General features: G+C 38.2%; 1 protein-coding gene, 1 long non-coding RNA gene and 2 pseudogenes across 7 annotated transcripts; 2 read left to right on the top strand and 2 right to left on the bottom strand.

Moving 5' to 3' along the window:
- The first annotated feature begins 3,230 nt into the window (after nucleotides 1–3,230).
- LOC122231161 lies at nucleotides 3,231–18,448 on the top strand. The gene is made up of 3 exons (XR_006208331.1): nucleotides 3,231–3,458; nucleotides 16,611–16,660; nucleotides 18,350–18,448. It is a non-coding gene; the product is annotated as an uncharacterized LOC122231161 (long non-coding RNA).
- A 10,193-nt stretch (nucleotides 18,449–28,641) lies between these two features.
- Nucleotides 28,642–29,570, top strand: LOC102963423 (annotated as a pseudogene).
- Nucleotides 29,571–45,815: 16,245 nt separating this feature from the next.
- On the bottom strand, nucleotides 45,816–47,241 carry LOC102963143 (annotated as a pseudogene).
- A 34,484-nt stretch (nucleotides 47,242–81,725) lies between these two features.
- PGBD2 (piggyBac transposable element derived 2) lies at nucleotides 81,726–117,945 on the bottom strand. 6 transcript variants are annotated; one of them, XM_042981032.1, is made up of 5 exons: nucleotides 117,863–117,945; nucleotides 115,264–115,331; nucleotides 114,672–114,796; nucleotides 102,659–102,722; nucleotides 81,726–84,137 (listed from the first exon to the last, which is right to left on the bottom strand). In XM_042981032.1, exons 4-5 carry the CDS (start codon nucleotides 102,673–102,675, stop codon nucleotides 82,376–82,378), a joined length of 1,779 nt encoding a protein of 592 aa, XP_042836966.1. In that variant the 5' UTR covers nucleotides 102,676–102,722; nucleotides 114,672–114,796; nucleotides 115,264–115,331; nucleotides 117,863–117,945; the 3' UTR covers nucleotides 81,726–82,375. The 6 variants fall into 6 exon arrangements, with proteins under 6 accessions (XP_042836966.1, XP_042836959.1, XP_042836974.1 ...); XM_042981025.1 differs by having other exon boundaries at nucleotides 115,289–115,331; XM_042981040.1 differs by lacking the exon at nucleotides 117,863–117,945 and adding an exon at nucleotides 117,526–117,768 and having other exon boundaries at nucleotides 115,289–115,331.
- Between the last annotated feature and the right edge of the window lie 26,234 nt (nucleotides 117,946–144,179).

Below are 144,179 nucleotides of genomic sequence, written 5' to 3'. Positions count from 1 at the left end.
TTGTGGTGCTGGGGATCTGACGTATTAGCTGGGGTGGGTAGGCAAGGTGCATGGGGGCAGGAGGGGCAGGCTTAGCTCACTTCTCCTTAGGTGATCCACTTCAGGAGGGGCCCTGTGGCAGCAGGAGGGAGTCATATCCGCTGCCAGAGGTTTGGCTTCTCAGAAGCACAGAGTTGGGTGTTTGAGCGGAGCGAGCAAGTTCCCTGGCAAGAACTGGTTCTCTTTGGGATTTTGGCTGTGGGATGGGCGGGGGAGATGGCGCTGGCGAGCGCCTTTTTTCCCCACCAAGCTGAGCTCTGTCCTCCGGGGGCTCAGCAGCTCTCCCTCCCTTTGTCCTCCAGCCTTCCCGCTTTCTGAGCAGAGCTGTTAACTTATGACCTCCCAGAGGCTAAGTTGCGCTTGATGTCGGAACACAGTCCGTCAGGCCCCTCCACTTTTGCCAGCCAGACTCGGGTTCTGCTTGGCCGGTGAGCCGCCCCTCCACCCTGGCTCCCTCCCGCCAGTCCGTATAGCGCGCACCGCCTAGCCGCCCTTCCTACCCTCTTCCATGCGCCTCTCGTCTGCGCTTGGCTCCGGAGACTCCGTTCTGCTAATCCTCTGGCGGTTTTCTGTGTTATTTAGGCAGGTGTAGGTGGAATCTAAGTGATCAGCAGGATGCGCGGTGAGCCCAGCATCCTCCTATGCCGCCATCTTCCCTCCCCTCCTCCTGTTGTGTTTCTTAAATCCTACATATGGATAGCATATGATATCTGTCTTTCTCTGACTGACTTATTTCACCTAGCATAATATACTCTACTCCCATCCATGTTGTTGCAAATAGAAAGATTTAATTCCTTTTTATGGATGAGTAATCGTCCATTGTGTGTATATATGTGTGTGTGTGTATGTGTATATATATATCTTTTTTTATCCACTCGTCATTTTATGGCCATTTGGACTCTTTCCATAGTTTTTCTATTATTGATAGTGCAGCTATAAACATTGGGTTGTATGTGGTTGAGTATTAAAACTTGAGTCTCTAATCTGTCACCATCTGCCATCTAATAATATTTCTTCACATATATGTGTTTTTCACTATATGTACAACACACAACACAACACAATAATAAACTTCCATTCCCCCTTTTTGAGCATTGTGCCATTATTATCCTGTTTTACTTGACATTTGCTATAACCACAACAGTATATTGCTTTTATATTTCCTTAAACGTTCAGTATCTTGTAGAAGAAAATTTTAAATGAGATCATCAAAGTCTGATATATTTCCACTTACTTTTTTTATTTAATTTTTTTTTACATTTTACTTATTTTTGAGAGAGAGAGAGAGACAGAGCAGAAGTGCGGGAGGGGCTGAGAGAGGGAGACACAGAATCCGAAGCAGGCTCCAGGCTCCGAGCTGTCAGCACAGAGCCTGATGCGGGACTCAAACCCAAGAACTGTGAGATCATGACCTGAGCTGAAGTCAGTTGCTTAACCAACTGAGCCACTCAGGCGCCCCTCCAGTTACTATTTTTACCTTCTTCATTCTTTCCTTGATACCAGTGTCTCTATGGTACCATTGTCTATTTCCCTGAAGAACTCTGATTTGTATTTCTTGTAGTGTGAGTTTTTTTCACAGGCAGTCTTAGTGTTGATATGCCTCAAATGGATTTATTTTCCTTCATTTATTTAAGCATATTTTGCTAGACGTAGAATTTGAGGTTGGCATTGTCATTTTTCTTCTTTCAGAATTTAAAGATGCCATTCAATATTATTGGTTTGCATTTTCTTCTAATAAAGTGTTGGCAGCCAATTTACCTTTTTTCCCCATGTGTACCATGTGTGTTTTCTGACTGTTTTCAGATTTTCCCTTTCTCATTCATTTCCACAATTTCATTGTTATAGACCACTGTTTGATTTGGTGTTTGTGTTTTTCTGCTTGGGGCTCACAGAACTTCTTGCATGGGTGGGTTTATGGTTTTTATCCTGTTTGGAAATTTAAGACAATTATTGTTGTGTCCCACCATTTCAGGTGTTGTCCCATGAGTCACTGATGCCCTTTACATTTATTGCCCATCTCCTTTTCTCTCTAGGCTTTGGTTTGCATAGTTCCTATTGCAAATAGTTCAAATTGTTTTTGTCTGCATTATACCATCATAGATTTTTAATGTTTATTTATTTTTGAGAAAGAGACAGAGCACAAGTAGGGGAGGGTCATAGAGAGAGGGTAATACAGAATCTGAAGCATGCTCCATGCTCTGAGCTGTCATTACAGAGCATGACCTTGGGTTCAAACCCACAAACCATGAGATCATGACCTGAGCAAAAGTCAGACGCTTAACCTTCTGAGCCACCCTGGTGCCCCTCATCCATTGTTCTTAAAGAACATTTGGTATAGTTTTTCATTTCACATATCCTAGTTTCAGTTTACAAATTTGATTTGATTCTTCTTTATGATTTCCTTTTCTCCTCCCATCACATAAGTTTTCCTTTAATTCCTGATCATATTTATAATGTCTCTTTTCACATTGTCACCTGTAATTTGGAACTTTGGATCCTGCTTCTTTGGATATTGACTAATTTTTTATTGGAGGCTGGACATGAGACTGTGAACATGTTGAACATCTGGATTTTGTTATCCCCTTCTTATGAGTGTTCAATGACATTCTGGCAATTAGTTAATAACTTCTGATTCAGCTTTATCTTCTCTAGGTTTAATATTTTTATTGTGGTAAGATGTACAACACATAATATTTACCATTTTCTAGACTTATTTTTAAGCTCTGATGGATGAGTTGAGATTAGCATTTGCTCTAGAGCTATGTTGTCAGATTTTATACTGATGTGAATTTTCATGGGGTCTCATGACACATGTATTGATTGATATTGGTGTGTTATAGTGACTCTGAGTGACACATTTGGCTTTGTATTGGTTTACTCTTTCAGCCTCACCATGACTGTACTTTAAATAAATACATCCCAAATATTATTATTTCATAATAAAGGAAAGTTAACGTTCATTTAAAACATGGTTTCCAGGTGATGATGTCAGGAGGGTCAATGAGAAAGCCATTGGTGTTTGTCCAGCTGAGCTGCCTCATGATTGGCCACCTAAACAAGGCCAACCTGAGAGAGCCCTGGTGATTTTCTGGGCATGGTGGTTACATCACAAGGAGGCACTGTGATGACCAGGGCTCTTATAAAAGCCAATCAAGGACCAGGTGGCACTGAGGAGAGAAATAGCACTTCAGCCACAGCTCCTCCTGCTTTTCCTCCTGTTCTCTGCCCTGTTCCTTTACCCTGCTAATGACAAACCTGCTGCCCACTACTCTTGCCCTGGGGCCTCTGGCTGACACTCTACACTCCAGATTTCTGCTTGGGCCTACCTCTCTGCCCCTCTGTGGTCCTGAGAGTCCATGTACCCACACCCAGTGACTTCTGGACTTGCTTCCCACTGTGAGGCTGGGCAGACCACTCAGGTATGTTTTTTCCATTAGGAGGTGGGAGTGGGGTATAGGGAATCAGAGTACAGTGGATTCTCAGTCATCTGGAGAAAGCCCCTCCCAAAACTCTGTGGTTATAACCAGGCTCAACACAGGAACCCAAGACCATGACCTGAGGGATCCCTTCACACCCTGATACCCTGGAGTCCTCCAACCCAGCTCAGGAGGGCAAATGAATGTCCTGAACATCAAGCTGACCCAGATGTACACTATGTGGACAATTCCCACAGACACCTGGGAGAGAGGAAATTTTTTGACTGTACTGGAAGAAGTACTCATCACAACACTGCACACAGTAGGATTCCTTGGAACACAGCCCACAGGCCATGAGCTGTCTGATCCAGCTCAGTAGTAGACAAATCCCCCAGAACCATGATTGCTCCAACCCACCTCTGAACTAGACCAAGGAGTCACCTGGACAGGAGGCTATCCTTATGCAAGAACTTATTATTTCCATTTTGTAAATAATTTTCTTTATAGTATGTAGTTCTCTTATTCCCATATTTTTTCATCCTGTCTTTCCTACTGGTTTGATCATCTTTTGCTGATACAATTTGATTCTTTTCTATTTAACTTTTGTGTATCTACTATACTTTTATTGAGACTTGATATAAAGCTATTATAGATATAAATGTCTCTTTAATCTGCTAACATGTTAACATAAATATTTAAAATTCTATGCACAACTATTGCTTTACATTATTAAGTTTTGATACCAGAATTTATTTATGTTCTGTATATATTAAAGAGTGTATATTATTACTATTACTGATACATTTGCACATTTTCTTCTGTACTAGTGTTATAATTCATTTACCCACCACCATCACACTATTCCAACATTCTGTTTATCTATATATTTACTGTAACCGGTGACATTTGTACTTTAGTAAGATATTTTGTTGTTTTCCTGTCCAGTTATTTCAGTTAAAACTGCTTTTATTGCATCTTCAAACAAGGTCTAGTAGTGATAAATTGAATCAGATTTTGTTTAATGAAAACAATTATTATATCTCCTTCTTTAAATGACAATTTTATCCTATGTTTGATGGAAAATTATTCTGGTGATACTATTCTTGTTTGGTAGTGTCGTTTGTTTTTTCTAGCATTTTCCATTTATCATTTCATTCTCCTCTTTCCTTAAAGTTTCTAATAAAAAATCTTCTGTCTTCCTTATGAGGGATTGTTACATGTAAATTTTATTATATTACTGAAGTATAATTGACATACAATATTATATCAATTTCAAGTTGACAACATATTGATTTAACAATTCTATTCATTGTTCAGTGCTCACTAATGTAAATGTAGTCACCATCTATCACCATAAAGTTTTCTTATAGCATTGTTAATTATATTCCCTATGCTGTATTTTTTTAACCTCTGTGACATTTGTATTATAATTTGAAGTTTGTATTTCTTAATCCCTTTTGTCTCATTCACCCATCCCACCACTTCCACCTATGTGACAGCCACCAGTTTGTTCTGTGTATTTATAAGACTATTTGGTTTAATTTTTTGTTTGTTTTTTTCTTTGTGTTAAACTTGATATAGTGAACTAATACGGTATTTGTCTTTCTCTGATGTATTCACATAATTACCCTGAAGGTCCATCCATGGTTTTGCAAATGTCAGGATCTCATTAATTTTATGACTCACTAATATTCCACTGTACATATATACTACATCTTTGTTCATTCATATTTGGATGGGCACTTGGATTTCTTTCATATTTTGCCTATGTAAATCATTCTTCAATAACAGTAAAGTATGCACATATATATTTGAATTAGGTTTTCATTTTCTTTGTGTAAATACTCATAGTAGAGTAACAGGGTCATTTTGTATTTCATTTATTAACTTTCTGAGGGACCTCCATACTGTTTTCTACAGTGGTGGAATCCATTTACATTGCCACTAACAGTGTATAATAATTTACCTTTTTTCCACATCCTTGCCCACATTTCTTACTTCTTGTCTTCTTTATTTTAGAACAGGCATGAGGTGGTGTCCCAAACTAATTTTAATTTTAATTTCTTGCATTATTAATCCTGTTGAGCATCTTTTCATTTGCCTGTTGGTTGTGCATATTTTTTTGGAGAAATGTCTACTCAGGTCCTCTGCCCATTTTTTAATCAGTGTGTGTGTGTGTGTGTGCTATTAAGTTGTGTCAGTTCTTTATGTATTTTGAATATTAATACCTTTATGGAAATATCTTTTGAAAATAGCTTCTCCCATTCATGAAGTTGTCTTCTTGTTAAATTGCTTTTTTGTTGCTGCTGTTGTCATTTTTGTAGTTGTGCAAAATATTTTTTATTTTTTATATAGTCACAATAGTTCATTTTTTTTCATTGCCTCACGAGAGGTACTTATAAATATGCTGTCGATGTCAGTGTCCAGGAAGTTACTTCCTGTCCTTTATTTTTTTAGGAGATTTGTAATTTTATATTTCACATTTATGTATTGAATCTGTTTTGGGCAATTCCCTGGCTGTGGCATCTTCTTGATCTTTCTTTGATGGAGAACTCTTCCATCATGTCTTTTTGTCTATGTTTCTGTCTTTTGCATGTTATGAAAACATGTTATGATTCCTGCTACTGAGGGTAATGCTATATTAAGAAGGGTTCATACTCTATTTAGGGCCTGGTGCTTCAGGATGTGTTTCTGGCATATGCTGTGTGTACTCTCCTGTTGCGATTTGGCTGCTCTTTCTCATTGGTCATTCCTTGCAGAGTTCTTCCTTGCTTGCAGTGGGCAGTATTTGGAACTTTAAGTAGGTGTGCTTTGACTTTTTGTTAAAATAAGTCACATTTAAAAAAATCCTGATCCAAAAAAGAGAGAGAGAGAGAAGTAAGTTGAATAAAAGAAACCCCTCCCAAAAAATACACAAAACAAAACAAAAGCTATAAGCTTCACTGAAAGGCAAAAAAAGAAAAGAAGAAGCAGCTTGATTCAAAAAATGAGAAATGGAAACAAATAAACAAAAAATTAACAAAGTATTATAATTCTGATTCCTAAATATTAAATTAATAAGTGCATAAAGGAAAATAAAGAAGAAAAAAAAGGAGAAAAGAAAGGGAAAAAAGAAAGGGAAAGTGAAAAAGAAAGGGAATAAAAAGGAAAGGAAAATGCAAAGGAAAAAGGCAAGGAAAAGAAAAGAAAAAAGAAAAGGAAAGGAAAGGAAAGGAAAGAAAAGGAAAGGAAAGAAGAAAAGAAAAGAAAAGAAAAGAAAAGAAAAGAAAAGAAAAGAAAAGAAAGCTTGTTACCATTTTCACCAGAATTGGAGCAGATGCTTTGGAGCAATGTGTGATCAGTATACTTGGTGCATGCATGGAGCTTCTGTGTTGGTGCTCTGGGGGAGCCCTGGTAAATATGTCCCGCAGGGAGTGGTGGTGGTGGAGGGGGATTGATGTAAGCAGCCCAGCCTCCACTAGGGAGAGCTTTGTTGCTCTCTGAAGTACCACCTTGCTGATATATGGAGGTTGGGTAGATAAGATGGCATCACCCTCCTCTCTTGTCCCAGGTAAGAGATATCACACCCACCACTGTTCAGGGAGCCTGAAAAAAAAAATGCAAATAATCTCTCCTGTGACCCAGGCTTCCAACAGATCCTTCCCCCCAAGCCATCTGTGCCTGGGCCATTGACCTGCCTGGCATCACAGCTCTCCTGTGTTTCATCTCTGCTGCATGTATGGTATTCAAAACTCCAAATCTTAAAGGATTTGGCAAGGTGTAGACCAGCTCCCCTCCTCTGTAGGAGAGCCACTCAGTGCTGCACCTGACATCCTTCTCTCCCATAAAAGCAGCTGCATGCCTGTGCATGTGCCTGGAGTTTATAGTGAAGCACAGGGAAAAGCTGTGACCACGTTATCCACCCTTTATATGACTCTGTCCCTGATGTTGAACAATCACTCTAAGGTGCCAGCCAGTCTTTTGTTCTTGGAGAGGCAATATACCCTCCTTCAAATGCACTCCTGGAAGGTGAACATATTCTTCCAGTGTGACCCAGCATATCCCCACACTATTTTTTCCACACCAGATCTCCACCCAGTCCCCAGAAGCATCACAGCCCATCCAGATTGACTCTGGAAAATGGCACAGACTTCCAAAGACTTAAAATATGAGCTCTACCTTTTGCAAAAACTTGATATAGTTCATCCCAATTCCCCAGTCAATGGTTTGGGGAAGTGCTTTCCCCTTTGGTTGTGTGAAGAAAATTCACTTATCTTTCTCCCCCTCTCTTGCTCCGCTTTGCATAAAGTGCTCCCTCACCTCTGTGGCACTGAGGCTTTTCTCCCCGTCAGTTCATGTCTTCATACTGTGTACCTTCTGCTTCTCTCCCTCAAATTATGAAGATTGTTCTAATTCTCAGATATATTTCCTAAATATTCAAAATGATTTGATTTTGGGGCAACTGGGTGGCTCAGTTGGTTAAGCATCCAACTTCATCTCAGGTCATGACCTTAGGGTTCATTAGTTTGAGCCCCATTTTGGGCTCTGTGCTACCAGTTCAGAGCCTGGAGCCTGCTTCAGATTCTGTGTCTCCCTTTCTCTTCTGTACCCCACCCATGCTCTGTCTCTCTTTCTCTTTCAAAAGTAAATAAACATTGAAAAATTTAAAACCAAACATAAAACAAAATGATTTGATACTGATGTATCTGTGTACTGTGTGAGAGGGAGAAGACACGCCCAGGGTTCCCCTAATACTCCACCATTGTAACTCCTCTTAATATTTAATCTCTTAGGAGTTTATATTTCTATAAGTGGCAAAGAAAAATTTTCCATTTTCATTATTTTGCATCTACCTGTTCAGGTTTCTTAAATTGTATTAGTTTTAATTTACATCCAAATTAGGTAGCATATAGTGCAACAATGATTTCAGGAGTAGATTCCTTAGTGTCCCTTACCCATTTAGACCATCCGCCCTCCCACAACCCCTCCAGTAACCCTCAGTTTGTTCTACATATTTATGAGTCTCTTATGTTTTATGCCCTCCCTGTTTTTATATTATTTTTGTTTCCCTTCTCTTATGCTCATCGGTTTTGTCTCTTAAGGTCCTCATATGAGTGAAGTCATATGATATTTGTCTTTCTCTGACTAATACCCTCCAGTTCCATCCACGTAGTTGCAAATGGCAAGATTTCATTTTTATTTCCTAGTAATACTCCATTGTGTGTGTATATATATATATATATATATATACCACATCTTCTTTATCCATTCATCCATCAATGGACATTTGGGCTCTTTCCATACTTTAGCTATTGTTGATAAAGTGCTATAAACATTGGGGTGCATGTGTCCCTTCAAAACAGCACACCTGTATCCCGTGGATAAATACCTAGTAGTGCAATTGTTGGGCCCTAGGGTAGTTCTATTTTTAGTTTTTTGAGGAACCTCCATACTGTTTTCCAGAGTGGCTGTACCAGCTTGAATTCCCACCAACAGTGCAAAAGGGATCCTTTTTCTCCACATCCTCACCAACATCTGTTGTTGCCTGAGTTGTTAATGTTAGCCATTCTGACAGGTGTGAGGTGGTATCTCATTGTGGTTTTGATTTGTATTTCCCTGATGATGAGTGATGTTGACCATTTTTTCATTTGTCGGTTGGCCATCTGAATGTCTTCTTTAGAGAAGTGTCTATTCATGTCTTTTGCCCATTTCTTCAATGGTTTATTTGTTTTCAGGGTGTTGAGGTTGATAACTTCTTTATAAATTTTGTATACAACCCCTTTATCTGATTTTTCATATGCAAAAATCTTCTCTCGTTCTGTCTGTTGCCTTTTAGTTTTGCTGATTATTTCCTTTGCTGGGCAGAAGCTTTTTACTTTGATGAAGTCCAAGTAGTTCATTGTTGCTTTTGTTTCCCTTGCCTCCAGAGACGTGTTGAGTAAGAAGTTGCTTGGGCCAAGATCAAAGAGGTTTTTACCTGCTTTCTCCTCAAGGATTTTGATGGCTTCCTGTCTTACATTGAGGTCTTTCATCCATTTTGAGTTTATTTTTGTGTATGGTGCAAGAAAGTGGTCCAGGTTCATTCTTGTACATGTTGCTGTCCAGTTTTCCAAGAACCACTTGCTGAAGAGGCTGTCTTTATTCCACTGGATATTCTTTCCTGCTTTGTCAAAGATTAGTTGGCCATACATTTGTGGGTTCATTTCTGGGTTCTCTATTCTGTTCCATTGATCTGAGTGTCTGTTCTCGAGCCAGTACCATACTGTCTTGATGATTACAGCTTTGTAGTATACCTTGAAGTCTGGGATTGTGATGCGTCTTGCTTTGGTTTTCTTTTTCAAGATTGCTTTGGCTATTCAGGGTCTTTTCTAGTTCCATACAAATTTTAGGATTATTTGTTCTAGCTCTGTGAAGAATGGTGGTGTTATTTTGAAAGGGATTGCATTGAATATGTAGATTGCTTTGGGTAGTATCGGCATTTTAACAACATTTGTTCTTCCTATCCAGGAACATGGAAACTTTTTCCATTTTTTGTGTGTATGTCTTCAATTTATTTCATAAGTTTTATATAGTTTTCAGTGTATAGATTTTTCCCCTCTTTGGTTAGATTTCTTCCTAGGTATTTTATAGTTTTTTGTGCAACTGTAAATGGGATCAATTCCTTCGTTCCCTTTCTGTAGCTTCATTGTTGGTGTATAGAAATGCAACCGATTTCTGTGCATTTATTTTACACCCTGCAACTTTGCTGAATTCATGAATTAGTTCTAGCAGGTTTTTGGTGGAATCTTTTGTGTTTTCCACGTAGAGTATCATATCATCTGCGAAGAGTGAAAGTTTGACCACCCCCTGACTGATTTGGATGGCTTTTATTTCATTGTGTTGTCTGATTGCAGAGGCTATGACTTCAAATACTATGTTGAATAACAGTGGCGAGAGTGGCCATCCCTGTCTTGTTCCTGACCTTACAGGGAAAGCTCTCAGTTTTACCCCATTGAGGATGATATTAGCATTGGGTCGTTCATATATGGCTTTTAGGATCTTGAGGTATGTTCCTTCTATCCCTAGTTTCTTAAGGGTTTTTATCAAGAAAGGATGCTGTTTTTTGTCAAATGCTTTCTCTGCATCTATTGAGAGGATCATATGGTTCTTTTCCTTTGTTTTATTGATGTGATGAATCATGTTAATTGTTTTGCATATATTGAATCAGCCCTGCGTCCCATGTATAAATCCTACTTGGTCGTGGTGAATAATTTTTTAATGTATTGTTGGATCTGGTTGGCTAATATCTTGCTGAGGATTTTTGCATCCATGTTCATCAGGGAAATTGGTCTATACTTCTCATTTTTGGTGGGGTCTTTGTCTGGTTTTGGAATCAAGGTCATGCTGGCTTCATAGAAAGAGTTTGGAAGTTTTCCTTCCATTTCTATTTTTTGGAACAGCTACAAGAGAATAGGTGTTAATGCTTCCTTAAATGTTTGGTAGAATTCCCCTGGAAGTCATCTGGCCCTGGACTCTTCTTTTTTTGGCAGATTTTTGATTACTCATTCGATTTCCTTATTGGTTATGGGTCTGTTCAAATTTTTTATTTCTTCCTGTTTCAGTCGTGTTTTGGTCGTGTATATGTTTCTAGGAATTTGTCCATTTCTTCCAGAATGCCCATTTTATTGGCATATAATTGCTCACAATATTCTCTTAGTATGTTTTTATTTTTGCTGTGTTGGTTGTGATCGCTCCTCTTTCATTTTTTATTTTATTTATTTGGGTCCTTTCCTTTTTCTTTTTGATCAAATCAGCTGGTGGTTTATCAATTTTGTTAATTCTTTCAAAGAACCAGATTCTGGCTTCATTAATCTGTTCTACTGTTATTTTCATTTCGATAGCATTAAATTCTGCTCTAAAATTTATCATTTTCTGTTTTCTGCTGGTTTTTGTTTTTATTTGCTGTTCTTTTTCCAGGTCTTTAAGGCATAAGGTTAGGTTGTGTATCTGAGATATTTCCTCTTTCTTTAGGAAGGCCTGGATTGCTATATACTTTCCTCTTATGACCACCTTTGCCACATATCAGAGGTTTTGGGTTGTGGTCTTATTTTCATTGACTTCCATATACTTTTTAATTTCCTCTTTAACTGCTTAGTTACCCCATTCATTCTTGAGTAGGATGTTCTTCAGTCTCCAAATATTTGTTACCTTTCCAAATGTTTTCTTGTGGTTGATTTCGAGTTTCATAGCGTTGTGGTCTGAAAAATGCACGGTATGATCTCGATCTTTTTGTACTTACTTATGGCTAATTTGTGTCCGAGTATATGCTCTATTCTGGAGAACGTTCCATGTGCACTGGAGATGAATGTATATTCTGTTGCTTTAAGATGAAATGTTCTGAATGTATCTGTTAAGTCCATCTGGTCCATTGTGTCATTCAAAGCCATTGTTTCCTTGTTGATTTTTTAATTAGATGAACTGTCCATTGCTGTGAGTGGGGTGTTGAAGTCTCCTTCTATTATGGTATTACTATCAATGAGTTTCTTTATGTTTGTGATTAATTGATTTATATATTTGGGCGCTTTCACGTTTGTAGCATAAATGTTTACAATGGTTAGGTCTTCTTGGTGGATAGACTCCTTAATTATGATATAATGCCCTTCTTCATCTCTTGATACAGTCTTTATTTTAAAGTCTAGATTGTCTAATGTAAGTATGGCTACTCCGGCTTTCTTTTGTGGACCATTAACATGATAGATGGTTCTCCATCCTCTTACTTTCAATCTGAAGGTGTCTTTAAGTCTAAAGTGGGTCTCTTGTAAACAGCATATAGATGGATCTTGTTTTCTTATCCATTCTGTTACCCTATGTCTTTTGATTGGAGCATTGAGTCATTGACGTTTAGAGTGAGTACTGAAAGATATGAATTCATTGCCATTATGATGCTTGTAGAGTTGGAGTTTCTGGTGGCGTTCTCTGGTCCTTTCTAGTCTTTGTTGCCTTTTTTGTTTGTTGGTTGGTTTATTGATTAATTGATTATTTCATCGTTTCTCCCCTCAAAGAGTCCCCCTTAAAATTTATTGCAGGGCTGGTTCTGTGGTCACAAACTCCTTTAATTTTTGTTTGTCTGGGAAACTTTTTATCTCTCCTTCTATTTTGAATGACAGCCTTGCTGGATAAAGAATTCTTGGCTGCATATTTTTCTGAATCAGCACATTGGATATATCCTGCCACTCATTTCTTGCCTGCCAAATTTCTGTGTATAGGTCTCCTGCAAACCTGATATGTCTTCCCTTATAGGTTAGGGACTTTTTTTCCCTTGCTGCTTTCATGATTCTCTCCTTGCCCGAGTATTTTGTGAATTTGACTATGATATGCCTTGTTGATGGTCGTTTTTTGTTGAATCTAATGGGAGTCCTCTGTGCTTCCTGGATTTTGAAGTCTGTGTCTTTCCCCAGGTTAGGAAAGCTTTTTTTCCACTATGATTTTCTCACATAACCCTTCTACCCCTATTTCTCTCTCTTCCTCTTCTGGGACCCCTATGATTCTGATGTTGTTCCTTTTTAATGAGTCACTGATTTCTCTAATTCTTAAATCATGCTCTTTTGCCTTAATCTCCCTCTTTGTTTCTGCTTCATTATTCTCCATAAGTCTGTCCTCTATATTGCTGACTCTGTTCTCCCTCATCCATCCTTGCTGCCATGGTATCCATTTGAAATTGCAGCTCAGTTATTGCATTTTTTATTTCATCCTGACTAGCTTTTACTTCTTTTATCCCTGCAGAAAGAGATTCTATTCTATTTTCAACTCCAGCTTGTATTCTTATTATTGTGATTCTAAATTCTGGTTCAGACATCTTGGTTATATCTGTGTTGGTTAAGTCCCCGACTGTCGTTTCTTCCTGCTCTTCCTTTTGGGGTTAATTCTTCAGTTTCATCATTTTGAAGGGAGAAAAGGAATTAATAAGGTAGAAAAAACTAAAATAAAAATATTAACATTAAAAAAAACTAAACACACACCTACAAAAAAAAATCAAATAAAATGATGCTTGATCCTAGGTGTGTTTAGGTCTGGGTGTTGAAAGTGGCTTGATAGATTAGAGAGAAAAAGGGGGGGATTAAAAAAAAGGAAATTTTGGGGCGCCTGGGTGGCTCAGTCGGTTAAGCGTCCGACTTCAGCTCAGGTCACGATCTCGCGGTCCGTGAGTTCGAGCCCTGCATCAGGCTCTGGGCTGATGGCTCAGAGCCTGGAGCCTGCTTCTGATTCTGTGTCTTCCTCTCTCTCTGCCCCTCCCCCATTCATGCTCTGTCTCTCTCTGTCCCAAAAATAAATAAACATTAAAAAAATTTTTTTTAAATAAAAAAATAAAAAAAATTAAAAAAAGGAAATTTTTTGAAAATTTGAAATAATGAATACACTGAGGTAGACTAAAATGAAATGATAGAAGTAAAATAGAATTTTAAAAAATTACACAAAACTAAAGCATATAGTAGAAATAAAACAAAGAAAATATTTTTAATAAAAGTTAAAAATAAAAATGAATTTGTTCTCTTTCTGTATTAAAGAAAAGAACAGAAAAAGAGAAAAATAAAAATAATAAATAAAGGAAATGATTTGAAAATTGAAAAAGTGAATACACTGTAATAGACTAAAATAAAATGGTGGAAGTAAAATAGAATTTGAAAAAATTTACACAGAAGTAAAAAATATTGTAAAAAATTTAAGTAATAATATTTTTAATAAAAATTGAAAATAAAAATTATTTTTCTCTTTCTGTATTCAAGAAAATGAAAAGAAACAAAAAAGAGAGAAAGAAGAAAAAAAATAGGAAACGTTTGAAAATTTGAAAAAGTGAATACACTGAAGTACTAAAATAGAGTGATTGAAGTAAAATACAATTGAAAAAATTTACACAAAAGTAAAAAAATTAAAGAAAGATATTTTTAGTAATAATTGAAAATAAAAGTGAATTGTTTCTCTTTCTGTATTCAAGAAAAAGAAAAATAAAAAAGAGGACAAAAGAAAGAAAGAAAGAAAACTGAATAGATGGACCTGCTAACAGACTGCAATATGACTGAAATTATTTTGTTTTCCCCTAGAAGTCAGACTATGAAGCTCTTTATAGTCCAGAGACTAAGCAGGTGGTGAGACTTCTGTTCTTGAAGAGGGAGGTTGGCCCAGTTGGACGGGGCTCAGTGTAACGGCTCCGTTCTCCACTAGATGGCACTTCTAGCTTACTGGGGTGGATTGTTGTGGTGCTCCTAGGTGCATATGTGCATGTATGGATCAGTGAAAATGGTGTCACCCAGCCACCCACTCTCGAATATTGGAACTCTGCTCTCCCCAATCAACAATCATGCACCGTCCTTCATCCTCAGCTTTTGTCCACTCCCCCCTTTACACTGTCCATGACCAAGATCCAGGTAGTACCTCTCTCCCGAGTTTTGTCTCATATGTGGCTGTTTTCCCTGGCCCCTTATTTATGAGGGAATGCAGTTTTGACCCATGCTTCCCCTCTGTGGAATGGCCAAATGCTGGCCTCTCCCAGGAAAGTTCGCAGGACCATGCTGCTGCTGATGCCCAGAGACTGCAGCCAGGTGCCAGCCCACCCCAGGAAAAGTTCAAGAGATAGTGTAGCAGGAGAGTTTCAGGTATTATGGAAAATCACAACACACATCTGGCACCAGGCTTCACCCTTAACAACATTGTTCCAGTACCAGTGAATGTGGCTGTTCTCTGGGGTCTGCTGGTCCCAGGTTGCCTCACAGCCTCTACCAAATGTCCTTCCAACAGTGGAACCGCTTCTCCCCATGTGGCCTGAGAACCTACTGGACCCCAGTCTGTTCCTGGGGATTTGCCCTTCCCACCAGAGCACTGCCAAGTATCAAACTGCAGAGTTGCAGGCTCTGCACTCTGCCTGTTTACAGTCTTAATGAAATTTAAACCCTCTCTTTTGTCCTTTCTCCCTTTTTAGTTTAGTCCCTGCGGCTCTTTCCAATTTTCCACTTCTTCTCCAGCTGCTTTTGGGGAGGGATGCTTTTCCCATATTCTCCCCACCCTCTCTCCCCCACCCCCCCGCCTCCACATGCAAAAGCGGTTCAACCGCTCTCCACATGCAAAAGCGGTTCCCTACACTCTTTGGCTTCTCTGTTCCCAAGTTCACCTCTCCACGCTGCATACCTGCTGAATTCTGTGGTTCAGGTTGTGCAGATTGTTGTGTTAATTTTCAGATCAGTTTTGTAGGTGTGCAGAATGGTTTAGTGTTGGTCTGGCTGTATTTCATGGACGTGAGACACACATAAAACGTCCATGCTGTTCTGCCATCTTGGCTCTCTCCTCCTACCTGTTCAGGTTTCTTAACACAATGTATTGAAAATATTGTCTTGTCTCCATTGTATAGTGTTGCCTTCTTCATTATACTTTAATTGACAATACAGGTGTGGGTTTATTTCTGGGATCTCTCTCCTGTCCCATTGATCTATGTGTCTATTTTCTTTTCCACAACCATAGACTTTGGTATTCTATAGCTCTGTAGCATATCTTAAAATCTGGGATAATGATAATCATTTTTCTTCATCTTCAGTATTGTTTTGGCTATTCATGGTCTTTTTTTTCATATATATATTATGTAAATATTTGTTCTTGTTCTGTGAAAAGTGCTTTTGGCATGTTGAAAACCTATAGATTTCTTTATGTAGTATGGAGATTCTAACAATATTGATTCTTCCAGTGCATGACCATGGAGTATCTTTCTATTTGTTTGTATTTTCCTTGACTTCCCTCATCATTGTCCTTAGTCTAGAGAGTATGTCTTTCATTGTCTTTGCTAAATTCCTTCCTAGGCATTTTAGTCCTCTGGTGCAGCTGTGAGTGGATTATTTGTTGGTTTCTCTTTCTGCAACATTATGAGTGTATGGAAATGCAAAAGATTTCTTATATTAATTTTGTGTCCTACAAATTCCTGAATTAATTCGCAGTTGTAATACTATTTTTTTGGTGACTTCATTAGGGTTTTGTATATATAGTGCCATTTCATCTTCAAATAATAATTTTTAGTTCTTTCTTACCAATTTGGATTTTTAATTTTTTTTCCTTATCTTATTGCTGTGACTACCACTTTCAATACTGTGAAATAAAGTGAAAATGGATATTCTTGTCTCCTTCCTGATCTTAAAGAAAAATTTTTCTCTTTTTCAGCATTATTATGTCAGCATTTTTTCCCCACATATGGCCTTTTCCAGGTTGCAGTGAGTACTTTTTAATTCTAATTAACAGTTATTATATTATTATATAATTATATATTATATTATTATGTAACAATAACTAATTAAGAGTTATTATAAGACATTATATTTTGTCAAATGCTTTTGATCATCTGTAAAGATGATCATATGGTTTTTATCCTTCATCTTGATAATATGATTTATCAAATTGATTGATTTGTAAAGCAAATTAAAATCACCCATGCCTCACCAGAATAAATCATAGTTGATAGTTGTTAATGATTTTTGAAATATAAATTTGAATATGGTTTTGGAAAACTCGTTAAGGAATGTTTGCATCTATATACATAAAAGATATTGATTTGCAGTTTGTTATTGTTTTGTTTTTAGTGTCTTCATCTGGTTTAGTTATGTGTGTAATATTGGACTTGTGAACTACATTTGAAAGTTTTCCTTTCTCTTCTATTTTTTTTTTGAATACCTTGAGAATATTATTAATTCTGCTTTAATATTGATGGAATTCACCTGTCAAGCTATATGATCCTGGAATTTGCTCTGTTTTTCTTTTATTATTACTTATTCAATTTCATTACTAATAACCACTCTGTTAAAATATTGCACTTCTTTCTGATTCTGTTTGGAACAATTATACATTTCTTCTTCAAGTTTTTCCATTTGTTGGCACATAATTTTTCTCTACATTATTTTATAATTCTTTGCATTTCTATGTTTCTGTTATTATTTCATCTCCTTTATTTCTGATTTTATTTATTTGAGTTCTCTTTTTTTATAAGTCTGGCTGATTTTTTTCAGTTGTGTTTACCCCCTTAAAGAAATACATCTTGATTTCATTGCTATTTTCTATTTCTTTTAGTTTATATTTTAAAACTGTGGATTATTGTTTAAATTTCATAACAAGAAAATGCTGGGGGTGTTGTTGATGGCCTGATGCATGCTCAGATAGCATGTGTTGCTGATGGAGAGACCCTTCCTCATATGATTATGTAATGCAGCTTACATGTTTAAGATCTTATATTCCAAAAGTAATTTTATTCACACATAAACTGAGAGCAAATTATAGAGAATTTCAGCATACTCTCTGCTTCCACACATACAAAGCATCCTCCAGAAACAACATACCCTACCAGAGTGATACATTATTTACAATTGATAAGCCTATATTGATGCATTTTAATCAACCAAAGTCCAGAGTTTACATTATTGTTCATTCTTAGTGCTGCACATTTTTGGAGTGTTTGGAGAAAATTATATTGAGTTGTATGCATAATTATAGAATTAAACCGAATATTCTGATTGTTCTAAAAGTTCTCTATGTTCCAAATATTCCTCCCTCTCTTTTTTTTGAAACCACTGGACTTTTTACTTTCTTTGTAGTTTTTCTTTATCCAAAATGTCTTATAGTAGAAATCATATAGACACAGCCTTATTACTAGTTTACAAAATTTGCTACTCGAATACTAGATGTTGTTTGATAAAGGAGTGCATTTGTGATGAGAACTGGGTGAGGTATGGAAGTGTTGGATGACAAAATTGTATACTTAAAATTAATATTACACTGTATATTTAAAAAATTGGGATTTAAATAATTTTTAAAAATGGACCATGACTACAGCAATCATGATAATGATTAAGGTAAAGCTTAGCTATAAAATGCTGCTGTTGACAGGTGTCACAAAAGTGAATAATTTGTAGGTTTCTAGAGTTGTTTCCGTTTTGCTGTATGTGTGAAATAAAAAAGCCCTGAGAAGAAACAACTGAGGAGATGGAGGGTCAGGGGAGATGGAATACACCACTACAGGAGCTTGTAAGTCTAGTCAAATAAAATACCTTGGCAAGGGGATGTATATATTAATCCTAAACCTGCTTGAATGGGGATTCACTTTTAACATTTACTAAGTGCACCTGGCCAAACAGGTGTGGGATTCAATGCTAGAAGGCAAGCTACAATTTTCTAACCATGCATGTGACCAGGCACATTGCTGAGTCCCCTATGAAGATTACTTCACCTAAGTGAAGTGGAGGAGAAATTTTACTCATTCCCACAAATGTTCTGTGTCATCTAGCTATGCACCTGAAACCAATTTAGAACACAAGTGAAGACTGTCAAAGCTCTTGCACCATCTGAGATACCTTGGGAAATCTGACATGGTGTTTTACTCATTCAAAATTAGTGTTACTGAAAGACTTTTGGTTGGATGACAGGTTCCATACAACTCACCAGAAGGGTTATCTATGAAAAATAATTTACATAAACAAAATGTTGGAAACCAGGTGTTTCTCATCTACTATTATCCAGGAATTAGGTAATTTCAGTTTTCTCTGTGGTGTCTCTCCTTCATATAATATCCCAAAGATAGGGCTGTCCTGCTTCTATTGGCAATATGACACTTATGGGTATAGAGATGAGCTGAGGACATCCCTTCCCAATAACCACTTCTTGTAGTCCCATCTCATACAATCAGACTCACTCTAAAGTCTCAGTTGAGTTTTTCTCAGCTTCATTACCAGTGAGTGGTCAAGAGTCATATGGGAGGTGAATTAAGGGAGAATTTATTTGTTAAAGTCATAGAATTCAATACTCATATTTTGGTTGTATATGTTATTGAATTATAACTATCACCAGTTGATATAACCAGATTAAAGGTAAATTTAATTAAAGTTATTAAATTATATAAATTTATAAAGTTAAATTTATGTTTGTTTATTTAAATTTACATTTATTTATTACATAAATTTAGAAATTTATAGATTCTGGAATGATATTTTTATTTTTGTGATGTTCAATTTGAATTTGAATGCTTTTTAGTTTTTCTCACTTTCATTGCTTAGGCTTTTCTTCCAATATTGCTGAAAAGTAAATGCTTTAAAAGAATGATGTCTTCATCAGTCAGCATTGTTTTCATCTCCAGTGTACAATTGCCAAAAAACAGTAGATGCTTTTCAGTTATTCAGTGGTATCTGATGATTAACATACTTGTTATTTTGGCATTTTTACATTTTACAAAAACATTTGCATAGAACTCATCTATTCAAAAAGTTTTTTTTTTCTTTTTGAAATTGCTAGCTCCGTTTCTCATGGTGTCACTATCACCACTGAACAAATCAACTTACCTGCACCTTGTCACTTCCAATTCTCATAATGACTTTATGCTATCAATAACTAGTTATGGGATTTGAAATTTTTTTATAGAATATGGTAAAATTAATGGGGATAATGATGTTATTTACTAATGCAATAATAAAACAAAGATAAGATGTGATTTTGTCATATAGATTATATAGATGGTGTGTATGTGAATGTGTGTATGTCTGTGTTTCAGACTGGGAAGTACTGTATGAATATTTTATAATGTATTAAAATATAATTTTAAATGCAAAATATTTTATAAATATGAGGAAATATATTGTATTAAACTTTACTTTCTTCTAAATAACATATAATCTACTGAGTTATATCACTTGGATTCTTATAAATTATTTCTTCCTTTCATTACACCTTAGTATTTCAGACATTTGATGTCATTCCAAATAATTTAAGATGAATGTTTGTCTCAGGTTTATTTAGTGGTGATATTTTCCCACTATCATCTATGACTAAGTGCATAATTGGGGTTTAAATATTAAAAATAATATTGAGAATAGCCTGAAATGAGAATATAAAAATGAGGAGGAACTTCAGCTGTAGTAACTGCCTACTGAGACTGCTCAGGGATTTCATCCTCAACCCAGGAAAATCCAGCTCCCTTTTCTCAGAGTGACTGGCTGAGATGTACTTTTAGACTTATAAGTTGTCAAGATTTAAGCTGGGACCAAGTTTCCGTTTGCACTATCACCAGCCTATCAATTCTTTAGATTTTAATATTTCATTTCTACTGATACAATCAATGTTTTAAAAAATACCATAATTTTTCCATGGTAATGTTGCCAGATTTACCAAATATAAACATAAAATATAGAGTAGTTTGAAATTCAGAAATCCAACAACAACTTGTTGTACCACTCTACTATGTTTACTTACTTACATGTAATATGTGTATGTGATAGTTGGGACATACATATACTAAAAAAGTACATATCATATGCTTGATAATCGAATTTAACTTACACTTTATTGCTCACCTTGAATCTACGGGAAGCATGGCATTTTCCTGTCCAGGCTCAGCACTCAAGCCCTCAAGATTGTCAGTGGAAAAAAATTCAGGAATACACTTTTTCAATTTATAACCATTTATACAAAGCAGGCATGAACTAGACATGGCCAACCACATATGCCATGATCTGGTAAAATTTAACATTATAATTTTTATCTATGTCATTTTATTGAATGTATTCTATTATCTATTTTGGTATATGATTTTGAATACATACTTTGTATCTTTAAAATGATTTCCATATACAGTTATTGAATAATTACACATATATTAGTGACCAACACCAAATGATGTTTTATCATACTGGATTGCTGACCCTAAGCTTTGGATATCATTGTGCCTCTAAGCCAATATTATCCTACTCTCTGGGGTCCAACATGACAGCAGAACCCAAGTGTTCTGTGAATAGAGATATATATTTGTGGCTGCTAATAGTGATTAAGAGAATTGAAGATAAATTTGTCATATCATAGATTAAACATTTGGAAAAATAGTTATAGCCATTTAATCAAAGATTTGTTTTATAAATTATTATTTTATAAAATCACATATATCAGGCAATTATAAAGCAATGCTTTACCTCAGCAATGACATTCTAAGTCTCAGCCAAGAACACTGACTCTCAAAATTTCTTCACTGCAAACAAAAGTAAGCACTCTTTCAGGAGAAAAATAAACAAAATGAGTAATACAGTTAAAAAATTTAAGCCCTGGATCACATTAATTAGATAAATAATTATGCATGTATACATGGCAAATACCATGATAAAATTATTGCAAAATTATTCATGTATATTTTACAGAGTGGTCTAATATCCTGATCAGATATGATAATGAGTAGGTTTTTGTAGGAGCATTTTTTCCCCTTGCTAATAGTGTTTCTTTTTTTATTATTTTTTCAATACATGAAATTTATTGTCAAATTGGTTTCCATACAACACCCAGGGCTAATCCCAAAAGAAGCCCTACTCAACACACATCAGCCACCCTCCCCTCCCTCCCACCCCCCATCAACCCTCAGTTTGTTCTCAGTTTTTAAGAGTTTCTTATGCTTTGGCTCTCTCCCACTCTAACCTCTTTTTTTTTCCTTCCTCTCCTCCATGGGTTTCTGTTAAGTTTCTCAGGATCCACATAAGAGTGAAAACATATGGTATCTTTCTCTGTATGGCTTATTTCACTTAGCATCACACTCTTCAGTTCCATCCACGTTGCTACAAAGGGCCATATTTCGTTCTTTCTCATTGCCATGTAGTACTCCATTATGTATATAAACCACAATTTCTTTATACATTCATCAGTTGATGGACATTTAGGCTCTTTCCATAATTTGGCTATTGTTGAGAATGCCGCTATAAACATTGGGGTACAGGTGCCCCTATGCATCAGTACTCCTGTATCCCTTGGGTAAATTTCTAGCAGTGCTACTGCTAGGTCATAGGGTAGGTCTATTTTTAATTTTTTGAGGAACCTCCACACTGTTTTCCAGAGTGGCTGCACCAACTTGCATTCCCACTAACAGTTCAAGACGGTTCCCATTTCTCCACATCCTCTCCAGCATCTATAGTCTCCTGATTTGTTAATTTTGGCCACTCGGACTGGCATGAGGTGATATCTGAGTGTGGTTTTGATTTGTATTTCCCTGATGAGAAGTGACGTTGAGCATCATTTCACGGCCTGTGGGCAATCCAGATGTCTTCTTTAGAGAAGTGTCTGTTCATGTTTTCTGCCCATTTCTTCACTGGGTTATTTGTTTTTTTGGTGTGGAGTTTGATGAGCTCTTTATACATTTTGGATACTAGCCCTTTGTCCGATATGTCATTTGCAAATATCTTTCCATTCCGTTGGTTGACTTTTAGTTTTGTTGATTGTTTCCTTTGCTGTGCAGAAGCTTTTTATCTTCATAAGGTCCCAGTAGTTCATTTTTGCTTTTAATTCTCTTGCCTTTGGGGTTGTGTCAAGTAAGAAATTGCTACAGCTGAGGAAAGAGAGGTCTTTTCCTACTTTCTTCTCTAGAGTTTTGATGGTTTCCTGTCTCACATTCAGGTCCTTTATCCATTTTGAGTTTATTTTTGTGAATGGTGTAAGAAAGTGGTCTAGTTTCAATCTTCTGCATGTTGCTGTCCAGTTCTCCAAGCGCCATTTTTTAAAGAGACTCTCTTTTTTCCGTTGGATGTTCTTTCCTGCTTTGTCAAAGATGAGTTGGTCATACTTTTGTGGGTTTAGTTCTGGGTTTCTATTCTATTCCACTGGTCTATGTGTCTATTTTTGTGCCAATACCATGCTTTCTTGATGATTACAGCTTTGTAGTAGAGGCTAAAATCTGCGATTGTGATGCCTCCTTCTTTGGCCTTCTTCTTCAAAATTACTTTGGCTATTCGGGGCCTTTTGTGGTTCCATATGAATTTTAGGATTGCTTGTTCTAGCTTCGAGAAGAATGCTGGTGCAATTTTGATGGGATTGCATTGAATGTGTAGATAGCTTTGGGTAGTATTGACATTTTGACAATATTTATTCTTCCAATCCATGAGCATGGAATGTTTTTCCATTTCTTCATATCTTCTTCAATTTCCTTCATAAGCTTTCAATAGTTTTCAGCATACAGATCTTTTACATCTTTGGTTAGGTTTATTCCTAGGTATTTTATGCTTCTTGGTGCAATTGTGAATGGGATCAGTTTCTTTATTTGTCTTTCTGTTGCTTCATTATTAGTGTATAAGAATGCAACTGATTTCTGTACATTGATTTTGTATCCTGCAACCTTGCTGAATTCATGTATCAGTTCTAGCAGACTTTTGGTGGAGTCTATCGGATTTTCCATGTATAATATCATGTCATCTGCAAAAAGTGAAAGCTTGACTTCATCTTTGCCAATTTTGATCCCTTTGATTTCCTTTTGTTGTCTGATTGGTGATGCTAGGACTTCCAACACTATGTTAAACAACAGCGGTGAGAGTGCACATCCCTATCATGTTCCTGATCTCAGGGGGAAACTCTCAGTTTTTCCCCGTTGAGGATGATGTTAGCTGTGGGCTTTTCATAAATGGCTTTTATGATCTTTAAGTATGTTCCTTCTATCCCGAGTTTCTTGAGGGTTTTTATTAAGAAAGGTTGCTGAATTTTGTCAAAGGCCTTTTCTGCATCGATTGACAGGTTCATATGGTTCTTACCTTTTCTTGTATTAATGTGATGTATCACGTTGATTGATTTGCGAATGTTGAACCAGCCCTGCATCACAAAATGAATCCCACTTGATCATGGTGAATAATTCTTTTTATATGCTGTTGAATTCGAATTGCTAGTATCTTATTGAGGATTTTTGCATCCATATTCATCAGGGATATTGGCCTGTAGTTCTCTTTTATTACTCGGTCTCTGTCTGGTTTAGGAATCCAAGTAATACTGGCTTCATGGAATGAGTCTGGAAGTTTTCTTTCCTTTTCTATTTTTTGGAATAGCTTGAGAAGAATAGGTGTTATCTCTGCTTTAAATGTCTGGTAGAACTCCCCTGGGAAGCCATCTGGTCCTGGACTCTGATTTGTTGGGAGATTTTTGATGACTGATTCAATTTCTTCACTGGTTATGGGTCTGTTCAAGCTTTCAATTTCCTCGTGATTGAGTTTTGGAAGTGTGTGGGTGTTTAGGAATTTGTCCATTTCTTCCAGGTTGTCCAATTTGTTGGCATATAATTTTTCATAGTATTCCCTGATAATTGCTTGTATCTCTGAGGGATTGGTTGTAATAATTTCATTTTCATTCATGATTTTATCTATTTGGGTCATCTCACTTTTCTTTTTGAGAAGCCTGGCTAGAGGTTTATCAATTTTGTTTATTTTTTTTCAAAAAAACCAACTCTTGGTTTCATTGATCTGCTCTATAGTTTTTTTTAGATTTTATATTGTTCTTTTTTGCTCTGATCTTTATTATTTCTCTTCTTCTGCTGGGTTTAGGGTGTCTTTGCTGTTCTGCTTCTATTTCCTTTAGGTGTGCTGTTAGATTTTGTATTTGGGATTTTTCTTGTTTCTTGACATAGGTCTGGATTGCAATGTATTTTCCTCTCAGGACTGCCTTCGCTGCGTCCCAAAGCGTTTGGATTGTTGTATTTTCATTTTTGTTTGTTTCCATATATTTTTTAATTTCTTCTCTAATTATCTGGTTGACCCACTCATTCTTTAGTAGGGTGTTCTTTAACCTCCATGCTTTTGGAGGTTTTCCAGACTTTTCCCTGTGGTTGATTTCAAGCTTCATAGCATTGTGGTCTGAAAGTATGCATGGTATGATTTCAATTCTTGTATACTTATGAAGGGCTGTTTTGTGACCCAGAATGTGATCTGTCTTGGAGAATGTTCCATGTGCACTCGAGAAGAAAGTATATTCTGTTGCTTTGGGATGCAGAGTTCTAAATATATCTGTCAAGTCCATCTGATCCAATGTATCATTCAGGGCCCTTGCTTCTTTATTGACCATGTGTCTAGATGATCTATCCATTTTTGTAAGTGGGGTATTAAAGACCCCTGCAATTACCACATTCTTATCAATAAGTTGTTTATTTTTGTGAGTAATTGTTTTATATATTTGGGGGCTCCCATATTCGGCGCATAGACATTTATAATTGTTAGCTCTTCCTGATGGATAGACCCTGTGATTATTATATAATGCCCTTCTTCTCTCTTGTTACAGCCTTTAATTTAAGGTCTAGTTTGTCTGATATAAGTAGGGCTACTCCAGCTTTCTTTTGACTTCCAGTGGCATGATAAATAGTTCTCCATCCCCTCATTCTCAATTTGACTGTGTCCTCAGGTCTAAAATGAATCTCTTGTAGACAGCAAATAGAATGGGTCTTATTTTTTTATCCATTCTGATACCCTATTTCTTTTGGTTGGCACATTTAGTCCATTTACATTCAGTGTTATTATAGAAAGATATGGGTTTAGAGTCATTGTGATGTCCATAGGTTTCATGCTTGTAGCGATGTCTCTAATACTTTGTCTCACAGGATCCCCCGTAGGGCTGGTTTAGTGGTGACGAATTCCTTCAGTTTTTGTTTGTTTGGGAAGACCTTTATCTCTCCTTCTATTCTAAATGACAGACTTGCTGGATAAAGGGTTCTCAGCTGCATATTTTTTCTGTTCATCACATTGAAAATCTCCTGCCATTCCTTTCTGACCTGCCAAGTTTCAGTAGAGAGATTGGTCATGAGTCTTATAGGTCTCCCTTTATATGTTAGAGCATGTTTATCCCTAGCTGCTCTCAGAATTTTCTCTTTATCCTTGTATTTTGCCAGTTTCACTATGATATGTCATGCAGAAGATTGATTCAAATTACATCTGAAAGGAGTTCTCTGTGCCTCTTGGATTTCAATGCCTTTTTCCTTCCCCAGATCAGGGAAGTTCTCAGCTATTAGTTCTTCAAGTACACCTTCAGCACCTTTCCCTCTCTCTTCCTCCTCCGGAATACCAATTATGCATATATTATTTCTCCTTAGTGCATCACTTTTTTCTCTAATTTTCCCCTCTTACTCCAGGATTTTTTTATCTCTCTTTTTCTCAGTTTCTTCTTTTTCCATAATTTTATCTTCTAATTCACCTATTTTCTCCTCTGCCTCTTCAGTCCGAGCTGTGGTCATCTCCATTTTATTCTGCAGCTCATTAATAGCATTTTTTACCTCCTCCTGGCTGTTCCTTAGTCCCTTGATCTCTGTAACAATGGATTCTCTGCTCTCCTCTGTAATGTTTTCAAGCCCAGTGATTAATTTTATGACTATTCTTCTAAATTCACTTTCTGTTATATTGTTCAAATCGTCTTTTATCAGTTCATTAGCTGTCATTATTTCCTGGACTTTTTTTTGATGGGAATTCTTCCGTTTCATCATTTTGGATAGTCCCTAGAGTGGTGTGGAACTGCAGGGCACTTCCCCTGTGCTGTCTTGAATAACTTGCATTGGTGGGCAGGGCCACAGTCAGACCTGATGTCTGCCCCCAGCCCACCACTGGGGCCACAGTCAAACTGGTGTGTGCCTTCTCTTTCCCTCTCCTCGGGGCAGGATTCACTGTGGGGTGGCGTGGCCTGTCTGGGCTACTTGCACACTGCCAGGCTTGTGGTGCTGGGGATCTGGCGTATTAGTTGGTGTAGACTGGCAAGGTGCACAGGGGTGGGAAGGGCAGGCTCAGCTCGCTTTTCTTTTGGAGATCCACTTTGGGAGGGGCCCTGAGGCACCGGGAGGGAGTCTGACCCCCTGGAGGGATGGATCCGCAGAAGCACTGCGTTGGGTGTTTACACAATTTAAGCAAGTTCCCTTGCAGGAACTGGTTCCCTTTGGGATTTTGGTTGGGGGATGGGCAAGGGAGATGGCGCTGGCAAGCGCCTTTCTTCCCCACCAAGCTCCTCTCTGTTGTTCAGGACTCAACTCTCTCTCCTGTTGTCTTCCAGCCCTCCCGTTCTCCGAGCAGAGCTGGTAGCTTATAAGCTTCCAGATGTTAAGTCCCGCTTGTTGTCAGAACACACTCTGTCCAGCCCCTCCGCTTTTGCAAGCCAGACTCGGGGGCTCTGCTTTGCCAGTGGGCTGCCCCTCTGGCCCAGCTCCCTCCCGCCAGTCTGTGTATCGGGCACCGCGTCTCCGCCCTTCCTACCCTCTTCCATGGGCCTTTTGTCTGCGCTTGGCTCTGGAGACTCCATTCTGCTAGTCTTCTGGCGGTTTTCTGGAGTTAGGCAGGTGTAGGTGGAATTTAAGTCATCAGCAGGACACGGTAAGCCCAGCATCCTCCTACGCTGCCATCTTCCCCCAAATGTAGCAGCATTAAAAGCATGGGAATATATCCTTTTATTAATGGAGTCCCATGAAATGATCTTCATATAAACATTTAATACAAATTTGTGAATGTCACAAAGTGGAGAATCGTGTGTTTGTCCTCTTCTTTTCTAGAAAATTGATATCTAGTCTTTGGCAATTCCTTATCGATATAAAAAGAGATTACAAAATGAATCTCTTTAATTGACAATAAAGGGGAGTGAGCCATGTTCAAGTTGAATCAGTTTTGTAATTCTCACCCCAATTGTGTGTCTACAACCAAATATTCACATCCATGCTATGAATACATTAGCTTGTATGACAATGAGAATTACAGTTGTAGATAGAAGGACGTTTAATAATTATCTGATTTTAAAATGAGATTATGATGAATTGTCAGGTTATGACAAATGTTTCACAACGGTCTCTAAATATTTAAGGATGAAGAATAGAAAGTGATAGTATGTGATGGAAAACACACTTGGATATTTTTTTTTCTCAATTGTTTGGTAATTCTTTCCCCATTAGCATAAAATTTACAACAGTTCAATTATAAAGAAAAAATACCTATGCATTCTTTATATGGCTATTAGTATTCTTCATGCTGAATATGAGTCAGGGTAATGCAGAACAGAAAGCAAAAGAAATGCATGTACATTGGAGCAAGAGAAATGGGTACATTGTCCTGCCATGATTTTGGTTATGTTGTGTGTATTATCTCTCTTCCCCACCCTCTCTTTTTCATCTTTCTCCCTCTCTCCCTTGTTAGATAATACATATGATGATAGATTTTAGATAGATATATAGATAATTGATAGATAGATATCAGATAGATATGTATGACTATAAAATACATTCACACTCAAATTGGTGTGCAAATTATGTTGAGACTATTTTAAGACTTCATACAACATAGGTTTTACATTGATTTTGTAAAATAGATTTGGTTAAAATGAAAACTGTGATGTGGTGATGAGTATGGCAACAAAGTTAATTACAATGATCATGTGAGGTCTATTTTTTCCAGATAAATATGTTTTTGCACCTATCATGATCCCATCTTCCATTCATTTGACTATTAAAATATGCCAATTTTTACCAGTAGGCACTGAGATTTCCACCAACACCTTCCTCTTTCTCTTCCACGTTTTCATGATCCTCTGGATCACAGGTCTAAGCCCACTGACCTAATCACTTGTCATTTGGCCTTTGGCCGCATAATGAAACTCTCCATTGCATTGTTTTTATTGTGTACAACCGTGTTGGAATCACTGAACTTTCTGAATGATTTAAAATATAAGACTTTATTCTGCATGATCAGAGTAATGGGGGGCCCCTGCATGAGGACCATCTGCCTTCTGAGCATCCTCCAGGCCATTATCATCAGCCTCAGTACCTCCCGGTTGGCCAGTTTTAAACCTAAATGCACAAAGTACATCTTCCATTCATTTATCATCTTATGGTTTCTCGGTTTGTCTCTCAATAGTAACTGCATCTTGTATATTGCTGCTTCTTCTTCTAATGTGACCCAGAATAATCTACTGAATGTTAGTAAATACTGCTCATTTTCCCCATAAGGTCCATCATCAGGGTTCTACTTCTCACAATGACATTATCCAGGGATGTTTCTTCATAGGAGTCATGCTACTCTCTAGTGCATACATGATGATTCCCTTGTCCAGGCATCAGAGGTGGTGCCACCACCATCACAGCACCAGCCTCTCCTCAAGAGTCTCCCCAGTGAGAAAGACCACCCAGAATGTACTGTTTTGGCTGAGTTTCTTTGTGGCCATGTACTGGGTGGATGCCATCATCTCTTTCTCTGCAACTCTGTTATGGACATATGATCCAGTCATCCTAGATTTCCAGAAGCTTGTGTCTAATGTCTATGCCACTGTCAGTGTGTTGGTGGTAATTTGTTCTGATAAAAGGATAGAAATGTGTTTCAAAAGTGTGAATACATTACAATCAATTTATAACTACTTATTCATGAAATATTTATACCAAAACTGGATATTTTTGCTTTAATTCATATGACAGAATATTTATTTATGTCACAAACAAGTATAATTTAACTTACATGTAACTTCAAATTATATCTTACTTTATCTAAATATATTTGAAATCTATGATGCCAAGGACACTCCAGGTTCAATAGTTTAGTATTCAGGAAGATTTGATATTTACGATTGTAAACGTTTATGTTCCAAATGTGACAGCACCCAAATATATAAATCAATTAATCACAAATATAAAGACATTCATTGATAATAATACTATAATAATAGGGGACTTCAACAACCCCACTTCCAGCAATGGACAGATCATCAACAAGGAAACAATGGCAGTGAATGACACACTGGAACAAATGGATTTAACAGATATATTCTGAACATTTCATCCTAAAGCAGTGAAATACACATTCTTCTTCAGTGTACATGGAACATTCTCCAGGATATATCACATACTGGGACACAAATCAGCCCTCAACAAGTACAAAACCATGGAGATAATACTGTACACATTTTCAGACCACAACACTATGAAACTCGAAATCAACCACAAGAAAAAAATTTGGAAAGATAAATAATTAGAGAATAAAGAACATCCTACTAAAGAATGAATGGGTAAACAAGAAGTTAAAGAGGAAATTAAAAAGTACACGTAAGCCAATGAAAAAGATAACAACACAGCCCAAAACTTCTGGGACCAGCAAAGGCAGTCAGTTCCAAGAGGAAAGTATATAGCAATGTGGGCCTTCCCAAAGAAGGAAGAAATGTCTCAGATGCACACCTAAACTTACATGTTAACTAGCTGGAACAAAAAAAAACAGAAATTAAAACTCAAAACCAGCAGAAGACAGGAAATATTAAAGATTAGAACATAAATAAATGCTATTGAAATTTAAAAAATACAGTAGAAAAGATGAATGAAACCAGGAGCTGGTTCTTTGAAAGAATTAACAAAATTGATAAACCACTAGCCAGTTTGATCAAAAAGAAAAAGGAATGGACCCAAATAAATACAATCAAGAATGAAAGAGGAGAAATGCACACAACCAACACAGCAGAAATAAAAACAATAATAAGAGAATATTATGAGCAGGTATATGCCAATAAAATGGGCAACCTGGAAGAAATGGGCAAATTCCTAGAAACATATGCACTACCAAAACTGAAACAGGAAGAAATAGAAAATTTGAACAGACCCATAACCAGTAAAGAAATCGAATTAGTAATCAAAAATCTGCCAAAAAACAAGAGTCCAGGGCCAGATGGCTTTCCAGGGGAATTCTACCAAACATTTAAAGAAGAGTTAACACCTATTCTTTTGAAGCTGTTTCAAAAAATTGAAATGGAAGGAAAACATCCAAAGTCATTCTGTGAAGCCAGCATTACATTGATTCCAAAACCAGACAAAGACCTCACTAAAAAAGAGAATAGACCAATTTCCCTGATGAGCATGGATGCAAAAATCCTCAGCAAGATACTAGCCACCTGGATCCAACAATACATTAAAAGAATTATTCACCACGACGAAGTGGTATTTATACCTGGGATGCAGGGCTGGCTCAATATCCACAAAACAATGTGATACATCACAACAATAAAAGAAAGGACAAGAACCACATGATCCTCTCAATGGATGAAGAGAACATATTTGACAAAATACAGCATCCTTTCTTTATAAAAACCTTCAAGAAAGTAGGATAATACCTCAGGATCATAAAAGCCATATATGAAAGACCCACTCTAATATCATTCTCAATGGGGAAAAATTGAAAGCTTTTCCTCTAAGGCTATGAACATGACAGTGATGTCAACTCTTGCCACTGGTATTCAAAATAGTATTGGAAGTCTTAGCCTCTGCAACCAGAAAACTCAAAGGAATAAAAGACATCCAATCACTCAGGAGGAAGTCAAATTTTTACTCTACACAGATGACATGATACTTTACATGGAAAACCCAAAGGATTCCACCAAAAAACTGCTAGAACTGATCCATGAATTCAGCAAAGTTGCAGGACATAAAATCAATACACAGAAATTGGTTGCATTCCCATACACCAATAATGAAGCAACAAAAATATAAATCAAGGAATGGGTCCCATTTACAATTGCACCAAAACCCATAAAATACCTGGGAATAAACCTAACTAAAAGAGTGAAAAATCTATACACTGAAAACTACAGAAAACTTATGAAAGAAATGGAACAAGACACATAACAATGGAAACATATTTCATGCTCCTGGATTGGGAAAACAAATATTGTGAAAATATTGGTACTACTCAAAGCAATCTACATATTCAATGCAATACCTATCAAAATAACACCAGCATTCTTCACAGAGCTATAACAAACAATTTTAAAATTTGTATGGAACCATAAAAGACCCCAAATAGCCAAAGCAATCTTGAAAAAGAAAAACATAGCTAGAGGCATCACAATCCTGAATTTCAAGATGTATTACAAACCTGTAATCATCAAGGCAGTATGGTACTGGAACAAAAACAGACACATAGGTCAATGTAACAGAATTCAGAACCCAGAAATGGACCCACAAATGTATGGCCCACTAATCGCTGACAAAGCAGGAAAGAATATCCAGTAGAATAAAGATAGTCTCTCCAGCAAATGGTGCTGGGAAAACTGGAGAGCAGCATGAAAAAAAAAAAAAAAAAAAAAAACCTGGACCACTTTCTCACACCATACACAAAAATAAACTCAAAATGGATTAAAGACCTAAATAGAAGGCAGAAAGCCACCAAAATATTAGAGGACAAAGCAGGCAAAAAACACTTTGATCTTAGCCGCAGCAACTTCTTACTCAACACGTCTCCAAAGGCAAGGGAATCAAAAGCTAAATGAATTATGGGGACATCATCAAAATAAAAAGCTTCTGCAAAGCAAAAGTAATGATCAGAAAAACTAAAAGGCAACCGATGGAATGGGAGAAGATATTTGCAAATGACATATCAGAGAAAGTGTTAGTATCCAATATCTATAAGGAACTTCTCAAACTCAACACCCAAACAGCAAATAATCTAGTGAAGAAATGGGAAGAAGACATGAATAAAGACTTCTCCAAAGAAGACATACAGGTGGCCAACCGACACATGAAAAAATGCTCAACAACAGTCATCAGAGAAATACAAATCAAAACCACAATGAGATACCACCTTACACCTGTCAGAATGGCTAACATTAGCAACCCAGGCTACAGATGTTTGTGAGGATGCAGAGAAAGAGGATCTCTTTTCCACTGCTGGTGGGACTGTGAAACTGTTGTAGTCACTCTGGAAAACAGTATGGGGATTCCTCAAAAACCTAAAAATGAAACTACCCTATGACCCAGCAATTGCACCACTAGGTGTTTATCCAAGGGATACAGGTATGCTGTTTTGAAGGGACACATGCACCCCAATGTTATAGAAGCACTATCAACAATACCCAAAGTATGGAAATAGTCCAAATGTCCATAGATGGATGAATGGATAAAGAAGATGTGGTATATATACAATGGAGTATTACTTAGCAATCAAAACAAATTAAATTTTGCCATTTGCAACTATATGGATAGAACTAGAGGGTATTATGCTAAGTGAAAATACAGAAAGACAAATATCATGACTTCACTCATATGGAGAATTTAAGATACAAAACAGATGAACATAGGGAAGGGAAAAATAATATAAAAACAATATAAAATCAGGGAGGGAGACAAAAACATAAGAGACTCTTAAATATAGAGAAGGAACAGAGGGTTGCTGGAGGAGTGGTGGGATGGGGAATGGGCTAAATGGGTAAGGGACGTTAAGGAATCTACTCCTGAAATCATTGTTGCACTATATACTAACTAACTTGGATTTAAATTTTAAAATTATTAATTAGAATGAAAAATAAATAAATAAATAAATAAATAAAATTAGTTTAACAAAAAAGAAAAAAAGGCATCATCTTATTTGACTAAAGAGAAATGAAGTATTCAAAAACAAAACAAAACAAAAAGAATTGTTTCCTCTAGCTCTGCAAAGATGCTGGTGTATTTTGAGGAGTATTGTATTTAATGGGTAGATTGCTTTGGGCACTATCGACATTTTAACAATATTTGTTCTTCCAATCCATGAGAATAGAATGTTTTTCCATTTCTTTGCTTCTATTTCAATTTATTTCATAAACTTTCTATAGTTTTAAGCATAAAGAATTTTTTTTTCCTTTTTTGTTAAGATTATTCCTAGGTTCCTTATTGGTTTTGGTGCATTTGTAAATGGAATTCTTTGACTTATCTTTCTGCTGCCTCATTATTGGTGTAATGAAATGCAACCAAATTCCATGCTTTGACTTTATATCTTGCAGCTTTGTTGAACTCATGTATCAGGTCTAGGTTTTTTGTTGGAGGCTTTCGGATTTTCCATGTGATGTATCATGTCATCTTTGGAGAATAGAAGTTTGAGTTCTTCTTTGTCAATTCGTACAAATTTTAGTTCTTTGTGTTGTCTAATTGCTAATGCTACAGTTTCCAGTATTATATTGAACAACAGTGATAAGAGTGGACATCCTGTCATGTTCCTGACCTTAGTGGGGGAAGATCCCAGTTTTGTGTTTTTTTTTTCCATTGATGATGATCTACCTATAGGTCTTTCATATATAGCCTTTTTTATGATGAAGTATTATCCTTCTATCCCTATTTTCTGACAGTTTTTATCAAGGAATGATGCTGTATTTTGTCAAATGTATTTTCTGCAACTTTTGAGAGGATCATATGTTTCTTATCTTTTCTTTTATTAATGTGGTGTATCACATTGATTCATTTGTGAATATGGAACTAGTCTTGCAGTCCAAAAATAAATCCCACTTGATTATGGTGGATAAGTATTTTAATGTAATATTGAATGTTATTTGCTAGTATCTTGTTGAGAATTTTTGCATCCATGTTCATCAGAGATATTGACCTGTAATTCTCTTTTTTAGTGGGGTCTTTGTCTGCTTTTGGATTCAAGGTAACGCTCACTCCATAGAATGAGTTTGGAAGATTTCCTTCCATTTTATTTTTGGAACAGTTTGAGAAGAGTTGGTATTAATTCTTCTTTAAATGTCAGGTAGAATTCCCCTGAGTATCTATCTGGCCCAGGACTGTTGTTTTTTGGGAAATTTTGATAACTAGTTCACTTTTGCTGGTCATGGGTCTCTTTTAATTTTTTTATTTCTTCCTGTTTCAGTATTAGCAATATGTGTGTTTGTAGAAATTTGTAAATTTCTTCCAGGTGGCACAGTTTGATGGCATGTAATTTTCTGGGTATTTTCTTATAATTGTTTGTATTTCTGTGGTGTTGGTTGTGATCTCTCCTCTTTAATTTGTGCTTTTATCTATTTGGGTCCTCTCTTTTTTCTTTTTGATAAGTCTGGCTAGGGTTTATCATTTTTGTTTTTTCTTTCAACCAGCATTTAGTTTCATTTATCTGTTCTACTATTTTTTGTCTGTTTCCATATCATTTATTTCTGCTCTAATATTTATTATTTCCATAACTCTACTGGCTTTAGGCTTTATTTACCTTTCCTTTTCTTGATCCAGTAGGTGTAAGGTAAGTTTGTGTAATTGGGAAATTTCTTGTTTCTTTAGATAGGCCTGAATGCAATTTCTTTTACCTTAGGACTGTGTTTACTACATCCCAGAGGGTTTGTAATATCGTGTTTGCATTTTCATTTGTTTCCATGAAGTTTTTTTTTTAATTTCTTCTTTAATTTCCACATTAAACTATTTATGGTCTGATAGTATATTTTTTTTTTAATTTTTTTTTTCAACGTTTTTTATTTATTTTTGGGACAGAGAGAGACAGAGCATGAACGGGGGAGGGGCAGAGAGAGAGGGAGACACAGAATCGGAAACAGGCTCCAGGCTCCGAGCCATCAGGCCAGAGCCTGACGCGGGGCTCGAACTCACGGACCGCGAGATCGTGACCTGGCTGAAGTCGGACGCTTAACCGACTGCGCCACCCAGGCGCCCCTGATAGTATATTTTTTAACCTCCATGAGTTTGAGGGCTTTCCAAATTTTTGTGTGTGATTGATTTCAAGTTTCATAGTGCTGTGATCCTAAAATATCCATGATATGATCTCACCTTTTTGTGCCTATTGAGGGCTGATTTGTGAACCAACATGGGATGTATTCTGGAGTATGTTCCAGGTGCATTAAAGAAAAATGTATTCTGCTATTTTAGAATGAAATGTTATGAATGTATCTGTTAAGTCCATCTGTTCCAGTGTGTCTTTCGAAGGCATTTTTGCTTGTTGGCTTTCTGCTTAGATGATCTGTCCATTGCTATAAGTGGTGCATTAAATTATCCTACTATTTTGGTATCATTTTCAGTGAGTTTCTTTATGTTTGTTGTTAATTGATTCATATATTTGCATTCCTATAAGTTGGGGGCATATATATTTACATTTGGTAGATCTTCTTAATAGAGAGGCCCCTTACTTATGATACAATGCCATTCTTTATCTCTTGTTACAGTCTTTGTTTTACTTTTTTTAAAATATTTATTTATTTTTGAGAGAGACACAGAGACTGAATGCGAGAGTGGCAGAGATAGAGGGAAGCACAAAATCTGAAGCAAGCTCAAGACTCTGAGGTGTCTGCACAGAGCCTGACATGGGGCCTGAATTCACAAATGGTGAGATCATGACCTGAGCCAAAATTGGACTCTTAACAAAGAGCCACCCAGGCACCTCTACAGACTTTGTTTTAAAATCTGGTTTGTCTAAGTATTGATACTTTGACTTTCTTTTGATGTTGATTATCATGATAGGTGGTTTTCCATCCCCTCTCTTTCAAATTCGAGGTGCATTTATCTCTAAAATGAATCTGTTGTAGGCCGCGTATAAAGGGCTCTTGTTTTTGTTTGTTTGTTTTTAATACCATTGAAACCCTATGTATTTTCATTGGTGCACTTAACCCATTTATATTCAGAGTGTTTATTTAAATTTAGTGCCTTTTTGTTACCTGTGGAGTTGGTGTATCTGATGATGTTCTCTGGTCCTTTCTAAATTTCATTGTTGATCTTGTTTCTTTCTCCAGTCCAAGAGACCTCCTTTAAATTTCTTGCAGGGCTGGTTTAGTGATCACAAACTCTTAGGTTTTCTTTTTTTCTTTTTCTTTTCTTTTCTTTTCTTTTCTGTTCTGTTCTGTTCTCCTTTTCTTTTCTTTTCTTTTCCTTTTCTTTCCTTTCCTCTTCCTTTTTTCTTTCTCTTTCTTTCTTTCTTTCTTTATTTCTTTTTTGTTATTGTCTTTTGTCTGGGAAAATCTTTATCTCTCCTATTCTGAATGACAGCTTTGCTGGATAAAGAATTCTTGGTTATGTATTTCCTATACAGCACATTGAATATTTCTTGCCAATTCCTCCTGCCACTCCCTTCTGGACTTCTAAGTTTCAGTGGACAGGCATGCTGTTAACCTTATGTGTCTACCGTAGTAGGTTAAGGATACTTTGTCCCTGGCTGCTTTCAGATTTCTCTGTGTACCTTTATATTTTATAAGTTTTATGATGGTGTGACATGGTGTTGCCCTGTTTTTATTGATTTGAGGGGGAGTTATCTGTGCCTCTTGGACTTGAATGCCTGTTTCCTTCACCATATAAGGAAATTCTCAGCTATAATTTGCTCAAAGAAATCTTTTGGCTTCCCTCCATTCACTGGTGATTCTTATGGTACAGATTCTGTTTTGTTTTATGGAAACACTAAGATCTCTAAGTCTCCTTTAGTGATCTAAAAGTTTTCTCTCCCTCTTTTTTTCAGCTTCATTATTTTCCATAATTTTATCTTCTATATCACCTATTCTCTCCTCAGCTTCTTCAAACCTTGTTGGGACTGTATACGGTTAGTTTTGAATCTGAGTTACAGAATTTTTTATTTCACTCTTAGTTTTTAGGTCTTTGATCCCTGCAGCAAGGATTTCTCTGGTTTCTTCTGTGCTTTTTTTTTCAAACTCAGCTAGTCATCTTATGACTGGTATTCTAAATTCATGGTCAAATATATGGCTTATATCTGTATTAAGCAAGTTTCTGGCTGTGATTTCTTCTTGGCCTTTCTGTTGGGGAGACTTCCTCTGTCTTGTAATTTTGGCTAAATTTCTGTATTTTGCATGTTTTGAAACCTATTATGTTTCTTACACCTGAGAGAAATACTATATTAAAAAGGGGTTGTAAACTGTCTAGGACCTGGTATTTCAGAAAGTGTTTCTGGTGTATGCTTTGTGCAACTGGCTGTTTTATTTTGGCTTTACTTTCCCACTGGTCACTTCTCTGCTGAGCTCCTCCTTGGTGCAGTGAGGCTTTTTGACTTTTAACTGGGTGTGCTTTTATTTTTTTGTGAGGTAGGCCAGGAAAAAGGGGGGAATTTTCTGATCCGAAGGTGCTGGTGTGACTCAGTCAGTTAAGCATGTGACTTTTGATTTTGCCTCAGGTCATGATCTCAAGGTTTGTGAGATAAAACCTCATGTCAGGCTCTGTACCGACAGTGAAAATCCTGTTTGGGATCCTCACCCTCCCTCACTCTTTCTCTTTTTCTCTCAAAATAAATAAACATTAAAATGCTTGATCCAAAAGAGGGGGAGGGAGAGAAAAGGAAAGGGAACAACAACAAAGAAACACATACACACATACAGAATATCTAAAAAAATATGGCTGATTCTTAGAGAAAGTAAAGGGGAAAATAATAAAAGCCTTATTACAAAAAAATAAAAATAAAAAGAGAGAAAGGAGGAGAGAGAAATGGAAGTAAAACAAGCAAACAAACAAAATTGAAACTATATACCTGATTCCAAAAGAAAAAAGAAAGAGAAAACTGCAGGTGTTATTTGGAAGCACCCTATTTTCAGTGCACATGGTAAATGGGAGGTACTGGTTGTGCTGGTCTGCAGGACAGGTTTGCTGCACTGGCTCAGAGTCAGTATTGACCCAGTGAATAAGCACTTGATAGGCATAGGGTGTCAGGGTTTGGTGTAAGCTAGTCTTGCCTCCCCTGGGAGCTGCTGTGTTGCTCTCTGAAATTCCATCTTGTTGGTGTTGGGACAAAAATGGCTCCTCTCCTATATATCATTGAGAGACCCGTGATCTTCCACCCTGTATTGTTCAGGAAGCCCTCACAGGATACCAAGGGCAGTCGGCTCACTCTGTGCCACAACTGTACTGTGTTTTTTCTTCAACACACACCAGCTATTCATAAGATGAGGCCTTAAAGGACCCAGCACTACATAGATCTGATCCTTTCCTGTGTAGTCGAGCCTCTTTCCATGCCGTGTCTGAATCCCCCTGTCCCAGAAAAATAGTTCCAGGACTGCACAGAGCATAGAATCTATGGTGTAACACTATAAAAATCAAAAAAAGTTTATATTCTCTCTGGGTGCACATTTGTCCCCTTGCTGATGAAAGGTCTTTGGCTAGCACCTGAAGGGTCTTTTGCCCTTTGAGACGCAATAAACCCTCTTCCAAAAGTACTTTAGGAAGGGGCATGTTATCTTCCAGGGATCCTTGGAAGTCTCTACACTACTCTACCTCACCCTCTCTCCAACTGTGGAGATACTTCTGCCACTCCACAGATCAATTTCCTGGGTGTTTCAAGTGATCTGACCTCAATATATCTGAGTATGAGTGACAAAGAAAGCCCAGGGACCCCCTACTCCCACGCCATCTTAACTCCTCCCTACTACACCTTTGTACTGTAACTGTAAGTCCAGAATTGTGATCCCTTTGGCTTTGCTTTGTTTTTTCAAGATTGTGTTTGCTATTTGTGGTCTTGCAGTTCCATGCAAATTTTAGAATTGTTTGTTCTAGCTCTGTGAAAGATATTTTTGGTATTTTGGTAAGGGTTGTATTAAAGTGTAGATTGCTTTGGGTAATATTGACATTTTAAAAATGTTTGTTCTTCCAATCCATGAGCATGGAATGTTTGTCTATTTCTTTGTGTCCATCAATTTTTTTCAACAATGTATTATACTTTTCAGGGTACAGATCTTTTACTTCTTTGGTTAGGTTTCTTCCTAGGTATCTTATGGTTTTTGGTGCATTTGTAAATAGGATCAATTCCTTGATGTCTCTTTCTGCTGCTTCATTATTGGTGTATAGAAATGCAACAGAGTTCTAAACAATGATTTTGTAACTTGCAAGTTTGCTGAATTCGTGTATCCATTTTAGCAATTGTTTGGTAGAGTCTTTTGGGTTTTCTATGTAGAGTACCATGTCATTTTCAAATAGGGAAAGTGTGACTTCTTTGTCGATTTGGATGCCACTTACTTCTATGTGTTTTCTGATTGCTGTAGCTAGGAATTTCAGGAAATTGCAGTATTAAAAGTGGACATCCTTATCTTGTTTTTGACCATAGAGGAAAAGCTCTCAGTTTTCACCCTATTGAGGGTGAAAATAGTTGTGGGTTTATCATATATGACCTTCATGATGTTGAAGTATATTTCCTCTAACCTTACTTTGTGGAGGGTTTTTATCATGAATGCATATGCTGCTTTGTTAAATGCTTTTTCTACATCTATTTAGAGGATCAAATGGTTCTTATCCTTTCTTTTAGAATATGGTGTGTCATCACGTTGATTGATTTCTGAATATTGAATCACATTCACAGCCCAGGGGGAAAAAAATCCTACTTGATCATGATGAATGACTTTTTTTAATGTGCTGTTGGATTAGTATTGCTAGGATTTGGTTGAGAATTTTTGTATCCGTGTTCATCAAGGATGTTGGCCTGTAGTTTTCTTTTTGAGTGCAGTCATTATCAGGTTTTAGTATCATGGGTAATTCTGGACTCAGAATTAATTTAGAAGTTTTCCTCCCTTTTCTAGTTTTTGGAAGAATTTTAGCAGAATAGGGAGTAACTCTTCTTTCAATGTTTAGTAGAATTCCTCTTTGAAAACATTTGGCCCTGTAGTTTTGTTTTCTGTAGTTTTTTTTTTTTTAATTATTCATTCACTTACATTTCTGGTTATTAGTCTTTTCAAGTTATCTATTTCCTCCTGTTTCAGCTTCAGTAGTTTACATACTTCCAGGAATTGATCCATTTCTTTGAGAATATCCAATTTGCTGGAATATAATTTTTTGTAATATTCTGTTTCTATTTTGATGGTGTTTGTTGTTATTTCTCCTCTCTCATTTTTTTATTTTACTTATTTGGGTCTTGTCTCTTATTTTTTATAATTCTGGATAGGTGCTTATCAATTTAGCAATTTTTTTCAAAGAGCACATTTTTGGTTTCATTAATGTGTTCTATTTTTTAAAATTTCTGTATCATTTATTTTTGGTCTAAGCATCATTATTTCCTGCCTTCTGCTTTCTTTAGGTTTCATTTGTTCTTAATTTTTATTTTTGAGAGAGAGAGTGTGTGTGTGTGAGCAGGGGAGGGGTGGAGAGAGAGGGAGACACAGAATCTGAAGCAGGTTCCAGGTTCCAAGCTGTCAACACAGAGTCCCATGTGGGGCTCAAACCCATGGACCGCAAGATTATGACCTGAGCTGAAGTCAGACACCCAACCGACTGAGCCACCCAGGTGCCCCTCATTTATTGTTCTTTTCCTAACTCTTTTAGGTATAGAGTTAGGTTGAGAGTCTTCTTATTTCTTAAGGTACTACTGTTTTGCTATTTACTTCCCTCATAGGACTTCTTTTGCTGCATATCAAAGATTTTGGATCATTGAATTTTCATTTTCATTTGTTTCCCTGTACTTATTTACTTATTTATTTGATTTCCTGGTAGACCATGCCATTGTTTATTAGCATGGTGTTTAACTTCCGTGTATTTGTGGTATTTCCATATATGTTTGTGGTTGACTTCAAGTTTTTACTTGAAGTTTTAACAAGCTATGCTCTTGTCTTCTTGTTTAATAAGATCTGATACTACCTCCAGTAGAGCTGCAGAATATCCACTAGAATCCCTGCAGAACTCTCTGGGAGACGTTGTGTGGGTAGAGGTTTCAGCTTCTGGGAGGGCCCCACCATGATGGGACTGTGGCAAGCTTGGTTGAGATGGGCAGTACCTCCAGAAAGCTGTGTTTTGCAACTTGGAGTATGCACATTAGGCAGCCAGTGAGTGTGCTGAATTGACTCCTGTCAGTGGCTCTGTGTTTATGCTGAAGAGGAGGAAAATTGTGCCAGCTAGTACCTGTGTCCCCAGAGAAACATGCAATTTTTTGCATCGCTCTCTCTTTCTCCTTTCTCTGATACCAGGGTTCCCTTTCTTCTGCAGCACCTGTGATCTGTTTCTCCCCCAAGCCATAAATCTGCACTTCCTGATGTGGTATCTTCTGTCCCTCCAGTTGGGCTCTTTCTTATGTCAATCCTCAGGTAAATTGTATGGGTATTCAGAATTATTTGATGGTTATCTAGTTGTATTTGAGGGACAAGACTAACCTAGGGTCCTCCTACTATGCACCATCTTAGTTCCCTCTGAGGGCTTTATAATGATTGCGTTTTTGTTTCAAGTGTTTTTCATATTTATGGAAATAACTTAATTTTATAATTTATCAATATGGTGCATTACATTGATTGACTTGGGACTGTTAAAGAAAATTTGTGTTTAAAAGATAATCCTACTTGTTTATTGTATGTAATTATCCTTTTGTTTAAATTTTACTTAGTTAACATTCAATGCAATATTGGTTACAGGAGTAGAAATCCGTGATTCATTACTTACCGTATGTAATTAATTTTAAGTTTTTGGATTCAATTTGCACATTTTTTAATAATTTGTGTCTATGTATATGATAGATCATGGTCTTTAGTTTACTTATGGTGGTTTTATCTGGCTCTCTTTTCTGGGTAATAACAGGTCTCATAAAATGAATTAGTAAATGATATGGTCAATTCCCAGTTCCTTCTATATTTTGGAAGGGCTTGTAAAGAACTGGTATTTTTTAAACTTTTAATTAAATGTTTCATAAATTTAAGAAGAAATGCATACGAATCTGGGTATTTTTTGTGTGTGGAAATATTTCTTTCATCTCTTTACTTATTAGAGGTGTATTCATATAGTATATCCCCTCTCAAGTTTAGTCAAATGACATGTACTTACATATTTAGGAATTTAAACTGAGTTTGTAGTATTTAATTTTTTTATGTATTTACCAATTGAGGTGGAAAAATAAGGAATAATAATGTAAAAGAATGAGATTTCAGGGAAACTATGAAGAGCACTCTCACATGTTCTTCTGATTTAAGAAAATAAGTATCACTACCACTGCTGTATTTACTACTAATATTTATTGTGTGAGACAAATCCAAACAATCCAAACAAATAAGGAAATGTGTCATTTGATTTTGGAGTTATCAATACTAGAGCCTAACCCAACCTTCTCTTTTGCAGCAATAATTAGAGGACAAAGATAATTTGAATAAAGACATATAAAATGACATGAATAAAGAATGTCATTGAGATGTGAAAAGTTAATGAAACAATTGGTTAACAATTACACACATAAGTTAGGCAATATCCAAACCTTATACACATATAGATATAATTCAAGTGAGTTTAATATATAAAATAAAATCATGTAAGACAGACACTAAGACACTTACAATTATAGTTGATGACAATAAAACCATCATTGTAATAAAGTGTTTAGTAATTATAGCAAACAAATACACTCTTTACAAGTGTTAGATACCATCATCAGACAATTTGAGTATCCCAGGAGACAGAGAAATTGAAATCATTGTTGATGAGTAAAGAGAGGTTGCCAGGGAAACACAAGCCAGAGAATATTAATTTAAATGGCACACATTAAGGCTTAAAATTCATAAAATATATGAAAGCAGAAATCTTACATGTCATATTCTTTGGGCTCTGTGAAATGACAACAGAAACTATAAGTAAAATCAACAAGTAGTGTGGGGAAATAGGTTCTACTTACATAAATGGGTTAGAATAAAGCTTAGGATGGAAAGCTGCCACCACGGGGCAAAAGTGCCTGAGACTAGGTGGCAAGATATTGTAATCAGTTCACAAGTAACTTGCTATATCACCTACAGGAAACTACTTTTCATGGTGCTAATGTACCTTGATCACAAACACCACTTGCCCCCAGACCCTTTGTTCCTTACTCACACAAGTTAATGATTACTGATTATTTTCTTCATGTTCATCATGTGTGTAATATCTTGTGAGCTTAATAAACACATAGACTAAACTCATGTTTGGGGCTCTTGTCTCCTCCTAGACATTAGCCTCTCTTGTATTCAATTCTGCATCCACTCTCTTACTATACAAGAAAGAACTCCAGACTCATTGTGACAAAGTAGCATCTCCCTAAATGCATATTTCAAATAAGATATTTCTGCATAACTACTAGATATAAAATCCAAAGTGAAATTACATCTACAAAGATGTACTAAGAAACCATACTAAGTGCAGCAAAACAACTTGATTACACAAAACAAGCTCTACCAAGAGTAACTTAATGATACAGAAAAACAGTAATGCATTGTGACACAAAGACACACTACATTAATAGTGAATGATTAGTGCATCACAAATTTGTGCAAAACGTGAAAATACTTTCAGATGTTATTAAAATACGTTCTAAAAATTATATTGTGATATGCTAACTTAAAAGATGGAAGCCATGGTTGAAATACTTCAAGGAGAAATTTTTATAAGATACTGCTGCTTGCCACAAAAATATCTATATGAAATATTTTCTCTATGTTTACAATCTGGAGGGTTGTGATTTTGGTATTTCCAAAATTCCATTAGTGCAGCTAACTAAAAGTACTCAAAAGTTAAAATAATCCTTAAAATCCTTAATCCTTAAAGTTAGCTAACAAAGTTAATAAGTAAATATAAAAATGTTCCAGGGTCTGAAGAAAGTCAAGAGAAGGCTCTAGAAGAGTAAGCAGTAAGAGTAAGTAGCCATTTTTCTATCCAGATCCTAGCTGACCACAAGGAGATTGAACCTGTGTGGAATGTCCAACTTGCCCCCAGTGTGAGTGGAATAAAGAAAGAGACTGGAGACATCCAAAACATGATATGTCCCAAATTTTACAACCATATTAGAAACAGTGATACACACAAATACATAAGCTAATGAATAAGGAGTCCAAAGAAATTACATGTCACATAATACAGATCTATGTAATATGTTCAAAATATTTAAGTAAAGACAATGGTACAAAAAGGAAATCAAAAGAAGCAGAAAGAGAATCTATACCCTTGTGAAGAATATTGGGAAAGGAGCCTAATATTATTAGATAGATTAATTTTCAATAACCATTGAAAAATAAAATGGTATAAAATAATAATAAAATGGTATAAAATGGCATAAAATAATAAAAAAATAAAAATAAAATAAAATAATATGGTATATAATATTTCAGCTAAACATTGAATGATTCTGAGGTGATGGAAGGAAAAATAAAATAGAATATTGAGCAGAAATATCGAAACCAAAGACATTAAAGACTGGACATTCATGGAAAATGCAGTAGTCACTACAGATATACAAAGATCGGGATAAGAAGAAAAAAACCACTTAATTGTTGTACTAGAGTATATGATGATAATAATAACAATAATAATAAAAGAAATCATAAGTTTCTAATTTCAAAACTAGACAAGGATGTTACACATCAGAAATGCATTGCAACCAAAATAGATAAATAAAAATACTAACCAGAAGTGTTTGTTAAGCTGTGTAACACAAAATAAAAGGAAATATCCAAAGAATACAAAAATACTAACTGAAAGGGATACATGCACTCTGATGTTTATAACAGCATTATCTACACTAGCCAAATTCTGGAAAATGCCCAAATGTCCATCAACTGATGAAATGGTTATATAGATAGATAGATAGATGTGGTATATATATACAATGGAACATTACTCAGCCATCAGAGAGAATGAAATCTTGTCATTTGCAATGATGTGGGTGAGGCTAGAGTGTATTATGCTAAGCAAAGTAAGTCAGCAGAGAAAGATAAATGCCATATGATCTCACTCTTATGTGGAATTCACTAAACTAAACAAGCAGAGAGGAAAAAGGAGAGAGAGAAACAGATTCTTAACTATTGACAACATGCTGATGGCTACCAGAGGGAATACAGGTGGAGAAATTGGTTAAGTGACCTATAGAGATTAATAAGTGCACCTGTTCTGATTCATATCAGGTGATATATGGAAGTGTTTAATGGCACCTGAAACTAATAATATATTGTATGGTAACTAACTGGAATTTAAATAAAAACCTTAACAAAGTGTGGTGACAGACTCTTGAAACACATTTTTATCATTTTATCGGAACAAATTACCATCAACACACTGACAGTGGCATAGAAATTGGTAACAAGCATCTGGAAATCCAGAATGACTAGGTCATATATCCATAACAGAATTGTGTAGGAGATGATGACAGTCACCCAGCACATGACACAAAGGAACTCACAAACAAAAGGACAGTCTGGGTGGCCTTTCTCTCTGGGGAGACTCTTGAGGACAGGCTGGTGCTGTGAAGGTGTTGACAACACCTCTGATGTCTGGACAAGAGAATCATCATATATGCACTTGAGAGCAGCATGACTCCTATAAGAAAATATCCCTATATAATGTCAAAGTGAAAAGCAGTCTCCTGATGATGGAGTTTATGGGGGAAATTGAGTATTATTTACTGACATCCAGTAGATCACTCTGGGTCTCATTAGAAGAAGTAATAGCACAGATGATGCAGTTACTACTGATAGACGAACTGAGAAAACATAAGATGATAAAAAAAAATTGAAAAATATTCCTTGTGCATTGATGTTTAAACCTGGCCATCCAGGAGGTCCTGGGTCTGATGATGATGGCCCGGAACATGCTCATGGAGAGGCCCTTCTGTATTACTCTCTTAATACAGAATAAAGCCTTACATTTGAAATCATTCAGAAAGTTAAGTGTTTCTAACAGGTCTGTAAATAACAAAAACAGTAGAGTGAAGAGCTTCATTATGTGGACAAAGGCCGAGTGACAGGTGACTAGATCAGTGGGCTTACGCCTGTAATCCAGAAGGAGCGTGAAGATGTGGAAGAGAACAAATAAAAAGTCTTTCAATAACACTAATCTCAGATTAATAGAACACCATGTCAGATTTCCCAATGTACCCCTGATGGTTTAAGAGCTTTCAGCAGACTTCACACGTGTTCAAAGTTGGTTTCAGGTGCATAACTAGAGATACAGCACATTTTTGGGAATGATTAAAATGTCTCCTCCAGATAACTTAAGGGAAATATTCTTCTTTATAGGGGACTCATCACTGCCAGGGCACCTGCATGGTCAGAAAATTGTATCTTGCTTTCCAGCATCTAATCCTTCACCTGTCAGGTGCACTTAGTAAACGTTAAATGTGCATCTCCATTTAAGCAGGACTTGGGATTGAGATACACTCCCTCCCTTCTCAAGGCATCTTATTTGATTAGACTTATAGGCTCCTGTGGTGGTGTATTCCATCACCCAGAACTGTCAGTCCTTAGTTGTTTCTTCTCATAGGGCTCTTTTAGTTCACACATGCAGCAATAGGGAAACAGCTCTAGAAACTTACAAATTGTTTGCTTTTGTGATACCTGTCAAGAACATCTTTTTACAATTAAGATTTACTTTAATCTTTATCATGATTGTTGTGTTCATGGTCCAGTTTTTATAGTTTTTATTTAAATTCCAGTTTGTTAATATACAGTGCAATATTAGTTTTAGGTGTACACTGAGTTATTCAACACTTCCATAAAACACCCAGTGCAAATCACAAGTGCACTCCTTTATCAAACAACATCAATTGAGAAGCGACTTTTTTTTTGTGAATTAACAATAAGCCTGCATGTATATGATTTCAAGTATAAGACATTCTAGATAAAGGGAAACTACAAAGAAAGTAAAAATATCAGTGGTTGCACACAGAGAGAAGGAGGAACATTTGGACTATAGGGGAATTTTAGGACACTCAGAATTCTCTGTTTAATTCTATTAAGATGGCTACAACCCAATAAACTTTTCTCCAAATACACAAAAAGATGTACAACAATAAGAATGAACAATAATGTAAACACTGGACTTTGGTTTATTATAATGCATCAGTGTAGGTTTATTAATTGTACATAATGTACCACTCTGATAGGGTATGTTGACTCTGGAGAATGCTATGCATGTGTGGAAGTAGAGAGTGTACTGAAATTCTCTGTACTTTACACTCAGTTTTTCTGTGAATAAAAGTACTTTTCAAATATAAGACATTAAAAATGTAAACTATATTACATAACCACATGAAGAAGAATCTCTCCATCAGAAATCCTGACACCTGAGCATTCACCAGACCATGCACAACCGTTCAAGCATTTTCTGGTTATGAAATATAAATAATAATCCACCATCTAAAATGGAAACTAAAACAAACAAACAAACAAAAAAGAAAAAAAAAGAAAAAGAAAGTAACAATGAAATCACTAACTGGTTCTTTAAAAAGTTAAACACAATTGAAAAAACTTCAGCAGAGTTAGACAAAAAGAGGAATCAAATAAAATCAGAAATAAAGGAGTCAAAATAACAGAAACAGAAATGCAAAGAATGATAAAATAATATAGAGAAAAAGTATGTGCCATCAACTAAAAAAAATTGAGAAATGGATAAATTACTAAAAACGTACAATCATTCAAAACTGAATCATAAATAAATAGAAAATTTGAAGAGTGGTTATTAGTAATGAAATTGAATCATTAGTAATAAAAAAAAACACCCAAAGAAAATTCCAGGATCAGAGTTTCATAGATGACTTCTATCAAATATTTAATGAAGAATTAATAACTATTCTCAAGCTATTCAAAAAAAAAAGAAAGAATAAGAACAAGAAGAAGAAAAGGCAAACTTTGAAGTATATCTTACAAGTCCAATATTGCACAGACACCACATTTACATGAATAAAGTAAAAACAAATCAATAACAAAAACCTACAGGCAAATATCTTTGATGAATATAGATGGAAAAACTCCTCAAAAATTTCCCAAACCATATTCAATATTAAAATTTAAAAATAATTAACCAGATTTTTCTCAAATGTGATTTATTTTAGTGATGATTGTATGATTTTAATTTACTTTACAAATCAACCAATTTGATAAATCGCATTAACAAGATGAAGGATATAAAGCATACAATCATCTATAATGATGCTTAAAAAGCTTTTGACAAAATATAATATCTATTCATTATAATAACTGTCAACAAAGTGAGTTTAGAAAGAACACATCTCTACATGAAAAAGGCCATGTGTGGGACAAAGCATGTTAACATCATACTCATTGGTAAAAGAGAAATATTTTTCTCTACAATCAGGAGGGAGACAGGAATTACACTTTCACCACTTTTATTACACATAGTGTTGAAAGCGGTAGTCACAGCAATAAGAAAAATAAGTAAAATCAAATTGGAAAGGAAGAACTAACACTTACTATTTACAGATGGGAAAACACTATATGTATATACAAAACCCTAATGAATCCACCAAAAAAAAGCCCTATTAGTACTGCAAAATGACTCAGGAAAGTTGTAGGATACAAAATTAATACTAGGAACCTGTTGAATTTCCATACTCAAATAATGATGTAGCAGAAAGAGAAACCAAGGAATAATTCACTTACAATTGCACCAAAATATTGAAATGCCTAGGAATAAAGACATACTCTCAAAACCAAGGATATTGATGAGGGAAATAAAAGAAAATACAAGGAAATAGAAAGGTATTCCATGCTCATGCATTAGAAGAATTATATTGTTAAAATGTCCATAGTACACAAAGCAATCTACAGATTCAATGCAATTCCTATCAAAATACCCATAATATTTTTCACAGAATAAGAACAAATAATTATAAAATTTGTATGTAAAAAAGAAAAGACCATGGATAGCCAAAGCAATACTGAAGATGAAGAAAAATGGTTGACTATCATTATACCAGACTTTAAGTTTGGCTACTGAGCTATAGAATACCAAAGATTATGGTTGTGGAAAAGAAACTAGACACATATATCAACGGAATAGGAGACAGATCTCATAAATAAACCCACTTATATTGTCAATTAATGTATAATGAAGAAGGCAGCACTTAAAGAGTAGAGAAAAGGCAATATTTTTGATACATTGTGTTAAAAAAAAACCTGGACAGCTAGATGCAAATAATGAAAATGGACCACCTTCTTTTGCCACACATAGAAATATAAACTCAAAATAGAGTAATATCAAGAGGAGTTAAGATGCTTGAGTTGAAGGGAAACCCTGGGCATGTCTTCTCCCTTTTCCACAGTACACAGATCAACATCACATCATTTTGAATACCTAGGAAATTGAACTGAGGATTAAGAGAACAATCTGCATAATGTGAGGGAGAGAACTGGCAGGTACACAGTGCGGATACATGAAGTTGAACTGAGGATTAAGAGAACAATCTGCATAATGTGAGGGAGAGAACTGGCAGGTACACAGTGCGGATACATGAAGTAGGGGAGAGGAAAATCATGGTGCCACAGAGGGGAGGGAGCCCTTTTTGTGGAGAGGAGAAAGAGAGAGGGAGGAAGAGAGCAGTGTATTGGGTTAACACAAAAACACTCCCCACAAACCATTGACTGGGGAATCAGGAGGAACTATCACATAAACTCCAGGCACCTGCGCAGGCATGAAACTGCTTTTCTGGGACAAAAAGGCCTAAGGTTCAGTGCTCCAGAGGAAAAGTGTGGGTCTACACCTTGTTGAGTTCTTTAAGATTTGGGGTTCAGTGTTTTTGTCTTATAGTCTTTTTTAGAAACAGAAATATTATAATGCGTTCATTGAATATATTTATGAAAACAAACAAGCAAAAACAGCAAACACGATTTTCCTGGGCTAGGTTAAATAAGGCAAAAGATGTACCAATAAAACTGGTGACTTAGGTGGAGACCCTCATTGTGGATTATTTAAATGTCAATCTATAGGTGCTTAGTGTTGACAACAACATAGGATTATATACAAAAAAGCTGATATCTCTTTTAATTGGTACTTGGGAATTATATGGCAATACAGGAATTGGAACTCTTGTAACAAAATTTTGGAAGTGGTAATAAATCCCTTCTATTTGAATGACTGTAGATTGAAATGGAATAGTCACATTGGTGAGTCTCTTAACGTTGCCAATGGACCATTGAGACCAATGGGCTTTGGAAGACTAGTGCGTACTAGGCATTTTATATTTATAATTCAGTTGAATCTGACAAACTCTAAGTAGCAAAGCTGATGTTGACCAGATACATAAAGAACCACTGGTGGCATGAAAGACACAGAAACCCTTTTGAAGATCACCAAAACTAAACAAAATCATGACAGTTCTATAATGTGTCTGTCTATTGTGGGTGGGCATGAAATCTTATAAAACCCAAGCTACATTACTGATTGGTTTTATTCAAGGAACACTCCATTTTATAATTTGCTAAATTTCTTAGCTTTTTTATGGTTAGGGTTTTTCTATTTTGTTTCTATGTCATATATGTGTCTCTGTGATATTTTCATCTCTATATATGTTATTTTTCCAAATAAAATTATATAGCTTTATTAATTGATTAATAATATGATTGGTTATTGATACGTATGTTTCTATTTTATTTATTTTAAAAAAATAATGTTTATTTACTTTTGAGAGGGAAACAGAGCGTGAGCGGGAGACGGGCAGAGAGAGAAGGAGACACAGAATCTGAAGCAGACTCCAGGCTCTGAACTGTCATCACAGAGCCTGATGTGGGGCTCAAACCCATGACCCATGAGATCATGACCTGAGCCAAAGTCAGATGCTTAACTGACTGAGCCACCCAGGCACCACAATATGTACGTTTTTAAAACTCGTAACTTTTTGAAAGCATATACTGAGGAACATTTTCTACTGTAAAGTGCCAAGTGAATTCTGTTACACACTTCAATGTTATTGATCAGAAGTTATCTCAACAGCACTCTGTGCTTTCTGCACAAATTGCCCACTGCAGCTAAAATCATCTAATCAATCACCACTTACCCTTTTTAACATTTTATTTTAATTCCAGTTAATTAATTAATTAAATTCCACATGGTGCCTGGTCAGGGTGCATGCATGACCTTAATAAAATTTGCCCTAAGCCAAAGGCTGAGGCTTGCAGGTTTGGCAAGTCCCCAGGAGAATTTGTGGGTGTGGCTCAGTACTAGCAGCTTAGGTAGCAAGTATCTGTGGAGCTCTGGCTCCCTCAGGTGGCTCCGTGTTTATGATGGGGGTGGGGATGGAAAATAACACCTGCCAGTTTCCTCATTTTCAGAGAAGCCCTTCAACATCCTCCAAAATCAATATGATGAGATCAGTCTCTTGTTGCCCTCTGTGTTGTGTAAACTGTCATTTTCATGTTGCCTCTGCACAGAATGCTGTCTGTTTAAGGGCATTGACTTTATCACTTGACCTCCTAGCTCACTCAGTGTTGAGTCCTCTGACCTTCAAAGCTCCAGGTTCCAAGTGCCAACAGTTTTATAAACTCACAGAATTCAGGCCCTCTAGTTCTCAAAGCCAAACAGTATGAGAATGTTCCCTACATAAACTCCCTGGTGTGAGGTCTCCTTTCCTTACCCTCTCTGTGTGTGCAGCCCCCTCCATCCTGAAGGCAGCCTGTCTCTGCCTTTATTATTTTTCCTAACTTTCAGAAGCAGATTCTTTTCTATATATGGTTGTGAAGATTGTTCTGCCAGTCTTTGGATGGCTCTGCTTTATTGATATATATGTGGTTGATACCTAGGTGAAAATGTGGCTCTGGGTCCTCACACTCCTCCATCTTCCCAAGGTCCCTTTATCTATTTACATTTAAAGTAACTATTTATTGGCAAAAATAAACAACACAAGAAACAACAGGTGTTAGGGAGAAAGGAGAGAAAGAGGAACATCCTGCACTGTTGGTGGAAATGCAAACTGGTGCAGCCACTCTGGAAAATGGTATGGACGTTCCTCAAAAAATTACACACAGAACTATCCTATGATCCAACAATTGCACTATTAGGTATTTACCCAAAGAATACAAAAATACGAATACAATTGTAAGGGCTACGTGCACCCTTATGTTTATAGCAGCATTATCTACAATAACATCACACTCAATGGTGAAAAGGTGAAATCTTGTTTAAATTAGGAACCAAACAAGGTTGTCCACTCTCATCACATTTATTCAAAATAGCCCTGGAAGTCCTACACACAACAATTAGACAAAATTACCATTCAAATTGGTAAGGAATAAGTAAAACCATTATTGCTTGCAGAAGGCACAATATTATATATAGAAAATCCTAAAGAATCCACTAAAAATATTAGAATTGAAAAAATTCAATAAAGTTGTATAATTTAAAATTAATATACATAAATCCATCGTATTTCTCTACACAAATAATGAAGTAGCAGAAAGAGATTTTAGGAATACATTTAACCAAGAACACAAATGACCTATACTCTGGAAACTATGAGACATTAATGAAAGAAATTGATGATGACACAAATAAAAATATATTCTATGCTTATTAATTGAGAGAACAAATATAGTTAAAATGTACACACTACCCAAAGCAACCTACAGATTCAATGCAATCCTTATCAAAGCACAGATAGCATTTTTCAACTAACTAAAAAAAAAAAATCTAAGATTTGTATGGAACCACAAAAGACCTCCAATACCCAAAGCAATCTTGAAAAAGAAGAAAAAAGCTGGAGGTATCACAATTCCAGATTTAAAAATACTTTACAAAGCTATAGAATCTCAAACAGTATAGTACTGATAAAAATAGACATACCGATGGAACAGGATAGAGACCTGCAATAAAATGACACCTATATTATCAATTAATTTATAGCAAAGCAGGCAGTAAGAGATAATGGAAAAATATAATTTTCATTGAATTTTGTTGGGAAAACTGGACAGTTACATGCAAAAGCATGTATGCTCTGAAAAAAAAAATCAGGAAAAAAAGGCCACCTACCAAACTAACAAACGTGAGAATACATTTGCAAATGATATTTCCAATAAGGAGTTAATATACAAAATATTTAAAGAGTGTATGCAAGACACAAAAAAAGCAAATTGATTAAAATATGGATAGAGAAACTGAATAGATCTTTTTTTAAAGAGAACATATGCAAATGATTAACAGACATATGAAAAAGTGCTTAACATCATGAATCACCAAGAAAATACAAATCAAATACACCAAGAAGTATCACTTTCCACCAATCAGAATAGTGGGTATCAAAAACATCAAGTGATGGCACAGATGTGGAGAAAAGGTAAACTATCACACACTGTTGGTGGAAATGTAAACTGGTGCAACCACTGAAGAAAACAGCATGGAGATACCTCAAAAATTAAAAATAGAGAAATAATATTATATAATAATTCAACTCTGAGGGTTTACACAAAGAAAACAAAATCCCCAATTTCAAATATATATGCATCCCTATGTTTATTGTGTCATTTACAATAACTAAAATATGGAAGCAACTTAACGTCTATCAATGGATGGATGGATGAAAACTTGTGTTAATATAGAGAACAGAATATTACTGAGTCATAAAAAAGAATTATATCCTACCATTTGCATCAACATGGGACCTGGAGGTTATTATACTAAGTGAAATCAGTCAGAGAAAGACAGATACTACATAATTTTAGTTATATGTGGAATCTAAATAAGTAATAACAAAACGAATGAACAGACAGAGACAAGCCAAACAGACTCACAATTACAGAGAACAGACTGGTACTTGCCAGATGGGAAGGTGTGGGAATAGGGGCTAAATAGATGAAGTGGATCAAGAGATACAAACTGTCAGTTGCAAAATAAGTGATGAAGATGTATGGTCAATACAGTGATAGCATGGGTTTGTCATTATGGCCTTTATAGATTGAGGTATACGTCTTCTAAACCCACTTTTCTGAGAGTTTTTGGAATAAACAAAGATTATACATTATATAATGCTTTATCTGTGTCTATTGAGATGAACATATAATTTTTATCTTTCCTCTTATAAATGTGATATATAAGACTGATTTCTGAATATTTAACTACCCTTGTGTCTCTAAATTAAATCTTACTTTATAGTGGTAAATTACTGTTTTAATGCAATGATGAATTTTGTTTGCTACTATTTTTGTCAGGATGTTTTTCATCTATGTTCATCAGAAATTTTGGCTTTTCTTTCCTTTCCCTTCCCTTCCCTTCCCTTGTATTTCCTTCTCTTTTTCATTCCTCCCTCCCTCCCTGCCTCTCTCTCTCTTTCTTTCTTTCTTTCTTCTTTCTTTCTTTCTTTCTTTCTTTCTTTCTTTCTTTCTCTTTGCAGTGTTTTGGTCTGGCTTTGGTACCTGTGTACTCTTGGCCTCATAGAATTAATTTATAAGTTTTATTTCCTCTGCCATTTTGGGGGGAAGTGACAATGATAGGTATCAATTATTCTTTAACTACTTGGTAGAATTCGCCCCTGAATCTATATATCCCTGGAGTTTGCTGTCTTGTTTCAACTTAAATCTAAGTTAGTAAACATTCAGTGTAGTCTTAGCTTCAGGAGTAAAACCAAGTGATTCATCTCTTACATATGACATACAGTGATCATCCCCCAAAGTGCCCTCCTTAATGCCTCTTACCCATTTAAACCACCCTCTACCCACCTCCCCTCCAGCCATGCTCAATTTGTTTTTATCTTATTTTTCTTCCCTTCCCCTATGTTCATCTGTTTACTTTCTAAAGTTCCACATATGAGTGAAATCATATTGTATCTGTCTTTCTCTGACTAACTTATTTCACTTAGCACAATACATTCCAGTTCCATGCACGTCGCTGTTGCAAATGGATGATGAGTGCTGTTGAGTGTATTTCATGTATCTATTAGTCATTTGTATGTCTTCTTTAGAGAAGTGTGTATTCATGTCGTCTGCCCATTTCTTAACTTGATTATTTATTTTTTTGTGTGTTGAGTGTGATAAGTATTTTTATAGATTTTGGAGACTAGCCCTTATATGATATATCATTTGCGAAAATCTCCTCCCATTCTATGGGCCTGCATTTTAGTTTCCTTGTTTCCTTTTCTGTGCAGAAGCTTTATATCCTGATGAAGTCCCAATACTTCATGTTTGCTTTTGTTTTCCTTATCTCCAGAGACGTGTCTAATAAGAAGTTGGTATGGCCAAGGTCAGAGAGGTTGCTGCCTGTGTCTCCTGCAGGATTTTGATGGTTTCCTGCCTCACATTTAGGTCTTTCATCCATATTGAATTTATTTTTGTTTATGATATAAAAAAGTGGTTCAGTTTCGTTCTTTGGCATGTTGCTGTCCAGTTTTCCCAACACCATTTGTTGAAAAGACTGTCTTTTTTCCACTGCATATTCTTTCCTGCTTTGTCAAAGATTAGTTGAGCATATAGTTGTGGGTCCACCTCTGGGCTTTCTATTCTCCTCCATTGATCTATTGTGACTATTTCTGTGCCAATATTTTACTGTCTTGATTATTACAACATTGTAATACAGATTAAAGTTGGGAATTCTGTTTTCTTTTTCAACTTAGGTTTTCTTTTTCAACATTATTTTGGCTATTTGGGGTCTTTTCTGACTCCATGCAAATTTTAGAATTATTTTCTCTAGCTCTGTGAAAAATGCAGGTGTTATTTTGATAAAGCTTGCATTGAATTCATAGATTTCTTTGGGTGGTATAGACAGTTTCATAATATTTGTTATTTTTTTCATTTAATTTAATTTAACTTAATTTTATATTTTTATTTAAATCCAAGTTAGTTAATATATAGTGTAATAATGGTTTCAGGAGTAGAATTTAGTGATTCATCACTTACATATAACACCCAGTGCTCAACCCAACAAGTGCCCTCCATAATTCCCATCACTCATTTAGTCCATTCCCCCACCCAACACCCCTCCAACAATTCTGTTTGTTCTCCATATTTAATAGTCTCCTATGGTTTGCCTCACTCTCTGTTTTTATCTTATTTTCCTTTCCTTCCCCTATGTTCATCTGTTTTGTTTCTTAAATTCCACATATGAGAGAAATCATATGATATTTATGTGTCACTGACTACTTATTTCACTTAGCTTAATGCATTCTAGTTCCATCCACGTTATTCCAAATGGAAAGATTTTAATTTTTTTTCATCACCAAGTAATATTCCATTGTGTGTGTGTGTGTGTGTGTGTGTGTGTGTGTGTATAACATCTTTATCCAGTCATCAATCAATGGACATTTGTATTCTTTTCATAATTTGTCTAATGTTGATAGTACTACTATAAACATTGAGGTGCATGTGCACCTTTGAATCAGCATTTTTGTATCTTTTGGATAAATACCAAGAAGTGCAATTACTTTTTGTAGGGCAGCTCTATTTCTAACTTTTTGAGGTAACACTATACTGTTTTCCAAAGTGGCTGCACCAGTTTGAACAGTACAAAAGTCTTCCCCTTTTTCTGGATCCTCACCATGAGGCCTTTTCTGGTTCCATACAAATATTGAATTGTTTGTTCTAGCTCTATAAAGAATGCTGGTGTTATTTTTATAGGATTGCATCGAATGTATAGATTGCTATGGGTAGTATCAACATTTTAACATTATTTGTTTTTCCAATTCATGAACATGGAATATTTTTCAATTTCTTTGTGTCTTCTTCAATTTCTGTCTTAAATCTTCCTACAGTTTTCAGAGTACAGATCCTTTACCTCTTTGGTTAGGTTTATTCATAGGTATTTTATAGGTGCAATTGTAAATGGTATTGATTCCTTGATTTCCCTTTCTGCTGCTTCATTATTGGTGTATAGAAATGTAATTGATTTATTTACAATAATTTTATATCCTGCGACTTTGCTGAATTCATGTATCAGTTCTAGCAGTGTTTTGGTGGGGTCTTTCAGGTTTTCCACAAAGAATATCATGTCATCTCCAAAGAGTGAAGACTTCTTGCTTCTCAATTTGGATGCCTTTTACTTCTGTTTTGTTGTCTGCTGAGGTTAGGACTTCCAACACTATGTTGAACAACAGGGGTGAGAATGGACATCTTTGTCGTGTTCCGGACCCTAGGGGAAAAGCTCTCAGTTTTCCCCATTGATGTTGATAGTACCTGTGGGTCTTTCACATATGGCCTTTATGATGTTGAGGCATGTTCCTTCTATCATTACTTTCCATAGTGCTTTTTTCAAGAAAGGATGGTGTATTTGTCATGCTTTTTTACACATATTGAGAAGATCATGTGGTTCTCATCCTTTCTTTTATTAATGTGATGTATCATGTTGATTGATTTGTGGATATTAAACCACCACTGCAGCTCAGGAATAAATCCCACTTAATCATGATAAATAACTTTAATGAACTGTTGGATTTTGTTTGCTAGTCTCTTGTTAAGAATTTTTGCATGCATGTTCGTCAGGAAAACTGGTCTGTAATGTTCCTTTTATTGGGGCCTTTGCCTGGTTTTGGAAACAAGGTAATGCTGACCTCATAGAATGAGTTTGGAAGTTTTTCTTCCATTTCTATTTTTGGAACAGCTTCAAAAGAATAGGTATATATTCTTTAAAATGTTTGGTAGAATTCCCCTGGGAATCCATCCAGTCCTGAACTCTTATTTTTTGAGAGATATTTGATTACTGATTCAATTTATTTACTATTTGTTATGGGTTTGTTCAAATTTTCTATTTTTTCCTGTTTCAGTTTTGGTAGTTTATATGTCTCTAGGAATTTGTCCATTTTTTCCAGATTGCCCAATTTGCTGGCATATAATTGCTTATAATATTCTCTTATTATTGTTTGTATTTCTGCAGTGTTGGTTGTGATCTCTCCTCTTTCCTTCATGATTGTATGTATTTGGGTCCTTTACTTTTTCTTTTTGATAAGTCTGGCGAGGGGTTTATCAATTTTGTTAATTCTTTCAAAGAACCAGCTCCTGGTTTTGTTGACCTGTTCTACTGTGGTTTTTTTGTTTTGTTTTTTTTTTTGACATCATTGATTTCTGCTCAAATCTTTATTATTTCCCTTTGTCTCCTGATTTGAGGCTTTATTTCTTTTTCTTTTTTCATTTCCATTAGGTGTAAGGTTAGTTGGTGTACTTGAGCCATCTCTTCCTCCTTTAGGAAGGCCTGGATTGCTTTATACTTCCCTCTTATGGCCACCTTTGCTGCATCTCAGAGATTTTGGACGGTAGTGTTTTCATTTCATTGGCCTCCATGTACCTTCTAATTCCCTATTTAATTACTTGGTTAACCCACTCATTCTTTAGTAAGGTGTTCTTTAATCTCCAAGTATTTGTGGCCTTTCCAAATTTTATTCTTGTGGTTAATTTAAGTTTCATAACGTTTCTGTCTAAAAATATGCATGGTATAATGTTAATCTTTTTGTATGTGCTGAAGACTGATTTGTGACCCAGTATGTGATCTTTTCTGGAGAATGTTACATGTGCACTGGAAAAGAATGTGTGTTCTGCTGCTTTAGGATGAAATGTCCTGAATGTATTTGTTAAATCTATATTGCCAGTGTGTCACTCAGAACCATTGTTCCTTGTTGATTTTCTGCTTTGGTTATCTGTCCATTGCTCATTTTGGTATAAGGTTAGGTTGTGTTGTGGACCTCTCTTTATTCTTGAAATAGGCCTGAGTTGTAAAACACTTCCCTCTTAGGACTTCCTATGCTGCATCCCAAAGGCTTTGGACTGTCATATTTTCATTTTCATTGCTTCCATGTAGATTTTAAATTCTTTCATTTCCTGGTTAACACAATAATTCTTCAGTAGGATGTTCTCTAACCTCCAAGTTTTTGAGGCTTTCCAATTTTTCTTTCTTATGGTTGACTTCAAGTCTCAGAGTGTTGTGATATGAAATATATATTCTATGATCTCAATCCTTTTTGTACATGTTGAGGGCAGAATTGTGACCAGATTGTGATCTATAGTGGAGAATGTTCCATGTGCACTTTAAAAGAATGTGTATTCTGCTGCTTTAAGATGGAATGTTCTGAATATAGCTGTTCAGATCATCCAATAGAGTGTGTAATTCAAAAACATTGTTTCCTTATTGATTTTCTGCTTAGATGGTGAGTCCATTGTTGTAAGTGGGGTGTTAAAGTCCCAATCTATTATGGTATTATTATCAATGAGTTTCTTTATGTTTGCGATTAATTGATTTACATATTTGGGTTCTCTCAAAATGGGGGCATAAATATTTATTTATTTTTTTGTCTACTTATTTGTGTTCTTTTTATTTTATTTTTTTCAATTTACATCCAAATTAGTTAGCATATACTGCAACAATTATTTCAGGAATAGATTCCTTAATGCCCCTTACCCACTTAGCCCATGCCCCTCCCACAACTCCTCCAGTAACCTCTGTTTGTTCTCCATATTTAAGAGTCTCTTTATGTTTTGTCCCCCTCCCTGATATTATATAATTTTTGCTTCCCTTCCCTTGTGTTCATCTGTTCTGTGTCTTAAGGTCCTCATATGAGTGAAGTGATATGATATTTGCCTTTCTCTGACTAATTTCGCTTAGCATAATACACTCTAGTTCCATCCACATAGTTGCAAATGGCAAGATTTCATTCCTTTTGATTGCCGAGTAATACTCCATTGTATATATATATACCACATATTCTTTATCCACTCATCCGTGTGTGGACATTTGGGCTCTTTCCCTTCTTTGGCTATTGTTGATAGTGCTGCTATAAACATTGGGGTGCATGTGTCTCTTCAAAACAGCATACCTGTATCCCTTGGATAAATACCTAGTAGCACAATTTCTGGGTCATAGGGTAGTTGTATTTTACATTTTTTGAGGAATCTCCATACTGTTTTCCAAAATGGCTGCACCTCTTTGCATTCCCAACAGCAGTACAAAAGATATCCTCTTTCTCCACATCCTCACCAACATCTGTTGGCTGAGTTGTTAATGTTAGCCATTCTGACGGGGTGAGGTGGTATCTTATTGTGGTTTTGCTTTCTATTTCCTTGATGAGTGAAGTTGAGCATTTTTTCATCTGTCAGTTGGCCATCTGGATGTCTTCTTTGGGGAAGTGTCTATTCAGGTCTCTTGCACATTTCTTCAATGGATTATTTGTTTGGGTGCTGAGATTGGAAAGATTGTTATAGATTTTGGATACTAAACCTTTATCTGATATGTCGTTTGCAAGTATCTTCTCCCATTCTGTCGGTTGCCTTTTGCTTTGCTGATCGTTGTTTGTTTTTGTTTGTTTGTTTGTTTTTTTTTCTGTGCAGAAGCTTTTTATTTGGATGAGGTCCCAGTAGTTCATTTTTGTTTTTGGTTCCCTTGCCTCTGGAGACATGTTGAGTAAGAAGTTGCTGCGGCCAAGATCAAAGAGGCTTTTGCTGCTTTCTCCTCGAGGATTTTGATGGCTTCCTGTCTTACATTGAGGTCTTTCATCCATTTTGAGTTTATTTTTGTGTATGGTCTAAGAAAGTGGTCCAGGTTCATTCTTCTGCATGTCGCTGTCCAGTTTTCCCAGCATCACTTGCTCTTGCTGAAGAGACTGTCTTCATTTCATTGGATATTCTTTCCTGGTATTTCAACAGTTAGTTGGCCATACATTTGTGGGTCCATTTCTGGGTTCTCTATTCTGTTCCACTGATTTGAGTGTCTGTTTTGTACCAGTAGCCCACTGTCTTGATGATTACAGCTTTGTAATACAGCTTCAAGTCTGGAATTGTGATGCGTCCTGCTTTGGTTTTCTTTTTCAACACTTTTGCTATTTGGCATCTTTTATTTTTCCATACAAATTTTAGAATCATTTGCTCTGGCTCTGAAGAATGCTGGTGTTATTTTGATAGTTACTTCATTGAATATGTAAATTGATTTGAGTAGTATCAACATTTTAACAGTATTTGTACTTCCTATCCAAGAGCATGGAATATTTTTACATTATTTTTTGTGTATTCTTCAATTCCTTTCATAAGCTTTCTATAGTTTTCAGTTTATAGATTTTTCACCTCTTTGGTTAGATTTATTCCTAGGTATTTGATGGTTTTTTGGTACAATTGTCAATGAGACCAATTCCTTGATTTCTCTTTCTGTTGCTTCATTGTTGGTGGTAGGAAAGCAACTGAGTTCTATGCATTGATTTTATATCCTGCAACTTTGCTGAATTCATGAGTCAGCCCTAGCAGTTTTTTGGTGGCACATTTTGGGTTTTCCATATACCGTATCATGTCATCTGCTAAGAGTGAAAGTTTGACCTCCTCCTGGCTGATTTGGATGCCTTTTATTTCTTTGTGTTGTCTGATTGCAGAGGCTAAGACTTCCAATACTATGTTGAATAACAGTGGCAAGAGTGGACATCCCTGTCTTGTTCCTGACCTTAGGGGGAAAGCTCTCGGTTTTTCCCCATTGAGAATGATGTTAGCATTGGGTCGTTCATATATGGCTTTTATGATCTCGAGGTATGCTCCTTCTGTCCCTATTTTCTTGACAGTTTTTATCAAGAACGGATGCTGTATTTGTCAAATGCTTTCTCTGCATCTATTGAGAGGATCATATGGTTATCCTTTCTTTTATTGATGTGATGAATCACATTGATTGTTTTGTGGATATTGAACTAGCCCTGAATCTCAGGTATAAATCCCACTGGTCGTGGGGAATAATATTTTCAATGTATTCTTGGATCCAGTTGGCTAATATCTTGTTGAGGATTTTTCATCCATATTCATCAGGGAAATTGGTCTATAGTTCTCCTTTTTAGTGGGGTCTTTTTCTGGTTTTGGAATCAAGGTCATGCTGGCTTCATAGAAAGAGTTTGGAAGTTTTCTTTCCATTTCTATTTTTTGGAACAGCTTCAAGAGAGTATGTGTTAACTATTCCTTTATTGTTTGGTAGAATTTCCCTGGAAAGCCACCTGGCCCTGGATTCTTGTTTTGGGGGAGTTTTTTTTTTTATTACTAATTCGATTTATTTACTCGTTATAAGTCTGTTCAAATTTTCTATTTCTTCCTGTTTCAGTTTTGGTCGTGTATATGTTTCTAGGAATTTGTCCATTTCTTCCAGATTGCCCATTTTATTGGCATATAGTTGCTCATAATATTCCCTTATTATTGGTTTTATATCTGTTGTGTTGGTTGTGATCTCTCCTTTTTCATTCTTGATATTATTTATTTGAGTCCTTACCTTTTTCTTTTTGATCAAACTGACTAGTGGTTTACCAATTTTGTTAATTCTTTCAAGGAACCAGATTCTGGCTTCATTGATTTGTTCTACTGTTATTTTGGTTTCAATGGCATTGATTTCTGCTCTAATCTCTATTATTTCCTGTTTTCTGCTGGTTTTGGGTTTACTTGCTGTTGTTTTTCCAGCTCTTTAAGGCGTAAAGTTAGGTTTTGTATCTGAGACCTTTCTTCCTTCTTTAGGAAAGCCTGGACTGCTATATACTTTCCTTTTATGACAGCATTTGCTGAGTCCCAGAGGTTTTTGGGTTCTGATGTTATCATTTTCATTGGCTTCCATGAACTTTTTAATTTCCTCTTTAACTTCTTGGTTATCCCATTCATTCTTTAGTAGGACGTTCTTCAGTCTCCAAGTATTTGTTACCTTTCCAAATTTTTTCTTATGGTTGATTTTGAGTTTCATAGTGTTGTGGTCTGAAAATATGCACGGTACAATCTCAATCTTTTTGTACTTACTTAGGGTTGATTTGTTTCCCACTGTATGGTCTATTCTGGAGAACGTTCCATGTGCACTGGAGAAGAATGTATATTCTGCTGTTTTAGGATGAAATGTTCTGAATATATCTGTTAAGTCCATCTGTTCCAGTGTGTCATTCAAAGCCATTGTTTTCTTGTTGATTTTATTAGATGATCTGTTCATTGCTGTGACTGGGGTGTTGAATCTTCTACTAATATGGTATTACTATCAATGAGTTTCTTTATGTTTGTAATTAATTGATTTATATATTTGGGTGCTTTCACATTAGGAGCATAAATGTTTACAATGGTTAGGTCTTCTTGGTGGGTAGACCCCTTAATTATGATATAATGCCCTTATGCATCTCTTGATACAGTCTTTATTTTAAAGTCTAGATTGTCTGATATAAATATGGCTACTCTGGCTTTCTTTTGTGGACCATTAGCATGGTAGACTGTTCTCCATCCCCTTACTTTCAATCTGAAGGTGTCTTTAAGTCTAAAGTAGGTCTCTTGTAAACAGAATATATATGGATCTTGTTTTTTTATACATTCTGTTACCCTATGTCTTTTGATTGGAGCATTGAGTCCATTGATGTTTAGAGTGATAACTGAAAGATATGAACTTATTGCCATTATGTTGGTTGCAGAGTTGGAGTTTCTGGTGGTGTTTTCTGGTCCTTTCTAGTCTCTGTTGTCTTGTTTGTTTGTTTGTTTATTATTTCATCTTTTCTCCCCTCAGAGAATCCCCCTTAAAATTTCTTTCAGGGCTGGTTTAGTGCTCACAAACTCCTTTAATTTTCGTTTGTCTGGGAAACTTTTTATCTCTCCTTCTATTTTGAATGACAGCTTTGCTGGATAAAGAATTCTTGGCTGCATATTTTTCTGATTCACCACATTGAATATATACTGCAACTTCTTTTTTGCCTGCCAAGTTTCTGTGGATAGATCTGCTACAAACATGATCTGTCTTCCCTTGTAGGTTAAGGACTCTTTTTCTCCCTTGCTGCTTTCATGATTCTTTCCTTGCCTGAGTATTTTGTGAATTTGACTATGATATGCCTTGTTGATAGTCAGTTTTTGTTGAATCTAATGGGGGTCCTCTGTGCTTTCTGGATTTTGTTGTCTGTTTTCTGCTATGATTTTCTCACATAACCCTTCTACCCCTATTTCTCTCTCTTCTTCTCCTGGGACCCCTATGATTCTGATGTTCCTTGTTAATGAGTCACTGATTTCTCTAATTCTTAAATCGTGCTCTTTTGCCTTAGTCTACCCCTTTTTTGTGCATTATTCTCCATAAGTTTCTTTTCTATATTGCTGATTCTCTGCTCTGCCTCATCCACCCATGCTGCCGTGGCATCCGTTTGAGATTACAGCTCAGTTACAACATTTTTTATTTCATCCTGACTAGCGTTTACTTCTTTTATCTCTGCATAAAGTATTCTAATCTATTTTCAATGCCAACTAGTATTCTTATTATCATGATTCTAAATTCTGGTTCAGACATCTTGCTTCTGTCTGTGTTGGTTAAATCCCTGGATGTCATTTATTCCTGCTCTTTCTTTTGGGGTGAATCCCTTCATTTCATCATTTTGAAAGAAGAAAAGGAATTGATGAGGTAAAGATATTAATATTAAATTTTTTTATTTAAAAAAAATTTAAGTTAAAAAATTAAACACAACACACACACACAAATCAAATCAGTGATGCTAGATCATAGGTGTGTTTTGGTCTGGGTATTGAAAGGGGCTTCATAGATTAGAGATAAAAAGGGAAATAAAGGGAAAAAATAAAATCATTTGAATAAAAAAATTTGAAAAAAATGAATACCCTGTAGTAGAATAAAATGAAATGATGGAATTAAACTAGAATTTGAAAAACCTACACAAAAGTAAAAAATAGTAGAAAAAGAGTTAAAGAAAAATATTTTAATGAAAATTGAAAACAAAAATAGTTTTTTTTCTGTATTCAAGAAAAATAAAAGAAATGAAAAGGAGAAAAAAGAAAAAAACAGAAAATTTAATACATAGACCAGAGAACAGACTGAAATGTGATTGAAATTACTTCTTTTTTCCCTAGAAGTCAAACTGTGAAGCACTTTATAGTCCATAAACTAAGCAGGCAGAAAGACTTGTGCTCCTGAAGAGCAAGGTTAGCCCAGTTGGGAGGGACTTAGTGTAATGGCTCCATTCTCTAATAGATGGCGCTGCTTAGCTTCCTGGGGTGATTGTTTTGGCGCTTGTAGGTGCATATGCACATGTGCAAAAGTGGTGAAATGACGTTACCCAGCAACCCAATCTCTAGTATCCGAACTCTGGTCTCCCTGATCAGCAATTGAACACAACTCCTTTGTATTCAAAGTGTCTTCCGTACACTCCCCACTTTTACAGTGTCTGTGACCGAACCCCCAGGAAGCACCTCCCTCCTAAGTTTTGTCTCAGATGCGGCTGTTTTCTCAACCCCTTACTTCTGATGGACTGTGGCCCTGACACTCTATGGGAGGATCTCACCAAGCAATGGCCAGGTGCCAGCCACATCAAGGAATGTTTGCAGGACCATTCTGTGGCCAATGCTCAGAGACTGTGACTGGGTGCCAGCCTGCACCATAAAAAGTTTGCACGATCATGTAGCAGTAGGTTTCAGGGATTGTGGAAAATCACAAGACACATCTGGCACCAAGCTTCATCCTTAACGACCATGTTCCAGCACGAGTGAATGTGGTGGTTCTCCTGGGTATACCTGGGGCCTTTGCCTTTGGGGGAACCACACAGCCTCTACCAGGTGTCCACCTAGCATGGGAGCCATCTCTCCCCATGTGATCTGAAGACCCCTGGACTTCACTGTGCTCCTGGGAATTCACCCTTCTCACCAGAGCCACCAGGTATCGAGCTCCAGCATTTCAGACTCTGCACTTCTCCTGTTTATGAAGTCTTAATGGAATTTCATCCCTCTCCTTCCTCCCTTTTTATCAGTCCCTGTGGCTGTTTCCACTTTTCCACTTTCCAGCTGCTTTTGGGAGGGGTGCTTTTCCCTTATTCCTCCCACCCCCATCTCTGTCCTCTCTCTGCATGCAAAAAGAGCTACCTGCCCTCTGTGGCTTCTCTCTCCCCCAGTTCACCTTTCCACGCTGTGTACCTGCTGAGTTCTGTGGTTCAGCTTGTACAGATTGTTGTGTTAATCCTCATATCAGTTTTCTAGGTATGCAGGATGGTTTAGTGTTGATCTGGTTGTACTTCATGGATGCGAGACACAAAAAAACTTCCATACTGTTCCTCCATCTTGGCTCCTGCTCTAAACCCATATTTTCCAATAATAACACTGAATGTATATGGACTAAATGTTCCAGTCAAAAGACACAGGGTATCAGAATAGATTAAAAAAAAAAAAAAAACCAAGACGCATCTATTTGTTGTCTACAAGAGACTCATTTAGAACTGAGAACACCTTCAGATTGAAAGTGAGGGTATGGAGAATTATCTATCATGCTACTGGAAGTTCAAAAAAACAAAAAGCTGGAGGAGCCATACTTCATTCAGGAAAACTAGACTTTAAATTAAAGGCTGTAACAAGAGATGAACAAGGGCATTATATAATAATTACAGGGTCTACCCATCAGGAAAACCTAACAATTATGTTAGCTTTAGACATTAACAAAATGTCTATTGACCAATTTTGGGAGGCCCCAAATAACAAAAAACAAGTAATCATAAACATAAGAAATCTTATTGAAAAGAATGTGGTAATTGCAGGGGACTTTAATACTCCACTTACAACAATGGACAGATCATCTAGACAGAGAATCAATAAAGAAACAATGCCCTGAATGAAACATTGGTCCTAGATGGACTTGACAGATATATTTAGAATTCTACATCCCAAAGCAGCAGAATGTACTTTATTCTCAAGTGAACATGGAACATTTTCCAAGATAGATCACATACTGGGTCACAAAACAGCCTTCAATAAATATAAAAGAATTGATATTTAAATATAAAAGAATTGTGTATGGTAACATGCACACTTTCAGATGACAATGCTATGAAACTTGAAATCAACCACAGGAAAAAATCTGGAAAACCTCCAAAAGCATGGAGGTTAAAGAACATCATACTAAAGAAAGAGTGGGTAAACCAGGCAATTAGAGAAGAAATTTAAAAAAATATATGGAAACAAATGAAAATTAAAATGAAACAATCCAAAACCTTTGGGATGCAGCAAAGGCAGTCCTAAGAGGTCTTCAATCGAGGACTATCACAAGAAACAAGAAAAATCCCAAATACAAAATCTAACAGCACACCTAAGAAACTAGAAGCACAACAGCAAAGACACTCAAAACCCAGCAGAAAAAAGTAAATAATAAATATCAGAGCATAAACAATAAAGAATAAAAAAAACACAAAAAACAGTTGAACATATCAATGAACCCAAGAGTTGTTTTCTTTCTTTCTTTTTTTTTTTTTTTGAAAAAATAAGCAAAATTGTTAAACCTCCAGCCAGGCTTCTAAAAAAGAAAAGAGACAGGACCCAAATAGACAAAATCACAAATTAAAATTGAATTATTACAACCAATCCCTCAGAAATACAAGCAATTATCAGGGAATACTATGAAAAATTATATGCCAACAAATTGGACAACCTGGAAGAAATGGACAAATTCCTAAACATCCACACCCTACCAAAACTCAAATGGGAAGAAATAGAAATTTTTAACAGACCCATAACTAGTGAATATACTGAATATATTGAATCAGCTATCAAAAATCTCCCAACAAAGAGTCCAGGACCAGAGGGATTCCCTAGGAATTCTTACAGACATTTAAAGCAGAGATAATACCTATCCTCAAGTTGTGCCAAAAAATAGAAATGGAAGGAAAACTTCTGGATTCATTCCATGAAATCAGCATTACTTTGATTCCAAAACAGAGACCCAGCAAAAAAAGAGAACTATAGGCCAATATCCCTGATGAATATGGATGCAAAAATTCTCAACAAGATACTAGCATATCAAATTCAACAGCATATAAAAAGAATTATTCACCACGATCAAGTGGGATTCATTCATGGGCTTCAGGTCTACTTCAATATTTGCAAATCAATCAATGTGATATATCACATTAATAAAAGAAAAGATAAGAACCTTACGGTCCTGTCAATCGATGCAGAAAAACATTTGACAAAATTCAGCATTTCTTAATAAAAATCCTCAAGAAAGTCGGGATAGAAGGAACATACTTAAACATTATAAAAGCCATTTACAAAAAACCCACAGCTAACATCATCCTCAATGAGGAAAAACTGAGAGCTCTCCCCCTGAGATCAGGAACACAACAGGGATGTCCACTCTCACCACTGTTGTTTGACATAGGGTTGGATGTCCTATCCTCATAAATCAGACAATGAAATGAAATCAAAGGCATCAAAATTGGTAAAGAAGAAGTCAAACTTTCACTCTTCACAGAGGACATGATACTCTACATGGAAAACCCGACAGACTCCACCAAAAGTCTGCTAGAACTGATGCATGAATTCAGCAAAGTCGCAGCACAGAAAATTAACCTGCAGAAATTGATTGCATTTTTATACACCAGTAATGAAGAAACTGAAACAGAAAGAAAGAAACTGATCCCATTCATGATTTCACCAAGAATCATAAAATACCTAGAAATAAACCTAACCAAAGATGTAAAAGATCTGTATGCTGAAAACTATAGAAAGCTTATGAAGGAAATTGAAGAAGACAAAAGGAAATGGAAAAATACTCCATGCCCATGGATTAGAAGAATAAATATTGTTAAAATGTCAATACTACCCAAAGCAAAAAAGTCATTGCAATCCCAATCAAAATAGCACCAGCATTCTTCTCAAAGGTAGAACAAACAATCCTAAAATTTGTATGGAACCACAAAAGACCCCGAATAGCCAAAGTAATATTGAAGAAGAAAACGAAAGTGGGAGGCATCACAATCCCAGACTTTAGCCTCTACTGCAAAGCTGTAATCATCAAGACAGTATGGTATTGGCACAAAAGCAGACACATAGGCCAATGTAATAGAAGAGAACCCAGGAGTGGACCCACAAATGTATGGCCAACTAATCTGTAACAAAGCAGTAAAGAGTATCCAATGGGGGGGGGAAAAAAAAGACAGTCTCTTTAACAAATGGTGCCTGAAGAACTGGACAGCAACATGTAGAAGAATAAAACTATACCACTTTCTTACACCATACACAAAAATAAACTCAAAATGGATAAAGGATCTGAAAATGAGAAAGGAAACCATCAATAAACCCTAGAAGATAAAGCAGGCAACAACCTCTTTGACCTCAGCCACAGCAATTTCTTACTCAACACATCTCCAAAGGCAAGGGAATTAAAAGCAAAAATGAACTATTGGGATCTCAAGATAAAAAATCTTCTGCACTGCAAAGGAAACAATAAAAAAAAAAACTAAACGGAATGGGAAAGATATTTGTAAATGACATATCAGATAAAGGGCTAGTATCAAAAACCTATAAAGGACTCACCAAACTCCACACCTGAAAAAAAAAAATAATAATCCAGTGAAGAAACGGGCAGAAGACATGAATAGACACTTTTCCAAAGAAGACATCCAGATGGCCAACAGACACATGAAAAGATGCTCAACATCACTCATCAGGTAAATACAAATCAAAACCACACTGAGATACCACCCCATGCCAGTCAGAGTAGCTAAAATGAACAAATCAGGAGACCATAGATCCTGGAGAGGATGTGGAGAAATGGGAACCCTCTTGCACTGTTGGTGGGAATACAAATTGGTGCAGCCGCTCTGGAGGTTTGTCAAAAAATTAAAATTTGTTTTACCCAAGGGACACAAGAGAACTGATTCATGTGGTCACATGTACCCCAATGTTTGTAGTAGCACTTTCAACAATAGCCAAATTATGGAAAAAGCTTAAATGTCCACCAACTGACGAATGGATAAAGATGTGGTTTATATATACAATGGAATACTACTTGACAATGAGAAAGAACGTAATCTGGCCATTTATTGCCACGTGGATGGAACTGGAGGGTATATGCTAAGTGAAATAAGTCAGAGAAAGATACCATATATTTTCACTCATAGGGGGATCTTGAGAAACTTAACAGAAAACCATGGGGGAGGGGAAAGGGGAAAAAAAGTTGCAAAGGAGAGAGGCAAACCATAAGAGACTCTTGAATACTGAGAACAAACTGAGGGTTGATGGGGGTGAGGGAGAGGGGAAAGTGGGTTCTGGGCGTTGATGAGGGCACTTGTTGGGATGAGCACTGGATGTTGTGTGGAAACCACTTTGGCAATAAATTATATTTAAAAATAAAATAAAATAAAATAAAATAAAATAAAATAAAATAAAATAGTATTGAATGATAGTAAAATAAAATCTAGTTTGTCTGATATAAGTATAGGTTCTCCAGGTTTCTTTTGACCTGAAAAGTTCTCCCTTTCAATCTACAGGTGCCCTCAGGTCTAAAATGAGTCTCTTTCAGGAATAGCACTACTAGGAATTTATCCAAAGGATACAGGAGTGCTGATTTGTAGGGGCATATGTACACCCAATGTTTATAGCAGCACTATTAACAATAGCCAAATTATGTAGAGTCCTAATGTCCATCAACTGATGAATGGATAAAGAAGGTGTGGTATATGTATACAATGGAATACTCGGTGATGAAAAAGAATGAAATCTTGACATTTGCAACAACGTGGATAAACTGGAGGGTATTATGCTAAGTGAAATCAGTCAGAAAAAGACACATATCATGTTTTCACTCTTATATGGAATTTGAGACACTGAACAGAAGACCACAGGGGAAGGGAAGGAAAAGTAAGTTACAAACAGAGTGAGGCAAACCGTAAGAGACTCTTAAGCACAGAGAACAAACTGAGGTTTGATGGGGGTGGGGAGTTGAGGGGATGGGCAAATGGGAGATTGGATTTGAGGAGGGCACTTGTTGGGATGAGCACTGGGTGTTGTATGTAAATAATGAACAACAGGAACCTACTGCCAAAGCCAAGACTACACTGTATACGTTGTATGTTATCTAAATTGAAAATAAATTATAAAAACAAACAAGCATTAAAATAAAATAAAATAAAATAAGTCTCTTATAAGCAGCATATAGATGGATTTTTTTTTTTATCCAGTCTGATATGGGGTTTGAGGTAAGGGGGTCCCACTGCCACTGGGGGCTGCTGTGTTCTCTGAAGTCCTACAATGGTGGTATTGGACAGGAAAATGGCATCATCCCAATTCTCATCCCCAGACTGAGAATTTCAACCCATGCTGTTCTGGTGGCTCTCATAGAATAGTGAGAGCAGGCAGCTCATCCCATGCCTCATCTTTCCTGTGCCTTCTCCTTGGCGCTTGGCTGAGATAAACGAGAAGTCTTAAAACTGGCATGGCACAGCTCCACTCTCCTGCTCCTGAATAGAGCCTCTCCACCTGCTGATTAAAGGCCTTTGGCTGGCACCTCCTGGGTCTTCTGTCCCTGGGATGCAATAAACCCTCTTCCAAATACACTCCAGAAAGGGGACTATTCCCTCCCAGTGGGCCATGGAAATCTCTACACTATGCTATGAATTCTGCAGCCAACTCCCTCCTCACCAGGAGTGCATTGGAGAAAGTCATGCACTGCCAAAACCTCCAAGTTTGAGCTCTCAAAGCTGTTTGCAAAAAAGTACTGGGACACTCAGTACCTTATCACCCAGTTGATGGTCCAGAGAGGTTTTCCTCTTGTGTTCATTTAATGCTGTACTATCTCAACTACCACCTCCCTTTTGTCTTTCTACAGAAAGGGTTCCCTCCCCTCCGTAGCTCTGACATTTTGTCTTCCCCAACTCAATCCACACAACTTGCACATCCCAAGATGTCTCCCTCCAAGTGTGGAGATCTTTCTGGTGCACTTCAGACTGATTTCCTGGCTGTGCCAAGTAACCTTACCTCAATAAAGCTGTGTTTGAGGGACATGGGAAGCCCAGGGATCCCCTACCTCTCTGCCATCTTAACTCCTCCAAAAATTTTCTTCCTTTTTGAAGAAGGTCTGTAATGCTATACACTTCAATCTTATGGCTGCATTTGTTACATCTCAAAGGTTGAGGAATGGCATGCTTTCACTTTAATTTGTTTCCCTGTGTTTCTTTTATAGTTCTTGAATTTCCTGGTTAATCCAGTCATTCTCTAGTAGGATGTTCTTTAAGAGGGAAAGGAAAGTATTAGATCGCCAGGGGAGAACTAGAAAAGTTTGTGATTCCATAAAATGAAACAATATCATATTATAGGAGTCCCAGAAGAAGACTAGGAAAAGAGGGCAGAAAGTTTATTTGAAAAGTTTAGCTTACAACATCCCTAGTCTGGGGAGGAATCAGGCATTCATGTCCACAAGGCACAGACAACTCCCTTCAAAATCAACAAAAACAGGTAAACACCATGACATATCATAATGAAACAGGCAAAATACAAAGATAAAGAGAGAATTCTAAAAGCATCTAGGGATAAAATGACCTTACCCTACAAAGGTAGACACCTAAGGTTAGCAGACCTGTCCACTGAAATGTGGCAGGCCAGAAGGGAGTGGTAGAAAATATTTAATATTCTGAATGGGAAAAATATGCAGCCAAGAATCCTTATCCAGCAAAGCTGTCACTCTGAATAGAAAGATACAGACTTTCCCAGACAAACAAAAGTGAAAGGAGTTTCTGAGAACTAATCCAGCCCTGGAAGAAATTTTAAGGGGGACTCTCTGAGTGGAGAAAAAAACCCAGAAGGCCAAAGCAACAAACACTAAAAAGGGCCAGATAACGTCACCAGAAACACCAACTCTACAGGAAACACAATGGCACTAAATTCATATTTTTCACAATCACTCTGAATGAAAATGGACTGAATGCTCCAGTCAAAAGACATATGGCAGGTGCGCCTGGGTAGTTTAGTCAGTTAAGCATCCGACTTTGGCTCAGGTCATGATCTCGCAGTTTGTGAGTTCGAGAACCACATCAGACTCTGCACTGACAGTGCAGAGCCTGCTAGGTTTCTCCATATCTTTCTCTCTCTCTCTCTGCCCCATCTCGCTCGCTCTCTAAAAATAAATATATAAACTAAAAAAAAAAAAAAAAAAAAGACATAGCGTATAAGTGGATCAAAAAACAAGATCAATATATATTCTTCCTGCAAGAGACTCATTTTAGACCTAAGGACACCAGACTGAAGGTGAGGAGATGTAGAATCATATATCATGGTAATGGAGGTCAAAAGAAAGGCAGAATAGCCATTCTTATATCAGACAAACTAGATTTTAAAAGAAAGTCCATAACAAGAGATGAAGTAGGCCATTATGTCATAAGTAAGGGGTCTATCCATCAAGAAAATGTAACAAATGCCAATATTTATGCCCCCAACTTGAGAGAATGAAATATATAAATCAATTAATTATGAACATAAAGAAACACATTGATAATAACACCATAGGAGTAGGGGACTTTAAAATCCACTTATAACAATGGACAGATCAACTAAGCAGAAAAACAAGAAAACAATGGCTTAGAAAGATACACTGGAAGAGATGGACTTAACAGATATATTCAGAATTTTCATTCTAAAGCAGACTAATACACATTATTCTTGAGTGCACATGGAGCATTCTCTAGAAGAGATCACATATTGGGTCACAAATCAGCCTACAACATGGACAAAAAGATCAAGATCATACTGTGCATATTTTCAGATCACAACACTATGAAACTTGAAATCAACTACAAGACAACACCCTCAAAAATACATGGAGGTTAAAAAAATATCCTACTAAAAATAAGTTGGTTAACCAAGAAATTAAAGAAAAAACAAAAAATACATGGAAGCAAATGAAAATAAAAATTCAGTCCAAACCCTTTGAAGTGCAGCAAAGGAAGTTCTAAGGGTAAAATACATTGCAATTCAGACCTGTCTCAAGAAGCAATAAAGGTCTCAGATATGCAACCTAATCTTATACCCTAAAAGAGCTAGAAAAGAGCAGCAAAGAAAGCCTAAGCCAGAAGCAGAAGAAAATAATGAAGATTAGAGCAGAAATAAATGATATAAAAACAAACAAACAAGAAAACCCACAGTAGAACACATCAATGGAAACTAAGAGATGGCTCTTTGAAAGAATAAACAAAATTGATAGACCACTAGCCAACTTATCACAAAGAAAACAGAATGGACCCAAATAGATAAAATCATGAATGAAAGAAGAGAGATTACAACCAACAACACAGAAGTACAAGTAATTATAAGAGAATACTATGAAAATTATATGCCAACAAACAGGGCAATTTGGAAGAAATGGATCAATTACTAGAAATTCATAAACTACCAAAGCTGAAACAGAAAGAAATGAAAAATTTGAACAGACTCATAACTGGCAAAGAAACTGAATAATTAAAAATATCCCAACAATAAGCTTTATGGCTTCCCAGGGAAGTTCTACCAGATATTTAAAGAAGAGTTAATTCTTATTCTTCTCAAACTGTTCCAAAAAAATAGAAATGGGAGAAAAGCTTCCAGCTCAGCTATGAAGCCACCATTACCTTGATTCCAAAACCAGTCAAAGACCCCATTAAAAAGGAGAATTACAGGCCAATATCCCTAATGAAAGTGGATGCAAAAATTCTCAACAAGATACTAGAAAATCAAATTCAAGGGGCGCCTGGGTGGCTCAGTCGGTTAAGCGTCCGACTTCGGCTCAGGTCATGATCTCGTGGTCCATGAGTTCAAGCCCCGCGTCAGGCTCTGTGCTGACTGCTCAGAGCCTGGAGCCTGTTTCAGATTCTGTGTCTCCCTCTCTCTCTGACCCTCCCCCATTCATGCTCTGTCTCTCTCTGTCTCAAAAATAAATAAACGTTAAAAAAATAAAAAAAAAATAAAAAAGAAAATCAAATTCAACACTACATTATAATTATTCACCATGAGTAAGTGGAATTTATTCTTGGGCTACAGAGCTGGTTCAATGTTTGTAAATCAATCAACGTGATACACCACATTAGTAAAAGAAAGGATAAAAACCATATGATGGTCTCAATAGATGCAGAAAAAGTATTTGACAAAATACAGCATCCTTTCTTGATAAGAAAAACCCTCAAGAAAGTAGGGATAGAAGGAACATACCTCAACATCATAATGGCCACATTTGAAAGACCCACGGCTATTATCATCTTCAATGGGGAAAAACTGAGAGATCAGGAACAGGACAGGGATGTCCACTCTCACCACTGTTGTTCAACATACTACTTGGAGGTCCTAACCTCACCATCAGACAACAAAAGGAAATAAAAAGCATACCAATTGACAATGAAGAAGTTAAGCTTTCATTCTTGGCAGATGACATGATACTCTATGTGGAAAACCTAGACTCCACCAATTAATTGCTAGAACTGACACATGAATTCAGCTAAGTCACAGCATATAAAGTCAACATAATTAGTTGCATTTCTATACACCAATAATAAAGCTGCAGAAAGAGAATTCAAGGAATCGATCCCATTGATAGTTGAACCAAAAACCATAAAATACCCAGGAATAAACTTATCCAAAGAAGTTAAAGATCTGTACACTGAAAACTATAGAAAACTCAGAAAGAAATTGAAGAAGATACAAAGAAATGGAAATAGAAAAACATTCCATGCTCATGGATTAGAAGAAAAAATAGTGTTAAAATGTTGATACTATCCATAGCAACCCACACATTCATGCAATCCCTATCAAAATAACGACAGCATTCTTCACAGAGTGGGGGATGCAGGAGAGAAGCATCAAAGGAAAAGACTTCAAAAGGGAAGGGCTGGAGAAGGTGCAAGGCCTTAGGACATGTTTACACAGCTGAATGTGAGGTGGCTACAGCTTGGCTTTGGCTCCTAAGGAATGCCTAGAGTCATTAACATTGCCCAGGGCCGGATCCTCCTTCACACCTGACACTTCCTAGTGTTATAGAAACCAATTAACTTGAAATTCAACCTTGAAAAGCTAAACTATTAGATTGATTAACACACTTGCTTAGCTGACTTTATGCACATAGTCTTTAGGAATTATCCTAATAAAAAGAGGCTTCATTCTGGAGTCAGGGCCTCATTCAGACCGGAGTATGAGGACCTTCACTTAACTGCACTTTGTGTGCGGACTCATCTTTGTGACTCCGGCCATACTCCCTGCAACAACAGAGTTGGAACAAATGATTTTAAAGTTTGTATTGAACCAGAAAAGACCCCAAATAACCAAAGTAATGTTGAAAAAGAAAACCAATGTTGGAGGCATCACAATTCTGAACTTCAAGCTGTATTACAAAGCTGTAATCATCAGGATGGTATGGTACTCGCACAAAAATAGACACATAGATCAATGGAACAGAATAGGGAACAAAGAAATGGTTCCACAAATGTATGCCCAATTAACCTTCAAAAAGTAGGAAAGGATATCCAAAGGAAAAAAAGAAGTCTCTTCGGCAAATTGTTTTGGGAAAACTGAACAGGGACATGCAGAAGACTGAAGCTGGACCACTTTCTTACACCATACACAAAAGTAAATTCAAAATGGATGAAAGACCTAAATGTGACAGGAAACCATCAAAATCCTAGAGGAGAAAACAGGCAACAATCCTCTTTGACTTTGTTATGCCCAGAATTCGTGATCCCCGAAGACCACCAGGGAGCCGAGTCTGAGGTAAAAGCAAAGAGCCTTTATTCGAGCTAGCTCTAGCTCAATCCCCTACATGCACCGACGCAGTGGTGAGATGCCAGAGAGAGAGAGAGAGCATGTTTCAAAAGCACAAAGGTTTTATAGGGATCTAGGGGCAGTTGGGGGGCCTTAGCTAATTGGCTGGGGAAGGGTCAGAGTCCTGTTGCGCAGGTTGCTGGGCGTGGTTTGAACGGGAAGTTTGAACTGGTGAGCAGGAAGTTACTCAAGGGGAGGAGGCATGGTCTGAGATTTGAGCAGGAATTTCTTTCCGTGGTTTTTCCGGAAAGGGGGCCATGTTGGGGACATAGTCACTCAAGATGGAGGACACAGAACAAAATGGAGTCGGCCGGTCTAGGTCTACTCTTTCAACCTCAGTCACAGCAACTTCTTATGTCTCTGGAGGCAAGGGAAACAAACCCAAAAGTGAATTATTGGGACCTCATCAAGATAAAAAGCTTCTGCACAGAAAAGGGAACAATCAAGATAACTAAAAGTAACCTGACGGAATTGGAGAAGATATTTGCAAATGTGTAATCGGGTGAAAGGTTGTATCCAAAATCTATAAAGAACTTATCAAACTCAACACCCAAGAAACAAATAATCCAGTGAAGAAATGGGCAAAAGACATGAACAGACACTTTTTCAAAGAAGTCATCCAGATGGCTAATAGACACATGAAAAGTCACAATCTGGTGCAGCCTTTCTGGAAAATAGTATGGAGGTTCCTCAACAAAATTAAAATAAAAATGAAGCATTGGGACCTCATCAAAATAAGCTTCTGCACAGTGAATGAAACAAAAAAACTAAAAGGTAACTGATGGAATGGAAGAAGATATTTGGAAATGAAATATCAGATAATGGGTCAGTATCCAAAATGTATAAAAAACTTACCAAACAACGCCCAAAATCAAATAATCCAGTGAAATGGGCAGAAGACATGAATAGCCACTTTCCAAAGAAGACACCCAGATGGCTAATAGACACATGAAAAGATACACAACATCACTCAGCATCAGGAAAATACAAAGCAAAACCACAGTGAGACACCAGTCAGAATGGCTAAAATTAACAACTCAGGAAACAATAGATATTGGCGAGGATGAGGAGAAAGGGCAACCCTTTTGCATTCTCAGTGGGAATGCAAACTGATATGGCCATTCTGGAAAACAGTGTGGAGGTTCCTCAAAAAACTAAAAAAAGAACTACCCTGCAACCCTGCAATTTCATTATTAAGTATTTATCCAAATGATAGAAACATGCTGATTTGCAGGGGCACAGGCACCCTATTGTTTATAGCACTAGTATCAACAATTGCCAAATTACAGAAAGAGCCTAAATGCCCATCAATTGACCAATGGCAAAGAAGATGTGGTATATATATGCAATGGAATACTACTTGGCAATGAAAAGGAATGAAATCTTGCCATTTGCAATAAGGCAAGGATGGAACTAGAAAGTATTATGTTAAATAAGTCAGTAGAGAAAGACAAATATCATGATTTCACTCATGTGGAATTTAAGAAACACAACAGATAAGGGAGAAGGGGGGAAAAAGATAAAAATACAAAGAGAGATAAAACATAAAAGACTCATATACAGAGAACAAACTGAGGGTTGCTTGAGGGGAGGTTGGTGGGGATGGGTTAAATGGCTTACAGGCAGGGGTGCCTGAGTGGCTCAATTGGTTAAGTGTCCAACACTTGATTTCGGCTCAGGTCATGATCTCATGATTCATGAGATCAAGCCCCATGTTGGGCTCTGGGTACTGACAGTATGGAACCTACTTGGGATTCCTCCCCCCACCCCCTCTGTCTCTCCCCTGCCAATGTTGCTCTCTTTCTCTCTCTCAAAATAAATAAATTTAAAAAAAAAATGCGTGATAGGCATTAAGGAGGACACCTATTGGGAGGAGCACTGGATGCTATATGTAAGTGATCAATCACCGGGCTCTCCTGAAACCAACACTACACTGTAGGTTAACTAACTTGAATTTAAATAAAGTTTAAAGTAATTCTTCGAGAACTGTTTTATTGTTCACAAACTCCTATAGCTTTTGCTAAGGAGTTTTGCTAAGAATCTACAGATTCTTAGAATCTCTTCAGATATCCTTCTGTTCTGAATGATAGTCTTGCCGGAGGAAGTATTGTTGGTTGCATATTTTTCACATTTAGCACATTAAATATATCATATCACTCCCTTCTGGCCTTCCAAGATACTGTTGACTTGTCTGCTTCTAACCTCATGTGTCTACCCTTGTAGGTTAAGGACCTTTTGTCTTTAGCTGCTTTCAGAATTCTCTTTATCTTTGCATTTTGCAAGTTTCATTATATGTCGTGGTTTTGACCTGTTTTTGTTGATTTTGAGGGGAGTTCTCTGTGACTCTTGGATTTGAATGCCTGTTCCTTTCCGAATATCAAGGAATTTCTCAGCTATAACTTATTCAAATAAATCTTCTATCACTTTTCCCTGCTATTCTTTGACTCTTATGAGATGGATATTATTGCACTTTGTAGAATCACTGAGTTCCCGAAGTTTATATTTGTGATCTAATAGTTTTATTCCCCTCTCCTTTTCTGGCTCATTATTTTCTATAATTTTACCTTCTGTATCACCTATTCAATCCTCTGCTTCTTTCATCCTCGTTGTAATTACACCCAGTCAGTTTTGATCTCAGTTATAGCATTATTCATTTCAGACTGACTAGTTTTTAGCTCTTTTACCTCTACAGCCATGGTTTCTCTGGAGCCTTCTATGTTTTGTTTTGTTTTGTTTTGTTTTGTTTTGTTTTGTTTTGTTTCAAGTCCAACTAGTTATGACTGTCGTTCCAAATTCTCCTTCAGATATATTACTTATATCTGTTTTGAACAAATCCATGCCTGTGGTTTCTTCTTGATCTTTCTTTGTGGAAGAATCATCTCGTCATTCTGTCTAGGTTTCTGGTTTTGGTGTGTTATGAAAGTTTGTTAGGCTTCCTGTTCCTGGATATAATACTATATTAAGCGTTATACACTCTCCAGGGCCTTGTACTTCAGGAAGTGTTTCTGGTGTATGGTGTGTGCACCATACATCTCCTGTTGTGATTTGGCTGCTCTTTCCCCCAGGTCAGTCCTCTGTAGAGTTCCTCCTTACCTGTAGCAGGGAGTGTTTGGACCTTTAACCAGGTATGCTTTTGACTTATTAAAATAAGCCCGATTTAAAAAACAATACAAATTAACGAAAACAAAAAGGCCTTATCCAAAAAAAAAGGTATAGCAACCAAAAAACAAAAAAACAAAAAAACCCAAATACACAGACAAAATACTATAAGCTGAATTCAAGAATAAAAAAAAAAGTAGTCAGTTTCAAAACATGAGAAAAGGAAACAAAAAAAAACTATAGGCCTGATTTAAAAAAAAAAAAAAAAAAAAGGCCTCTTCTTGTTTCCAGCATAACTGATGCTGATGCTTTGGAGCACTCTATGATCATTAGACTTAGTGCATGTGGGGGAGCCTGTGTTGTTCCTCTGGGGGAAAAGCCCAGTGCACTGGCTCACAATCAGACCTGCCCCTGTAAGATAACCATTGTAGGGGACAGGGGGCCAGGCTTTGGTATAAGTAGCTGTAGCCTCAATTAGATGTGCTGTGTATGATGGGCTGGTGTGATGGGCTGGTAGGTGGGGGTAGACGGTACCATACCACTCTCTTTTCCCCAGGCAGAAAAGATGGAACCTGCAGCTGTTCAGGTAGCCCTCACAGACAAGCAACCAATCTCCTCTCCTGTGACCCATGGTTCATCAGATTCTTCCCCTTTTGTGCCTGGGCCATCAACTTGCCTGGTGCCACAGCTCTCCAGTGTTTTATCTATGGCATACAACTAGGATTCCCAACTCTCAAATTTTAAAGGACCAGGCAAGGCACAGACCCGCTCCCCCACTTCAGAGGAGAGCTTCACAGCACTGCATCTGGTACTATTCTGTCCCAGAAAAGCAGTCCCATGGCCATTCTGGTGCCTAGAGTTTATGGTGAAGCACAACGAAAAGCTACGACCACTTTATCCACCCTATGCATGTGCCCCTGTCCCTTGCTGTTGAATACATGTTCAAAGGTGCCAGCTGGGTCTTTTGTCCTTGGAAAGGCATTATTCCAAATACACCTGGGGAAGGAGAACTTTCTCTCCCAGTGAGACCAAAAATCTTTGCACCACACTGTCCACTGTCTGCTCTTGGGATTCCCCTCCTTCTCCCCAGGAGCACTGCTGCCCATCCAGATCTATTACAGCAAACAGCACAGACTTCCAAAAACTCAGAATTTCACCTCCACTGTTTGCAAAACCTTGGGATATTCAGTTCCTCACAATTCCCCCATCAATGGTTTTGGGGGATTGCTTTTCTTATGCGAATCTGACACACTACTCTCTCCCCACTTCCCTTTCTCCTCTCTGCAAGTAGGACTCCCATCCCTTCTGCAGCACCATGGCTTTTCTCTCCCCCAAATCTCCTCTCCACACCTGCCATGTTCTCTCCCTCAAATTATGCAGACTGTTCTTTTAATCCTCAGGTCAATTTCCTAGGTGTTTAAAATGATTTGATGTTGATTGAGCTGTGTTTGAGGGACTGAGACTAGCCCAGGTTCCCCTTACTACACCACCATCTTAACTCCTCCCCCCTTATAAAATTAGAATTTAAATCAATGGGAAAATATAAATATTTTAATAAATGATGCAAACCATTGCTTAAGGGGGAAAAACCAGATACCTATCTTACACTAGTTATAAAAATGAATTCCAGAAGGATATACTTGTATTAGGAAAATAATTTTATCAAGGAAATACAAAGTCTACAAATCTAGCCCTCTGGATAAACACAAAGCTGATTATCTATTCCTAAACAGCTTGCTAGTGTTAAAGTGAAATAACTATGATTAAAATCTCTTTCATCATATTGATACCATACTTACACACTATTGTCTCATCTTACGTTAAAACCAATAGTATACAATTATAAAATCTTTTTACTATTCATGAAAGTTTCTCTCAAGTTTTTGGTTCTATTTGATTTTCCTAACTAGGACTCATCTATCACCCACAGGAAATTTTTTATTTGAATAAAAAGGGGCCCATTATTTGAAATAAGTAACAGTATAATCTATAGATTTACAAACATCTATAATTACCAATAAAAATATTAATTTATGTTACATGTAGGTATCACAGAAGACAATAAAAAGATAACTGTAATGGAGGTCGGTAGAAAATACAAGACCAAATCATTAGCGATTCAGGTGTTGTTTTTCCAACACAAATAAAACACAAGTGCTCTATCTGCTTTATGAAATTAGCTGTAAACATTTCATTATAAACCAAACATCCACAGGGCTCCCTCTGTCCATTCTGCATCACCGAATGTGGTACTCCCTGAAACACTTGGCATGGACACCCTTCTGGCATTTCTCGCAGCGGGTGTTGGTCTGCGAGTGGCAAAGGGCACACCGAGTCCTCTTGTCCTGGTGGACGATCCAGTGACCAATCATGTCAAAGCGGCTCTCAGTTTCCAGCCGTCTGCTTCGCCTCCCTTGGGAGGACATGTCAGCATTGCTCTCTAGGTACACACAGGCCACATATCTCCGGAAGGCCAGGAGGTCTACCTGGGCATCATGGCTGCAGATCCTGTGTAGTTGCCAAGCATTATTGAGGGCAGCATCAATGACATAGCCAATGAAGCTTGAGTACCACTTCATGCCCCGGATCTTTACCTTGTATTTGGCAATATTCTGGTCCATCCGGCTGACACCCCCCACTTTCTCCTGGTACAGCTTCACCAGGGATGGTTGATGGACTTGGGTCCGTGTTTTGGCTATTCCTGAATGATGGCTGGTCAGCTCCACTGGCTCTATGCCCACAGCATTAGAGCAGATGTTAACCACACTGCTATCATGCCAGCGGCACACGATAATCTCCTCACTCTCATCAACTTTATAATCAAATGAACCCCTCTTCATTTTCTTAAGTTCTTTGGGATCTTTGAGGGGACATCGCTCAGTCCTGTATTCACGAACAGTTCCTGTGGCCTTCACCCCCTTTTTCCTCAAAATGGACATGAGTTTGACACTTGTAAAAACCTTGTCAAAAAATATGTGGTATGGCAAACAGCCACGCTCCTGAAGAGCATCCACAAATTTTACCACCATACTACCTCCTAAGTCTAAGCCCCTGTCTGACTTGGTGAACAGTGTGCCCTGTGAGGGCTCAAACCACACCAGATAGCCCCTGCTGGTTGTCCCACACCAGATCTTGTAGCCCAGACGCATGGGTTTCCCTGCTGGCAGCTGTTTGGATCCCCGGTGTCCAAAGTATTCACACATGGATTCACCAAAGCTGTAGAACTCTTCCAAGGGTGCATGCTTCTGGAAATTGCAATTCATTCGGACAATGAGAGGCCTGACCTTGGCAAACCTATCACTTTCATCCAGCTCATTATTATCTGCAAAATGCAGGTATGAAAAGATCAGTTCAAATCTGTCCCTTCTAATTGCATCAGCCACAAGATGATGATGTGAATCAGGAGATGTTTCCCAAAACATCCTTCTCCTTGGATAGGATATATACCCACTTAAAATCAAAATTCCCAAAACACACTTTAATTCCTGGGCTGTGAGCCCAAGGTTGACATTTTTTTGCCAAGCATAACGATTGGTTTCATTAACAATAAAATTAATAGTTCCTTCATCAAAAAACAACTCAAATAGGCCTACAGGACTCAGTTCCTGGCTTTTGAGATCCTCTATATGGGGATCTGATGGAGTCCAGCTGCGGAAGTTGGGTTGGATATCTCTTTTGATCCAAACACGCTGAGGTTCCACTACTGCCTTCTGCCTCTTCATGGCTGGTGGTGGCTGCAGGTCGTCATCCTCCTCCTCAGTGCCAGAGTCCTCAGGTACAACAGAGGCATGCAGCACACTACCGGGCACATGGGAGCCTCGCTGGCCATCTTCATCACCTGAGTCCTCATCAGTGAAATCCCCTGAGGCATTGTCAGGTGGCGCAATGAAGATCTCTTCCCTGCGGTGGCTAGGACTCTCTTCCTCCAATGCATTCAGAACCTCAAGTAGCTTCATGGACTTGAGCTTTGAACTGGCATCTCTCCCAACAGTGGGATTGCTGCAATGACAGGAAACGAAATAAAGCGAGGTCACACAGGAGACAGTGTTTCAGCAGAAAACTCTGTTGAAGCATCACCTGAGAGGAGGGCGCTCCCACTGCAGACCACCTGAGCTTGAACCACATTTTGGAACCAGTACCACCAGGCACAGTACCAGGTAAGGGAATTTTCCTAACATAGGTTACTCTTTCAAGTGCAAAAGTATTTTAATGATAGGAGGCATTCTAAAGAGAAGTTCCAGGGGGAGGAGGTAAGATAGAGGAGAAATAGGGGAACCCTGAGCTTTCTCATCCCCCAAACATAGCTCTACTAAGGTCACATCACTTGGAACACCCAGGAAATCGATCTGCAGAGTTGCAGAAGGACCTGCATGGTTGGAGGGAGACAGGGTGGCAGGTGTGAGGCACATGGATATGAATTGGTGGATAGAAAAATGGCAGTGCTGCAGAGGGGGAGGAAACCCTTTCTGGTAAGAGAAAAGAAGGGAGGGAAAGAGAGAGGTGTTGAGAGTATAGCACTGGGTTCACACAAGAGGAAAATCTCTCTAGACCACAGACTGGGGTGCAAGAAGTACTGAGCGTTACAGGTTTTTGTTATGTTTTGTAGTTTGCAAACAGCGTGTGGAGTTCAACCCTGAAGTTTTGGAAGTGTGTGACTCTCTAGCAGAGAGCTGTAGTGTGTGGTCATGGGGGGAAGGAAGGAGCTGGCCCCAGAGTGCATAGCCTGGTGTAGGGACCTTCAAGGCACACTGGGAGAGAACATTCCCCTTCCTGGAGTACTTTTGGAACAGGTTTATTGCCTCTCCAAGGACAAAAGAACCTATAGGTGCCAGCTAATGGCGTTTCATCAGCAGGGGACAGAGGTACAGCAGATAGCATATGACCTTGTTGCTGCTTTCAGTGGTGCTACACTATACACTCCACACAACATGCTGGTGAGGAACTATTCTTCTGGGACAAAAACCATCTGACACAGCACGCAGAGGCTCTACTCCAGAGGAGGGAAGCAGGTCCATGTAGTGCTTTGCCCATTAAGTTTTCAAGTTTTGTATTCCAGCTGCACACCAAGGAAAAACTCAAGAAAGCTGTGGTGCAGGGCAAGTTGACTGCCCTTACTATCTGTGAGGACTGCCTGAATGGTGGGGGATGTGAGATTCTTTCTGGGGACAAAGATTGGGATGGCATCATTTTCCCCCAACACCAACACAGTGGGACTTCTGAGACCAACACAGCAGCCCCCAGCAGAGGTGGGACCCGGTTACACCACAACCTGCCTCAAAGTGCCTGGTAACTGCTTATTTACTGGAGTAAGACTGACTCTGAGCCATTTCAGTCAGTCTCTCACGCAGAAGACCACCATAGGCAGCACCCTGCATGTACCAACTGTACTGAAAATTGAATGCTTCAAAATGACACATGTAGTTCTGGTGGAAACAGGACCAGGTTTACTTTTTTTCTACCACAGGCCCCCCCCACCCCATTTCCCCATTTGTTTGTTTATTTGTTTTTCTTTCTTTCTTTTTTCTTCTAGAATCAGGCTCATACTGTTTTATATGTTTGTTAGTTTGCTATTTTCATTTCCTTTCTCCTTTTTGGGAGGGTCAAGCTTCTTTTTTCTTTTATTTGTCTTTTTTTTTTTAGCTTTCTTTCTCTTTGAATTCAGCTTATAGTTTTTTGATTGGTGTTTTTTGTTCCTTTTCCCTTTCTTCGTTTACAGGATCAGGTTTTTTATTGTTTGTTTGTTTGTTTTGTTTGTTTTTTTTTTCCAGGCTTATTTTAATGAACAAATCAAAGCAAACCCAGCTAAAGGTCCAAACACTCTCCACTGTAAGAAAGGAGGAGCTCTATGGATGAATGGATAAAGAAGATGTGGAGTATTACTCGGCAATCAAAAAGAATGAAATCTTGTCATTTGCAACTACATGGATGGAACTAGAAGGGGTTATGAGCAAATCACAGCAGAAAACTTTCCTAACCTGGGGAAAGACACAGACATCAAAATCCAGGAATCACAGAGGGCCCCCATTAGATTCAACAAAAACTGACCATCAACAAGGCATATCATAGTCAAATTCACAAAATACTCAGGCAAGGAAAGAATCATGAAAGCAGCAAGGGAGAAAAAGTCCCTAAATTACAAGGGAAGACAGATCAGGTTTGCAGGAGACCTATCCAAAGAAACTTGGCAGGCCAAAAAGGAGTGGCAGGATATGTTCAATGTGCTGATTCAGAAAAATATGCAGCCAAGAATTCTTTATCCAGCAAGGCTGTCATTCAAAATAGAAGGAGAGATAAAAAGTTTCCCAGACAAAAGAAAATTAAAGGAGTTTGTGAGCACTAAACCAGCCCTGGAAGAAATTTTAAGGGGGATTCTCTGAGGGGATAAAGATGAAATAATAAACAAACAAAAAAAAAAGGCAACAAAGACTAGAAAGGACCAGAGAACGCCACCAGAAACTCCAACTCTGCAACCATCATAATGGCAATAAGTTCATACCTTTCAGTTATCACTCTAAATGTCAACGGACTCAGTGCTCCAATCAAAAGACACAGGGTAACAGAATGTATAAGAAAACAAGATCCATGTATATTCTGTTTACAAGAGACCTACTTTATACTTAAAGACACCTTCAGATTGAAAGTAAGGGGATGGAGAGCCATCTATCATGTTAATGGTCCACAAAATAAAGCCGGAGTAGCCATACTTATATCAGACAATCTAGACTTTAAACTAAAGACTGTATCAAGAGATGAAGAAGGGCATTATATCATAATTAAGGGGTCTACCCACCAAGAAGACCTAACCATTGTAAACATTTATGCTCCAAATGTGAAAGCGCCCAAATATATAAATCAATTAATCACAAACATAAAGAAACTCATTGATAGTAATACCATAATAGTAGGGGACTTCAACACTCCACTCACAGCAATGGACAGATCATCTAATCAAAACATCAACAAGGAAACAATGGCTTTGAATCACACACTGGACCAGATGGACTTAATAGATATATTCAGAACATTTCATCCTAAAGCAGCAGAATATACATTCATCTCCAGTGCACATGGAACGTTTCTCCAGAATAGACCACATACTGGGACACAAATCAGCCCTCAACAAGTACAAAAGTATTGAGATCATACCATGCATATTTTCAGACCACAATGCTATGAAACTTGAAATCAACCACAAGAAAAAATTTGGAAAGGTAACAAATACTTGGAGACTAAATAACATCCTACTAAAGAATGAATGGGCTAAGAAGTTAAAGAGAAAATTAAAAAGTTCACGGAAGCCAATGAAAATGATAACACCACAACCCAGAACCTCTGGGACTCAGCAAAGGTGGTCATAAGAGGAAAGTATATAGCAATCCAGGCCTTCCTAAAGAAGGAAGAAAGGTCTCAGATACAAAACCTAACTTTACGCCTTAAAGAGCTGGAAAAACAACAGCAAATAAAACCAAGACGAGCTGAAGACAGGAAATAACAAAGATTAGAGCAGAAATCAATGCTATGGAAACCAAAAAAACAGTAGAACAGAACAATGAAACCAGAAGCTGGTTCTTTGAAAGAATTAACAAAATTGATAAACCACTAGCCAGTTTGATCAAAAAGAAAAAGGAAAGGACCCAAATAAATATAATCAAGAATGAAAGAGGAGAGATCACAACCAACACAGCAGAAATAAAAACAATACTAAGAGAATATTATGAGAAATTATATGCCAATAAAATGGGCAATCTGGAAGAAACGGACAAATTCCTAGAAACATATACACGACCAAAACTGAAACAGGAAGAAACAGAAAATTTGAACAGACCCATAACCAATAAGGAAATCGAATGAGTAATCAAAAATCTCCTAAAAAACAAGAGTCCAGGGCCAGATGGCTTCCAGGGGAATTCTACCAAACATTTAAGGAAGAGTTAACACCTATTCTTTTGAAACTGTTCCAAAAAACAGGAATGGAAGGAAAACTTCCAAATCCTTTCTATGAAGCCAGCATTACCTTAATTCCAAAATGAGACAGAGGTCCCACTAAAAAGGAGAACTAACTATAGACCAATTTCCCTGATGAACATGGATCCAAAAATCCTCAACAAGATATTAGCCAACCAGATCCAACAATACATTAAACAAATTATTCACCATGACCAAGTGGGATTTATACCTGGGATGCAGGGCTGGTTCAATATCCGCAAAACAATTAACGTGATTCATCACATCAATTAAAGAAAGGAAAGAACCATATGATCCTTTCAATAGATGCAGAGAAGGCATTTGACAAAATACAGCATCCTTTCTTTATAAAAACCCTCAAGAAATTAGTGATAGAAGGAGCATATCTCAAGATCATAAAAGTCATATATGAATGACCCAACGGTAATATCATTCTCAATGGGGAAAAACTGAGAGCTTTCCCCCTAAGGTCAGGAACAAGACAGGCATGTCCACTCTTGCCACTGTTATTCAACATACTATTGGAAATCTTAGCCTCTGCAATCAGACAACACAAAGAAATAAAACGCATCTAAATCAGCCAGGAGGAGGTCAAACTTTCACTCTTTGCAGATGACATGATACTCTATATGAAAAACCCAAAAGATTCCACGAAAAAAATGCTAGAATTAATTCATGAATTCAGCAAAGTTGCAGGATATAAAATCAATGCACAGAAATCGGGTGCATTCCTATACACCAACAATGAAGCGACAGAAAGAGTAATCAAGGAATCAATCCCATTTACAGTTGCACCAAAAAACATAAAATACCTAGGAATAAATCTAACCAAAGAGGTGAAAAATATATACACTGAAAACTATAGAAAGCTTATGAAAGAAATTGAAGATGACACAAAAAAAATAGAAAAAGATTTCATGCTCCTGGATAGGAAGAACAAATATTGTTAAAATGTCGATATTACCCAAAGTAATCTACACAGTCAATGCAATCCCTAACAAAATAACACCAGCATTCTTCACAGAGCTAGAACAAATCATCCTAAAATTTGTATGGAACCAGGAAAGACCCTGAATAGCCAAAGCAATCTTGAAAAAGAAAATGCAAAGCAGGATGCATCACAATCCCAGACTTCAAGCTATACTATAAAGCTGTAATCATCAAGACAGTATGGTACTGGCACAAGAACAGACACTCAGATCAATCCAACAGAATAGAGAACCCAGAAATGGACCCACAAACGTACGGCCAACTAATGTTGGACAAAGCAGGAAAGACTATCCAATGGAATAAAGACAGTCTCTTCAGCAAGTGGTGCTGGAAAAACTGGACAGCGACATGCAGAAGAATGAACCTGGACCATTTTCTTACACCATGCACAAAAATAAATTCAAAATAGATGAAAGACCTCAATGTAAGACAAGAAGCCATCAAAGTTCTCGAGGAGAAAGCAGGCAAAAACCTCTTTGATCTTGGCCACAGCAACTTCTTACTCAACACATCTCTGGAGGCAAGGGAAACAAAAGCAAAAATCAACTACTGGGACCTCATCAAAATAAAAATCTTCTGCATAGCGAAGGAAACAATCAGCAAAACTAAAAAGGCAACCGAAAGAATGGGAGAAGATATTTGCAAACGACATATCAGATAAAGGGTTAGTTGCAAAATCTCTCAAGAACTTATCAACAACACCCAAAAAAACAAATAATTCAGTGAAGAAATGGGCAAAAGGTATGAATAGACATTTCTCCAAAGAAGACATCCAGATGGCCAACCAACACATGAAAAAATGCTTAACATCACTCATCATCAGGGAAATAGAAATCAAAACTACGATGAGATACCACCTCACCCCTGTCAGAATGGCTAACATTAACAACTCAGGCAACAACAGATGTTGGCAAGGATTGTAGAGAAAGAGGATCTCTTTCCACTGCTGGTAGGAATGCAAGCTGGTGCAGCCACTCTGGAAAAGTGTGGAGATTCCTCAAAAAATTAAAAATAGAACTACCCTATGACCCAGCAATTGCACTACCAGGTATTTATGCAAGGGATACAGGTATGCTGTTTCAAAGAGACCCATGCACCCCAATGTTTATAGCAGTACTATCAACAATAGCCAAAGAATGGAAAGAGCCCAAATGTCCACACACGGATGAATGGATAAAGAAGATGTGGTATATGTATATATACGCAATGGAATATTACTAGGCAATCAAAAGGAATGAAATCTTGCCATTTGCATCTACATGGATGGAACTAGAGGGTATTATGCTAAGCAAAATTAGTCAGAGAAAGACAAATATCATATGTCTTCACTCATATGAGGACTTTAAGACACAGAACAGATGCACACAAGGGAAGGAAGCAAATATCATACAAAAACAGGGAGGGGGACAAAACATAAAAGACTCTTAAATATGGAGAACAAACTGAGGGTTATTGGAGGGTTTGGGAGGGGGGATGGGCTAAATGGGCAAGGGGCATTAAGGAATCTACTCCTGAAATTATTGTTGCACTATATGCTAACTAATTTGAATGTAAATTAAAAAAATAAAATAAATTAAAAAAGATGTGGTGTATATGTATACATATATATACATACATACATACAATGGAATATTAGCATCAAAAGGAATGAAATCTTGCCATTTCCAATGATGTAGATGGAGCTAGAATATATTTTGCTAAACAAAATAAGTCAATCAGAGAAAACAAACATCATATGATTCCACTTATATGTGGAATGTACGAAACAAAACAGATGAACATATGGGAATGGAGGGAAGAAGGAGAAGAAAAGAAACCACAAGAGACTTAACAACAGAGAACAAACAGGGCTGATGGTGGGAGATAGGCTAAATTGGTGTTGGGTATTAAGGAGGGCACTTGTGATGAGCACTGGGTGTTATATGTAAGTGATAAATCACTAAATTCTACTTCTGATACACCTATATGTTAACTAACTTGAATTTAAATAAAATCTTGGGGAAAAAAATGCCAACTTTGTAAATCACTGAATTCTAGTTCTGAAACCAATACTGGAATGTATATTAACTAACAATATTTAAATAAAAAGTAGGTAACAACAACAAAGAAATGTTACATACCTCCTTCCTTCTTAATGTGTCTTGAATACAGAATTCCCTTTACTGATAAATGACAGGTGCCACTGTCATTACCCAAATGACAGTAACCACCAAAAAGGAAGCCTAGACTGCTGAAGTGACATCCACTGATATCTTCTGATTCATTGGCCCCAGCAGCTCTACTTTCATGCTTCAGTCTTACCTTTGTCTTCCCTTTCCCTTATTAATTTGGCAAATACAAGGTTCCTCCCTCCCAAATTCCCAAGCTCTCCCTACTTGACCTCTTACTACCCAATATCAGGACCTGAACAGATTCAGACAAATTTTCAGATGGTTCCCTCAGTATCAGACATCTTACTATACACTAGCTGCAATTCAGAAGCCAAACAGATTTAGAAAACATGGAAACCCCGTCTATCCTAACTTTTCCTGTGCACTAGGATCTAAATGGATGACAAGAGATACCTATATTTAATGAGCACCAACCACGAGCAGGCACTTCCCAGCAACTGACAATGGACACACTCCGCTCCTGACCTGCACAGCCCTTGTCTACCTGGAGGTGAAAGATGACAGTTCAGCACACAAGTAGCTATGCAAGATGGGGGCCATCCTGGACAATGGGCAGAGAATGTAGCAAAGGAGTAGGACTGGGGTTACTATTTTAGATGGATGATAAGTGAGGGGGCCTTACAGACAGCTAGAAACAGGGTGTCCCAGGCAGAGAAAAAGAATTGTAGGCACAAGGCCCTGAGCCTGAAGGGACTTGATAACTGTGAACAGCAAGGAGGTCAGTGAGACTTCAGATGTAGTAAAGGGAGGAGAGCAGAGCACAGGCTGCCAGGACCAGGACCCACAGGGCTCTATAGGCCCTAATGAGGACATTCAGTAGTGTTCAGCTGTCACAGGAAGCCCTCTAGTAGGATGCAGAAGGGGCAGTGACACACATCACTGGCTATGAGAATGGACGGGCAAGGAAGGTGGGCTCTACTGCTGCCCTGTGTCACTCTGGCCCAACCTCCACATGAGAAGAATCTCAAACCAGAGGGAAGACACAAGCTTTACCGCAAAGGTTATTTCTCTACAGACCTACCCTTGGACTTGGGAGTTCACTGCATTAGAGATTCACTACAACCTTATTTGGTGAACACGGACTCCATCAGCCTCTGTGCTAGAGTCTACTAGGGCACAGGAGATCTGACCTCAGGGAAGGCAAGGTATTTCTCATGCTATGCCAGAAAGGGAACCCAGCTTTCAGGGATAGGAAATCCGAAGCACTTCCCATGGACCTCAGACTGAGAGGTTCTCAGGGGTCAATAGACAACTTGCCATCTTCTCAGCCTCTCCTATTTTCGAGCAGCAGATCCAGGCCTATATAGTCAGGGTTTCCACCACTCTCACTATCTAAGCTCCTGTGTGCCCCCATGCCTCCAAAAACTTTCTGTACATAGTTGTTAAGACTCCTGGAGTAGGACAGGATTTAGATGTCAGAGTAGTAGGGGGACCCTATACTTGCTTTGTCCATCAAACATAGCTAGATAAATATCAAATCCATTCCAAACACCCAAGAAATGAATGTGAGGACTGGGAGAACAAACTGCACAACTACAGGGATAAAAGAGGCCACACTGTGGAAGGGAGGAGGTGCAGAGAAGTGATTAGCGAGAAAAGAATCGTAGGTGCTGTGGGGGGTAAAGAGCCCTGATCACACAGGAAAGAGATTCAGAGACAGAGAGCACATGTGAGAAAGCATGTGCATGCAGGGCACTGCACAAGAAAAACACTTCCCCAAAACCACTGAGAAGCAAAACAATTGCGGCTGACTATTGCCAAGTTTTTCCAAGCAGTGGAACTCAAAGTCAGAAGTTTTAGAAGTCCATGCCATGACCAGAGACAGAACCTGACCAGCACAGATGTGCTTCTGTTGAGAGGGAGGACAGAGGCCTGGGAGAAGACAGATGGTCTGCAGATACCCTGGGCCACACTGGGACAGACAGATCTCCTCCTTACAGTGCATTTGAGAGAGGTGGCACTGCCAGCGGGTGCCACTGAGCTACCCTATTCATTCCAATAGGAGCAGAGACACCTGCTGAGACCAGGTAACCTGAAAATCAGCCTTTCACTGTGCTTTACCATACTCCAAGTGGCCGCACATTCTGTGACTGCCCTTCTGAGACAAGCAGGCATCAGCCACAGTGTAGTGAGACCCCACCCCAGATGATTAGTGCAGGGCCAACCATGCCAGGTCCCTTTGGAGTTCTGAAACTCAGCACAGGTTGTGTCCAGCACAGGACCATGATGCTGGGTGGGCAAAAGGCTCAGACACAGAATGGGTGAAGGCAGAGAGATCTGAGGGATTCCTGGGACACAGGAGGGGAGATTGTTTGATCTTCAGTGAGGGTTTCCTGAACATCAGTGGGCGCAAATGCCCCTCTGCAGGAAGACAGTGGGCTGAAACTATATTAATTCCCCACCTATCAGCACAGACAGACTTAAGTGAGAAACACAGCACACACAGTAGAGGCCTGAGCCACTTACACCAAGACCCGCCCCTGTAGGCTCTGCAGGTGCTTTTTCATGAGTGCAATTGTGCCTGAGAGCCAGAGCAGAAGCAGGTCCCTCTGCTAGAAGATGAGCACAAACCCCTTGCACCTACCAAGTCTACTGACAATGGAGTGATGCAAAACTTCAGCTCTAGTGGAAAATGGATCTGGCCTTTTGAACAAGCAGGCCAAAACACACCGAGTTAAAACTCACCACACACTGGGCAAGGTCCAAACACAACCCAGTACAGACAAGGTGAAACTGCAGAGGACTGACGTGAGGCAAAGAGCAGTTAAAACACAAAAGCAGAGTGTACAAACTGCACACCAGAAACACTTCCTGGAGCGCCAAGCCGGGGTCAGTATATAGCATCTTCTTAATATAGCCTTTACTCTCAGAAGCAGGAAATATAACAGGCTTTCCTAACACAGAGAAAACAGAGACTAAAGCAAAGTGCCAAGATGGAGAAATGGATCACAAAACAAAAAATAAGAAAAGGTCATAGCCAGAGATCTAATCAAAATAGATATAAGTAATATGCCTGTACCAGGATTTAAAACAACAATCATAAGGATATAGCTGGGCTTGAGAAAAGCATAGAAGACACCAAGGAGTCTCTTAACACAGAGATAAAAGATCTAAAAACTAGTCAGACAGTAATAAAAAATGCTATAACTGAGATGTGAAACCGATTCTAAGAAATGACCATGAGAATGGAAGAAGCAGAGGAATAAGTAAGTGATATGTAAGATAAAATTATGGAAGATAATAAAGCTGAGAAGAATAGGGAAAGAAAACATTAGATCAGAATGTAGACAATAGGGAACTCAGCAACTCCATAAGACGTAATAACATTTGTATCACAGGAGTGCCAGAAGAAGAGAGGAAAACAGGGGCAGAAACTTATTTGAGCAAATTATTGTGGAAAATGTCCCTAATCTGGGGAACGAAACAAACATTCAAGTCAAGGACACACAGAGAACTCCCACCATAATCAACAAAAGCAGGGCAACACGAAGACATATTGTAGTAAAATTTGCAAAATACAGAGTTAAGGAAAAAATCCTGAGAGCAGCAAGGAAAAAGAAATCCCTAAGTCATAAGGGAAGACAAATAAGGTTAGCATACTTATCAGCAGAAACTTGGCAGGCTAGAAGGGAGTGGCATGATATATTCAAAGTGAATGGGAAAAATATGCAGCCAAGAATACTTTATCCAGCAATGCTGCCATTTAGAATAGAAGGAGAGATAAAGAGTTTCCCAGACAGGTAGGAGTTAAGATGGCAGAGCAGTAAGGGGACCCTGAGCTTGTCTTGTCCCTGAAACACAACTAGATCAGCATCAAACCATTTTGAACACTTAGGAAATTGATCTGAGAATTATTGCAACAATCTGCATAATTTGAATCAGAGAACTTAGCAGGTACATGGTGTGGAGAGGTGAACTGGGGGGAGAAAAGCTGCGGAGCCGTAGAGGGTAGGAAGCCATTTTTGCAGAGAGAGGATTGGGGAGAAGGCAGCACATCAGGATCATGCAAGAAAAGCACTGCCCCCAAAAGTAGCTGGAGAGAAAGAAAGAAAGAGTGAAAACACTCGCATGGGACTAGACAAGAAATCTGTTCACAAAAACCACTGATGGAAGAAAGGAGGGGATTTCAATACCACCAGGATTCTATATATAGCTATATTCTATAATAGGACAGAATCTGAAGTTTTGGAGCTCAGTGCTTGGCTGTGCTCTGGTGAGTAAGTCAGGTGAATCCCCAGGAGCAGGAAGCATGGTTTGAGGGGTCCATGTGCCACCTGGGGAAAAGTGGTTCTTCTGATTGGAGTGTACTTGGTAGAGGCCATAGGCTTCCCCATGGGCAAAATTCCTGGCTTATCCCAGAGAGCTACCATGTAGCTGTAGTACTGAAACAAAGATGCCAGAGTGCACCATGACCTGTACAGGGTATGTGCTGTGATTCACCATAAACTCTGAGCCTCTGCTGTGGGATCGTGCGAATGTTTTCTGTGGACACCCTTCCCCAAAGCATTAGCATGGGTCCAAGCCACAGGGATCTCTGAAGTGAGGGGTTTTGAAACACAGCTCTGTGTGAGATAAAACTCGGGAGGGAGGTGCCACCTGGAAGGGACACAGCTTGAACACAGACAGGGTGAAGGCAGGGAGCAGATAGAGGCCTGAGACCAAGGAGAGGCACTTGAATGCGTGTCCACAAGGGCAAAAATTCCCACATCAGACACTAGAGAGCTCTGTGAAGTCATTCTCACCACTAACAAGCATACATGCATGGATGCACTCCTTGATCGACACCTATAAGCTAAGCAGTGCCACCAAATGGAGAACAGAAACAGTTACCCCACGCCCCACCCAGCTGTGCCCTCTAGGCACATGCCCCAGAAGACCAGGACAAATCCTTCCACCTACTTAGTCTATGAATTATAGTGTCTTACGAAGATTTCATTCTAGGGGAAAATGAATGTACTTCATTCAGGTTTCATTCTGTTTGCTTCTTCATTTGTTTGTTCGTTTTCTTTCCTTCTGTTTTTGCTTATCTTTTTTTTCCCTTCTTTCTTTTCTCTTTCTTGGATACAGAAAAAGCAATTTTTTATTTTTTTTATTTTCCTTATTTTATTCTATTACTTAAGAACTGTATTTTTCAATTTAAAATTTTGTTTATAGGGGCGCCTGGGTGGCTCAGTCAGTTGAGCATCCAGCTTTGACTCAGGTCATGATCTCACGGTTTGTGAGTTCGAGCCCCATGTCAGGCTCCATGCTGACAGGTCAGAGCCTGGAGCCTGCTTCCGATTCTGTGTCTCCCTCTCTCTCTGCTCCTCCCCCAGTCATGCTCTTTCTCTCTCTCAAAAATAAACATTAAAATTTTTTTTTAAATTTTGTTTATAGTTTTTTGTTTTCCTTTTTTTTCTCTCTTTTCTATCAACCTCTCAACAAGCAGAAAGAAACACACCTAGGGGCACCTGGGTGGCTCAGTTGGTTAAGTGTCTGACTTCAGCTGAGGTCATGATCTCACAGCTCGTGAGTTCGAGCCCTGAATCAGGCTCTGTGCTGACAGCTCAGAGCCTGGAGCCTGCTTCAAGTTCTGTGACTCCCTCTTCTGCCCCTCCCCTGCTCATGTTCTGTCTCTCCAAAAATAAATAAACATTAAAAAAAATTAAAAAAAGAAAAAAGAAACACACCTAGTATCTAGCTTCCATTATTTGATTTGTATTGTATTATCTTGTTTGTATTTTTTTTAATTTTAATTTTTTATTTTTTTTTTTTTGCCTCCAAAATGACAAGACAGAGGAATTCACCCCAAAAGAAAGAACATGAAAAAATGATGGCCAGGGATTTAATCAACACAGATACAAGAATGATGAGTGAATTAGAATTTCAAGCCACAATTATAATAATATTAGTTGGAGTTGAAAAAAGCACAGAAGATGCCAGAGAATCCCTTTCTGAGAGATAAAAGAATTAAAATATAGTCAGGCCAAAATTAAAAATGCTATAACCAAGATGTAATCTTGAATGGACACCTTGTTGGCAAAGATAGACAAAGCAGAGAAGAGAATCAATAATACAGAAGATAAAATTATGGAAAATAAGGAAACAGAAAAAAGAAGGAAACAAAGGCAAAAGACTATGATACAAGACTGAGAGAATATAAATTATTAAAGAGGAATACCATTTGTATTATAGGAGTCACAGAAAATAAGGAAAGAGAAAAGGGGGCAGAAGGTTTATGTTAGCAAATTATAGCTGAAACTTTCCTAATCTGGGTAAAGATACAGACATCAAAATTCAAGAAGCACAGAGAATTCCCATTAGATTTAACAAAAACCAACATCACTACAGCATATCATAGTCAAATTCACAAAACACAGACAAGGAAAGAACCCTGAAAGCAGCAAGGAAAAAAGTCCTTAACCCACAAGGGAAGACAGATCAAGCTTGCAGTGGATATTCCACAGATACATGGCAGACCAGAAAGGAGTGGCAGTATATATTCAATGTGCTTATAGGAAAAATATGCAGCCAAGAATTCTTTATCTAGAAAGGCTGTCATTCAGAATAGAAAAAGAGATAAATAGTACCCCAAACAAAACCAGCCATGCAAGAAATCATAAGGAGGACTTTTGAGTGGAGAAAAAACAAAACACACAAAAATCAGACCAAAGGCAACAAAGATTAGAATGGGCCAGAGAGAACATCAACAGAAACACCAACTCTACAGGACACACAATGGCACTAAATTAATATCTTCCAATAATCACTCTAAATGTAAAAGGACTGAATGCTCCAATCAAAAGACATAGGGTATCAGAATTGATTAAAAAAAAAACAAAAAAACAAAAAAACAAAAAAAAAACAACACCCATTTATATGCTGATTACAAGAGACTCATTTTAAACCTAAAGACATGCAGATTGAATGTAAAGTGATGGAAAACCATCTATCGTGGCAATGGACATTAAAAGAAAGCCAGAATAGACATACCTATATCAGACAAACTAGATGTTAAAACAAAGACTGTAACAAGAGATGAGGAAGGGCATTATATAATAATTAAGGGGTCTATCTACAAAAAGATCTAACAGTTGTAAATATCTATGCTGCCAAGTTGGGAACAACCAAATTACAAATCAATCGCAAACAGAAAGACACTCATTGATAAAAATACCATAGTAGTAGGGGACTTTAACACACAAATTACAACAATGGACAGATCATGTAAACAGAAAATCAACAAGAAAGAAAATAATCGCTTTGATTGATACAATGCACGAGATGGACTTAACAGTTATATTCAGAACATTTCATCCTAAAGTAGCAGAACACACATTCTTTTCCAGTGCACATGTAACATTCTCCAGAAAAGATCACATATTGGGTCACAAATCAGCACTCAGCAAGTACAAAAAGATTTACATCATACCATGCATATTTTTAGACAAAAACACTATGAAACTTGAAATCAACCACAAGAAAAAATATTTGGAAAGACCACAAATATTTGGACATTAAAAAAAAAAAATAAATCCTACTAAAGAATGAATGGGTTAACCAAGAAATCAAAAAAGAAATTTAAAAACACATGGGAGCCAATGAAATGAAAACACTATTGTCCAAAACCTTTGGGATTCAACAAAGGCAGTCATAAGAGGAAAGTATATAGCAATCCAGACATTCCTAAATAAGGAAGTAAATTCCTTATTTACTTAGGTTATTAAGTATAACCTAACCTTGCGTCACAACCGACGCACAGAAATGAAAACTACAATAAGAGAATACTATGAAAATTATATGCCAACAAACAGGGCAATCTGGAAGATGGACCAATTTCCTAGGAACTCACAAACTACCAAAAATGAAACAGGAAGAAATAGAAAATTCAAACAGCAAAGACATTCAGTCAGTAATCAAAAATCTCCCAACAAACAAGGGTCTAAGGGTGGATGGATTCCCAAGGGAATTCTACTAAACATTTAAAGATGAGATAATACCTATTATTCTGGAGCTGTTCCAAAAAATACAAATGGAAGGAAAACTTCCAAACTCATTCTATGAAGCCAGTATTACTTTGATTCCAAAACCAGACAAAGTTCCCACTAAAAAGGGTGTCTGTAAAAGTTACAGACCAATCTCCTTGATGAACATGGATGCAAAAATTCTGAACAAGATACTAGCAAGTTGAATCCAACAATGCATTGAAAAAATTATTCACCATTATCAAGTGGGATATATTCCTGGGCTGCAGGGCTGGTTCAATATTCGCAAATCAACATCATAACACCACATTAATAAAGGATAAGAACCATAAGATCCTCTCAATTGATGCAGAAAAAGCATTTGACAAAATACAGCATCCTTTCTTGATAAAAATCCTCCAGAGAGTAGGGATAGAAGGAACATAATGCAACATAATAAAGGCCACATATGAAAGACCCACAGCTAGTATCAATCTTAATGAGGAAAAACTGACAGCTTTTCCCCTAAGGTCAGGAACATGAGAGGGATGTACACTCTCACCACTGTTGTTCAACATAGTAATGGAAGTCCTAGCCTCAGCAATCAGACAACACAAATGAAAGGCATCCAAAATGGCAAGAAAGAAGTCAAATTTTCACTCTTTGCAGATAACATGATACTCTCTCTATGTGGAAAACTCAAAAAACTCCACCAAAATACTGCTAGAACTGATACATGAATTTGGCAAAGTCACAGGATATAAAATCAATGTAGGGGCGCTTGGGTGACTCGGTCAGTTGGGCGGCCTACTACAGCTCAGGTCATGATCTCGTGGTCTGTGAGTTCGAGCCCCACATTCGGCTCTATGCTGACAACTCAGAGCCTGAAGCCTGCTTCCAATTCTGTGTCTCTCTCTCTGCCCCTTCCCTGCTTGCTCTGTCTCTGTCTCTGTCTCTCTCTCTCTCAAAAATAAGCATTAAAATTTTTTTTTAATAAAATAAAATTAACATAAAGAAATCGATTGAATTTCTATACACCGATAATGAAGCAGAAGAAAATGAAGGGCTCAATCCCATTTACAATTATAGCAAAACCATAAAATACATAGGAGTAAACCCAACCAAAGAAGCAAAAGATCTGTCCACTGAAAACTACAGAATGTTTATGCAAGAAATTGAAGAAAACTGAAGAAATGGAAAAACATTCCATGCTCATGGACTGGAAGAACAAATACTGTAAAAATGTCTATACTATCCAAAGCAATCTATACATTGAATGCAATCTGTATCAAAATAACTCTAGCATATTTCACAGACCTAGAACAATTTCAAAATTTGTATGGAACCAAAAAAGACCCCAGATAGCCAAAGTAATACTGAAAATGAAAACCAAAGCTGGAGGCACCACAACTTCTGATTTCATGAAGCTGTATTACAAAGCTGTAGTCATCAATATAGTATGGTACTAGCATAAAAACAGACAAAAAGATCAGTGAAACAGAGAACCCAGAAAGAGACCCAGAGATGTATGTAAAACTAATCTTTGATAAAGCAGGAAAGAATATCCAATGAAGAGACAGACTCTTCAGCAAATGGTGTTAGGAAAACTGGACAGCAACATGCAGAAGAATACACCTGGACCACTTTCTTGTACCATATACAAAAATAAATTAAAAATGGATGAAAGACCTAAATGTGAGACAGGAAACCATCAAAATCCTAGAGGAGAATACAGGCAGCAACCTCTTTGACGCTGGCCATAGCCACTTCTTACCAGATACATCACTGGAAGCACAGAAACAAAAGTGAAAATGAACTACTGGGACTTGAAGAAGATAAATAGGTCCTGCACAGCAAAGGTAACTATCAACAAAACTAAAGGCAACCTAGGGTACAGGAGAAGATATTTCCAAATGACATATCTGATTGATAAAGGGTTAGTATCCAAATCTATAAAGAACTTATAAACTGCAATACTCCCAAAAAAATAATCCAGTTAAAAAACTGGCAGAGGACATGAATAGAATCTTCTCCAATGAAGACATCCCAATGGCTAACAGAAACATGAAAAGATGTTCAAAACCACTCATCAAGGAAATACAAATCAAAACTACAATGAGATACCACCTCACACCTGTCAGAATGGCTAAAATTAACACAAGAAAACAACGGATATAGGAGAAGATGCAGAGAAAAGGGGAGCTCCCTTTCACTGATGGTTGGAATGCAAATTGGTACAGCCACTCTAAAAGAGATGGAGGTTCCTCAAAAGTTAAAAATAGAATTACCCTATGATCCAGCAGTTGTACTACTAGGTATTTATGCAAAGAATACAAAAACACAGATTCTAAGGGGCATGTGCACCCCATATTTATAGCAACATTATCAATAATAGCCAAATTATAGAAGGAGACCAAATGTCCATCAATTGATAAATGGATAAAGATGTCGTGTATACACACACACACACACACACAATGGAATATTAGTTATTAAAAAGAATGAAATCTTGTCATTTGCAAATTCGTAGATGGAGGTAGAGTGTGTTAAGTGAAATAATTCAGTTAGACAAATACCTTATGATTTCACTCATATGTGGAATTAGAAAAAAAAAGAGAGATGCACATAGGAGAAGGAATAAAACAAAAGGAGGGATGCAATCCATAAGAGACTCTTAACTATAGAGAACAAACTGAGGGTTGCTGGAGGGTTGGAGGTGGATGGGGAGATGGGCTAACTGGGTGATGGGCATTAAGGAGGACACTTGTGATGAGCACTAGGTGTTATCTGTGAGTGATGAATCACTAAATCCTACTACTGAAACCAATATTGCACTATATGTTAACTAACTAGAATTTAAATAAAACTTGAAACAAACAAACAAAAAGACTCCTAGAGTGGGAAGGCTTGCAGGGACTGAAGCAGCCCCAGTAGCAACCATCTTGTGGATTAAAAGATGAGGAAAGTAAATCACATTTTTAAATTTTTTTAATGCTTATTCATTTTTGAGAGACAGAGAGAGAGAGAGCGTGTGAGTGAGTAGGGGAAGGGCAGAGAGAGAAGGAAACACAGGATCTGAAGCAGGCTCTAGGCTCTGAGCTGTCAGCACAGAACCCGACGCAGGGCTCAAACCAACAAACCATGAGATTATGAGCTGAGCTGAAGTCAGACACTTAATCGACTGAGACACCCAGGCACCCCAGAAAGTAAATCACATTTTTAGATCAAGTATAGACACTGGAACTACAGGGCCACACCTATCCCACACACCCGACCTTGTCTGCCTCACCTTTTCTCCATCCTCCCAGTCTCCTCTCTCTTCCTACTTTTTCCTTCTAGAGACCAAATGCTTAGTGAGGTCAGTAAGACTAAGGGCTAAAAATGTCATGGGCTTGGGCATTTCAAAGAGAATTAATCACTTGCATAAAGTCTTTCATCAAACAGGACTTACCTTGAAGTTGAAGCCATGATATACTGGGAACACAGAGTGGTCTTTATGTGCAAAGTCAAAGAATCTGTAAGGCAACAAAAATTGATTTTTAAAAATCGTATCTTAAGTAGAAAGTCAACAGGACTTTCTAGACCATTTAAGGAAAACAAAAACAAAAACAAAAAACATCTCTAGCTTAAGGTTCACCAGCAGAGTAAATGGACTGAGTATACAGGGACAGGGATGGTGTCTAGCCAACTGGTTAAGCAGAGGGAAAAACAACAAGATCTCCACCTCACACTTCACATCAAAATACACTGTAGGGCAGAGTTTCCCACCATCAGAATTATTGTCATGTTGGCTGAATGAGTCTTTGCTGTGGGGGGGCTGTCCTGTGTATTATGGGATGTTTAATAGCTCTCCAGCCCTCTATCCAAAAGAAACCAGAATACCCATCCCTTGTTTGTAGAAATCAAAAATGTTTCCAGATATTGTCAAGTGTCCCATAGGGTAAAAATTGCTCCTGGTGAACAACTATTATTCTATATCAGGATTGCCAATGAAAGTTATTATAATAGTGGAAATGTTTTGTATCATTGGTACCTAATATGGTAGCCATGAGCCACCTATGATTATTAAACATCTGATATATGGCTTGTGACTGAGAAAGTGAATTTTTAATTTTATGTGATTTCAATTAATTTTAACGTAGATAGTCATATATTCCTAGCCAGCGGCCAGTGCATTTGACAGTGAAGTCCTAGATATGTAAAGAACTGACTATGAAACAAGATTCTCCTTAACAACCAATGGATTAAAGAAGACATTAAAAAGAAAACTTAAATATATCTTGTTGGAGTGCATAGGTGGCTAAGTTGGTTAAGTGGTTTCAGCTCAGGTCATGACCTTATGGTTCATGAGATCAAACCCTGCATCGGGATCTGGGAGTCTGCGCTGTCAACACAGAGCCTGCTTGGGATTCTTTCTCTCCCTCTCTCTCTACCCCTCCCCTGCTCATGCTTGCACACTTGCACATATGCTCTATCTCTCTCTCAAAAATAAGTAAATAAACATTAAAAAAAACTAAGGGGCACCTGGGTGCCTCAGTGGGTTAAGCATCCAACTTCAGCTCAGGCCATGATCTCACAGTTTGTGAGTTCAAGCCCCACATCAGGCTCGCTACTGTCAGTGCAGAGCCCGCTTCAGATCCTCTGTCCCTCTCTCCTTCCACCCCTCCCCACTTGCACTCTCTCAAAAATAAATAAAATATTAAAAAAAATAAAAAGTATCTTGAAACAAATGAAAAAGAAACACAATATATCAAAACATATAGGATGCAGCAAATGATTTCTAGGAGAGAAGTTTATAGTTATAAACACATACATTAAATAAATAAAAAGATCAAAAAAAAAAAACTTAACTTCATATCTTAGGAACTATAAAAAGAATAGATGAATGGATTAAAAATATGTGATACAATAGAATATTATTCACCCATAAAAAGAACAAAATCTTGGGCCCCAGGTTACAAATGCAGAGGAGTAGGGTGACCCTAAGTTTGTCTCCTTCCTCGACCACAACTAGATAAATATCAAATCATTATGAACATCCAAGAAACCAATCTGAGGACTGAGAGAACAAAGTTGCACATCTACAGGCAGAAAAAAGACCACCTTGAGGAAGGTATGAGGTGCAAAGAACTGATTTAAGAGAGAAAAGCGCTGCAGGTGCTACAAAGGACATGGAGCCCTGAATATGGACAAAGAAGAGTTAAAGAGAATGAGAGAAAGAGTGAGAAAAAGAGTGAAAATGTGCAGGGGATTGCACAAGAAAACTCTTCCCCAAAACCACTGAGTGGCAAAAGGAAAGGGTTTTAATATTGGAGGTTTTATAAACAGCAGAGTACAGAGTCTAAAGTTTCAGAGATCAGTGCCATCACCGTGGTCATGCCTGGCAGCATTAGCAGTGTTCTGGTGGGGAAGGACGGCAGACACCCAGGAGCAGGCAGATCCCCTGGATCAGACAGGAAGAAAGGGTTCCCCTGTCTGGGGTGCATTGGTAGAGGTGATATGGCCTCTCTGGGGGCAAAAGATCCTGCAGGAGCCATTGAACTGCCCTGTTCATCAGCAAAGGAACAAAGATACTGGCTGAGGACAGCAAACCTTGGTGCTGGCTTTGTGCTGTGATTTACCATAAACTCCAAACTGCTGTGCAGCCACATGACTGTTTTCTGGGACTGCCAGCACTGGCCACAGCACACAGCAAGACCCTCCCCCAGAGGATCAGCAGAAGTCTGCATCTCAGGGTGAGTTTTGAAACTCAGTCATGCCACAGATAAAACACAGAAGTGCTGTGCCTCCTGGTAGGCAGACAGTTCATACATAGGATGATGACGGGTATCTGACAGAAGCTTGGAACAAAGGAGGGGTGACTCTTTGATCATCTGTGAGGGCTTCCTGTGGAGCAGTATGCATGAGGTCCCTGATCCAGAGATAAGAAAGCAGGGAAAAAACCATTCTTCCCCCATCCTTCAACTCTGACCAACTTCAGGGAACAAAACAGCATCACCAAGTGGAAGCTGGAGCTGCTTACTGAAAGCCTCACCCCACTGTGCTCTGCAAGTACAACTTGACTAGGGCAAGTCCTCCTGAGAATCAGAGCAATCAGCTCCTACCCCAGAATATCAGCACAAATCCCTCACATGCACCAAGTCTACTGATAATAAAGTGCTACAAAGCTTCAGCTCTAGAGGAAACAGGATCTAGCCTCCTTTGGATTTATATATAAGTATGTGTATATATGTGTGTGTATACATATATGTACGTATGTATATATAGAGAAAGGAATTTTTGTTTATTCTTTTTCTATTTATTTTTATTGTTTATTTATTTATTATAAAAGAGAGACAAAGTGTGCACGAGTGAGTAAGGGAGGAACTGACAGAGAGGGAGAGAATCCCAAGCAGGCTCTGCAATGTTAACACAGAGCCCAATGTGAGGTTCGATCTTACAAACTGTGAGATCATGACCTGAGCCAAAATCAAGAGTCAGACACTTAACTGGCTAAGCCACCCACACGCTATTTTATTTTTTAAATTATTATTTTATTCTATTTGTTTTATTTTTCTTTTTTATTTTGGATCAAGTGTCTCTTAACAAGGAGACCAAAACACACTGAAGATCTAGCCTGCTTTCTTCTCTATCTCTTTCTCCCTCACTTTTTTTTTTTTGACCTCCAAAGTGACAAGTAGAAATTCATCCCATCCCAAAAGAAAAAAAATGGAAAAATTCATGGCCAGAGATTTAATCAACACAGATATAAGATGTCTGAACTAGAATTTGAAACAACAATTTTAAGGGTACTAGCTGATATTGAAAAAAGCATAGAAGACACTAAGGAATCCATTACTACAAAGACAAAAGAACTAACAACTAGTCAGGCCAAAATTAAAAATGCTATAACCGAGATACAAACCTGAATGGGTGCCATGACAGAGAGGACGCAGAGGTAAGAATCAGTGACACAGAATCTAAAATTATGGAAAGCAATGAAGCTGAAGAGGAAAAGAAAGGTTTCAGATCACGAATATAGACTTTAGGAACTCAGTGACTCCTTAAACTGTTATAACATTCAAAACATAAGAGTCCCAGAAGATGCAGAGAAAAAGGTAGAGGGTTATCTGAGTAAATTATAGCCGAAAACTTCCCTAATCTGGGGAATAAAACTGACATCACAATCCCAAGAAGCACAGAGAACTCCCATTAAATTCAACAAAAGTTAGCCACCATGAAGACACATCATAGTCAAATACACAAAATAATACACACAAGGAAAAAATCCTGAAAGCACAGAGCAAAAAAGTCCTTCACCTATAAGGGAAAACATATCAGGTTCACAACAGATCTGTCCACAGAAACTTGACAGGAGAGAAGGGAATAGCATGATATATTCAACGTGCTGAATAGGAATCATATGCAACCAAGAATACTTTATTCAGAAAGTATGTTATTCAGAATAGAAGGAGAGATAAAGAGTTTCTCAGACCAGCAAAAACTAAAGGAGTTCATGACCACTAAACCAGCCGTGCAAGAAATAGTAACAGGGACTCTTTGAGTGGGGAAAAAAAAACCAAAACCAAAAAGGATAGAAGGGAAAAGAGAACATCACCAGAAACACCAACTTTACATGTAACAAAATGGCACTAAATTCATATCTTTCAATAACCATTCTGAATGTAAATGGACTAAATATTCTAATCAAAAGACACAGGATGTCAGAACAGATTAAAAACAACAACAACAAGAAAAAACCAAGACCCCATCAATATGCTGCCTATAAGAGAGTCATTTTAAACTAAAGACAACTGCAGATTGAAAGTGAGGGGATGGAGAATCATCTATCATGCTAATGGCTGTCAAAAGAAAGCCACAGTACCCATACTTAGATCATACAAATTACATTTTAAATCAAAGACAGTAACAAGATGTTGGTGAGGATGCTGTGAAAGGGGAACCCTTTTGCACTCTTGGTGGAAATGCAAACTCTGGAAAACAGTATGGAGGTGCCTCAAACAGTTAAAAACAGAACTACCCTACGACCCAGCAATTGCACTAGGTATTTATCCAAGTATACAAAAATGCTGATTCAAAGGAACACATGCACCACAATGTTGATAGCAGCACTATCGACAACAGCCAAATTATGGAAAGAGCCCAAATGTCCATCAACTGATGAATGGATAAAGAAGATGTGGTATATATCAGGGCGCCTGGGTGGCTCAGTTGGTTAAGCGTCCAACTTCGGCTCAGGTCATGATCTCGCATCCAATCTTCGGCTCAGGTCATGAGTTCAAGCCCCGCGTCAGGCTCTGTGCTGGAGCCTGCTTTGGATTCTGTGTCTCCCTCTCTCTCTGCCCATCCCCCACTCATACTCTGTCTCTCTCTCAAAAATAAATAAAAATTTTTTTTAAATATTTAAAAAAAAAGATGTGGTGTATATGTACAATGGAATACTAATTGGTGATCAAAAAGAATAAAATCTTGCCATTTGCAACAACATGGATGGAATTAGAGTGTATATGTGAAGCAAAATAGTCAGAGAAAGACAAATAATCATGATTTCACTCATGTGGAATTTGAGAAACTCAACAGATGAACATAGAGGAAGGGAAGGAAAAATAAGACAAAAACAGATAGGGAGGCAAACCATAAGAGACTCTTATATACAGGGAACTGATGGTTGCTGAAGGGATACTGCATGGGGGGATGCACTAAATGGGTGATGGGCATTAAGGAGGGCACTGGTTGGGATGAGTACTGGGTGTTATATGTAAGTAATTAATCACTAAATTCTACTCCTGAAATCATTTTTACAATATATTTTAACTAACTTGAATTTAAATAAAAAATAAATTAAAAAAAAATTAAAAAACATAAAGCAAAAAAAAATAAATAAAAAATAAACCAAAGACTGTAACAGGAGATGAAGAAGTGCATTACATCACAGTTAAGCGGTCTATCCATCAAGAAGATCTAACAATTTGGGGAGGTTAAGTGTCCGACTTCAGCTCAGGTCATGATCTCATGGTTGGGTTTGAGCCCCGTGTTGCAGTCTGTGTTGACAGCTCAGAGCCTGGAGCCTGTTTCAGATTCTATGTCTCCCTCTCTCTCTCTGACCCTCCCCTGCTCATGCTCTTTCTCTCTCTCTCTGTCTCTCTTTCTCTCAAAAATGAATAAACATTTAAAAAATTAAAAACAAAAGATCAAACAATTTTAAATACTTAGGGTCCAATTGAGAGTTCCCAAATATAAGAATCAATTAATAACAAACATAAAGAAACTCATTGATAGAGAACTTTAACACCCAACTGACAGTAATGGACAGATCACCTAAGCAGAAAATCCACAAGGAAATAATGGCTTTGAATGACACACTGGAGCAGAGAGACTTAACAGACATATTCAGAACATTTCATCCTAAAGCAACAGAATACATATTCATCTCAAGTGTACATGGAACATTCCCCAGAACAGATCACATTAGGTCACATATCAGTCCTCAACAGGTACAGAAATATCGAGATCATGCCCTTCATACTGTCCTATCACAATGCTATGAAACTTGAAGTCAACCACAAGAAAAAATATGGAAAGCCCTTGGAGGTTAAAGAACATCCTACTGAAGAATGAAAAGGATTAACCAGGAAATTAAAGAATTTAAAATGTACATGGAAGCAAATGAAAATGAAAACACGACAGTCCAAACCCTTTGGGATGTAGCAAAGGCGGACCTAAGAGGGAAATAGATCACAATATAGGCCTACTTCAAAAAAGAAGAGAAGTCTCAATACACAAGGTTACACAATAACCTTACACCTAATGAAGCTAGAAAAGGAAAAGCAAATAAAGTCTGAAGCCAGCAGAAGAAGGTAAATAATAAGGATTAGAGCACAAATAAATGGTATAGAAATTAAAAAAAAAAAAAAGATCAACAAAACGAGGAGCTGGTTCTTTGAGAGAATTAATAAAATTGATAAACCCCTAGCCAGACTTATCAAAAAGAAAAGACAAAGGACCCAAATAAATAAAATCACAAATGAAAGAGGAGACATCACAACCAACACTTCAGAAATACAAACAACTCTAAGAGAATATTAAGAAAAATTATATGCCAACAAACTGGGCAATCTAGAAGAAATGGACAAATTTCTAGAAAAATACAAACTAACAAAACTAAAACATGAAGAAATAGAAAATTTGAATAGACCCGTAACTAGCCAAGAAATTGAATGTTATCAAAAATCTCCCAACAAACAAAAGTCCAAGGCCAGACAACTTGCCAGGGGAATTCTACCAGACATTTAAAGAAAAGTTAATATATACCCTGCTCAAATTGTTCCAAAAAAAAGAAATGGAAGGAAAACATCCAGTCTCATTCTACAAGGCCAGCATTACCTTAATCCAAAAATGAGAAAGAGAACCCACTAAAATAGAGAACAGGCCAATATTCCCAATGATCATGGATACTAAAATCCTCAACAAGATACTAGCAAATTGTATCCATCAGGACTTAAAAGATTCATTGCCCACGATCAGCGGTATTTATTCCTTGGATTCAGGGGTGGTTCAGTGTTCACAAATCAATATGATACACATTAAAAAAAAAAAAGCCACAAACCACATGATCCTCTCAATAAATGCAGAAAACGTATTTGACAAAGTATAGCATACATTCTTGAAAAAAAAAGCCCTCAGCAAAATAGGGATAGATAAAACATACCTCAACATAATAAAGTCCGTATCTGAAAGACCCCACAGCTCATACAATCCTCAATGGGGAAAAACTGAGAGCCTTTCCTCTATGGTCAGGAAGAAGACAGGGCTGTGCACTCTCACCATACTATTTAACATAGTATTATAAGTCTTAGCCTCAGCAACCAGACAGCAAAAAGAAACAAAAAGTATTCAAATCACCAAGGAAGAAGTCAAACTTTCACTATTTGCAGAAGACATGTTACTCTATTTAGAAATCCCAAAAGACTTCACCCAAAAATTGCTAGAACTGATAAATGAATCCAGCAAAATTGGAGCAATTTCAATGTACAGAAATGTATTGCATTAAACAACAATAACGACACAGCAGAAATCAAGGAATCAATCCCATTTACGATTGCATCAAAAACCGTAAGATACCTAGGAATAAACCTAACCAAAGAGGTAAGAGATCTGTACTCTGAAAACCATAGAACACTTATGAAAGAAACTGAAGAGGACACAAAGAAATGGAAAACCATTCCATGTTCATGGATTGGAAGAACATTGTTAAAATGTCTACATTTTACACAATGCAATCTACACATTTAATGTAATCCCTGTCAATATCCTGACCCCATACCACCAGCATTTTTCACAGAGCTACAACAAAGAATCCTAAAATTTGTATGGAACCAGAAAAGACCCCAGATAGCCAAGCAATCCTGAAAAAGAAAAGAAAAGCTGGAGGCATCACAATTCCAGATATTAAGCTCTGTTACAAAGCTGTAATCATCAAGACACTATGGTACTGGCACAAAAACAGACACACAGATCAATGAAACAGATAGAAAATGCAGGAATGGAACCACAATTATATGGTCCATTAATCTTCAATACAGCAAGAAAGAGTATCAAATAGAAAAATGTCTCTTTAAAAAATGGTGCTGGGAAAACTGGACAGCAACATGCAGAAGAATGAAACTAGACCACTTTCTTATAACATACACAAAAATAAATTCAAAATGGATGAAAGACCTAAATGTGAGACAGAGAACCATCAAAATTCTAGAGGAATTTTGCTGTATTACAGGCAGCAACCTCTTTGACCTTGGCCACAGCAACTTCTTACTAGATACATCACCGGAGGCACAGAAACAAAAGCAAAAATGGGCTATTGGACCTTGATGAATATAAAAAGATCCTGCACAGTGAAGTAACTATCAACAAAACTGAAAAACAACCTAGGGAACAGGAGAAGATATTTCCAAATGATATATCTGACTGATAAAGGGTTAGTATCCAAAATCTATAAAGAACTTACCAAACTCAGCACCCAAAAACAAATAATCCAGTAAAGAAATGGGAGAGGACATGAACAGAAACTTTTCCAAAGAAGACAGCCAGATGGCTAATGGACACATGAAAAGATGCTCACCATCACTCATCATCAGGGAAATATGAATCAAAATCACAATGAGATACCACCTCACACCTGTCAGAATGGCTAAAATTAACAACACAAGAAACAACAGGCATTGGCGCGATTGTGGAGAAAGGGAAACCCTTTGGCCCTGCTGGTGGGAATGCAAACTGGTACAGCCACTCTGGAGAACAGTACGGAGGTTCCTCAAAAAGTTAAAAATAGAACTACGTTATAATCCAGCAATTGCACTATTAGATATTTACCCAAAGGATACAAAAATACAGATTCAAAGGGGTCAACGCACCCCAACGTTTATCACAGCCTTATTAACAATAGCCAAACTATAGAAAGAGCCCAAACGTCCATCAACTGATGAATGGATAAAGAATGGACACATGGACATGGACACACACACACACACACACACACACACAGGAACATTATCACTCAGCCTTCAAAAAGAATGAAATCTTGCCATTTGCAAAGAGGTGGATGGAGCTACAGTATTTTATGCTAAGTGAAATAATTCATTCAGAAAAAAACAAATAACCACATAATTTTACTCAAATATGCAACTTAAGAAACAAAACAGATGAACATACGGAAGAGGAAAAAAAAAGAGAGGGAAGGAAACCATAAGAGACTCTTAATGATGGAGAACAAACAAGGTTGATGGAGTGGTGGGTGGGGATGGGCTAAATGGGTGCTGGGTAATAAGGAGGGCACTTGTGATGATGAGCACTGGATGTTGTCTGTAAGTGATGGATCATTTTATTCTACTCCTGAAACCAATATTGCACTGTATGTTAACTTGTACTTAAATAAAAATTAAATATATATATATATATATATATATATATATATATATATATATATATGGCTAGATAAAGAAAATGTGGTATATACTTACAATGGAGTATTATTCAGTCTCAAAAAGGAATAAAATCTTGTTACATGTTATAGCATGGATGAAACTTAAGGATATTATGCTAAATAAACCAATCACAAAAAGACAAACACTGTAGGATTCCATTTATATGAGGTATCTAAATTATTCCAATTCATAGAAACAGAAAGTAGAAGGGTGGTTGCTAACACCAGTGGGGAGGGTGGAGGGGGAAATGGGGAGATGATGCTTAATGGGTATAGAGTTTCAATGTTGCAAGATAAAAGTGTCCTCAAGATTGGCTGTAAAACAATTTGAGTATATTAACACTAGTGAAAAGCAGTTAATATGGCAAATTTTATTTTATGTTAATTTTTACAATTATCAGAGAAAAAGAAGGTAACTTCTAGAGAAAAAATCTCCTACTTGCTAGAAGGATATAATAATTTTAAATTTTATGCACTTAATAACAACTTCAAAATAAAGTAAAAATTAACTGCAGAAGCTGACAAATCCATCACAGTAGTGAGAGATTCAATACACCTCTTTCAGTGATTAATGATCAAGCAGACAAAATTACTGAGACCTGAACAGCAAAACTGACAATGTTTGGTCTATCCTAAACAGCAGTGATGTCAGCAAGATGGAAGAACAGAAAGTCCCTATCTTGTGTCTCCCTACACAATGATTTGGCAGCCAACCACAGAAAAGTGCCTTTGTAGGTGCTTTGGGATCCAGGTAGCAGGCTTCTAAACTGGGGTGAACCAAGACTAAGGAAAGCTTCTTTGAAAAAAAGGCCAGCACTCTGGTGGCAAGTTCACCAAATGCAGCGTGGCCTACAAACCAAAGGCAGCCTCAACACCCTAGAGACTGAGCTCCAGGCCTGCCTGGCCATAGTCCTGCAACCAATCCCATGTGCCAAGGAACTTAGGAAGAGCCACAGTGTCCACACACCAATAATAGGTCCCCCAGCCTTGGACCAGACTACGGATCCCAAAGCACCCCTGTGTCCAGGCTCTAGTCCTGCCTTTAGTCCTGCTCACCCAGGGACCCAGCAGCACCCATCCATTCTTCTAGTATGAGGCCTGCTGACCTCAGTGTCAGCTGTGGACCCAGAAGCAGCCCTCAGACATGGTTTCAGCCTCTCTCTGCCACAGTCTAGGGTAGGTCCAGGGAACCAGTGGGAGACACACCGACCCAATCCCCCAGTGGCAGACCAGCTAATCTTAGTCCCAGCTGTGGTCCCTGAAGCAGTCCTGTGGTTCAGCTGCAGCCTTGACTGAATGTGGTCCCAAAGGCAGTCACATCCACCTGGGGACCAGCAAGAACCACATCTTTCCGCAGAAAGTATTAACCATAAAGAAAATGATAAATTATACCACATTTAAATTAAGAACTTCTTAGTTCATCAGAAGAAACTCATAAATAGAAAAAGTTATCTGTAACAAATATAAGGGATTAGTATCTAGGAGACCCAAAGAATCTAAGATATACAAAGAAATCAGAGGAACAATTAAGAAAAACACAAATAACACAACAAGAAAATGGGTAAAAGGATATCAGCAGGTACTTCTCAAAGGAAATACAAACAGCATGCAAACATGAAAAGACAGTCAATCTCATTATTATTAGGGAAATAAAAATTTCAATCACGATTGAGGTATCATTTCACACATCACTTCACTAGGTTGGCAAAAATTTTAAAGGCAGACATTATCAAGTATTGGAGAGGACCATGAGTCATACAAGAGCCCTCATAGTGCTGGAAGGAGTGTAAAAGGTGCATTAGTATCTATGCCCAAACTCACACCCAGCAATCCACCCCAAGTATTTACCCTAGGGCAGGAGTTCTCAGCCTCAGCAATGACACTGGGGACTAAACAATTCTTCAGTGTGTGGGAGGGCTGGAGATGGGGAGGCTGTCCTGTGCATTACAGAATGTTTAGCAGCATGCATGACCTCTACCCATTAGAGACAGTAGCACCTCACTTGCCAGTTATGACAACAAAAAAGGATCTCCCTTTTTTTGTTGTATAATGAAATACAACAAAAAAAGTGAATGAAGAACTTCAGCCACACACACAACTGAATGAATTGCAAAAAAATTCATTAGCAAAAAAATTCATTAGCAAAAAAAACCCACATACTTCATTACATGCATTCATTTTATAAGGACCAAAAAGGTAAACAAAACTAAAGTATGTATTATCTGGAAATACATACATACACATGGTAAAACCATAAAGAAATGCAAGGAAATGATTAAAAGATACTTCAGGACAGTGGTTACCTCTGAAGAGAAAAGATGAACTGGAGCAGACAGATAAATGACTTCTAAGGTTTGGATAAGGTTCCATTTCTTAAACTGAGCAGGATATTCAACATTGTTTCATTATTTTTGTTCACATGCACTTTATATATTTTTTGCACACTCACACAGACACACACAAAGGCACAAGGATATTTGCACACCCGTGAGCAAATACTAGTGAGTTGATCCACTCTGTGCCCCTCAGGAAGACTGCTGTCTCCGGTGATGAAGGAGTGGCAGGCAGAAGGTATTCTGTGGTGTTCCAGAACACATGTATCTTGCACAACTAGAGGAAGAAAATTAGAAAACAGTTATCTCCCCACTCTATAGTCTCATGAAGAGTCTCTTTACAGAATCCTTATTTCTCAAAGCCCAGCCAGCCCACATCCCAGCTTGTCCACACAGCGTCTCTGACCACCTCACCTCTTCCTCTGGTCTACTTGACGCTGCATATAAATTCCCCTACAGCCCAACCACACAAGATGCAGGCATCATGGAAACAAGTCCCACAAGCCCTTAGTGTATCTGAGTATGTGACTATAACCTCTATGGGCCTCCCACCTCCCTTCTCCTCTGACCTTCCTCAGCACTCAGGCAGGCTGGCTATAGATGCTAGGTGTCTAAACAGTAGGAGAAAGACCTTGGTCCTTCAACCCCTCTCCCCACCTCCCATTCACAAATCTGCAGCCTGGTAAGCATGTAGACCATGGAGCCACCAGTGGCAAGCTCTGTAACAATGGGTAAGTTGCTAACCTTGTCTGTGCCCACATCTCCTCACCTATAAAATGGTATCTTCCATGGTACCAATCCTAGTGGGGTCACTGTGAAGATAAGAGTCAAGGCATGTGAAGCACATACAAGGGGCCCGGCTCTAAAAGTGTTAGCTATCATTTGAGATCCACAATCCCTCCCCCACAATTCTCAGAAGTCAAAAATGCTGTGAAAACTGAACAATTCTTCAAAATGTACCAACAAACTCTGGCAGCAAAATCTAAAATGATGTGAGGCTCTCTGCAATCTCTATTTCTAACTGTAGGTATCCATACATTTTGCTGCAGAAACCCTGTGTTTGATTAGGGGTGCTTTAGTATGACTTTGATAAAATCCAAACACGTCTGGCCAGTTTGGGGTCAGATAATGTGACCTGCTTACCATTGCACAGTCATGCTAACCCTCAGCAGCTCAGCTCATTACCTTTTTCTCTGTTGTGCCCTAGGCAGTCCTCTTCCACTCACTGACATTCAGTGACAGCCCCCAATCATTCTGACACTGGCCCATCCTCACAATCTGCCAAGGAGCTTCCCAGATCACAACTGCACAGGCCATGGTATTAGATCAAGGCCACTAAATAGCCTGGTCCTGAGCCTTCCCCTACTTCCCCTGCCTAGGCTCAGGCCACCCTATGTCCTGCAATGTTCTTATCTAAGTCAAGAGTTACTGCATGTTGACCTCACCAAGTGCCCCCATGGCCAGGCAGTTGCCTGGTAAATTTATTCACCTTTATATCCCCAGAAGCCAACACAACTCCTGGCATGCAGTATGCACCCAATAAATACTTGCCGAACTGAACAAATGAGCAAATGGCCATAGTTCAGGGAACCTAATCCACCTTATCAGGCCTTCATTTTCATCTTCACCTTTTGACTTTCAGGCACTTATTCAGAACAGAACTAGGAACTCTTGATATATGATTGACCCTTACCAAAATATACTTATAAAGATTTTCTGAAACTGTGAGAAATAAGCCCTCTATTTTTTTTTTTTTTTTTTAGCAAAGGAATATTTTTAAAGATTATAGGCAGAATACGACACAATCACTTGGACATTTTAACAAGCTTATTCTGACTGTGGTGCAGCCAACTGAGGGCACCAAAGCAAGTACAGGTAGACAAAAGGCAGGATGGTGGTTCCCATAGAGAAAAGTGGGCCAGCCCAGGGAGAATTCAAAAAGGTAACCAAATCTGTATTGACTGCAGGCTAGAGCTGGGGGAAGAGCTGACAAGGGATGCCTTCCCCAGGAGTGTCTGGGTGGCTAGGGTAAGGTGATGTCATTCACAGAAATTGGGGGCACTAGAAGAGGACCAGATGTGAGTGAGCTCAAGGTGCCTTATGCTCATATTGAGGCAGAAACGCTTTTGAGATAACCCAGAAACATCATGTAGGCCACAGGCTAAGCAAGTCTGGGACAGAGAAATGACCTGGGCTGGACCTGGGTTTGCTCAAAACCACAACAATCCTTAAAGCCACAAGAGATCACCCAGGGAAGATGCCCAGACTGAAAGAGAAGATGGCCAAGGAGGGCATCTTCAGAGATTTGAGGACAAAAGGAGATAGGCCTGATAAGTAGAAGGAGAATCAGGAGAGGCTGGCTAGGACCAGGATGGGTCAAGGCACAGAGGATGACCAAAGCTGCCACTCTCTATTGGGCCTGGCAGGGAGGAAGAAAAGACCCTCTGATTTGAGATCTGGTGCTTCCAATGCCACTCTGAAGGGGAGAGAGCCTCTACTGGTTAAAATGTAAATTTGTCCAATGAAACAACTAAATGCAACTAAATACTGACTTGGATCCTATACCACAGAAAAGAAATGGGCTAGACAAACAGACTGATCTGAATAGAACCTGTAGATGTTAGTGTCCTAGTTTTGCGGTTCTGTTAAATTAGATGTTAACATTTGGGGAGTCCAAGTGAATAGAATGAGAATTCTTTGTACTAGTTTCTAAACTTTTTCTTAATTCTGAAATTATTTCGAAAATATTTCTTTAATAAGACATTTTACAAATGTAAATGCCTCAAAGTTGAGCCACGTGCAAAACGGCTGGGGAAAAGCCTTTGTGAGACACCAGCCCCCTCCCCTCCTCTTCCCATTACAAAATCAAACGGAGAATAGGAAAACAAAAGGCACTCCGCGAACGCAGAGGCAGGCAGAAGCACCCAGCAAGTCCCCGCTCAGGGTCACCCCTCCCTGAGGGTGCTCCCTCCCCTAAGGGAGCGCGACCCGAGACTCGCCCCCTACCAGGTCTCTCCGCAGCAGGGACTCCGCCCACAGGTGGCGACCACTCAACTCCCGTACATCCTGCTTCAGCGCATTCCCGCCCAGCCCAAAGGTTCTAGGTTCTCTCGGCTGAGTCCGCACCGCCCTCAGCCCGCCTCCCGCCCTACAGCGGGAGTGCCGCTGTTCGGCCTTAGGAGCCCAGACGCCCATTGTCCCCATACCAGTCCCTTGTAACCACTATCCGCGCGCGGCGCTGAGGGCCAAAGCCTGGGATGCCGTTGAGAAAACGCAACGCCAGGCCCCACCGCTCCCGAACCCAAACCAGGGCGGTCCGCAACGCGAGCGGGCCGACGCCTACCTGCGCGCCGTGCGGGCTGAAGGCTCGCTGAGCTGCGCTGGACACAGCGCGAGGCAAGGAACCCCAAAGCGCCGGGCCGCGCCCGCCTCGGGCGTCGCGGCCGCGCAACGTCCGGCACCAGAGCGCTCTGGGCGCCTGGGCTTGCCTTCTGTGTCCCGCCCCAGTCACGCCCACGACCACGCCCCCGACCACGCCCCAACCCGAGCAACCACAGAGAGGCCAGGGCCTCCGCAGAGCCTAGAGGGACCTTGGAAGTACCGGTCTGAGCTGCAGAAGTGTCCGGAGAATCTCCTATTTGCTCCGCTCACACTGCTCTCTCCCGTGCTAGTCTAGGCACTTTTCTCGCCCCTGGTCACAAAAGCAGGAGGCTTTTTTCTATCTAGGATGGTGGTTCTGTAAACAGAATGAGTTGGGGGGGGGGGGGGCTCTGGAAAAGTACAAACTTCGCTTTCTCTACATAAGAAAAGTCATTTTAAGACCCTGACCATCTTGTGAAAGAATTTAAAAGCAAACAGCCGCTATCAAGCCAGAAGATACCCTAGTCACGTAAGGGACAACATAATCAGTGCTAAAACTCCCAGTGCTGACTCAAAAGTGAAGACTGACCTGACACACATACTTGAGTTAACTTTACAGAATCTAAACCACTTTGAGCACTCAGGTACAAGACCTATTGAAGCCATTGAATTGATAATGCTCATCTGGTTGGACCTTGTGAGTTCAACCTGGACACAGTCAACTTAAGATGACTTTTACCCTAATTCCTTGTTGTCTTCCCCATTGTGCAAGCCTTTCAGGAGTATGCATGCTCCCTTAGCTTAAAATTTACCCAATTTTGTTGTTCAAGGAGACTCTCTTGGGAAAGACCACCCTTTACCTGTTGCAAGTAAAACTCTTACTCTTCCTATTCTTTGGGTTCGTTGTGTATTTTGGCTCCACATCCACCAAGAGGTGAACTTAGTTTTGGGTAACAGTTTTCCAGACCAATAGCTGCTTCACCTGGGAACTTGGTAAAAAAGCAAATCCTGGAGTTCCACCCCAAACCTACTGAATCAGAAACTGAGGGCAGGCCCAACATCCCTTGAGGTGATCCTGATACAAAGTAGGTTTTGAAAACCACTGGTCTGTGACAAGTTTTCTCAACCTCCATACTCTGGACATTTTGGCCTGGATAATTCTCTGTTGTGAGGGTCTGTCCTGTGCTTTATGGGTAGAGTCACCATAAAATACAAGGTGACCAGTTAAATTTGATTTTCAACTAAACAACAGTGTTAATTTAAGATTCAAATTTAACTGAGAGTCCTGTATTTTATTTGGAGACACTACCCTACATGTATTTTTATTTGCTAAATCTGAAAATTCTGATTATAGGATATTTGAACATCCCTGTCCTCTATTAGGTGCCAATAGCACACCACACCCTTGCCCCTCCAGTTATGACTACTAAAAATGTCTCCAGTATGCTCATTGTTAAATAAAAAATTCATCTGACTAAATTTAAAGATCTAAGTTGTTTTATTAAATCATTCACAAATTGGGGAGCATTCCCTCTAGCAAATGGAGGAAAGTTCTGAGGAGTTATACAAAATTGAAGTTTTTTTATAGAAGAAAGGTGGGGCAAGAAAATTACTAGCAAAGGAAAAGGATTGTTCCTAGAAAGGCCACTTTCCTTGTGGGTAAAGGCAAGGGGTTTTATTGTGGAATTGACCTCATCTGCCTTTGGGGGATGGAGAGGGCCTATTATGGAAAACTGGCACTGATCAAAAAAAATTCCTGACTTACCAGTAAACAAACACTACATTTCTGGGCGAGGTTGAAATTGCAATTTTTAAATTTTTTTTTGTTTACAATTTATTTTCTTTTTTCTTTTTTTAATTTTTTTAACATTTATTTATTTTTGAGAGACAGAGGCAGAGCATGACCAGGGGAGGGGCAGAGAGAGAGAGAGAGAGAGAGAGAGATACAGAATCTGAAGCAGGCTCCAGGTTCTGAGCTGTTTGTTAGCCCAGAGCCTGATGCGGTGCTCGATGCAGGGCTCGAACTCAGAACTGCAAGACCGTGCATGACCCAAGCTGAAGTTGGAGGCTCAACTAACTGAGCCACCCAGGTGCCCCTATTTTCTTTCTTTAAGAAATCTCCACACCCAATGTGGGGCTCAAACTCATAACCCTGAGATCAAGAGTTGCATGCTCTACTGACTAAGTCATCCAGGCACCCCAAATCTGCAATTAGATTGGTATTAATCCCCAATGTAGGAACTCAATCTAAGTGACACATTTTGAGCCTGTGGTTTCCTTTTTAACACCAAGGAGGCAAAATTCCTCCTCTACTCCAACCCACCTCTACCTTCACAGCTTGAGAATTACTGCTTTATGAGATACATGGGACAGCGTACTTCACAGAAAAGGGTGACTTGGCCTCAAAGGCTCTGTCTAAACACAAATATTCTTGGGAACAACCTATGTTAAACATCCAAGAGAGTCAAGTAGCAAAGGTTTTGCATTTGCTTGTCTACCCTGGCAATTCTCCAGAAGATATTTTTTGTTTGGTTGGTTTTGTCACTGTTTGTAAAAATAAAATCAAAATGGTGTCACTTAAGTTAAGGCCTGAAGTCAGTAAACCAACAATTATTACCTAACCTAACTGCAGTTTCAACTCTGCAGAAATGTAAACTTTAATCAGTCAACATGGGGATTTCCTGATCAGTGCTAGGAAATTTACTGAGAGACCCCGTCAGTACCCCTTAGGAGGACAACCTTGCCTAAAATAATGGGTTCATGAACAATAATTTCCTTTTTGTCAATTCCTCTCTATCTTTAAAAACCTTTCCCAGGGTGCCTGGGTGGCTCAGTTGGTTAGCATCTGACTTCAGCTCAGGTTATTATCTCATGGTTTGGTTCAGTTCCTGACCTCAAGCCCACATCAGCGCAGAGCCCACCTTGGATCTTCTGCCCCCACCCCCCTGCCCCTACCCCACTCATTCATGCTTTCTCTCTCTCTCTTTCAAAAATAAATTAAAAAACGTTTAATTTTTTTTCCCTTTTATGTAGACCTTTGGAACTCCCCTCTACTTTCCAGACAGGATGCTGTGTGATTCGTGAATCAATATATAAAGCCAATTAGATTTTTAAATTTATTCTGTTGAGTTTTTGTTATTTAACAGATTTGGTATCAGCAGTGTCATTTGAAGCAAACTTTTGGCAACATTCAGGGACAATGCAAAATAAATAAATAAATAAATAAATAAATAAGCATGCTCTCCATGAATCCTTTGAAGTCCCTGTCCTTCTCACATTTCCAAGGGCTATAAGTAAGTTCTTCTCAGTTCTGACTTCCACACTTTCTGCATTCAAACTTTCAAATCTAATTGGCATTCTTTTACAAGGCACATCAACTTGAGCTGCCAGGAGATATTCCCAGAGGCAACTGAGCTTCCATAAATATGGAACCCAGTTGATCTGCCATGTTTGCCTGGTGCCCAACTGAGCTGGCAGAGGATGTTCCCAGGGCCAACCTCTAACCTTTCAGACCACAATTGCCTGGGTAGAAAACCTCAACAGTTTCCATGGGAATTGGTGATAGTGTGCACATAAGGCATTCTTGTGACCAGGAGGCACTAACATTTTGTGGTTACTGTCAATACATTAAGGTGCACACGTGGGGTGCCTGGGTGGCTCAGTCAGTTAAGCGTCTGCCTTCAGCTCAGGTCATGGTCTCGCGGTCTGTGGGTTCGAGCCCCGCGTCAGGCTCTGTGCTGACAGCTCAGAGCCTAGAGCCTGTTTCAGATTCTGTGTCTCCCTCTCTCTCTGACCCTCCCCTGTTCATGCTGTGTCTCTCTCTGTCTCAAAAATAAATAAAGGTTAAAAAAAATATTTTTAAAAAGGTGCAGATGTTCTTCTTGTTTTATGTAGATAAGGGCTATTGCTAACGGGCATTTCCGAGACCAAAAAGCTGCAAAATTGGGGGGTGTGAGTTTAGGACTGAAAGTCTATTAGATCATTTGCTACTTCAAGAAGACTTTTATGTTAGGATAAGTTGGTCATGGAATGGGTTAGGTTCACACTAGTTTGCCCGCCAACTGCAAGAAAATCTCCATGCAACAAGATATATTGTAAAACATGCACAATCCTCCATCCAGCAGCACATCCCTTTTAGGTAGTAGTTCAAGTCTGAGAAACCCAAAGGCTTAGCTAATGGATCCTTAAATTCTAGATTCAAGCATGACACCTTCCAGTATACCAATTTATTTTATGTCCAAGAACTATAGTCCTGAAAGTTGCAGATATTTACAAAAACAACAAAATCTTACTAAGCATGTCTTGTGTCCTGAGGAATTTGGCTTGGTAACCATCAGATTGGGGGCCCCCAAATAGGGCAGAAAAGAAAAGTGAGTTGCAAAATGAACAAAACTTTTAGAATGTCTAAAAGAAAGTTTCATTTGAACCAGAGTTGAGACAGCTGCCCAAGAAACACCATCTTCCCAAAGAAGGGAGTGCTCTGGAAAATGAAGTTTTTACAGGGTTATATACTTTTTATATCTTGTAAGAGCTCACATATTATAGACTAACATATAGGCAGGAATCACAAGTAGTAACATCAAGGAATGCAGGGATAAGAAGCATTGTCTTTAAGGACAAGATAGTTTTCCTTTAGAATACTCATTTACAAAGCAAATATACAATGCATGCTTGAAGGACTTGAATACAGTTTCAACTCCCTCAGATATGTAGCCTTTAACCAGTCACCAGGGAGATTTGTTGGTCAGTTTTAGGAAATTTAATGATAGACACTCTCTGTTCCCCTCAGGAGGGCAACCTTGCCTACAACAATAAATTCTTTGCTAATAATTTTCTTTTTTCTACTTTTAAAAACCTTTTCTATAGCTTTTTGGACATCACATCTACTTGCTATACGTGGAGCTGCCTGATCCATGAATAAATTTATAAAGCTAAACAGGTCTCTAAAATTTACTTGGTTGAATTCTTGTTATTTACCATTGTAAAGTGTGTTACAAAATATAAGTTATATATAAGAAATATATACATAAGAAATATAAGTTATAATAATTTGTGACATCCTCAGCCAATGTTACACTCAAGTTTGTCATTGTTCATTTCACTTATATGCAGTGAGGCCATGGACACCAGATACAACAGAGAACAAAATGTGCTTGTTCTCATGGACTCACTTTCTAATAGGGGAGGCACTCAAGAAACAAGTAGTATGTAATGTGTCAAAATGTTGTTTATTTAACACATTTTTGTGGTATTGCTTTATTTAGCAAGTTAAGAGGATAAGGAATGATCGCTATAAGGGTGGGGTGCTATTTTAGGTAATGTAAAGGTAGTGTTTCTCAGATTACTTTACTCCCCAGAACCTGTGTCTCATTTGTTCCTTCATTCAACAAATGTCTAATGAATAGCACTCTGTGACACTCATTCTTCTCCTCTAAGCACTGTAGTTAAAACAGTGAGGAAAAAAAACCCACATCTTTTCTTCATGGTACTTACATTCCAGTGAGAAAAACAATAAACAAACAAGTAAAATATATGTTAGAGACTGCTATGGAAAAAAATAAAGTGGGAAAGGGAATAGTAAATCCAGTTTTACATAGTGTGGTCAGGGAAGACCTCACTGTGAAAACTATATCTGAGTGAAAAGCCAAGAGATATGAAGAACAAACCATTCAGAATTCAATAGGAAAAATAATTTAGGCAAAAAGAATGGCATGTTCAAAAGCTCTGGAGTGAAAGCATGCTTAGCAAGTTTGAGGAACAGCATGACGAGCTGAGTGAATAAGGAGAGTCAAAGAAATGAAGTCAGCCAGGGGGAGATCAAAGTTCACTCTTTGAAGACGACAGGGTACTCTATATGTAAAACCCAAAAGATTCCACCAAAAAGCTGCTATAACTGATTTATGAATTCAGCAAAGTTGCAGGATATAAAATCAACACACAGAAATCAGTTGCATTCCTATGCAAAGAGAAATCACGGAATCGATCCCATTGACAATTACACCAAAAACCATAAAACACCTAGGAATAAATCTAACCAAAAAGGTGAAAAAATCTATACACTGAAAACTATAGAAAGCTTAAGAAAGAAATTGAAGAAGACACAAAAAAATGGAAAAATATTCCATGCTCCTGGATTGGAAGAACAAATATTGTTAAAATGTCAATACTACCAAAAGCAATCTACATATTGAGTGTAATACCCATCAAAATAACATGAGCATTCTTCACAGAGCTAGAACAAACAATCCTAAAATTTTTATGGAACCAGAAAAGACCCTGAATAGCCAAAGCAATCTTGAAAAAGAAAACCAAAGCAGGACGCATCACAATCCCGGACTTCAAGCTATACCACAGACTGTAATCATCAAGACAGTATGGTACTGGCACAAAAACAGACACTCAGATCAGTAGAACAGAATAGAGAACCCAGAAATGGACCCACAAACGTACGGCCAACTAATCTTTGACAAAGCAGGAAGGAATATCCAATAGAATAAAGATAGTCTCTTCAACAAATGGTGCTGGGAAAACTGGACAGTGACATGCACAAGAATGAACCTGAACCACTTTCTTACACCATACACAAAAATAAACTCAAAATGGATGAAAAACCTCAATGTAAGACAGAAAGCCATCAAAATCCTCAAGAAGAAAGCAGGCAAAAACCTCTTTGATCTTGGCCACAGCAACTTCTTACTCAACACGTCTCTGGAGGCAAGGGAAACAAAAGCAAAAATCAACTACTGGGACCTCATCAAAATAAAAAGCTTCTGCACAGGGAAGGAAACAATCAGCAAAACTAAAAGGCAACCGACAGAATGGGAGAAGATATTTGCAAATGACATATCAGATAAAGGGTTGGTATCCAAAATCTGTAAAGAACTTATCAACCTTAACACCCTAAAAACAAATAAACCAGTGAAGAAATGGGCAAAAGACATGAATAGACACTTCTCCAAAGAAGACATCCAGATGGCCAACCAACACATGAAAAAATGCTGAACTTCACTCATCATCAGGGAAATAAAAATCAAAACCACAATGAGATACCACCTTGCCCCTGTCAGAATGGCTAACGTTAACAACTCAGGCAACAACAGATGTTGGCGAGGATGCGGAGAAAGAGGATCTCTTGCATTGTTGGTGGGAATGCAAGCTGGTGCAGCCACTCTGGACAATAGTATGGAGATTCCTCACAAAACTAAAAATAGAACTACTCTATGACCCAGAAATTTCACTACTAGACATTTATGCAAGGGATACAGGTGTGCTATTTCGAAGGGACACATGCACCCCAATGTTTATAGCAGTACTATCAACAATAGTCAAAGTATGGAAAGAGCCCAAATGTCCATCGATGGGTGAATGGCTAGAGAAGATGTGGTATATAGATACAATGGAGTATTACTCGGCAATCAAAAAGAATGAAATCTTGTAATTTACAAGTATGTGGATGGAACTGGAGGGTATTATGCTGAGTGAAATTAGTCAGAGAAAGACAAATATATGACTTCACTCATGTGAGGACTTTAAGAGACAAAGCAGATGAACATAAGGGAAGGGAAACAAAAATAATGTAAAAACAGGGAGGGGGACAAAACATAAGAGACTCATAAATATGGAGAACAAACACGGTTACTGGAAGGGTTGTGGGAGGGGGGATGGGCTAAATGGGTAAGGGGCACTGAGGAATCTACTCCTGAAATCATTGTTTCACTATATGCAAAGAAATTTGGATGCAAATTTTTAAAAATTAAAATAAAGAATTATAGTGAGAAAAAAAGGAAATTTTAAAAAAAGGAAATGAAGTCAGAGGGGTAATAAATAATGTGCCTGATGTGTGGGGTCTTATAGGCCATTGCCAGCTTCAGTGTTCACTCAATGTTAAAGCGGAGGAAGAATGCAGTCTAATGTAGATTTTAGAAGTGCCCTATGAGGTGAAGCAGAGCAAGAAGCCAGATGGGATGCTACTACACTTGTTCATATCAGTCATAATGGACAGGCCAATGGACTAGGGTGCTTATGATAAAGAGGGAGAGAATTAGGGTTACTCTGGACATTCTTTCAAAGTAGAGGCAAAAGGATTTCCTTCTGGATTCAATGTAGAAGATGAGAGAAAGGAGTCAAGGAAGACTCAAAGTGTTGGCTTTCACGGGACAACAGTGTTGACATAAACTGAGAAAGGAGGGATGACAGAAGAACAGGTTTCATGTGAGGCCAGGACTTTGGTGTTAGACATATTAGATATCTTGCTTAGCAAGTTAGTGTAGGTGACTGACTTATCTTTTCTAGGAGATAAATACCTATCTAGTTCATAACCAACCTTTCTCCAAATTAACAGGCAGGATCTCTAGCTAAGCCATTTTCTCCTGTGTAAGTGTTCAGTTGAAAATCTGAGACCCTCCTTGGTTGACAAGATTGTTCTACTCAGAATCAGGAAATGGAAATATTCACAACCTCTAGCTAAGTCAGAATTTAACCTGGGGAGGTATTACACAAAGACCTCTCCCTTCACCCTGGCTTCCTACCTCTCTCCTTCTCAGATAATAGAAAGAGCATAAGGAAGAACTTTATTATTCATATGGCAATACATGTCCTAGAGACTGTGACTCCATTTATGAATGAGCTCAAGTGGGGAATGGAAGAATAAAAAAATGACAGGCTAATACTTTTCCAGAATAACTCAGCTTACCAACCACCAGAAACATCATATCCCTACTGTGGTCTACTAAGGATTATAGAGATATGGAGTAGGGGGATCCTAGGATAGAGGGAGAAATAGGTTTAAATCAAAATGAGAGAGAAAAAATAGTCATGGAAAGATGGACTGAGGTAAAGAGAGGGAAGAGGGGAATTATAGAGTGGTGGGTTCCAGATGGTGAACCCATTTAGTAGATCAGGTCTTATCTCCTTTTCTGAGATGTCTCCTTAGAGTGCATTGAGAAATTTTCTTTTTAATATAAAGACTCTTGCTTTGCTCGCAGTATTGAATGTCTTAATCATCACTTAGTGTGATTCATGGTGCTCCCTCAAAACATACATCCACTCAGATCCTCAACATTTGACATTATTTGGAGTAAGTGTCTTCACAGATGTTATTTAAAAAAGATCTTGAGATGAGATCATCCTGGATTAGGATGTGGCCTAACCAGTAATGGATGTCCTTACTTTCCTTGGCTTCTGGTACATTATGCCAATCTATACCTTTGTCTTCACATGGCTTTCTGACTGTGTCTTTGTATGTTCTCTCCTTTTCTATTATAAAAACATCCACTGTTACCCTCCCTCTGAGTTTTAAATCATTGCTCCTACTATTCTGGCCAAAAATAAATAAATAAAAGTAAATGGTTCTATCATTTTAGTTTAGGGCATAGCATATTGGGGTTTTAGTTATCCTGTTTTAGAATGGTTTAAGTCAGTTTTGTAGCTTATTTTTACTTCAAATGGAGATTTTTATAGCCTTGGTTAAAATTTTACTCTATTCCTTTCTTCTCTTAAACAAGTTTTGTGCCATATTTTACTAAGTTAATCATGTGACAACAATGACTGTGATAACATTTACCAACACTTATATATGTTTCTTTTTTTCTACACAAAAGTTTTTTTTTTTTTTAAGTTTTGGTTAAATTCCAGCTAGTTAACATACAGTATAATATTTGTTTCAGGTTTACAATATAGCAATTTAACACTACCATACAATATCCAGTGCTCATCACAAGTGCTCTCCTTTATCCCAATAACCTATTTAACCCACTCCCCACTCGCCTCCCTTCTGGTAACCAAAAGTTTGTTATCTTTAGTTAAGAGTCTTTTTTCTTGGCTTGCTTCTCTCTTTCTTTATTCACTTTGTTAATTTGTTTTGTTTCTTAAATTCCACATAGGAGTAAAATCATATGGTATTTGACTTTCTCTGACTGAATTATTTCACCTAGTATAATGATCTCTAGCTCCATTCATGTCATTGCAAATGGCAAGACTTCATTCCTTCTACAACTGAGTAATATTCCATTATAAATAAATATAAATAAGTATAACATATCATCTTTCTCCATTCAAAAGTCAATGGGCATATGGGCTGTTTCCATAATTTGACTATTGTAGATAATGCTGCTATAAATTTCTGTGTGCATGTATCCCTTTGAAATAGTATTTTTGTATTCTTTGAGTAAATACATAGTAGTGTACATGCTGGATCATAGAGCTTCTATGATCTGTCATATACTTCTGTTTTTAACTTATTGAAGAACCTGCATACTATTTTCAGTAGTGGCCAAACCAGTTTGCATTCCCTACAAAAGTGAAAGAGGGTTCCCCTTTCTCCACATCCTTAGCAACACCTGTTGTTCCTTATGTTGCAATTTTAGCCATCCTAACAGGTTGTGAGGTGGTAGTTCATTGTGGTTTTGATTTGTATTTCCCTGATGATGAGTGATGTGGAGCATCTTTCCATGTGTCCATTGGCCATCTGGATGTCTTCTTTGGAAAAATGTCTGTTCATGCCTTTTGATCCGTTTGTTAATTGGGTCATTTGCTTTTTGAGTGAGTTTCATAAGTTCTTTATATATTTTGGATACTAACCTTTTATCAGATATATCATTTACAAATAACTTCTCTCATTCTGATTGTTGCCTTTTGGTTTTGTTGAGCCTTCCCTTTGTTATGCAGAAGCTTTTTATCTTGAATGAAATCCAAATAGTTCATTTTCCCCTTTGTTTCCTGTACCTCAGAAGATGTATCTAGAAACAAGTTGCTAGGGCCGGTGTCAAAGAATATAATGTCTGTGTTCTCTTCTAGGATTTTTCTGGTTTCAGATCTCACATTTTGGTTGTTCATCAATTATGAATTTATTTTTGTGTATGATACAAAAAAGTGGTCTAGTTTTATTCTTTCACATGTAGCTGTCCCGGTTTCCCAATACAATTTGTTGAAGGGACTGCCTTTTTCCCATTGGATATTCTTTACAGCTTTGTCAAAGATTAATTGACAATATATTTATGGACTTATTTCTAGGTTTTCTATTCTGTTCCATTGATCTACACGTATATTTTTAGGCCAGTACCATACTGTTTTGATCACTGCAGCTTTCTAAAAAAGACTTGAAGTCTGGAATTGTGATGACTCTAGTTTGATTTTTTTATTTTTTTCTTTCTTATTATTTTAGTGACAATGAAATGTAGCTTTATTTACTTTTCATTTTTTTTCTTTTTTTAAAGTTTTTATTTAAGTTGTAGTTAGTGAGCATATAGTGTAATATTGGTTTCAAGAATAGAATTTAGTGTTTCATCCCTTACATATAATACGCACTGCTCATCTCAACAAAAGCCCTCTTTAGTACTCATCACCCATTTAGACCATCCCCCACCCACCTCCCTTCCAGCAACCCTCAGTTTATTCTACATAATTGAGTCGGGACATCTGGATGGCTCATTTGATTGAGCATTGACTCTTGATTTCATCTCAGGTCATGACCCCAGACTCTTGGGATCAAGCCCCACATCAGGCTTCACGCTGGGCATGGAATCTGCTTAGGATTGTCTCTCTCTCCTTCTCCCCCACTCTCTCTCTCTCTTTCAAATAAACAAAGAGTCTCTTATTGTTTGTCTCCATCTTGTTTTCTCTTTCCTTAAGTTCATCTGTTTCATTTCTTAAATTCCACATGAGTGAAATCATATAGCATTTGCCCTTCTCTGACTGAATTACTTCATTTAGCATTATAAACACACACACACACACACACACACACACACACACATCTTCATCCATTCATCAGTCAATGGACATTTGCGCATTTTCCATACTTTGGTTATTGTTAGTGCTGCTATAAACATTGGGGTGCATGTGCCCCTTTGAATCTGTGTTTTTCCATCCTTTGGGAAAATACCTGGTAGTGCAATTAGTGTGTTGTAATGTACTTCTATTTTTAAGTTTTTGAGGAACCTCCATACTGTGTTCCAAAGTTGCTGCACTAGTTTGCATTCACACCAACAATGGAAGATGGTTACCCTTTTTCCATACCCTTGCCAACATGTGCTGTTTTCTGTGTTATTAATTGTAACCAATCTGAGAGGTATGAGGTGGTTATCTCACTATGATTTTCATTTGTATTTCCCTGATAATGAGTGACATTGAGCATCTTTTCATGTGTCTGTATCCATCTGTATGTATACATTGGAAAAATGTTTAGATTAAAGGAGTTAATATGGTAGAGGAGTAGTGGAACCCTATGCATGCTTCATCCTGTGAACACAGCCAGATAAATATCAAACCATATTGAATGGCCAAGAAATTGATCTGAGGTCTGAGAGAACAGCACATCTAGAGGTAGGAAAACAGCTACATCATGGAAGGTAGGAGCTGCAGAGAGCTGAGTTGGTGGAGAAAAGAAGGGCAAGTGCTGTGGAGGGGAGGGAGTCCTGATCACGGAGAGAGGAGCAAAAGAGAAAGAGGAAGAAAGAGTGAAAGCACATGCAGGTGACTGCATAAGAAAAACTCTTCCCCAAAACCAATGACTAGGAAAAGGAGAGGGATCTATTACCACAAGTTATTACAAGCAGGGAGCACAAAATTTGGAGTTTTAGTAGTCCACTTTTTGGCCAGGTCATGCTTCAGGAGGCTTAGTGGTGCTCTCATGGGGAAGGAGGGCAGAGATCCATAAGCAAGCAGTGTGGTCTAAGGATCCCCTGGGTCGTACAGGGAGAAAAATTTCCCCTCCTTGGAGTGCATTTGGGAATGGCGGCATGATCTTTCTGGGTACGAAAGGAACCAGCAGCACCACTGGACTGTCCTGTTCCCTGGCATAGGAACAAAGACATTGGCTGAGGACAGCAAACCTGGTGTGCTAGCTTGTCCTGTGCTTTACCATAAACTCTGAACTGATCCACAGTCATGTGATCACTTTTCTAGGACAAACTGGCAAACAGAGAAAGCGTAGCAAGACTCTCCCCCAGAGGATCACTGTGGGCCCCTGTTGTCTGGGTCCCTAAAATTCGGAGTTTGCAGTTTTGAAACCCGGCCATGTGTCTGGGATAAAACACAGGAGTGTTGTGCTACCTGGTAGGCAGACAGAACAATGGACACAGGCAGGGTGAAGACAGGGATCTGGTGGAAGCTGGGGACATAAGAGAAGTGATTGCCGGTTCTTCTGTGAGAACTTCCTAAAGGGTGTCAACTCCCTGCTCTGTGCACCAAAGAGTGGGGCAATGCCATTCCCCCTCCCCCCTCCCCATCCATCAGCACTGACCAACTTTAGTGACCAAAACAGCACCACCAAGGGGAGGCTGGAACTGCTTACACGGAACGTCAGCCCCCTGAAGGAGGTGCATCTCCACTTGAGGGAGTCCACCTGAGAATCACGGCAGGCTCCACTCCCAGAAGCCCAGCACAAACCCCTCTAAACCCACAAAGTCTACTGATCAGAGTGCTACATAGCCCCAGCTATAGGGGAAATAAGATCTAGCTACCTTTTTTTGTACCTCTTCTTAATATAGCTTTTATTTTCAGGAGAAGGCACAAACAGGCTTTCCTAACAATCACACACACACACACACACACACACACACACACACAACAGTGATCCAGACAAAATGACAAAATAGGGAAATTCACACCAAAAGAAAGAATATGAAGAAGTCATCTCCATGTGTTTAATCAACACAGATATAAGTAAGATATCTGAACCAGAAGTTAAAACAATAATCATAAGGTAACTAGCTGAGCTTGAGAAAAGCACAGAAGACACTAGAGAAACCCTTATGACAGAGATTTAAAAAAAAAAAAAAAAACTAAACTAAACACTAGTCAAGCCAAAATTTAAAAATGCTATAACTGGGAAGGAGTTAAAATGGCAGAGTACTAGGGGGACTCTGGACTTGCCTTGCTCCTCAAACACAGCTAGATCAACACCAAATCATTTGAACACCTAGGAAATCAATTGGAGAATTAAGAGAACAATCTTCATGTCTTGAGGAAGAAAATGTGGCAGGTACAGGTGAGGGGACATGAAAAGGGGAAGCGAAAAGCCACGGAGCCACAAAAGGGAGGGAGCCTTTTCCAAAGAGAGGAGAAGAGAGGAAGAGAGAGCAGTGCATTGGGTTCACACAAGAAAAGCACTACCCGAAACCATTCACTGGGGAATCAGAAGGAACTGACTATCACAAGTTTTTGCAAACAGTTGAGCTAAAATTTGGAGGCTTTGAAAGTTTGTACCATTCTCCCAAGTAGAACCAAGGGGATAGCAGTGTTCCTGGGGAGAAGAAGGTCAGAGGCCTGAGAGCACACACTGGACAGTGTGGTGTGGGGATCCCCTGGGTCACACTGGGAGAAAACATTCCCCTTCCTGGAATGCATTTGGAAGAAGCTATATTGCCTCTCTGAAGACAAAAAAAAAAGGCTAGTACCTTTGAGTAGTGCTTCCACAGCAGGGGACAGAGGCACAAGCAAAGGGTGGATACCTGGTTTCAGCTTTCCTCCGTGCTTCACCATAAACTCCAGGCACCTGTGCAGCATGCGATTGCTTTTCTGGGACAGAACAACACCAGGAGCAGAACTGTGATGTTCTCCTCCAGAGAAAGGGAGAGGGTCCAGGCCTTGCTGTTTTTTTGTTTGTTTGTTTGTTTGTTTGTTTGTTTTTAAGATTTGAAGTTTTGAATCCTGGCTGCACACCAGAGATAAAACAAATACAAAAGAAGTGTGGCATCACACATATTGGTGGCCCAGGCACAGAAAGGTTGAGGACAGGGATCTGATGGAAGCCTGAAACACAGGAGGGGGAGATCGTTCGCTGGTCTGTGAGGACCCCCCTGAATATCGGCAGACAAGACCTACCTTCCCCTGGGAAGAGAGAATGGGGTGACACCATCTTTCCCTTCTCCCCCACCCACGAGAACAGTCACAGTACAATGAGCAACACAGCGTCCCCAGGGGAGGCTGGAGCCACCTACACCAAACCCACCCTGCTGTGCCCTGCAGGGACATCTTCACTGGTGCAAGTCTGACTATAAGACAGTGCAGTGGGCCTCTCCCTCTGAGGGCCAACACAGCCCCCCCACCCCATCCCTGCATGTGCCAAGTCTACTATCATAGAGTACTCCAAAGCATCAGCTTCAATTCTGGTGGAAATAGGACCAGCCTTTCTTTTTTCTTTTCTTTTCTTTTTTTCTTTTTTCTTTTCTTTTTTCTTTTCTTTTCTTTTCCTTCCTTTCCTTTCCTTTCCTTTCCTGTCTTTTCCTTTTCTTTCTTTCTTTCTTTCTTTCTTTCTTTCTTTCTTTCTTTGCTTGTTTTATTTCCTTTTCTGATTTTTTTGGATCAGGCTCCTTTATTTATTTATTTATTTATTTTTCTTCTTTTTGCTTTCTTTCTTTCTTTCTTTTTTTGTCTTAAAGTTTTTTTGTTGGGTTGTTGTTGTTGTTTTTCCTTTTCCTTTTCTCTCTCTCTTTTTTTTTTTTTTGGACCAGAACTTAAAAAAAATCAGTCTTATTTTAACAAGCAAATCAAAGAACAACTAGTTAAAAGTCTAAACATCCCACTGTAAGCAAGAAGGAACTCTGCAAAGGACTGAACTGGGGGAAAGAACAGCTAAATCACAGCAGCAGAGTTGCACATAGCACACACCAGAAACTCTTCCTGCAGCACCAGGCTCTGGACAGTGTATAACCCTTTCTTAATATATCATTACACTCAGGAGCAAGAAACATAACAAGTTTTCATAACACACAAAAGACAAAAACCTAGACAAAATGACAGATGGTAGAATTCTCCCTTAAATAAAGATGTAGAGGAAACCACAGGCAGGGATTTGCTCAAAATAGATTTATGATGGTACAGGAGTAGGGTGACCCTAGCTTTCCTCCTCCCGCAAACAGCTAGATAAATATCAAATCATTGTGAACACCCAAGAAATCAATCCGAAGTCTTAACAAAGCTGCACAACTACAAACAGAAAAAAACTATCCATAGAAGGTAGGAACTGCAGAGAGTTTATTTGGGGGAGAAAGAGCTGTGGGCATTGGGGTGGAAAGGGATCCCCGATCATGAAGAGGAGCTAAGAGTGAAGAAAAAAGAGTGAAAACACATGCAGGGGACTGCACAAGAAAATTATTCCTCAAAACCATTGACATGGAAAAAGGAGAGGGTTTTGGTACTACCAGTTTTTTATAAACAGCAGAGTGCAGAGTCTAAAGTTTTGGAGGTCAGCATCTGGCAGTGCTCTGGTGAGGAAGCAGGGTAGAAACCCGAAAATGGCAGCAAGCTCTGAGGATCCTCTGGGTCACACAAAGAGAAGCGGTTCCCCTGTTGGAGTACATTTGGTAGAGGTGGTAAGGCCTCTCCACAAGCATAAGACATGGTGGGCACCATAGTGCTGTCCTGTTCACCAGTATAGGAACAAAGACGCTTGCTGAGGGCAGCAAACACTGGTACTGGCTGTGTGTTGCAATTTACCATAAACTCTGAGCTACTGCCACTGTGCAGTTGCACAATTGCTTTCTGGGACAAGTCAGTACCTGCCACAGTGCAGCAAGACCCTCTCCCAGAGGATCAGCTTGAGTCCAGGCTACAGGGGTGTCTGAAGTGTGGGCTTTAGAAACATGAGATAGAACCCAGGAGGGCAGCACAACCTGACTGGCAGACAGCTCAGATACAGACAGGATGAAGGCAGGTTTTCCATCCCTAGCCCACCAACACCGACCTCTGTGAGCTAAACAGTGCCATCAAGTGGAGTACAAGAGCCCTTACACCAAGCTCCACCCCTCTGCATCCTCCAAGCACATCTCCCCTAGGGCAAGAAGGCCTGAGAATCAGAGCACCAGCAACCCCCACCCCCTGCCCACCAAGATAAATACCACAAATACTTTCCATGTACTAGGTCTACTAATCATAGATTGGTGCAAATCTTTGGCTCTAGAGGAAACAATTGATCTTCCTTTGGTTTTTTTCTTTTTTTTGCTTGCTTGTTTGTTTGTTTCCTGGACAAAGAGGAGCAAATTTTTATATTTTATTTTTTGTATTTTTAATTTGTTATCTTTTTAAATTTTTTTTTCTATCAAACTTGTCTTAACAAACAGTCAAGGATAAGAGTTAAAATGGCAGAGAAGTAGGGGAAACCTGCTCTCTTCTCATCCCACAAACACAGCTGTATTGAGGTCAGATCATTTGGAATACCCAGGAAGTCAATCTGCAGAGTGGCAGGAGGATCTCCACAGTTGGAGGGAGGCAGGGTGGCAGGTGCAAGGTGTGTGGAAGTGAATTGGAGGAGAGAAAATCTGCAGTGCCACAGAGGGGAGGGAACACTTTCTGTTGAGAGACAAAAGAGAGAGAAAGAAAGGGGGGATGACAGAGAGTGGCATCAGGTTAGCACAGGAGGAAAACCTCTCTGAACCATGCACTGGGGAGTGAAAGGTACTGGGTGTCCCAGGTTTTCTGCAAACGGTGGGAAGACCTCAAAATCTGAGGTTTTTGAAGTGTGCAACATTCTCCACAGCAAAGATGTGATGTGCACTCCTGGGGAGAAGGGGGGCTCTGACCCTGGAGTGCATAGCATGCTATAGGGATCTCCTGGGTCACACTAGGAGAGAACATTGCCCTTCCTGAGTACATTTGGAAAAAGGTATAATGCCTCTCCAAGGACAAAAGACCCTGCAGGTGCCAGCAAAAGGTCTTTCATCAGCAGAGGGCAGAGGCAAGTGCAGAAGCCAGATAACCTGGTTTCTGCTTTTTGCAGGGCTACATCACAGATTCTGTGCAATGCATAGGCATGGGACTGTTTTCTGGACAAAGGACATCAGACACAGCAGGGAGAGGCTCTACTCCAGAGGAGGGCTACTATCATAGAGTACTTCAAAATGTTACCTGCAGTTCTGGTGAAAATAGGACTAGTCTTACTATGCCCCCCCCCCTTTGGATCAGGCTTATAGGTTTTCGTTTGTTTTCATTCCCTTTCTCTCTCTCTCTCTCTCTCTCTCTCTCTTTCTCTCCCTTTGGATCAGGCTTTTTTTTCTCTACTTTTTTTTTTCTTTTGGAAAAAGGCTTATAGTATATATATATATATATATATATATACATATATTTGATCATATACATATATGTATACCAATTTGACCATATACATATATATAAATTTGACTATATATAAATATATATATTTGACTATATATAAATATATATAATATATATATATATTTGACTATATATATATACACACACACACACACACATATAGTCAAATCGGTTTCTATACAATACCCAGTGCTCATCCCAACAGGTGCCCTCCTCAATGCCCATCACCCACTTTCCCCTCTTCCCCACCCCCATAAACCCTGTTTCTTCTAAGTATTTAAGAGTCTCTATCTGTAACTTTTTTCCCCCTTCCCATTCCATGGTCTTCTGCTAAGTTTTCCAGGATCCACATATGAGTGAAAACATTTGCTCTCTGTCTTTCTCTGCCTGACTTATTTCACTTAGCATAAAAACCTCCAGTTCCATCCATGTTGCTGCAAATGGTCAGGTTTCATTCTTTCTGATTGCCAAGTAGTATTCCATTATATATAAACCACATCTTTATCCATTCATCAGCTGATGGACATTTAGGCTCTTTCCATAATTTGGCTATTGTGGAAAGTGCTGCCATAAACATCGGGGTGCAAATGCCCCTATGCATCAGCACTTCTGTATCCCTTGGGGAAATTTCTAACAGTGCTATTTCTGGGTCATAGGGTAGATCTACTTTTAATTCTTTGAGGAATCTCCACACCGTTTTCCAGAGCAGCTGCATAAGTTTGCATTCTCACCAGCAGTATAAGAGGGTTCCCGTTTCTTAACATCCTCTCCAGCATCTATAGTCTCCTTATTTGTTCATTTTAGCCACTCTGACCAGCGTGAGGTGGTGTCTCAGTGTGGTTTTGATTTGTATTTCCCTAATAAGGAGTGATGTTGAGCATCTTTTCATGTGCCTGTTGGCCATCTGGATGTCTTCTTTAGAGAAGTGTCTACTCATGTCTTCTGCCAATTTCTTCCCTGGATTATTTGTTTTTTGGGTGTGGAGTTTGGTGAGTTCTTTATAGATTTTGGATACTAGCCCTTTATCCAATATGTCATTTGAAAATATCTTTTCCCATTATATCAGTTGCTTTTAGTTTTCTTGATTGTTTCCTTTGCACTGCAGAAGCTTTTTTCTTGATGAGGTCCCAATAGTTCATTTTGCTTTCAATTCCCTTGACTTTGGAGATGTATTGGGAAAGAAATTGCTGCAGCTGAGGTCGAAGAGTTTTTTTTTCTGCTTTCTCCTCTAGGGTTTTGATGGTTTCCTGTTTCACATTCCGGTTCTTTATCCATTTTGAGTTTATTTTCATGAATGGTGTAAGAAAGTGGTGCATGGTGCTGTATTCTGCATGGTGCTGTCCACTTCTCCCAGCACCATTTGTTAAAGAGACTGTCTTTTTTTTTTCCGTTGGATACTCTTTACTGCTTTGTCAAAGATTACTTGGCCATATATTTGTGGGTCCAATTCTGGGGTCTCTATTCTATTCCATTGGTCTATGTGTCTGTTTTTGTGCCAATACCATGCTGTCTTGATGATTACAGCTTTGTAGTAGAGGCTAAAGTCTGGGATTGTGATGCCTTCTGCTTTGGTTTTCTTCTTCAATATTACTTTGGCTATTCAGGGTCTTTTGTGGTTCCATACAAATTTTAGTATTGCATGTTTTAGCTTCGAGAAGAATGCTGGTGCAATTTTGATTTGGATTGCATTGAATGTGTAGGTTGCTTTGGGTAGTATTGACATTTTGCAAGATTTCTTCTTACAATCCATGAGCATGGAATGTTTTTCCATTTCTTTGTATCTTCTTCAATTTCCTTTATAAGCTTTCAATAGTTTTCAGCATACAGAAAACTTTGGTATTGGTTTATTCCTAGGTATTTTATGGTCATTGGTGTAATTGTAATTGTGGGATCAGTTTCTTTATTTCTCTTTCGGTTGCTTCATTATTAGTGTATAAGAATGCAACTGATTTCTGTATATTAATTTTGTATCCTGTGACTTTGCTGAATTCATGTATCAGTTCTAGCAGGCTTTTGGTGGAGTCTATCGGGTTTTCCATGGAGAGTATCATGTCATCTACAAAAAGTGAAAGCTTCACTTCATCTTTGCCAATTTCGATGCCTTTGATTTCCTTTTGTTGTCTGATTACTGATGCTAGTACTTCCAACACTATCTTAAACAACAACGGTGAGAGTGAACATCCCTGTCGTGTTCCTGATCTCAGGGGAAAGCTCTCAGTGTTTCCCCATTTAGGATGATATTAGCTGTGGGCTTTTCATAAATGGCATTTATGATGTTTAAGTATGTTCCTTCTATGCCAACTTTCTCAAGAGTTTTTATTAAGAAAGGATGCTGGATTTTGTCAAATGCTTTTTCTGCACTGATTGACAGGATCATATGGTTCTTATCTTTTCTTTTATTAATGTGATGTATCACATTGATTGATTTGTGAATATTGAACCAGCTCTGCCACGCAGGAATGAATCCCACTTGATCATGGTGAATTATTCTTTTTATATGCTGTTGAATTTGATATGGTAGTATCTTGTTGAGAATTTTTGCATCCATATTCATCAAGGATATTGGCCTGTAGTTCTCTTTTTTTGCTGAGTCTCTGTCTGGTTTGGGAATCAAAGTAATTCTAGCTTCATAGAATGAGTCTGGAAGTTTCCTTCCCTTTCTGTTTTTTGGAACAGCTTGAGAAGGATGTCTGGTAGAATTCCCCAGAGAAGCCATCTTGTCCTGGACTCTTATTTGTTGGGAGATTTTTGATAACTGATTCAATGTCTTTACTGGTTATGAGTCTGTTCAAATTTTCTATTTCTTCCTGTGTGAGTGTTGGAAGTGTGTGGGTGTTTAGGAATTTGTCCATTTCTTCCAGGTTGTCCAGTTTGTTGGCATATAATTTTTCATAGTATTCCCTGATGATTGTTTTTATATTGAGGGATCAGTTGTAAAGTTCTATTTAATTCATGATTTTATCTATTTGGTTCATCTTCCTTTTCTTTTTGAGAAGCCTGGCTAGAGGTTTATCAGTTTTGTTTATTTTTTCAAAAAACCAACTCTTGGTTTCATTGATCTGCTCTACTGTTTTGTTTAGATTCTGCATTGTTTATTTCTGCTCTGATCTTTATTATTTCTTTTCTTCTGCTTGGTTTGGGGTGTCTTTGCTGTTCTGCTTCTATTTCCTTTAGGTCTGCTGTTAGATTTTGTATATGGGATTTTTCTTGTTTCTTGATATAGGCCTGGATATTGATTCTCTGTCTAGATGTTCTATCCATTGTTGTAAGTGGAGTATTAAAGTCCCTTGCAATTACCACATTCTTATCAATAAGGTTGCTTATGTTTGTGATTAATTGTTTTATATATTTGGGTGGTCTGAATTCGGTGCATAGACCTTTATAATTGTTAGCTCTTCCTGATGGATAGATCTTGTAATTATTATATAATGTCCTTCTTCATCTCTTGTTTCAGCTTTTAAGTTAAAGTCTAGTTTGTCTAAGTATGGCTACTCCAGCTTTCTTTTGACTTCCAGAAGCATAATATATAGTTCTCCATCTCCTCACTTTAAATCTGAAGGTGTCCTCAGGTCTAAAATGACTCTCTTGTAGACAGCAAATAGGTGGGTCTTGGGTTTTTTTTTATTATTATTTTTTTATCCATTCTGATACCCTATGTCTTTTGGTTGGAGCATTAGTCCATTTACATTCAGTGTTACTATTGAAAGATATGGGTTTAGAGCCATTGTGATATCTGTAAGTTTCATGCTTGTAGTGGTGTCTCTGGTACTTTGTGGTCCTTGTAACATTTCATTCGCAGAGTCCCCCTTAGGATCTCTTGTAGGGCTGGTTTAGTGGTGATGAATTCCTTCAGTTTTTGCTTGTTTGGTAAAACCTTTATCTCTCCTTCTATTCTGAATGACAGGCTTGCTGGATAAAGGATTCTTGGCTGCATATTTTTTTCTGTTCATCACATTGATGATTCCCTTCCATTCCTTTCTGGCCTGCCAAGTCTCAGTGGATAGGTCTGGTAGACACCCTTATGTGTCTACCTTTGTATGTTAGGGCCTGTTTATTCTTAGCTGCTTTCATAATTCTCCCTTTATCCTTGTATTTTGCCAGTTTCACTATGATATGTTGTGCAGAAGATTGATTCAAGTTATGTCTGAAGGGAGTTCTCTGTGCCTCTTGGATTTCAATGCCTGTTTCTTTCCCCACATCAGGGAAGTTCTCAGCTATGATTTGTTTAAGAACAACTTCAGCCCCTTTCTGTCTCTCTTCTTTTTCTGGAATTCCTATGATATGGATATTGTTCTGTTTGATTGCATTACTTAGTTCTCTAATTCTCCCCTAGTACTCCTGGATTTTTTATCTCTCTTTTTCTTAGCGTCCTCTTTTCCACAATTTTATATTCTAATTCACCTATTGTCTCCTCTGCCTCTTCGATCCTTGCTGTGGCCACCTCCATTTTATTTTGCACCTCATTTATAGCATTTTTAAATTAATCATGACTATTTTTTAGTTTCTTGATCTCCACAGCAACAGATTCTCTGCTGTCACCTATGTCTTTTTCAAGCCCAGGGATTAATCTTATGACTATTATTCTAAAAACTTGTTCCATTCTATTGCTTAAATCGGTTTTGATCAATTCATTAGCTGTCACTACTTCCTGGAGTTTCTTTGAGGAGAATTCTTCCGTTTCATCATTTTGGCTAGTTTTCTTTCCCTTACGCATTTTAAAAGCTTGTTATGTGCTCTGCACCTGCCAGCACTGCTATATTAAAGGAGGGTCATACAGTGTCCAGGGCCTGACCCTTCAGGAGATGTTTTTTTTTTTTCAGAGATTGTTACTTGCTCTCTGTTGTTGTGACTTTGGTTATTTTATTACCCTACTCCTAGTGATATTTTGGACCTCCACCAGGTGTGCTTTGGTTTGCTCCTTGGAGTAGCCCTGAAAGGAAAACAGATAGAGAAACAGGAGACAAAAACATGCAAACACAGAAACAAAGAACACAAACAAGCAAATAAACAAAAACAAAAAACTAAAGACTAAAAACAAAACCAAAAACCCAAAAATATTGACTACAAGTAAAGAAGAGGGTGGAGGCTGTGCTGATGGAAGAGCACATACAAACAGACAAATGACAGGAGTGGGGGGGGGCGGGGGGAATAACATTGACTAGGCAGAGAGACTAAAAGGCTTAATCCATAGAGAGAGAAGGGAAAATAAAGAAAGAGGTGGGGAAAATGAAACAAAGGTAAAGTTACCCAGACAGAGAAAGTATATGGTTTGATTATTCCAGAGAGAGAAAAAGGAATGTAAAGAAGAAGGTGTAGAACATGTACCAAGGCAATGGATTAAATATGTCTGTTTAGACAAACCAATAACCACAGTACCAGCCTAGGGGAGGGAAGAGGTAAGGAGGAAAAATGGGGGTGGGGGAGGGAGAATATACGTATATATCCGGTATTAACCTAAATTAATCCAGGCAATGCTGCAGTGCTTGTTGGGAGGAGCTGTCCACAGGGTGTGTGCAGATCTGGTTGATACACAGTTACCCAGTGCACAGGGGCGTGGTTTGGTGTAATCTGGACCTACTCCACTATGGGGCGCGGATGTGATCCCTGAGGCCCCGCCTTGGTGGTGGTGGTGGTGGAGGGTTGAAAATGGTGATCCCCCAGTCTCTTCACAGAACCGGACCTGGTGGACTCCTTTTGAGTCATCCTCACTGTGCTGCGGGTTCAGAAGGGGCAGTCCTTCTCACTTCACCAACTCCCCTGACCCTGTGCTTCACTAGGATTCAGAGTCCCACTTCATTCGCTCTGGTACTGGGGAAAGACCTTTCAGTGTGGTCTGATATGTGGTCCCGGCTGGCTTTGTCTGTGCCACTGCACTTCAGGGAGGACCACCCTCTCCTACTATGGACTGAGATGCTGCCCTCACCTCTGAGCCGCAGGGGTGGGGATGCAGGCAGATACAGGTAGGCTTTGTCTTTTCCCACAGCACTCCAGGGAGGGGGCTGCTTTCTCCTACTGTAGACTAAGCCGTTGACCTCGCCAGGGTGGCGGATGCAGGCAGGCTTTGTATTATCATGCAGCCCTCTAGGGAGGAAACCACTTTCTCCAACTGCAACTGAGCCCCTGACCTACCACCACACCTAGGCCCCTGGCTCCCCTCCTCCCCAGGTGCACAAACAGGGAGCCAGCCCCAGTCCAAAGAAAGCCCTGCAGTTAGAGATGGGATATTTCTCAGTCTCAGTCTGAGGTCTTTCTCCTGTCCAGATATGGTCCTACACTTCCTTAGCTGCTCTTTATCTTCCCTTTGTCACTCTGCAGAAGGGGTCCCTCCCCTCCATGCCCACACGGCCTTTTCTTATCTCCCCCAGTTCGCAGTCATCCATCTATCTTTTCTCCAGCTTTCCCATTTTCTTCCTAGTAGATTCCATCTCTTTGACTCCCAGGCTCTTGTGTTCAAAGTCCTTTGGCTTCTTCACTTCTTTGTTTGAGAGATATAGGAAGTATGGATCCCTCTACTTCTCTGACATGTTGGCTCCTCCTCCCCCCATCAGGCTTACAGCTTTTTGATTGTCAGTTGGGATATTTTCATTATTTTCCTTTTATTTATTTATTTTTTGAATCAGACTTTTATTAGTCTCCTGTTTTGCTTTTTTTCCCCAGGTTTATTTTAACAAATCAAAGCCCTCCTATTAAATATCCAAACAATCCTCAATGCAAGCAAGGAGCAACTCTGCAAAGGATTGACCAGTGGGAAATAGCAGCCATAACACAACAGGAAAGTACATACAGCACACACTAGAAACACTTCATGAAGTGCCAGGCCAAGAACATGGTATGACTTTTTTTAATATGGCATTACTATTAAGTACAGGGAAAAAAAACAAGTTTCAGAACACAAAAAAGAGAGAAACTTATCCAAAATTACAAGGTGGAGGAATTCTCCCCAAAAGAAAGGTCAAGAAAAAGTCACAACTAAAGACTTGCTTAAAACAGACATAAGCAATATATCCGAACAAGAATTTAGAATAACAGTCATAACCCTACTACCTGGCCTTGAAAGAAACATAGAAGACACCAGAGAAACCTTAGCTGCAGAGATTAAAGACCTAAAAATTAGTCACGCTGAAATTTTAAAGAATGCTATAACTGAGATGTAAAACCAACTGGAAATAATCACAACAAAGATTGAAGAAGCAGAGGAGAAAATAGATGATATAAAAGATAAAATTATGGAAAATAATAAATCTGAAAAGAAAACAATTAGACCACAAAGGTAGATATAGGGAACTCAGCATTTCCATAAACTGAAATAATATCCATATCATAGGAGACCTAGAAGGAGAACAGTGGGGAAAAGGGCAGAAGGTTTATTTGAACAAATTATATCTGAGAACTTCCCTAATCTGAGGAATGAAACAGGCATTCAATTCTAAGAGGCACAGAGAACTCTCCAAAAAAATTAAAAAAATAAAAATAAAAAAAGCAGGTAAACACCACAACATACTATAGTAAAACTTGCAAAATACAAAGGTAAAGAGAGAATTCTGAGAACATCTAGGGGGGAAAAGGTCCTTAACATACAAGGGTACACACATAAGTTTGCCAGCAGATGTGTCCACTGTAACTTGGCAGGCCAGAATGGAGTAACAGGGAATATTCAATGTGCTGAATGGGGAAAATATGCATTCAATAATTCTTCATCCAGCAAGCTATAATTCAGAATAGAAGGAAAGATAAAGAGTTTCCCAGACCAAACAACAAACAAACAAACTAAAGGAGTTTGGGACCACTAAACCAGTCCTGCAAGATATTTTAAGGGAAAGTCTTTAGATGGAGGGAAAAAAAGACCAAAAGAATGAAAACTACAAGGGACCAGAGAGCATCACCAGAAAAATCAACTGTACAGATAACATAATGGCACTAAATTCAAATCTTTAAAAAATAACTCTGAATTTAAATGCATTAAATGCTCCAACCAAAATACATAGGGTATCAGAAAGATAAAACAATGAGATCCATCTCTATGCTGCCTACAAGAGACTTATTTAAGGCTTAAAATCAACTGCAGATTGAAAGTAAGGGCACAAAGAACCATCTCTCATGTTAATGAATGTCAAAAGAAAGATGGAGTACCATACTTATATCAGAGAAACTAGATTTTAAACCAAAGATTGTAAAAAGATATAAATAAGGGCACTATATGACAATTAAGGGATCTATCCACCAAGAAGGTCTAAAATTGTAAATATTTA

Source organism: Panthera tigris, chromosome A1 (assembly GCF_018350195.1).
Source record: "Panthera tigris isolate Pti1 chromosome A1, P.tigris_Pti1_mat1.1, whole genome shotgun sequence".
Lineage (NCBI taxonomy): Eukaryota > Metazoa > Chordata > Mammalia > Carnivora > Felidae > Panthera > Panthera tigris.
The sequence above is the reverse complement of the archived record's forward strand: the minus strand, read 5'-3'. Positions and strand labels throughout refer to the sequence as shown.